This window comes from Oreochromis niloticus, linkage group LG7 (genome assembly GCF_001858045.2).
Source record: "Oreochromis niloticus isolate F11D_XX linkage group LG7, O_niloticus_UMD_NMBU, whole genome shotgun sequence".
Taxonomy (NCBI): Eukaryota; Metazoa; Chordata; class Actinopteri; order Cichliformes; family Cichlidae; genus Oreochromis; species Oreochromis niloticus.
The window spans coordinates 48998811-49120706 of record NC_031972.2 but is presented as its reverse complement, the minus strand read 5'-3'; the positions used below and the strand labels follow the sequence as shown (position 1 = coordinate 49120706).

Here is a 121896-nt window from a genome sequence, read left to right as displayed (position 1 = left end):
GTGCTGTGTTCAGGCTTAAGGATGGCTCTATCTACACAGCCTTGTGACTCCAACAAATGAGAGGTTTGCACAGATGCCGAGCAGTTCCAGTCTAAAGAGGAGGGTCCTCTTACCTAGCACAGACAGGCACGAGGCTACTGCTGAGCTGGCACCAGAACAAAGCCCTCAAACAGCTGCTTGATAATGTGCAACCATTAATTACATTCTGATGCCTCAAGTCTGGCCTGTGTCACTGAGCAGAGAACCCTCGCCTCGCTGAGCATGGAGCAATTATGTAAGAATATGTTGCGCAATGTTAACCAGACACAACGCGGCGCGTCTTTATGAAGACTCTTTATTGTACTTTTACATTACAGAGCCCAGGTCTTCTTTACATTAATTAATGTTTTGTTAGTTGAACTGAATTTTCTGATACCTGCTTGCATTATGTTATTCAGCTGGAGACCTTTAATCTTCAAAATAAGCATATAAAGTAGGGTTGTGTTTACAGGAAGATGTTTCAGCAGAAGTTTCTGCTGAGTCAGTTGTGTGCTTGGATTGCATGTGACCAGAGGCTTGGGATCCCAGAGATGTCACTGCCTGACAAATGACTTAATGGCTGCAGATCTGTTTGGCTTGCTTCCCCATTCATTTTCATTTTCTGTAACTCAGTAGATGCTCCTAAGAAACATTTGCACAAAACACATATGCACGTCCTGCACAAATGCTACCTCTCCAAGTTCCAGCTCTCATCTGACTCCCACTTTGGCTAATGGTATTAGGCTCTTTCAGTGAGGACCATAAGTTATAGCTCAGTGGAGCATTGTTCACCCTGGCAACTGTGGGTGGCAGTTGAGAAATGTCTGCCCCTGCCAAAAGAAGAATTACATGACCCACAGTGCTGGACTTTCAGCTATATCAATACTGTCAGTACTGGAACTAGAACAGCGGGGATACTGTCAAGTTCTTTATCAACCCTGTAACTTGAGATTATATGAAAAAGTAAAATAGCTGAAGGTAAACCTCGCTGAAACAAGTGGTGTGTGATATACAGGGAATAGTACTTTCATTTTCTGTAAGTTATGAATGGCGTGACACAGGCCTATAGGCTCTCTAAACAGATCAAAAGATGACTGCTTTGAAAACTGAGACGTGAAAGGCTCCACTTTCAGGCACTACTTCACTTTCAGATCTCACGGGTAAGCTAGCACATTTAAGCAGGTGTCAGGCTCTAATCTTATCATTTTCACTCTGATGGATCCTACACATAGATATGCTGGAAAAAAATCATGGATTGAAAAAGGGCAGGTGAGATCCACATTTTCCAGCAAGTCCTTCACTTAAATCATTATGCTGGTTGTTTGCTCTTCTCTGTCTAAAAAGACTAATTAAAGAGTCTTTGAAACGTGATTGTGAAAGCATCGACTCTCAGCTGCTTACTTTGATTTTCCTTGTAATTTGGTTAGGTTTAGGCACAAAAATACACTGTCAAAGTTGTTGATTACCTGTATTACTCACAGACCCCCTAGAAGATGGCTAACATTATAATGTAAGTATAGGTCATAATAACAGCTTGCCAAAATGACAGACAGTACCTGGTTGTTTTCTGGGGAAGACAGTCTCTTCTATTTCCTTAAAAAAAAATATTTTGACTATTTCAAAAAGAAAAGTTGGAATTTTTAAACTATATATTCAGAGACTGGGGAGGAATTGTTCTAGATTGTGCATTTTAAGACACAGCTCACGTACTCCTTCTCATATCAATATCAAGTTAATGAAAAGGGCAAATAAAGCTCAGCTTATTTTAATATTGTTATTTTCCCATCTTCTTTTGGACCACTGCCCCCTTACTTGGGAAGAAACAAGCAGTTCCTTTGTTCGCCACATTACCAGAAAACTGTGTTACTCTGCCCCAGGTAAACAGAATACAAAGAGCTCAGTGTGTGACTTCTGACCAGGATTCAGTGCTCCACTGCTTCCTTGTCCTTTAAGAGTTCCTCTCCAAGTGGTTGACCTGGCAGTTGGCAGATATGTCCACCTCCCATTACCACCACCACATGCTTGCTCAAAAACAGTGGCCTAGCATGTGTGCAGAAAAACAATGCAACACAAAGCAACAACAGGCCTGGCAAAGTGGTGTTGGATAACATGTTTTTGTATTCTGTGAAAGGCTGATGCTGCAGTTTCACTGCACAGTGACAAAAGGCGGAGGCCAAGAACCGAATGGTAGAGTTGAAACTGTGGGTGCGGTAGTAGACTGTGGATATTTTTCTCTGTATGTCCATCAGTCTGTCCCCCCCAAGCACATGAAGTAGGGAACTTTCCTAGGACAATGGATGTTCCTCAGAAAACTCCAGACTGTCTGTGCATCATCTGGTTTGAGCTAATTTAATTGATCATTTGTTTTGGAATATGTACCACAAAAGCACAATACCATCTAACATTATAAGAACCTCAAAGTGGTTCCTGCTATTAGCCGATGTGACTCGGGGACACTATTTGAACATGAAGAGGAGAGAGGAGTTTAGTTTTGATTAAAAATGTCTAAAGTGAAAAAAGGCTTTTGGAGGTCCAGCAGATCAATTTTGTCCTGGGGCCCTAGTGGCAGGTTAATCCGTCCCTGCCCAGCCCCCACCCCCATGCTTAATGTGCCTTTGTACAGCCACAGCCATGGGCACAGGTTTTGTTTGAGCACTGGGGGGTGAGGGTGGGGGGTGGATTAAGCAGAAGGTCTCGAGACCCTCCCCGAGGAATTATTGAATGTCAGACACTTAATTTCCTTCTGGTGAATTTTAGACCTTTTCTGCCCCCATTTATGATAGAAATGTCTTTTTTCTATATAGAAGAAAGAATTAAAATCAGTCATCAGGTGCCAATTCAACATGCTTAGTAGTTATGTTATTATTGGTGGGAACAAATGTGTGAGATGGGAGCCTGCATTCACCACTGGCATCTGTACTATGATGTAGCAAAGATCCCACAGACGAGACATAGAAGAAGAAAAAAACATAAAGAATGTGAACAGTGTAAGGGTGCAAAACAAAAAATATGAACTCGTTGAACACTTTGTTAGGTACACCTTGCTAGTACTGGGTTGGACTCCATTTTGCCTTCAGAACTATCCTACGTCTTCATGACATAGGTTCAACAAGGTGCTGGAAACACTGCTCAGAGATTTTGGTCCATATCGATATGATAGCATCACTCAGTTGCTGCAGATTTGTTGGCTGTACATCCATGATGCAGATCTCTTCCATCACATCCCAAAGCTGCTCTACTGGATTGAGATCTGCTGACTCTGGAGACCAACTTAATGTAAAAAAAAAAAAAAAAAAAAAAAAAAAGCCCCAAACAAACAAAAAACCAAAAAACAGTTTGATATGATTTGAGCGTCACTACGTGTACTTAGAAAATATCTAATCCTACACCATTACACCAACACATTTAGTTACAACCCAGGTGCGCAGCTTAAAGCAGTCTCCTCTCACTTCTGGCAATAAGACATTGTTGCGCAGAGTATATGTTTTTACATTTTCTGTAAACGCCAGAGATGGATCTTCGGGGAAAATCCCACTCAACCACAGACGATCAGGAGTTTCTGAAATACCCAGACCAGCCCATGTGGCACCAACAACCATACCACTTAAAAAGTCGCTGCTGGGAGACTGATAATCAGTTTTCAACTTCAGCAGGTCGCCCTGACAATGTCTACATGCCTAAATGCACCGAGTTGCTGTCATGTGAGTTTGCTGATTGGACATGTGGTTTAATATCCTGGTTGTATATTTAAGTCGTAGAAAACCATAAAGAACCATAAATCCAAAAGGACTTTTTTGACTAAAGCCATGTACACAGCGATGCAAAAACTTACCTAAAAGTAAAATAACTCTTTTATTGTGTCAGTCAAGAAATAAAATAAAATAAAATAGAATAAACTAAACTAAAATAACCCCCACCCCGCCTCCCCTCGGCTGTCCAGCCATTATTCTCCCATACAAATGAATGGACTTTACCTGCCTGCTCTACACCCTGCTCTCAGCCACCCGCCGTTGCCAAGGTTTCCGTGTATGCGCTGCCTGGGAGAGCGGAGCCGCGCGATTGTCATACAGTACTGCCAGACATGGCGGCGGAGCTACAACCCGAGTGGATTTCTTGTCTCCCGTCTTCCTGGAGTTATGGTGTTACTCGGGATGGACGTGTCTTCTTCGTTAAGTAAATATCCCTTCCAAAGGCAAACGCTTCAAGTCATTCTGCTCGTTTCTATTTCGAACAAAGTCACCGCTGGATTTAATGAACGCATTTCTCGCTCTTTCTCTCTGTCTCTCCCTCTCAACAGCGAAGAAGCCAAGAGTACAACCTGGCTGCATCCAGTAAGTGGTGAGGCAGTTATAACCGGGCACAGGAAAACTCCAGGTAAAGATGTCACTGTCAAGTTTTTCTCTTATCTTGAACGCCTTTCGTGTTCGCCCCGGCAGTGTGTTGTTGTTGTGTTACCCAAAAGCGAACACTTCCCACGCTGTGCGTGTGTGTGTGTGTGAGAGAGAGGCTGTGATATCCACGCCGTGTTTCTTAACACACGAGTGGGCTTTTGTCGCTCGTGCTGTGAAAATTGAGCCCTCTCGTGCCCACCTCTGCCCAGCTAGTGCCACTTCCTCCGCAGCTTCCTCTCCCCAGGTTGGTCAGTCAGTGGAGTTGAAGAGTGGACACTAGCCAATATCGCCCGAGAACTAGTGAAGAGGCGACCTTTAGCCTAATAGCAACTAAAGCACGTAAACAAATGTAGGAAGCCGTTTTTTTGTTTTTGTTTTGGCTTTGAATAACCTAACGCATTATGTTGGCCGTGCAGGGGAGTAAGATTAGTGCACTTAAGTGTTTTGACACAGGACCGTACTTAACAGTAAGCTCCTGTGTGACAGGTAAGCAGGAAAACTGTAGTAGATTGAAGTATAGATCTGCTGAATTTCGTCATTAATTTTTTACAGTGAGCTTTCATATATATATATATATATATATATATATATATATATTCCTAGAAAAAGCTTGACTTATCTTAAAGACATGGTAAAATTAGCTGCTTAGTGCGTTTTTCTGGTGAGATTATGATGCAACTATATACAGCAGCAAGCTCTTCTTTAACTTCAAGCACCCCCCTCTCCTGTTAAGAGTGTCTGCTTCATCTGAATATGGCTGCAACCAATGAGGTTTTTTTAAAAAATAATGTGTGAGTTCATACATTTTCTTTTCTTTAAAAAAATTGTATTCTATTAGTATCAAAAATTGAAAAATGGCCATCAGTATTTCACCACAGAGCTGAAGCCCAGAAGGCAGGCAGCTATTCTAAAAAAATAATTACTAATATCATGATATAGCTCTGTTCTTTTCATTTGCAATGATATGCTTTTATTAGCGTTGTGTAATAGTAAATGAGATATTTTTTTGTGGTTTCCGGGGGCAAAACCACAAAATTTGATTGTATTCTCAGTCAGTTTATTGACCAGATGACTGACCTGATTTATCAAGAAACTGAGTGACAAATTGAGCACAGGCGGAATAATTAGTTCCAACCCTAAAGGTGATGCATAAAGCTGGCAGAGGCAGCATATTTTTGGTGTCACTAAGCAAAAAAGATTTGTAACGCCCTTTCATCATACTGTAATTCATGTGGATGAAGAGGGGAGTAAACTTGCACTTTTTCTGGGCTCTCATTCAGGGCACTAGAAAATCTAGCTTGTAATGAAGTACTTGGGCAAAAAGTGAAGTTTGTGCAGAAAATATGTAGTAGTGCGATGGGTTAAGTAGAGGACTTTTACAAAGCAGAGCAGTTTTTGAATCCCATGTGAAGCTCAGCTTTGAGTGAGTTTTAGCTTCTGTGAAACACGAGCAGATGCCTGCATTTGTCTGATCGGAGGGTGTTAGGAGGAGAGCTGCCAATTTTCATATTCTAATTTCATAGCAGTTTTATTTATTTATTCTTTGCCTCCTATTGATTTCTGTCAAAACCTTTTTTTTTTTTTTCAAATTTTTAGAAATTTCTCCTTTTTAACAAACTGGAACTTTCGAAATTAGTTTGAAAATCCTAGAAACTCTAAATTTTCAAGGTGGTTGCCTAGTTTTGGGTAAGTGGGTCTCTCATGTCTAGCCAAAACACCTTTAACTTTCTGGGACATACACTCATACATGCGTGCTGGAGGTGTTGTATAGCATCAGCTGCTATGACACTGGCTGCAGGTAGTTTAGGTTGTGTGGATTGCTGAGCGGGGCTTCCACGGACTAGACTTGTTCTGGTGCTCACTCATGGAGCTTTAAAGACCATTCTCGAGAAGTATTTGCAGTCTGCAGCACAAGTCGTCCCATCAGGAATTGTCTTTTTCATGGTGGTGTGTGCTCGGTCTGCATCTTTATGAATGTCAGGACCCAAGAGGCCCGACAGAACCCCAACAGAACATAGCATCGTAATGACATGATCAATGTTATTTGCTTCACCTCTCAGTGATTTTTAATGTGGCTGATGGCTGCATGATTGTTCACATATTTGTCCACCTTTCCTTCTTTCACAGACTTACCCACTGGATGGGAGGAGGGATATACGTTTGAGGGAGCACGGTGCTTTATCAAGTGAGTTTCCCGCCTATTTTACCGCATGACACGCACGCCCATCGCAACCTTAGGACCTCTGCATACAAACATGTCATCTAAATTCAAAACACTTCCCTGTTGCGCGCCACCACGGTACCTCGATTACAAGTATAAATTAATTTATTTCCACTTAAGTCACCTCAGAGGAATGAAACGCTCCTCTCGATAGTCTGCAGCTCCTGAAAACACGCCTTGTGGTGGATGTGTCAATATAAAGAGGTTGTAAATTTGGAACCTTTACTCCCTTTTTGTGTGGCCTATCCCAAAAGTTAATGATTACACAGCTACATTGTGCAAATAACGGGCAGACATGGACACAGTGTGCTTGCTTTCCTCTTGCAAGCTGTTTGTATTTATTCAGACTTACCCTGCTCAAAGCTGAGTCTGCTTGAAGAATTGAGCCAAAGTATAATGCGTTCTCTTTTTCTGACAGTTATCCTCACTGTTTGGGTTTATACGGCTCCTCACATTTCAGAATGACACTTGTCCCTAAATAGATGCTGGAAAATATTTCCGAAATACTACATGCCAGTCCACTCCGCTAAAGAAAACGTAAATGGCTTCTCATTCAAAGTCTCCTTCCAGTGATTTTATTTTGACATTTTTTTATTCCTACATCATATCTCAGGTATGCTAATTTCTTGTGGCTGTGTGGGCAGGGGAGAATGTGATATATCCTCCGTGTCCACTAAAACACTTTGTTCAGTTCGTGACCCTCTCCGTGTGAAGCCCAGGTTCTGCATGAATTACGTGAGCAGTCGGCCATAGTCTTTGAAATACAGTAAATTTCACATTTTGCTCTCTTCCCCCAGTAGCCTGATGCATGCGGCTAATCAAAAGAGATCACAAGTGCTGTCATTCATTGGGGTCTGATTCATCATCTGTCCTCCAAATCCAAGGGTATGAGGGGGGAAATATGTTGTTATTTTGCATGTTCTCTTGCAATTACGTTGCACGGCACGTATAGATGCGTAGTACGTGAACATCTCTGCAAAAGTACAAGAAGGCTTCTGAATGACTGAGGATATAGCATACACGCCATATGAAAATAGGATATTATACCCTATTATTCTCATCGAATCCTCTCTCCTTTGACTTCCTCATGAATTTGAGGAGCTTCATGTGGCAGGCTGCCAGGCAGTCGGACTGAAAGGCAGTAATTTTATATTCCAGTATTTTATCTCAGCTTCTCGGTGCAAAACAGACTTGAGGAAGACATTCATTAGATGATCACTGTGATTTTGGCACAGTCCAATGACATTGTAATGTTGCCTGTAAAACAACTCGCAAACTAATCATCCTGCCCTCCCACAAAGCAGGCCATCTGCATTTTTGCGAGGAAAAACACATTTGGTTTAAGCCGTAGGTTGAATTTTAGCCAAAACTGTGAAAAGTAAAAAGCATTTTAAATGATAGCCTTTTATCTCATATACTGGCATACCGGCGCTTCAGCAGGGTCAGAGTAAACAAAAATATGCGGATGGCTGATTCAACTGAGCTTGTCCTAAACTGAAGCGAAGCAAGTAAAATACACAGAGAAACGGCTTCAGCATACTGATTCTCTCTTCTGTTGACCTTCAATAGCAATTCCCCCTTTTTGAAAACACTAAAACAGTAATGAAAATCTAGTAACACAGAGCAATGTGACCAACATTTGACCGACACTTTCACCGTCTTCCTTCTGTGTCCTCTTGTAGTAAGTAAACATTTTCCCCATCCTGTTTCTTGGGAACGGATTTGCTCCTTTTGTTGTTTTAACTTAGCAAGAGCTTTTAGAATTTGAGTCATGTCGTCAGAACTGCGAGTGTTTTAAAGATGGTGGCACATGCTGGAAAAATATTTGGTCAACTTAAGGCACAAGATCAGCGATCAAGACATCTTTAAGGTGTTTTTATGCTTTAAGTTACGAGGCTGCGTAAAACCATGCCTGTTAATTTCATTGTGACTCATGTTTTGACATAGAGCTTTGTTGATAGCTTTATGCGATAACTGTCTTGGACGGTCCTTGAGGCATTTTGAGGCTTTGTGTGAGGTTGCCAGTAAAAGCCTCTGAAAGCTCTCCAGTACAATTAGCCCAGTGACAGCTGTTCTTATGTTTTACAGTAGGTTATTATTGCTTTGTCATCAATTTTGTAAATAAATAGCACAAGTTTGGAGATATTTTGTTATATTCAAACAGTGGCTTTAAACACACACTTGTGTGAAATATAGACAAGTTTATTGATCAATTTCTGTGGCTGTTTTGCTAGAAAGAGGAAAAAAAAAACCTTGTGCCAAAGGATCTGGCTTATTCACATGCTGGCTGTGTGGCTTGGCTGTTACCGTCGGGTTACACAGTGTGAGCATCAAGGAGCAGATTGTGCTGACGCAGGCTGTCCTCTGATGAGATGTGCTGGGAAGGATGAATTGCAGGTTGTTGGTGTGATAGTGTGGACTAGAGGCATGCTCCGTCCCAAGATTTGATTAGTTTGTGGCGCCGTGAGTTCTGAATGAGTGAAGGTCATTGGAGATGTTAATTGAATCAATCATAGCTTACTGCTCTCCTCAGACTCGCACCACTTTTCTGGATTGGTTTCTGGGTTGCCTGATGCAAAAATAGGATTTTGTTTTTTCTTTTTTCAAAGTTTGTGGTATGTTCCAACTGGCAGGTGGTGGGTGCTCGCTACCCAAGTAACAGAGATCCTGGTGAGGTATAAATCAGCAAGCTGTTAACTTGTTAATTTCATTCACAGACAGTCAAAACAGTCAGTGCAGTGCGAGTGCTTTGCTTCCATGTCTGACAGGACTCCAGGCACTGAAAGTGTGCCGGTCTTTTTTGCTAAGATGCTTCAGTAAAAATGCCAGATGTACCTAAGTACCACTGCAGCCAAATTTTTAAGTCAGGAGTTTTGGCCACCTTCACAGCCATTGAACTTGGTAATAAATCAGAGAACACGCCAGCTATTCTCCTGCTTTTATACTTTGAGATGATAATGCACATATAAGAATAGTAGACCCCTTAGAAGTTGGGTCCTATCTCTCATTAACTTAATCTCTTTGCACTCCTGGATGCTGAAGATACATATTTTTAGAAAGTACATGCAAGCACAAAAACTATATGCATTGCTCTGTGCAGACTACTGCAGCCAAAGTCAAGCATTTCTACTTTTATTTTAAGACATTTTCTCTCCCTTGTGTCTATGAGTAAATCCAGCAGCCACCCAAATCTGTTCATCTTGTTATTATTTGTGATGAAACAGTATTTTATGAGACTGGTCCATCTGGCAGATTTGTGTTTTTCATTTTATCTCCATAGCACATAATCCCAGCTTCTAACTCAAGCCTCATTGTGAACAAGAAGTGGGCCTGTGATTTAGGCACTTTTTGCTGTGTTTTGTCACATTTTGCTAATGAGCATTCCTGACCTGTGAAAACCTCTCAGAAGTGTGTGTCAGGACAGCTTAGGTGAAGTGACTTTGAGTGAAGCAAAGGTGTCATAGCATTAATATATAGTAGGAAAGCGGTGACCCTAATTGTAAGTTTGCTGCCTCATAGATGCTGGAAGTGTAATTATGTTTATGAAAGACAGGTGCAGAAGTCAGTTCCCGGTCTTTGTTTGCTATTCTTGTCTCATTAATTTTGTCTGGGAATGGAGGGGAAAAAAAAAACGCAAACTGCTGAACTCAGGGATAATTGCGCTAGGTTTGGCAATGACATTGCTGTTATCTTGTTTTGAAGCCTAATGAGTGAGTAATAAGCAGTCTGCATGTGACCCCACAGTTTTGCTTGATGGCTGTCCAGTTAGTAATGTTTCATTTGATGACGTTTTGCAAGTGTCCTTTGAGGACAACTTACTGTTGCCAATAGCTTATCAGTGTGAAATGCAACATAAAATATACATATCGTGCTAGTCTGCTCTCCAACTACCATTTTCATTAGGCTATTCACTTCTGCTGCTGCATAATTCATCACTCAGAGCAGAAGAAAGCATGTCAATTAAAATGTCGTCAATTATGACAAAAATCTCCTCAGTGGATCTGTGTTTAGCTGTTGGCTTTCTCTGCTTTAAAAGCTCGTGTACTCACGTATCAGGTTACTCAGGTTACAAACCAATATTCATTTGTGGTAAATGTCCATCAAAACTAAATAATGAAGTTCATATAATAATCTTTTTAATGACTGTGTTTTTTTGAATTGATAACCTAGATTCTGCTTATAATAGGTTTCCTGTTGGGATGCAGCACCATCGGTGTTTAAAATAACAATCTGACTGATTGCTGATGCAGAGTGGGTTTTTTTTTTGTTCTGCTTATTTGCTATGTTAATTATCTGTTCCATGTTTTGTGCAAGGGAGGGATCTTCATTATTTAAAAAAAAGCTTTTAGCTCTGTATCACCGCATCTTTGACATTTGTATGGGGCAAATCTTGTGTGGTACAGCTGCTGACATCTATAAATGATATGTTATATGCTAATATGTTGATATCAGTTAGCATCGTTGATATTGGCCTATAATAAGTCAATATTTTTCATACTGCCTCACAATAAATCGCTTGTTCAAAAGAAATACACTTTAAACCTAAAGATGATGTTCTGTTTGAAATTATGTTAGTATACATCCAACTATCCTCCCTCCCTCCGGCTCGGCTGGTTATCCAGGTTCAGGTCACTGGGGCAGCAGTCTAAGCAGAGATGCCCAGGCCTCCCTCACTGACCACCTCCTCCAGCTCATCCCTGAGGACACTGACACATTATCGAACAAGAGATAAAGTCTCTCCATTATGTTGTATCCTGGGGCCTCCTGCTGGTAGCACATGCCTGAAAAAACGCTTTCTAGGCGGCATCCTAGTTAGATGCCTGAACCACATCAGCTGGCTCCTTTCCATGTGGAGGAGTAGAGGCTCCACTCTGAGCCCCTCCCAAATTATTGAGCTCTTCACCCTGTTTCTAAGGGAGAGTACAGCCACCCTTTGGAGGAACCTCATTTCCACCGTTTGTATCCTTGATCTCATTCTTTCAGTCACTACCCAGAGTTTATGACCATAGATGAGGATAGAACTGTAGATTTGATGTCTTACTCTTTATCACAACAGACTAGTATAGCGTCACAGGAGGATGCTGCACCAATCCGTCTGTCTGGAGGCCTACATGGTCCACCCTCCTTTGGGTGCACCACTTGCAGGAGTGACCATAGGGGTTCATCCCCAGTTGATGAGCTATTAGTATTTTTATATCTTAATTTTTATTTACCTCTGCATAGTTGCAATGACAGTAGAAACAAGCTGTGAACACAACAGAAATATTACAACCTTTAAAGTTGGCAAGCTGGCTGAATGTCAGTGTCATCTAAGTAACAGTTATAGACATGTCTGACTAAAGTAATAACACCCAAACAGTTTTCATGTCCTTGCAGGGTAAAAAAAAAAACGTAAGTAAACTTTTAGATTTAAAGTTGAGCCTACTCCAGCAGCAGCAACCTTTCTCAGACATTTCCTGTAGCTGCTTATGAGACTTGCACAATGATGAGGAGGAATTTTGGATCTTTTCTTCCTAAAAAACTGCCTCAGTTCATCAGTATTTCTGGGATGTCTTCATTCAACAGCCTTCTTCAGGTCATGCCACAGCATCCCAATTGGGCTAAGGTCAGTTTTGCAATACTAACACAGGATTTTTCTTCATTTTTAACCATTCGTGTCACTGATTTGACTGTGTGCTTTGGGATTGTGATCTTACTGCATCTCCCAACCTCTCTTAAGCTTTAGGTCATGGACTGCTGCCCTGACAGTATCTTGAAAAGTTTACTGACACAATTTTATGGTACTGCTCTTTCAGTGACTCCAAGGTGTTGAGCAGTCCTTTGCCTCAGCTGAAACATACAGTGGATGAAAGTCAGAGCACTAATTACAAATAATCAATGCAGAAGTCCTGGTAATTCGAATGGGTTCACAAACATTTTATTGCGTTCGATGCATTCACCTTTACTAGTGTTTTTGGCTTGCCTTGTCTCTTTTAAAGTCTCATTTTCAGACAATGACATCTGGAGTTTCAGTAAACCCAGGCGTCTTATCAGCGATCGTAAGACGGAGATTAAAAAGTCACAGCCCTCGAAGATGGGGTAGGGGGTGGGGGAGTTTGTTTTTATTGACCAGAGTGAAAATGATTTTTTTTTTTTTTTTTAAATTGAAGAATGACTTCACTCTATTTCTCATTTCTGTCTACCTGGGTTTGCGGCATCATTGTCAGTAGCTTTGTAGGAACTCAGAGTTGAGGTCCTAATCCTTCTGTGTAAGAACGATGGGAGTCCCTATGAACCTTCCTTAACTATGAGAATGACAGTTATGGCAGACATTTAAAGACACTCCCTTCTCTCCAGGGAATAAACCATGCTCATGTGAGCAAAGCCTTATATCAGCCCTGATTATGTAACCCTGAAAATCCAGTCATGGAAGTGAGAGGGAGGCGCAGAATCAAGCGCTTGGACTTGAAAATAAATACATGCAAGTTAAGGTTGTATATTAAATTGTCTGATAACACCTACAGGTTATTTAAACCCTGATTTGTGAAAACGAAGCTGTGACCAGTCATGCAGAGAAGGCCTTTTTACCATATGTGCCCTGGCTCATAGTATATCAAGAGATTTATTATAGAGGGAACAAGTAAAGCCAGTTCCTTTCATTTGTATTGTAAGAGCCGTAGCTTGTTCCACAAGACATTGTATGAGAAGCAGGGTGCGCATAGGAAAGCCTGCCAGTCTGTCTCACAAAGACAGATGACCACAATCACACGTACAAGGTAATTCATTTCTGATTCTACTAACTTCCTCCTTGTACATTGTAGGAAATTTGAGCACCTGTTAAAAATTGAGGTGACACACAAACCTTTTACTGGGAGTCCACACAAGAAACTATTGAGGAGGATTGTCATTCGGCCATCTCTATGTCAGTGATAAAGAATTGTGACAGTGCACAGAAAAATTAATTATAAAGCCAGAAGAAGGGAGTTAGTATTCAGAAACAAACTCCGGAGTTTCTGAGATTAAAGATGCAAATTTATGAAATAAAGCCACAAATTTACAAGAAAAAACATTCAATTTTTATGACATTCGTAAGGTTAGATCGACCTCATCACACCACAGATGCTAGTGGTAAACAGGGGATGCTGCATGCACACAACTGGATGATGTAGCGATATGCTTGTATCTGTCCTTTGAGTTGTAGTCCCTCATCACAGGCAGTATAAAAGATGTATGAACCTTCTGGGTCTGAAAAGTGAACCCATGGAAAAACCTGCATTCTTCTTCAAGGGCCAGCTGACAGCAACTCCTGTGGTTATTTAGATGTCTGCGACTGTGAAAGCGCCTCCCAGCTCCCTCGCTCCGTGACCACTGTAAACATTTTCCTCGTGAATTTGTGCCTTTACTGGTTTCAGGTCATGTTAATAAAACCTTTAGTTAATTTTGCAGATTATGGTCATTATTAGAATTAGAATTAGAAAACCACAAGTTGCCATCCAGTGAGTGTGCGGTTTCTCAGTCAGATCCAGCTCTTGCTCCTCGTGTCATATATTAAAACAATGAGCTACTTCTGGGCAAACTCTCTTCACCAGGCTGACATCAGAAATGTATGAAAATGTTCTGCATGTGGACGCAGCAGGAAGAGATCAGCGTCTGTGTGTATTGGGTTTATTCGTTTTATTTATTTATACACAGCGCACAGGTTAAGAGTCCTGTGTGTCTAAAAGCCAGTGTTGATTGATAGCTTAGATTGAATGCAAGTCTGTGGTGAATGACGGATGTCAAAACTGCTTTCCATGCGGAGTGGCCTGTTCAAAAAAAAAGAAGCTTTGAAGTTCCCTCTGTTTACCACTTAAAGACAAACTGATGTTAGTCACACGTGCATTTTTCAAGTTTCACCACAAAAAATCACACCCTTGGTTTTGACGGTGTTCCAGTATCAGCAACATTAGGTGGAACTGCCCGCTTCTTTCAGGAAGAGATCTATGAGCAACAGAGAGGAGCAGCAGGACAGAACATACAGCTCATGGTTGCAGATTACACAGAGGTGAATGAAATGCCGTGTCACTCTGACTTTCTTTAGCACATTATGAAATTATGTCCTTATTTTTGATTTGAGACAATTACAAACTCTGAGTCAAATGAAAACCAGATTTTTGTTTTCAGTCATAACATCAAAGCCTATTGGGTTATTGTTTGTAAGCTGGCCATTACACGTGACTAACTTTAAGAAAAGGCACACGGGACAATGTCTTATTCAAACTGCAAAGTGCTGAGAGAATATTTACTCATCCTCTTGGCAGGGGGAGGCTCTGATGTGTGTGACTGCTGACTCACTAACACTGTCTGTGCTCGGTACTCTTGCAGAGCACTTGTGTGTGTAATGTGATTTAAGAGGGAGACCAGACTGCTGTACATCATCCTGATCTCCACATCTATAACTCTCTGTTGTGTGGCTGGGTGCTGACTGGGAGACAGACAGTCAGCGAGGCGAGCTTTGAGCTGCTCGCACTGCTCTCACGCCTTGAAGTCTCGGTGGGGTCCTCACCATCTGGCTTCTATTGGGAGGGAGGGGGGGTAAAGTGTGTATCTGTTTAGATGCTCTGCGTGTGAACATATGTGTAAGAGATGCTCTGATGTTGGTGGCTGCCCCAGGTGCTGATTAAGACAGTTTCTCAGTGTAAAGCCACATCAGACCAAGTTAGCCCTTTTGTAATGTACATGTTGTTTACAAATTGTGTGCACAGTGATTGCTTCTCCTTTCATCCCATGAGAAAAAATGGAGGACAAAAAATATGGGCGGGGTTTTAACATAATCATACCTCACCTTCTATGGCGTTTTAGGTGTGATATGTATGTGTTTACACATTGACTTCACTCTAGTCCACATAAGCCTTGCTGGTGATCAGATGTTGTGATTGTTTTATAGTTATTTCTGTAATTGAGCCCTTTCTGGTTAAATCTTACAGAATATATAAAGTAAATGTAGGCCCACCCCTTTGGGTTAAGTAAGGGAGCATATAGATGACAGTAATTCTTTGGTCCTAAAGCCTCTTAGTTATGCGGCGTCTTTCATTTAATGCTGAGAGAGCTGTTGAACCTGATTAATCCCTGTATTAATCTGCAATGAGCCATCCTTTGCTGATGTTGTGTCAGGTTGAATCCAGGGACAGCTGCCTCCATGGAGGTCATGCTCTAGTCTGCTATTACCCCACAAATGCTTTGCTTTACGTATGAAAACTTGGTATGCTGGCTGTGTTGTAGTTTTTCAGATTCTGATTTTCGAGGGTTATGCTTAAGTCTCATTCTGCATTCGCTTCACTATAGTCAATTTTCCTTGATTGCAATGTGTATAGTTGTACGTTACAGAGGGCTATGAAGTCTTAAGTCACAAGGACAATTTAGAACATTTCAAATCCGTACAGGCTGCTTCTGAAAGGCCCGAGGAGATCTATAAAGCTTCTACTCATAGCTGTTTTCCAGGGTGCCCATGGTAGAGAAATCTGTGGTAATAAAGCAAGCTGATCAGTGAGTGACGAAGGGGAAAGCGACTTTTATTTGCAACTGAAATACTTTACTTTTTCCCCATGTTATCAGTTCTCTGATCTGTTAGTGGTGGATATCTCTTACGCTCTTAACATGTTACCGCTTCCATATCATGCCCTGAAAAATCTTTTACTTTCTTTCCCCAGCTTTATCTTTCTCTCTCTGCCTCTCTTGTCTGTCTACCTCGGTCCAGTGGACAGTGCACGGCCCAGTTGTTTTCCAGATGGTCTGTGATGATTAGGGAGCTTTTGGAAGCCATCATTCTGCTCAAATGCTCTACAGCTGTGAGCTCTTGGAGCACCGTGTTAAAATGTCCACAGAGGACTCTGGACCACTAAAACAGATAAATTAAACTTCTGAATTTGTCTTTAACAAATCCAAGCAAGCAGGGGGTTGCCTCTTTCTTTTTTTTTTTTAAATTGTCTTTTTTCTTCAGCTTTATTTATAAAGAGGAACCAAATCTCTGTTTTCACAGTGAAGCCTTCATGTGAAAAGGGTCCACTAAACTATTGCGCCATATTGTCGTTTCACACATTTCCAGAGAGTTAAAATAAAAGGAAAAGTGGTAGAAATGATATCCCTTCAACACTGCTGTTAATACCCTCTTGGTCCTATTGATACTGTGGCTTTGCTTTTTCGTCTCTCTGTCTCTCTCCTGGCAACAGTGTTTCCAACGCTGTCCCTCTGCAACCCCTACAGTCCCACAGTGGGCTTTCATAGGTACGCATTATTCAGGCTCTGCATCTTGCATGCTATTAGCAGGACATTGTTTCTCTTTGTGGCTCTCCCCTTAAGTTTTTAATCCTTTCATGGCTCTCGTCTGTGTTTCTTAAGCTCAGCCACAGCACAAATGCCTTAGTCTCCCTAGGTGTGAGCCTTTGATATCACTGCCTCATTTGTACATTGATAACCCTTACCTAATCTCTAGTAATTGTTTGTTCACTTCTAGGAGAGAGAGCTTGATGCTTAGCCTTTAGCCCATCGGCGTTGCTGGCATTTGTAAAAGCCCTTCATCTATATATAAATCGTACCTGTGCGAAGGGTTTCCATAGCTATTATTGAGCATCGGCCTCACTTCATTTTTTAAAATGTATTTATTTTTTTTAACAAGCGCATCAGTCCCCCCCACCATGTGCCAGTGTGCATGCACTTTAGCGCGAGGCCCATCGTGACTTGAGTGCACTGCTACTAGATGGGGCACTCACGGATATAAATAGTAGCAGTTTGTCACGACTTCTTCAGAGAGTAGAGATATTTAAAAACTTGTTGAAAATAAATCAGCATCTATATAGTATCCACAGCCAGTTACTTTCAGGGGATTTGGTTCACTTTATGTGGGACAGAGAGATGAGCACTGACAGTAGCACTGATTGCATACAGTGCCTTTTGTTGCTCCTCTGTGGGCGAGTTGCTCCTCCCACACTCTGTCCTCAGCTGTCCCTGCCTAAACAAATATTTGAACTGTGTGCCAGGTCTGTCTTTGAATAATCTGTGCTGCTGTGATTGATTTGTTTGTATCGCATGCTGAATGGCATCACCTGAGTTACCACACGGGAGGAATTTGCCACAGTGAAACGACATATAAAAAAACAAACACACAAAGCCCAGGGGACGACAAACTGCTAAATGTGTATCCCTTGATCTAAATCTGTGCCATGGAAGCCTGCTGGGTTTCTGCATCCTGGAGTTTGAGCCGCCTGTTTGAGATCAGGTGATTCACAGTTAGCTAGAAAGAGATGCATGCCTGGGTACTAGACATAACCTTAACCCAAACTCTCACTTTGGATGTTCTTTTGAATTCAAGGTGGGGGTTTTTTGTTTTCTTTTGTTTTTTTAATAGCATGTTGGAAGGCATTTTGTTGAAGTTGCCTTTCTAGTATGAAGGCTAGTCAAAAGTTTTATGTGTCACCTTTAGTATGCATCTTAAACGCTAATGTGCCATGAAACATTTGCAAACCTCCCCTTTACATTAGATTTACTGTTATCTTTCAGCCTTTATAATACAGCACCACCTCCAGACATTTACTGCACTTTGCAGAAATGTGCCCTCGTCCTCGGGATTGCATTGCCAGTAGCAGTTGAAAAAGCTCCATATGTTACCTTTAGAGACTAGCTGCAATGAAATCAATCTTTTCCTCCTTTTCATACGGCGTATCAGCTCCACACAGCCTGCTTTCAGTTTTGTTGGGAGGCTGTGTGTGAGAGATGAGGCCAGAGTGGTGTGAGCTGACAGGGGCTTCATAACTGTAGTAATGGCTGCACCTCATATTGATCCATCAGTCTAATCAGCTGTCAGCCCTCCGCGGTATGTTTCTGCAGCATTCAGCGACGAATGCTTCTAGAAGTCGAGAGTCTGCTTTAAATATCAACGGTACTTGCTCAAGGATAAATGCAGCCTTCCCACATTTGTGCTGCAATTCACAAAGTGATGTGTGCAGGCATTCCTCCTCCTCCTCTGAATGAGAGGAAACCCACTGTTTTCCACTGTAAGACCCCTGCTGGTGGTGCAGATAAATGCACCTCTGCTTCTCATGTAAGGTGGCTGGATAAATAAATCTTTTAGAGAATGCTTCAAAATGTCCCCCCCGTGTGATGGCTTTATTGCTGCCTGCCACTAGTCTGAGGGTCCTTACTGTGTGTATTCAATGCACTGTGTGTTCGAAAAGGATGGGAAATATAACCTGTGTAAATGTCAGAATGGTGAATAGATGGGCTATGATATCATTCTGATTATACAGTTAGTGCCACCACAAGGTAGATTTTGTCACTTCACATAATGTGCACTGTGCACATGTTGACGCATGCTGAGAGTGCAGAGTGTGATGATTAGAGCTGCTAGGGTTAGCTGATTGGTGAAAAATTAACATATTTTCAAGTGATTAACAGTTACAAATTTGACCGTTTCTCAGCTGTGTGAGTTGGTCTTACCTTAGAGTACAGTGAGCATATACAGTATGAGTGAGCTTATTATTATAGGAGTACATGTGCAGATTACTTTATCATTGATAGGAATTGAGAGCGCTGATAGAGAGCATACAGATTTGCATGTAAATTTGTTTTTCAGGTTAGTTGCTGGTTGAGTAAATGCTTTCATGGACTGCTAGTTAAAATTGGATTTGATATGATACACCAGCAATGAATCTCAGTTTGCTGTTTTCCATCCTACCAGTCTTAACAGTCAGAATAAAAAATGAGACATCATGTTTCCTTATTGACAGTCTGTGCCTTAAGCTTCGTGTCTAACTCTCGAGCAACTTTGTATTTTTGGTCCAAGTCAGACTTAATGAGTTCTGAGCGGTGAAGTGCTTGATAAATGTGGGCTCCGGCCTGGAATATGTCTGAAAAATCCAAAACCTCCCTCCACATCTATAGCAGGTTTTCGTGTAATGATTTAGAACTAGCTGTAAGTGGACTGTAAGCTGTTAGAGTTGCCACTCGTCCCGTTTGTTTTCATTGTTTATTTATGGAGGAGGGAGGCTCATTAGTCATTCAGTGTGACGGCGCAAATGTGTACACAAGAAGTTAGCTCTTTGCCAAGAACTAAAGCACAGTTGAAGGTGGCTCACTGCCAAGCTTAAAATTGGCTTCACCCCTACCCACACTCAAAATGGCAATGTTCAAAAAATACATGTTTATTCATATTTAGAAACTTAGCCAGCACAATGCTTCAAAGACATTTCTTTGAAGCAGAAGGATTGTGCTGGCTAAGACTTGATTGTGGTTACATTCCTCCAACTCGGTAATGTATCATTTTCACAGTTTACTAGTTAAAGACTAGTATGATAGTAGTGCTGCCTGATCAGGTGCCTCCTGCATCTCTCTGTTATGTAGCTGGGTGGGATTCTTTGTGCTCTAAAGCTCTGGAAATGGCTATATTGGCCTCTGACAGCCAATGGGCACATTTAACAGAGAGGCTTCATTAGGAGTTGGAGACCTGCTGGTAGAATAATTCCCAGGGTTAACAGCCAGGAGACCCTGGTTTAGCTTCATGCTGGGCCTTTTTCTTTCTTTTTACACTTTCCACTTGTTAGCTAGTTTAGGCACTAAAACCTATTTGGTTTGGGTTAAAACATACCTGTTTACAACAGTGGACACTTTGTGCCTAAATTAGCTAGCGGCTTTGACAAGGCAGTACTCACTGGCACCCCCAGGGATGAGAATGGGCTTTCTTTTGAGCACTCCTGGTGCCTCGTTGGGTTTGAAACTTCCACATTTGGATTGTTAGTACAACAGTGTTTTAAAATGTCTTTGACTGAATGTCAAAGCGTCTTTCCTTAATAACAGAGAAACAGTCTGCTGTGACTCCAAAGCAGCATTTTAGTAAACTACAAAGAGTCATACAACTGAAATACTGTTTGTGTTGCTCATAGTTATGAGCTTCAGTGATACCCAAAGTGGCTCTGAATGAGAGGGCTATTTATGCTTTTCATGGAGACAGCTGTTTACCACAACTGCTTTCGTAAATTGCACATTGTATGATCTAATTGGATGGTGTGCTTTCTCTCAGCTGGTGTGATCCAATTGCTGGACAAAAGTACTGGTTCACCTACACATTACACCTGCTTGGCTGTGGAAATCCATGCCATGAAGCTCAGCGCACAGTTTTTGTGCTGATGTTAATGCTGGAGGAGGTTTGGAGCTCTGCAGATGTTGAGTCAGCCGAGCGTCGGGGACTTTTACACACTAAACGCATCAACACTTGGAGACCCCGCTCTGTAACTTTATGTGGTCTGCCGCTTTGTGGCTGAGTTGCTGTGGTTCCTAAATGCTTCCACTTTGCAGTAATACCACTTACCGTTGAATGGGAGGGAAGAAATTTCACAAACTGACTTGTTGCAGGAAGGGCATCATATTACCGTAGCATTATTGAATTCAGTGAGCTCTTTAGAGCGACCCATTATGTGTAGACTGCATAACCAGGTGCTTGAGTTGATACATCTGTGGCAATAAGACTGAACACATCTGAATATCTGTCTTGTTGAATCAGCTAGTAAATGAACTGAATCTTGGAAAGCTGGTTTCATTTAATTTAAGCAATTTTAAATGACTTCAAGGCGGCCTATACTGGCTTGTGACTTTCGCCTGACCAAATGTGAGATATCCATGCAGTCCTAATGATCATAATCCTGATGGCTCTGTATTTCATGCTTCAGTTTATGTGTATGTGTGCTTATTGTATGCATTTCACTTTACTGGTGTGTAATCACTGTGATTTAGCTGATGCTGTTTTGCGGCCAATCTTGCAGAAGAAGTTTTAGACTCTTAAGTCGCTCCCCAGTTAAATAACGATAAAATAATAACGCCACCGGCACTATTTGACTTTCTCAGCGTTTTTTATTTGAGGGGAAAGGGCCCTCATTTGGGGTTTCTGGGTTAGATGAGACCCAGAAACTGGTGTCTGTGTCTCTTGGTTGAGCGTGATTCTTGTGGTCCCTGTTTATGTCAAACCTGGCTGTAGGCACTTTAGTGCTGTCCACACATATTGGTTCAAGCTTCCATCACCCTAAAAGCACAGGACTTTAACTCCTGCACGCTCTGTCTTCCTTTTTGAAGCATCAACTGATCTTTATGTAAAAGCCAGGGACCAATAACGATCCATAACCGTGTTGGCTATGCTGGCGGCGATGCTAGCAGAGGCATTCAGCTAATGAGATATCGATAGAGCCTTCTGCAAGGAAGGATAAGAGAGGTATGTGTGAATTAGGCCAGCTTTTCTCTCTTATACTCCCACGCATCATTGCAACACAGCAGACAATTTTAAAAACTGACAGAAGAAACCTTGGTGCATTTAGCTTTTGGGAATTGGCATCAATGAAAGAGCCTGTACATGTGAACCTTAGTTAACTTGACATGAAAAAAAAAGAATAGCACCCAAAAGGGATATTTTACTTTACACAATCGTTCGTGTTTCTGCTCATTGAGTGGATTGATGGATTGTTAATGGACAGAAAAACCATGAATAGTAGCAGCTAAAAAGACCAGTCAGCAGAAACATTATTTCTGTGGTTTTCATATATTCTTTAATAGTTCTTACCTATATCAAAAGTGCAATGCACTCTTGCGATATGGGAGGTAACTGTGTGGGAGATATGAAATCACATGGATGTGCCAATTCAAACATTTTAGTACTGTGAGTGCTTTGCTGATCGACTGATTAGTCATGTCGTACTCATGGTATACCCATTAGTCCATATTTCTCTAGTTTTCATTGTTCTTTTAACAGAACCTAACAGGTACTGCATAACGTTTCACTGCAGCTGAGTCGATGAAGGCTTGTGTGTAGGACATGTTCTGTTTTGTTTTACATAGAAAGTGTTTCAAGGTGCCTTAGACTGTAGATTTGGTACTTGGCTGCGTAATGGTTTTCTGATGTCTGTGAGCATATGTGAATTCCTCTTCCCTTGAATCAGATCTTGATTACCACCTTGGTTTATAGTTAGGCTTGTTTATAACCCTCCTGAGGAAATGAATCATGGTCTATTGGGAACAATTTTAGGTTCTGTCTGGAGAACTTATCACCTCTCCGTCACAGTCTCGTCACGGTGAGGCTTACACACTGTAAACTAATGGACACTTCTCAGACAGATGTTACCTTGTCTTACTGTTAGGTGCATTTTTTAGTTGGTGATTGTCTAGATCTAGGTGTGTAGTGTTTTCATTCCTATTAGTAGTCTTATCAACTATGCTGATATGACCTTAAGTCAGTAATATGACAGGTTTAAGTATACTTTTGATGTGTGTGGGTTTTTTATTTGTTTGTTTGCTTTTTAACCCTGGCATAGAATTATTAAGATGGATACTGATATTTAATCTTTTTTTTTTAAATCTAATATGTCAGCTGACATTTTTTTTTCCCTTTCAGATACACAGAACATCAACAGATTTCTCCATTTGTCATATGTAGTCCCTACTAAGATAATATGAAAATGCGGTTTAAAAATAGCCTTGCAGTGTTTAAAACAACAATTTGCCTGATATCTTGATTGCTGATACTGATATGTTTTTTTCTTCTTTCTTGTTTTGTTGCTTTTTTCTATATTAAATTTTCTATATTAAAAATAGTTGTGTAGAAGTCATTCAGTTCTTTATTACACTGTCACTGAACACCGAACGAGCAGAAAATTGATGTGACACAACAGATAGCATCTGCAACTGACATTGATTAATGCCATTGTATTGCTATCATGCCGGTAATTGGCAACGAGGCTCAGCAAATATATTGGAAAATCACCACTATTCCCAAATAGATTTAACTACCTATTTGTGAATGTATGATTGCCTCAATGAGAAATATCCAACATATTATCTCTGCTGGAAATCTTTTATTGTAAAGAAAAGAAATGGTACAAGACCTGGTAGATTGTCAGGGATTTAGATAAGGAGAAACCGTAGGAGCTTCAAGCCGTGTGGTCTTTACACGCTTTCAGCCTGGTCGCGTGTTCACTGTCTCTGTTTCTGATGCCACATGTTAAGCCCCACCTGAGGCCAACGTGTTTTATTCCTGCTGCTGAGGTGTGGTCAGAATAAGGTCTGATGCTTTCTATGGTGGTTTAACCGGTCTGTAGTTTGTATGCGACTTACTGTTTTATTGTGGATGAGAGAGAGAGAGAGCAGCAGTTCAATGTGGTTGATTTAAAACAAAACATTTGTACCAACCTTCACCTCTGGTCAGACATAATGCCAGAGAGGCAAACAGTCAAAAAATAGAAGCTTGCATCGTTTGTCATGATGACAGGTGGAGTTCAGTGACCCCCCGCTGGACCCTGGAGCAGCACAGCTGATTCACTCTGTATTGAGCAATATGAAGTGATTCAGGCATGTGGAAAGGATAATGCCTCCAGGTTTACTTTCGGTTGTTAACAGATGACTGATAGATGACTTATGACTCAGTGGAGAGGGTCTAATGTTAAAACTGGCCTGCTGGCACCCAGGGATCCCCTACAAGCAGCTCGGAAAAAACCTGCTGGTGAAACACTGCCGAGACTCTCTGCAGGCGTCTGGAATGGAGATAAATAAGAGAATTAATTGATGATCCTAATAGGGCGGAGCTCATGAAAGCAGTTTTTTGACTACTCAGGGGCTGCAAGAGCGTGCGCTCCTGATTGTCTTAGTGACATGTGCTTGTTTTATTTTCCTCCAGCACAGCCATTAGCAGAACGAGCTGCACATCTACATGTGTGCGGGGGGTAGAGAGATGAAAGGCTCTTTGATCTAAATTATTTTGAGGTTTCATTATTTGACTGAAGTTATTTTAAAAAATTAAATGGGGGCTGTTCCTTTGATCAAGGTTTAGTTTCTGACATTGTCTGATTGAGTTTAAACATTTGTCTATTCTTTGATCTAAATAATATCTGTGCCTCTGTGGGAATAGAAAATCCATAAAAGTTTGATTTTTATTTAAAAAAAGCAAAATAAAACTTTTGAAAATAAAACTCAGAATCCCTGGTGGATTTTGTCTATATACACTTTGCTTTTGTTTGAATAAACAGTAGCATTTTTTATAGTACGTTTTGTGACATTAGCTTTGCATTTCTGCACAGTATAATGTCTTTTCTCATTAGGTCAGTATGTTTTGTCCTGCTGTCATATATATTTTTTGTCTTTGCCAAAAATAACCATGAAATACTGGATGAACTCAGCATTTTTCTGGATTTGTGATCGCATTGAATCTTGTTACTAAAAGTACACTGAAATACAGCAGTGTTGGGTTTTACTGCAGGGAAGAGGTGGTTTACAAAAAGGAGAGGGAAAAAGGCTCATTTGTGCTTTGGATTTGTCTCCATCTATTTGTAAGGCTTCTTCTCCAAACACGGATGAGTCTTAACAGTCAAGCAGCTGTGCTCATAAATCGCCTTCATTGTGATCTCTTTGATGAATGTGAATAGATTTACTGGGATCATCCTGGCCTCCTACCATGTGCCGTTTATTGTTTATGCCCGCATGCATCCCTTTGCTCTTCTTCAGAGACTGATTTTATTCTGTATCCCATTCCAGCTGCAGGGGTAGCGCGCTGTGCTGCTGAAAGTGACAAATTAGCATTGAGATTGGGACCAGATGTCAGCCTGCATGTTATAATTGTGCTCGCTAATGGTGTAATTGGATATTTTATCCAGCAGAGGGCATCACAGTAGCTGAAAAAAGGCCAGAACTGCAACTGCAGAGAAAGTGAGAGAGATCTTAGTCAGATTGTCAGTTTGAATTAAAATAGACTTTAGTTCCAGTTGTGTTTAAAATTAGGTGTTTTATCTCAGTGGTTTTTTTAATTCTTTAATCTTCGTGTTACATCCCTGCTCTAGGGGCAACCTAGACATAACATGCTGTGTGAATCCCCCACATTTCCACTCCAAAGAAAGGCTTATTGAACAGTGCGAATCGATGTCTAGAGTGCTTCTTTGTTAGCTTCAGAGCTGAGAAATGCTCTAAACAAATGACAAGTTGCTAACCTAAGCTCCAAAAAAGGGAAAGAAGCTATTCAACAAAGGGCTTCTCTGTCCTGCTACGTGCTTGCAGGTTTGCTTATATTTATAGCGCACTGCTTGCGCTATATGGATGTGAGCTGGGGTTTTTAAAACAAAAGATCTGCTGTCATCCAGTGGTGCAATCCAGAAGCTGCAGTCTCTTTGAGTGAATCAATCACAGAGCCCCCGCCTCCTCTGATACAATGTACACCCCTCCTTTACAACCTGAAGGGAGGAGAGGGATGGAGATCTAGCACAAATGTAGAGAACAGGTTCATAACATAAGAGGCCTGTATTGTAGTTTATGTCTCATCGTTCACCTGACAAGTGTAAGATCCCCTGTTCGATCTCTGGAGGAGACACAGACCTTGGTGGTTACGCCCGGGGGGAAGAAAAAAAAAGAAAAAGGCTAAATCAAACATGTGGAGCTACCTGCTGAGAAGACCCCTTGTGAATATTGGAGCCCTGGAAGGTAGCTTACTTTTATTTGGTGATGTAATTGCACAGCTTTGGTTGGCATCAGTAATTTATGCCTTAAAGGTTCTTGAAGCAGGTTGCTTCGGCGCATTGATATATTTACTCTGACTTGATTCAAATTGCCTGGGTCTGTTTTTTTTTTATTTAGAAAATGTGTAACAAATTGTTCTTGCCATTGGGGGGCAGTGTTGGATTTTAACATCTAGCATCCCTGAGGTCACTGCTTCAGTGTAGCTGTTATTATTGCATTAAACTTTTCTTCATTATATATATATATATATAAAAAACATGCCTCTATTAGAGTGTGTGTGCAGATTTATTAAGTTTTTTGTGCATGCTTGTGTTGTGTGTGTCTGTGTAGGATGACTCACAGCACTTCCTACTGTTGGGTTGCAACAGATGTTTTTTTGTTGTTCTTTGCTTTTATTTTCTCTCCCACCTTGGTTGTTTTTTTGTGCGCTTCTTGCATCATCAATCCATGTAAGTGGCACTTAGGAAGATGTTTCACTTAAAAACTAAAAAGCTCTGCTCTGCTGAGAGTAGGAGGATGACTGTGTGTTTTACCTTGAGGTGCTTACAGTAGAGTGTGGTGTCTAACAGGGAACATTTCTCCCTGCTGTTTTAACTGCTGTCTGCCTCTCACACAGCTGCTAACTCGGTTTTTAGAGGAGCCGCCCTGTGGATGTGGCTGCAGAAATAGTTCGTCCTGAATCCTTTTTTGTAGGTCTTTGTAGTTTCACCTCCTTAACAGGGAATTGGGTGACATTTGCACTTTACTTTTTACAATGTTTTTCTAGTTCAGCCAGCTACACTGAACCATTCACCCGATTTACTCCATCTCACTCCCCATTCTCTCCCGCCTTTCCTAGTCGTTCCCTCCCTTCCCGTAATCTATGTGGCTGTCGGGATGTTGATGAATTGCCTTGTGACCCCTTACAACGCTACACCTGACATATGCAGCTGTCGGTGGGAGGGCTACAACCAGGAGGGAGGTGCGGTCCGTTAAATTTAAAACGGCTCTCGCGGAGGGTGTTGATAATGAAACAATATTGTCCTTTCACAGTTATCATAAATACGCTGGATCTCACCGCTTGCTTGTAGGCGTGCAAAGCTGCAAAGAAACAAGATTTGAAAGTCAACAAGAAAAGCTTGTTGTCCTTTTTCTCAGAAGCGCATTTGAGAAATGCAGCTGCACCTACAGAAATAGCACCAGGGGACCTAAGAGGAGACACACCTTGTAAAACAGACTGAGATTTGGCTTCTTGGCTTTAAGGGCTTGTTTATAAAAGAGCTGAAAAATCTGGAAAATACTTAAGACAGCCATATTGATAATATCCTCCTGATTTAAAGCTTTACAAATGTCTTTCACGCTGTGGAGACATACTTTGTTGATATGAATGAGGACTATGAGGGAAGGTGACAAGGCGAAAGATGCATGAAGTGCCATTAGACTGAGTCACTAACTCAGTTGACTGCTCAGCACAGAGAGCTGTCCTCAATTTGTCAGCTGTGCCTTCCTCTGCACACTCCCAGCCCTTGTTTTAGAGTGGCATTGATTGGCCCCATTTCAAATATGGATTAACAGGATGCTATAATAGAGGGTCAAATCAGGACGTAAGAAGCCTCAGTGAGTATGCCGTTTGTTTGGCTTGCTCTTATGTCCCCGCATTTTTATTTCACCTTTTTTTGTTGTTGTTGCAATGCTTATTTCCTGCATGGAAAATAAATGGAAAGATTTTTCCCCTTCCTGCCAACCGTGCATGTCTGTGCTGTACTCTCATAAACCTCATGATTCATTCATGAAGTAAAAGAAGTAAAGTTTTATGCTTTCTGTTTACTTTAATATTTATAATTTATACCTAATCCTTATAAATAGGTTGCACGAGAAAACTGCAAAGATGCAGCTTTCATGACTAAATCATAAGACCTATAGATCTCACAAGACATATTCTAAAGCTTGAGTTTACCTTGAAAACGTTTTAAAAAGGGAACATTTGTTTTCATCTAATGCAGTGTAAGTTGATCATAAGGCTATAAATATCTGTTAATTTCTGTAAGCATTTAAAAGCCTACTTTTAACAACCATCACTCTTGCTCTAATTGCACGTCATGTTACCTAATGCAAGCTTATCATATTAAGTCTCTAACTGATTGTGTTAGCACAGCTGATGTGATTCGGCTGGTTATGGAAGTGAGGAATTTGGCTTGTTGATTTTCTCATAATGGCCATTTTTTTTTATGATGATTATTTAGCCTTTTTACATGATAACCCTTAAATTATGTAACATACTGAGCTACTGCAACAGCATTACTGGTTGCTGAAATTGTCCATCTTTGGGAATTTATTTATGCATTCCACTAAAAAAGTCATATATACATAAATTACACTTAGTGTTACTTGGAGTTATTAATTTAAGGTTATTGTGCTGACCTGCACTAATCTTAAACCTAAAGCTAAGCGTTAAGAACATATTACACTTTTTTATCATAGTGTAACACAAAGTGAGTTCAATCTGTCCAGTGAGGAAGCAGAAACAATTCTGAATGTGTTTTACCTGCTTTGGCACAACAGTGCAGAGGGAGTGCTGGACAGGGCAGTCAAAGGGCATCAGACCAGCAGCAGGACTGGTATCTGCTCCTTTGAGAAATGGTTTTGGTGTAGTCTGTTAAATGCCAGTGCTCTGTGCTGGGCTGTGAGCACAGTTTCCACTAAAAGACGCCAGCCATTTTCATAAAGTCTGTGTCTCACATTTTGGTCAGAAACATGGCTGTGAGTAGCCTGCTTGTGATTCTGCATGGCTCTGGCAGTGCTCCTCCTGCTCTTCCTGTTTCTCCTGGTACAAAAGAGCAGATGCTGGTCCTGCTGCTGGGCTGATGACCTTCTACTGCCCTGTCCCACTCTTCCTGTCTAATGATCCATCTCCTGGTATCTCCTCCATACTCTTCAGAGTCTGCTGAGAAAGACAGCAAAATTACTTGTGGCAGTATGCAAGGATATGTCATCCTTGAGGAAGCTGGACTACCTGAGCAACCTGAATGTGTTGGTGGTACTGTAGTGGTACTAGCAAAAAAGCAAAACTAGAGAAAAATCAGTCAGGTGGGATAAGGAAAGAGCAATGGTCTGTGACCACCACCTGTAAAAACATTCCCTTCTGGGGGTTGTCTTGGTGCCTTTCAAGTGCACTTGTTGTCACTTTCAGTTCATCCAAAATGCTGCTGCAAGAATACTGAGGGGGACTGAAAAAAGAGAACCCATATCTCTCCCATATTGGTTTCTCTCCCTGTTAAATCAAGAATGTAATTTAAAATCCTTCTCCTTACATACAAGGTCTTGAATAATCAGGCCCCATCTTATCTTTAAGACCTCATAATACCATACCACTACAATAGAGGACTTCACTCTCAGACTGCTGCCTTACTTGTAGTTCCTAGGGTATTTAAAAGTAGAATGGGAGGCAGTGCCTTCAGCTTCCAGGCCCCTCTTCTGTGGAACCAGTTTGGATTTGGGAGAATCTCTCACTCTATTCTACATTATATAAACCTCCCCTCAACCCAACCAGTTGTGGCAGATGTCTGTCCTTTCCTGAACCCGGTACTGCTGGAGGTTTCTTCCTGTTAAAAGGGAGTTTTTCCTTCCCACTATTGCCAAGTGCTTGTTCATCAGGGGTCATTTGATTGTTGAAATTTGTATTATTGTAGGGCCTTTCCTGGAGCTTAACTGACTTTTTGTTAATGTAGTTAACATTGTAGTTGTTGAGCAATGTCCTTAACTGAAAAAAATAATAAATGAAAGCTTTTTGTTCTTACAAAACCAACTAAAATAAATGAAAACGATAGAGTAATGTCCTTAGTTTTAGACTTTGTCAGTGTGGTTAAATATGTCAACACAACTAGCCTGTTTACTGAGATGTGGTATGTCTACATCACTGTGAGTCAGCTGCCTTCAAAATCTTATATGCTTGTGTTGTAATATCTAATCTGAACTTCATAAGTCCTGCCCTTGATAAACACCCTCTTTATTGTGATCTTTAAAAAGACTGAAACTAACAGTGAAACTAATGAAAACCAGACTGAAGCCGACCATTTTTAGACAATAAAAACAAACAAGCTAATGCACTGAAAACAAAAGCTTAAAGTAAGATTACAAGTCCAAACATTTCAGATTTATTTTAATGTTTTCATGTTACATTAAAATAAATATTACTTGAGCTTTTTTTGTGTTTCTTGTCTATTTTAAGGCTTCCACAGATGTACTGACTATCTCAGATACCATTATGGAAACTGCGTCAAAATGCCTCTACACATATTAATAACACAGCGGGATGTGTTGACTGAAAAACTAAGTACATATGATGACCTCTGACTGTGGAGCGGTGATGTTCTGGGTCAGCTTATTTTTCAAGTTCACCGCTGCCTCTCTGTGTCCTCTGTTTATCTGCTGGCTCAGATTAGGCCTGCTGAAGAGACAGCAGTCAGGTTGAAGTTTTGAAGCTGTGACCAATCCATTTCTTCTTGGATGGAGCGTCCATGACTGAATTGTTTGTTGCTGCACTGAAGTCTGTATCTCTATTGGGGTTTATGTCTGTTCACAGCTCCTGTCTTATATTAAGCTTTCTGTTTTTGGGAGGGTTCTTTTGCTTTTCAGTTCCAGTCTACTTGCTTTATCTAATACATGTTATACATAATTCAGTAATTGCACAACAGAGGAAACAAATAGGCCTTCAAAAATTAGTCTCTACAGCAGATTCAGTAACTTTATATGCTGGGGGTTTTTTTAGGCACTGAAACTGCAGGCAAGAGACCGAGTATGTGCTTTCCACAATGTTTGTTTAGTCATCTGCTGTTTGCGTTCTTCAGCCTGAAGCTGATAATATTTGACAATCCACAGCATACGATGAGTGTTCTTATTCTTGTTGCCAGAGAGCTCATCTTGTTTAAAAAAAAGAAAAAAAAAGAAGGAAAAGGAAAAAAGAGCTTAGAAAATGTGATTCTAATAAACAAATATACATGTAATTTTAAGGTGCCACTCATATTTTAGTAAATATTGTCCATGATTACTGACTCTTTTAGATGTAAACAAACACTGTTTACTCCTCAAGTCTGCCTCCTTCTAATTTTCAACATGGAAATCTTCTGAAGTTTTAACCTCACATGAACTTCTACCATCTCTCTTTCTTTCTTGCTGTCTCTTGGGTATCTTGGTATGTCACTCTTGCGGCTGACCCACTTGCATTGGTCAGCTTTTCTATAATCAGCTGCACCAAAGTGAGAGCGGCACTGCCGCGCCATGTCTCTGCTCACGCTAGCTGCTATCCTTGCTTGGGGACCAGAGGAAGTAGAGCTGAACAGATCCTGTATGGCGTTTCATTACATTGTCGGTTAAAGGCTGCCGTTCTTTAAATCTTTCTGTTGCTCTAGAATGAAAGTTGTTTTCCTTCAGCTGCAATTTAAGTTGTGCTTTGTCCTTTAACTGCAGTCTTTGCCTGTTAAAATTCTGGATGATGGACAGACCAATAATCCCCGTCAGGGGTGGTATTTTTTTTGTTTGTTGCTTTGGCTGATTAAATTGGATTTTTACCCATATATTGAGGCCACACACTCTCCTCTCTGTCACTCATTGTCTGTCAGACACACACACACACACGCGCGCGCGCGCGCACACACACACACACACACACACACACACACACACACACACACACACACACACACACACAGTGCAAAGAAACTTTCCATGACATTATTGGTTTTATCAGAAGTAGGCCAAAGCAGGAGCCTGGCCCCCTGGCAGCCTTACTGAGCATGCTCAGCACTGCTGCGGGCGACGTAGTGGATCGAAACCTTGTTTTAGACATTTCCCTCTCTTTCTGTCTGTCACAGCACAGGCTTGTTGATTCAGACAAAGAAGGAGACAACACATGAATTAAAAATGATATGTCAATGCTTTATTCGAGGGTTTTGGCTATGGTAAGCTTTACTGTCACTGGCATTTCTACTCAGTGTTTTGAGTATTTTTGGCCTTGAAGTCTTTAAATTAGTTATTAGTTCTCCAGTTTCAAATGTGAAGATAATCTATTACTAACTCAAAAGGCAAAGTAGTCAGCAAATGATCATATTAGGGATGCTGAAATGATGTAATATTTGGGCTTTGAAATGCCTAATGAATTAAATATCTATACTCTTTAATTATCTAGTAGTTGTAGCTCTCTTTTATTTATAGATAAGGCAGAATTAAAGACGTAGTTGGATAGGTTGTATTCAGTGAAACCAAAGCAGAATAACATCTCAAAGAGCCATGATCGACCCATGCAGATAACACGAAGTGTATCAGAAGCTATTCTAAGGTTTTCTCTAAACAAGTCAAAAGACACATTTTACCATTTCAGTCTTTGTTCCTGTTTATATGGCTTCAGACAGTTAGCTCAGTCTTCAGTGAGTGTCATACAAGTTTTATTGTGGGGTATTTCAGCTGGTGTTGTAGTCCCTGAAGTGTTTCATTCAGATCTTTTTGTTGTGAACAATGAAGAAGCACTTATGAGAGAAAAATTGGCCTTTGGAGTCAGTAGATCGTCCCTCAGGCTGCAATAAAGGAACGTTGTGTAGAAATCAGAGAAAATAAAGCAATTGATGTTTGAAAAGGAGATCACATTCATGTTTTTTTATACACATATATAAATCTTAAATAAAACTAATAACGTAGTACATGCAGACATATATTGCGTGAAGGTTGATGCAGCAGAGCTGATTGCATTCACAGCGTAAAATTTGACTCTGCTCACTTGCTGTAGTGTTTGGTGGGCATTCGTGTGGCAAAGCTGATCCGGCATCCGTTCTCTGTGATCAATCTGTAACTAAAATAATAATCTCAGGAAGGAAATAAGCTGATAGAGTGAGCCACAGTATTATTCATGCTGCACTGTGGCTCTCCATTGTTGTATAATCATCAGTTTTGTGGTTGGTTACAGAGGCTCCTTGTGTATGTGGAAGAGGTTGTCGTTACTGGCTCTAACAAATCAGTTTTTCAGCTTGCATTATCTTCTCCTGACAGGCTTATTATGCTCAAAGACAAGAGTTAATGTGTTCATTAGGCTCGCAGTGATGAACTGTGTGCAACTTGTGTGTCGATTTAGGAAACTCAGCAAGAATAAGACCTGCTTAATATTATACTGTAATACCAGCATTTGCTCACAGAAAGTGTGCCCACTATTTCTTATTATGCATAGCCTGTTTCTGTTTGTGCTCTAGTGTCTGGTAGGCAATTTGACCATTTTTTCATCTGATTACTTGATATTTATGTAATTTATGTAATCGAAATATTTTTGTTATGCTCTGAAACTCCATTATTAAACCATTTAAGAACTGTGAATGGGGAAACACAACTGTAGTGTTTTCAACTACTGTGGTTTGATTTGTGACTCTTAAACTGATGTTATTTTATCCACTATCACAATTGCAGCCTGTAGGCAATATTGTGTGTAGACTTGGTGGTACAGCCATATTTTATTACATAAACAAGCCTCTGCTGAGGCGATTCAGTCTACCTGAGTGCGGTTCAGTTGGATGGATAAAATTCCAGGATGCAAACTTTCATCTTTTGCATGAAATAGTTCGCACCATTTCTTCACTTTCTTCATCTTAAACATCTTTACAAGTCCCAAACTTTCAGATTACCTTCAAATTACACGAAACTGGGACATTTCTGTGTGATCTCAGGCAAAGTAATATAAAGTAGGATTTAAAGATCTAAGTGCCAAATAAGAGGTAGTGCTATGTATTACTTTTTAATAAAGGCACAAATGTCCTCTTTGTATTAATTATGCAGAACCAGTAAGTATATTTTTTCTGGAAAAAATATACTGTATATTGCTAAATCTAAGCAACTTATTTTCTAGGGGTACATACAGTATAATACACTTGGCTCATCATTCTGCACAACTGAAGCCCAGTGGATTGATGCTGTGCTTACCTAAAGGTTTTAAAGTTTACTTTGAGCGTTGAACTATAAATTATTCATGTCCAAATAATTACCTCTGTGTTTGGTTGCCTCGCTGGTGTAAACAAAAGTCGACAGGCTGATGCTGACAGTTGTTTGATGATGGATGTAAAGCATCAGTACATATTTCTTTAACGATAGGGATTGGCAGCACCTGCACTTTTTGCTGGTACTCTACATTTAGTGTGTGGGGGGGAAGAAAGTCAACCCCGGTCAGCACGTAGACACGATTGCAACAAGGGCTGGGTGAGGCCTCTTTGCAAGAGTGCATCACTGTTGGTATTTTGACTAGTAAACTTTGGAATTTGTCACTGTCAGCACTGCTAATGCTCACAACATGCCTGAGCAGTGAGGTGAGTCAGTCCAGCCCCCTCTGTTCACATGCTTACCTGTGATGTCACTCACTACGCCCACACTGTGGTTAAGAAATACTGCAGGTTCACTGCCCTGCTGACATAAATTTCATTCCATCCCTTGGTTGTTGTGACTTTAGCATCTTGGTCCATGAACATGAACATGAACATAGCCTGTTCCTCCAATTACAATATGTGCTGCAGACTGAACATGTCATTGGGACAGGGATTTCTAGCCAGCTTATACAGTCAGTAGGATTCTACACTGCCATTCACTTTTCCCAGACTTCCTGCCAGACTGTGAGTTTGACTTATTATTGACTGAGTTACTTGTTTGCCTCTGCAAAATTAGCCATGTTCTTTTTGTTGTTTTTGTGTGTGTGTGTTGATTTAAACTAATCTTTATTTCATTGTATCCGCTAACAAAGAAATCCATTGTAGTTCAAAATGCTAAGTGCAAGATCTTTACATAAGTTCAATACACCAAAAACAAAATATGTAAAAAATCGTACAAGTTGACTGTTTTCATTCAGTGAAAACACAATGACTGCAGTCAGTTTGGTTCCTCAGAAATGCTTTCTTGTTTGCATCAGATGTAAATGCTTTCGTTGTTGTAACCCAAGCAGATGATAAGACCCTATGTTGTTGAGGGATTTCTCAGTTCCTGTCAACCATGTCTCCTACACAAAGATAGAAACAGCTCTGGTAGTCTCTCTCTTTTGCTGCTCTTCTGGTATCATATTGGATAGCATCAGTGGTGGCTGGTATCTCCTCAGGCAGCATACCATGCCTTATCGCAAATTAGCAAGAAGTCCTTTGAATGCACTGAAAGATGCATAGTTTTTCATTCCAGATTACACTTCCCAAATTCAAGTCCTTTGACTCGGATCCCTTGGTTTAATCAGTGCTAATCAGTCAAGTTCAGTGTTCACCGATTCCTTTATTGAATTAAAAAAAAATGTAATTCACTGATGTTATTAGAGTAACTTTATCTTGGTCTTGTGTGTCTGGATGCGCTCACTCAGGCACACAGGAGTCAAATGTTTTTCAGCTCCATCTGACACACTCAGCTAATTACTGGAGCGGGAGACACCCCCATTCTCACACACTGACACACCAAGAGGGTGGCCATTTCAGCCCGTCTTCTCACCGGCTCCCTGGGGACAAGCTGGGAATTGAACTGTTTATGCATGCAGTATTTTATTCGCTGTCACACAGTAGGAACAGAGGCCCCCGCAGAGTGCTGGAAAACGTGCCGCTCTGATTCTGTGTGGCTTCTTCACAGTAGAACCTCAGGCTACTGCTAGTTGCAGCCATTGTACGTGCAGCATTTCAGAACACCAGCAGGTAATAATCTGCACCTTGGCGACAAAGGAGAGAGCTTGGGAGTGTAGGTGGAAGAGGAAAGAGCCAAAGACGAGAGCGAGTGGGCAGGTAGCAGAGGCTCCTTTGAGAGTGGATAAACAGTGTGAACACTTAGCGATTTCCTCTCCCTTCCTGTCTCTCACTGACTCTGAGTGGGCAGTTAATGAGTCTGAAAGCTTCTCCCTGAGATCTGTCAGCCGAGAACGAGATGAAACTTCTAGTTCCAGCTACACCTGAAGAGAAGCACTCCGTTGCCCACTAATAATCAGTCCAATGTATAGAAGTTTTTTAAATGTCTTTCTACTTTTTAGCTTCTTTGTTAGGTTACTATGTGGCTCCAAAGGTCCTGTAATGCACATTACCACATGTTATTAGACTAAGCAGTATTATTATGCTTTTAGAACAGAATAAAGCACAGTTAGCTCCTCATGGTACCCAAAATGTACTTTAAAGTTACAGTGTGTAAAATCTCACCACTAGATGTCAGTACATTGTAGATTGCTGTCAAATGAATTCTGTTTTCTTAACTCTTCCAATTCAAGTGCATAATCCTAGCTAGGATGGCCGCTGTAAGACAAACAACTCTGGCCACTGTTCATCTGTGGTGAGTGTGGGCAGTCAGTCCACTGTTTACCTCAGCTGTCAGTATGCCAAATGTTAACATCTATTTACTCTGGAGGAGACTCTAAACCTTTGTGAAAGGAGTGAGATACACGTCGATGAGACTTTTCTGTTTTTAAGAAGTTAAGTTTTTTGCTGCTGTTAGCGTCTGTTAGCTGCTGTTAGCCAGGATTACTGAAACTTCTTTGAAGTAGATTTAAAATTGTTGGACCGTAAACTCTCATATGATGTGGCAATGCAATCAAGCTGTGACACCTGACCAAGCCTGGTTCTGCTGGATGTTTCTTCCTGTTAAGAAGGGGTTTTTACTCCCTGTTGTTGCCAAATGCTTGCTCAAAGTGGTGGGTTGATTTTTGGGGCTTTTTCTCTGTAGTCTTCACCTTACAATATAAACTTCTACAAGGCAACTGTTGTTGTGATGTGGCACTACATAAATAAAATGGAATTGAACTGACATTCTTTTTTTTCTATTATCCAATCCAAGTTAAGTAACCTCAAAAAATACTTACTATACTCTTAACATAGCATGTCATGCACACTATGAAACCTTTAACTTTTTTAAATAATAAAGGTCCAGAGGGGTTCTCTCTTCGTTATAAGTCAAAAACAGAAAACCATTAACACATAACTCATCACCTGCCTGATACAGTGCAATTCCAAAGGATCCTTTTTAAAGTTGGTGTATTACAGGTTTGTTGTTCAAGTTGCATTATGTTGGACAGATGTTGCTATTGTTCACAGCCTCTGTATCTGTTTCCACAGAAGGTGCATTGTTTCTTTAAAGGCTTTCAGCTTGGAAAGCCAGACAGGAGGGGTGAAGTTAAATAATTCTGATGTGATAACATCAACAGATCTGAGCTTGCCCCACTGTGTTAGCCTTTCGCTCATAAAGCTTAATGGTGCACTGCCATAAAATTAAGTGTAGCTGAGTTTTGGTTTGGGATGAAACAGACTCTGTATGACCTTGGTTTGGCTATACCCCCACTTAAACTAATTCTTGGAACAGGTTTTAGGACTCTCACTCCCACTGAAACTACTCTGGGGTTTTTCTGCTGTGAGATTTAACTTTGGCATGCTTCCTAATTTATAAAAAATGGTAATTACAACAAATAGCATGCTGTTGCAATTGTAACAAAAGATTAGTGGCTGGGTTGATTGGGATTGGTTTCATTTTTTTTAAGCTGCCAGGCACACAAATCTGAGCTACTGAAGTTGTGACATGTATGATTTTGAAAACATCCTGCAGATCTGTGCCTTGGGGTAATTGAGACAGACTTGATGGTTGCAAGGGCTACATTTTCTTTTTATTCTCATAGATGCCCTTAAATGGAATTAAGCATGATTCATAGAGCTCACAGTACACATCTCAGCAAAGCAGACTGGTGCACAGCTAATGCAATAGCTAGTATTATTCCAAGCACATAAGCTGTTTTTATTTGTTTTCATAGCTCTAGATAGACTATAGACTAAATCGATTCTGAAGTCTTCTCTGTTTCCTGCAGTAAGAGTAACTTTTGTTCAGTGTTTTGGCTCAGAGTGCAACATGATTATCTCAGTTTCTCTCTCCCACTACAGCATAGGATTCAACACAAGACTATAAATCAAGCTTTACAACGAGCGAGCAGATAGAAACATTTTTTTTTCCAAGGGAGCGCTTTGATAAAACTTGTTAAACAGAGCTCGGTTCTTGTGGGAATCAAATGTGTGGATGTGCTGTTGTCTGTAACCACCCTGTCACACTTTTATGTAACAAAGTGAAGACCTTGGCAGTGGAAAGACTTTTGTGTAGATTAATAGACTGCTGTTTGCTGTTTGATTTGGGCACTGAAAGCAAACACTGATGTAGTCATCCTGGATAAAACCACCATGTTCACCACACAGCACATACGCAGATGGCTGAACAGCTTGCTTTGACTTTCCCCTCTGACACTTTTTTTTTTTTTGTGGGTGTTGGAGCACAAGATCTTCATTCGCCATGGATTCATCTTCCTAGGATTGGGTCACTAAATATCTTATCATATATCTGCCAAATACTCATTATTCCCCATCTCCCTCTGCTTTCTCTTGGGGTATGGTGTCTGTTCTGTGCCCCAGGTGGTGGCCATATCCCCTAGCTCTGAGCGCCAACATGGAGGCTCTCCCTGGAGGACCAAGGATGGCTGAAGGAGTGAATACCCCCCCTTCACTGCTCTCTTTGTAATGGAAGCTCGATGCATTATTTATGTAGCTGGTCAAGGTATTTCACATATTACAGATGGCGTTATAATGTGTAATACCGCTTTACTGCGTATAAAAAATACATTCAGTATTTGAAGGCATTTTTTCTTAATCTGTCTCTTTGAGAGATACAGTATACTCCTTAAGGAGTGTTGAAGTATTATTAAACAGAGGCAAAAGGGAGAGAAAAGCAGCCGCTAAGAGTGCATTGACTGTCCCTGGGTGTCTTCCTGCACCATTCACTGCACCCAGCAGGTTGATGAGTGGAAGAGCTGTTTGGCTTCTTGGTAGAGGCTGGGGTCATTGTCCGTGCTTTCATGTCCTCAATAGCTGCGGGCTCCCTGCTGAACCTACTTAATATTCACTTCTTTCTCTTGCTCTTTCCTATTGAAACTAACAAGCCTCAACCAGAGATAGTACAGCTCCAGTAACTGGGATGCAAAGGAATCGAAAACCAGAGCTAAGAGAAAACTAGTTTAATATTTTAAGCGCGCTTACACAATGGCTTCAATGTTTTCCACATGTTCACAGCAACTTTTATCGCTATGATCCAAAAAATATTTTCAGGATGAGGCTGAGTTCACTTTCAACACGGCCCTTTGTCAGGACTTGTTGAAGAATGAGCTGAAGGAGGCGCACCTACCCACATTCATATTTAAGGCAGTAAATGCCAGAAATAACACAGCTCGGCTCACCCAGGAGCTACAGCGCTCAGACTCATTGATATTCACATTATTGACCTGCCTGGATACATTCCTAAATAAACATCGGCGGGATGGTGTATGTTTCCATCTCAGATGTGGTTTAGTTATAAATGTGTCCAGCTGTTACTGGGCTTCCCGTATTTTTCCATGCAGTTATATTACCCCCCACCCCATCCCATCCCATCCCATATGAGCGGAGGAGTTTGGGAAATGTGCAAACTGCGTTTCAAGAATAAATCCTGCGTGGCTACTGTGGAGAAAAGTCCATCAGTCTTCCGTTTGTTTTTTAATTTCGCCTTCATCACACGGGAGCCCTTCCAGTCTTTCAGCCTGCGTGAGTCAGACTGTGCCAGCGTGGTATTGGCGGGTTTGGAACCGCTGTGCTCTTCTATATATTAAAAAAAGAAAACGCCACCGGCTACCTTCCTTTCTTTAAACCCGGACCGTGACATCATCGCCTCTCGTGTTTCACTGTGTCCCTACTACAGGGCGCACGCGGCAGTCAGCAGTCCACACTGAGCCGTGTGTGAGTGCAGAGCAGCCGCGGACGGGGAAAGCGCACTCCACGACGCACGCTTGTTCTTCACTGACAAACTGTTCACGTCGTTTTTTGCGACGTTCACATCTGGATAAGACGGTCGTTGTTGTTGTTTTTTTTTTACCTGCTCATTTTCTCGCCTGGTTGACTTCACCGCGATTTGAAGCCGCCTGGACATTCATGGAAGCGTTTCTTTGTAAGTAAAAAAGACAAGCAGACCTCAGGCAGTACTGCGTGCCACATGCACTGAACGGGATTTACTGTGAAGTAAGGCGGTAGTGATTTGGGATATTCGGGATGTGAAATGTATTGACGCTGATGGCTGATGCTAGCAAAAGGCTATTGAGATGCAGCCCCCGTGATTGCCTGTACTGTACTGCAGCTCTAATCAGCTCCGAGCAGGCTCCCAGTCAGCGTTTTGTTCTTTACATGGCTTTATGCTGGACACCATTCTCCATAATACCGCATTTTATCTTAGTTGGGGTTCTTGTTTGTGTAATGGCACACATGCTGTGGTGCTTATGCGACCCCTTATGTGGTATCTTTGATCTATTTCGAGTGTTTTTGTTAAAGACATGTAATAGATCATCCTTATGGTTAAGTGCAATGGTTCAAGCTTGGTGTGACGAACGCTTCTTTCCTACTCTACTTTGGATCAAAACAGTTGAATTCAAATATGTTATTCTTTTTTAAAATGTTTTACTGGTGGTCAAATGTGATAACTGGAGTTTTGATGGAGACAGCAGTTTAAGTAAGCCACATCAGGGGAAATACTTGAATAAAATCTGAGACTTTCTCATTCTGCGTTTTAGTTTTTGAATGCTGCTGATGCAAATCGAGTTTCATGCTTTTCCGAGTGTATTATCATGGTTTCATGGTGCAAGTTTTAAACCACTCTTTGCAGCTATTGAAGAAGCATTTCCATCTCACTTTTTCAGATTTTTCCATCACTTAACTGCAAGCAGTCCCCAAGCCTGGCAGTTCTCACCCTCATGGCTCCGTTTTGTTGTATTAGTTTGTTTTTTTGTCTTTTAATTCCTTACAGTACTGATCAGCGCAGTAGTTCTGGGTGATCTTTAAAACCCTTTTATCTGTCCATCACAGTTAGTAGAGCCACAATTACAGTCTTTCCAGCAGTGACCAAGACCATGCACTCTTTTAATAAACTGCTAAGCTCTACGTTGCGACAGACTGGATTTTATTTTTTTAATTTGGATTTTGTGGTTTATGCCAGAATTTCTTGGAATAAGCAAACAATTAAGGAGTTGAGCCTTTTCCTCCTATCCTTATCAGATGTGTTTTTATTCATGCTGTTCACTGTCTTCCTTATTTCTACATTCATGTATGAGCTGCGGATCATACTCAAGCATCATCTGTAAAGGTAGTTTTTGGATTTGATTGCAATTAGACTGGAGATGGAGTTTTTCTGTATTTTTCCCTTACAATTGAACAACATATAAATGGTATATCTGTGGGGGGACTAGTGTGGTCAGGACTCTGTGTGGTTTAAGTGATTATGGGATAAAGTTAGAGTGGAGAGCATTAATTGGATGTTGGCATACAGACGTGGAACATAGTGGCGTATCACAGTAAGGATGAGACACTTGTCAAATCGAAAAGGAGAAGAATAGCCATTCTGTTGTTAGTATTCATTCACTTTGCTTGTGAGTGTATTCAGTCCATATACCCACTGTTGTTTTATGAATGGGATCTACTCTGGGGCTGGAGCACTCCATCAACTTAAACTTGAGTCCTCTGCAAAACGTTAACAGCATTCACAAGCTAATGTCTCTTTAACCAATCAGTGTGATTTAATATAAATTGGACCATTCCTGCAGGACTTTTGGACATTTCAGCTGGAATTTTAAAGGTATAAAGAGTTGATTTGAACATTTTGGATGGGCAGGTAGCTTTAGATAGGCTATCCAAATAAATGTTATGAATGGGAGGCACAGGGCAGGCCCAGAATAATGGAGATAAACAGATGCCCTGATGATCTCTGCTGATCCAGCCCCAGCAGTCACTGAGCAGAAGACATCAAGGAGAGGCAAAGGCGGGGCCCCATTTGTTTTCAATCATCGACTCATGAGAGATAAACCAGCAAAATGGCAAAAACTTGAGATGGATGTCAGCCCGTTGAAATGCAGTTGTGTACAACCCAATTGTTAATGTGTACTGTTTACATTTTTACAGAGATATATGGATAGAAAACAATGAGTGAAAGGTTTCAAAGCATTTCCTTTTCAAACTCTGTCTTTTAGATTCACATGTAGTTGGTGTGATGGCAGCAGTAGCAAAAATGTGTTCATGCATTTTGTAAGTAGGGAGAAAAAAAAAAGCACCAGAGGAAAGGCTCGGGCTCATGTGCAGGCAGCCTGTGGTGAGGAAACATTTTCAGTTCTGCATGATTTAAAATTTGGCTCTTTACTCTAGTATGTAGCAAAAAAAGGGGAATGAACACGTAAAAGCTGTTCTTACTTCTGACTTTAAGTTTAACCTTTTAAGGTTTAGAAATTTGAACATATAAAAAAAATGGTAGTCAATAGTCCGGTTCTTAATTTTGCATTTGATTGACTACTCCACCACCACCACCACAGCCTCTCTCACTATTTCTTTAAGGAGCTGACCTTGATTAGAGTCTGTGTTATTTTGGGGTGCCACACTTATGCTCTTTGTCCTGCAACAGACCTAAATAGCTGTGGTAGCTCTACAAATAGTGATAGTGATGGTATATAGACATAATTTCTATATGCGCAAATATAAATACAGTGTTTTTCTGATATAGCCGTTTTGTATGCAAGCCTAGTGTTGTCTTTAATGAAGCTTGAAATTGAACATGGAGTAGTTAATAAGGGAAGTTTCACAACACTGAAAGTGAAGGTAGAAACTTTAGATATGTGGCAAGTGTATGAGTGGGAAGGTAGTATTTGGTTCATCAGCAGACCTTTAAGGAACCATTCCTTTTGTTTAATGAGGAACAGCTGGGACTGGCCTCTGGCAGAAGGTCACAGTGTAGCTTAGTCTACAAACATAGGTGTTTACCTCCAGCATACTTCCTAAATTTTCCCCATAAATTCTTGGTTTCACTTCTTTCAGCCTTTGTGTCTGTTTTTTTTTTTTCTTTCCACAATAAGGCAGCTTGTTTCCATGACTCTGAAATCTGCTTGAATTGCCCGTTCAGCTGTGTCACCTTGACACACTTTGCTCGCAGTCACAGCTGCCTCAGTTGAGCTGCTAATTAAATTATTTGTGCAAAAAATCAGATTTATTGCCCGAATGAGCAGCTGTTTTCTGTGAATACGTTTAAAGGTCTAAGGTGAAGGTCTAAGCTAAACAGGCCTCCAGATTAAGCTCTGGGTTCTGTTTTCTGCAGTATTTGTGCTTTAGCACAGTGTGTTTTCATCATGTTATAGCACATCACTACAGTTTGGAACACTGTCTGTCCTGTGACTTGTGTGGACTGCAGAGCCCCTATTTTGTCCTTTATTGTCTTTTCTCCCACTGCCCCACACACGCCCTCTCATAAACTGCCTATTCTGCCTATTCAGCTCAGCTATTGTGAGGAGGGCTATTCATACCTCTGGTCAGCATCCATGTGGTATTGGAGAGTACCATACCAGCCCTAACTCTTTTCATGCTTGCTAGGAGTACTTACCTGATGGCACGAAAACCCTAATTGGCACTCATGGGCTTTGTCCGATGTTCAGCTTCCTTCTCATGTAATGGGATTAGATTTTTGAGCTTTGCCAAAAGAATTATCATTATGAGGGTCTGTTTGATGAGCTGAAGTTTCATTTGTTTAAGAGACCAAGCAAAATTTTTAAATTCTTTTCCTTTAATATCCTGTCAATTAAAAAAACAAAACAAAACAGTGTGATCCTCTAGTATTACAAGTATGAAGTTGGGTTTAGCCTGATACCAATACCGTATCTCGGGGTCTTGTTCGCGAGTGATGGGAGAAGGGAGCCGGAGATCGACAGACGGATTGGTGCTGCGGCTGCAGTGATGCGGACGCTGCACCGGTCCGTCGTGGTGAAGAGGGAGCTGAGTGTAAAAGCGAAGCTCTCAATTTACCGGTCGATCTACGTCCCGACCCTCACCTATGGCCACGAGCTGTGGGTAGTGACCGAAAGAACGAGATCGCGGATACAAGCGGCAGAAATGAGCTTCCTCCGAAGGGTGGCTGGCCTCTCCCTTAGAGATAGGGTGAGAGGTTCGGCCATCCGGGAGGGGCTCAGAGTAGAGCCGCTGCTCCTCCACATCGAAAGGAGCCAGTTGAGGTGGTTCGGGCATCTGACAAGGATGGGCGCCTCCTGGGCGAGGTGTTCCGGGCATGTCCCACCGGGAGGAGGCCCCAGGGCAGACCCAGGACGCGCTGGAGAGATTATATCTCTCGGCTGGCCTGGGAACGCCTTGGTGTTCCCCCGGATGAGCTGGAGGAGGTGGCTGGGGAGAGGGAGGTCTGGGCTTCTCTGCTTAGGCTGCTGCCCCCGCGACCCGACCTCGGATAAAGCGGATGAGGATGGATGGATGGACCAATACCATATTTGGTGATTTATAAATCAGGCTGATGACTTTTTCCCTGACATGTCTTATGTGTCATTATTTATGAGATATGAGAGAAAATAACTACACTTAAAAATAAACTTGTTTTATTCTCACGAGTTGTGGATCACTCGTTTGCGCTCCGTCTTCGTCTACTCTGATCAACTGTGTTGTGTTTATGGTGTTCCAAATGTGTGCTGTCAGGGAAGTTGCAGAGTGCCCATGCTAATACTGGTATACTGACAAACATCTAATATCGGCTGTGCCCATATGTATATCGGTGGGGCTTTACTAGGGGTGAAGGTTGCCAGATAGCAACAAATAATTGCGGTTAAATGTGCTGCAGATATATAATCTATTTATGATGGTAACTCTTGATGAGTTGTCTACCATGTGGTCTACTTGAGTAGTATATGTATATGTTATTACTTGAGCACTTGTAGGATCATTTTACTAGGCTGTGTGTGATATTTTTTTATAAACAAAAAAACCAAAACCAAATGCTCTCACTTATCCTGTGATTAAAGCATCACTATAATTGGTTCATGTCTTTAAGAATGCAGGCTAGATAGCTTGACTCCTCTGACCTGCCTGCACACTTGAATGCCCAGTCTGTAGAGACCTTGAGGCAGTTATAAAGGCATTCAATTAAAAATAGGATGCATTTGCTGTGGTCAGGCAGCGTGTATTTATAGAAGTTGTGAGGAGAGAGAAAGCGACATGGGTTTCTTTGCTTGAGCTTTCCCAGAATTAGAAAGCAGTTACAGAAAATGCAGAAGTTGAATTTTCTGTCTGGAGAAGTGGAACATTTTACCATTTCAAGTTGTTTAATTGATGTGATTTTGTGTTGTAAAGTCACTAAATCATCAAGTGCCATCAGTTCAAGTCTTCCTGGGACAGTTTTTCGTCTTTTACCCTTGCAAGGTTGCCTTTGTGTTGCAGAGTTTGTTTGAAAAGCCCTTTTTCAAAATCTAAATTTGCCACAGTGGTTTTTTAAACTCTGCACCATGACTTGGGGGGAATTTCTTCCAGTTTTTCAACAGAACACAGAATGAGGAAATCCCCTTCAGTGGCTTTTTTCCCTCCTTTTTTACTGACAGCAAAATATATGACAACCACCAGTGTTTATATTGTTTTTTCTTAATATTTTTATTGGCATGTAGAAACTAAGGATTTAATCATCTTAATTATTAAGTTATTCATTTTTAAATTAACCAAACTTAGGATCACTGTATTAAATCCTTTATTAAGCTCAAGATTGTTGAATAAACATCAAAGATATTTTATGAGATTTCAACAGGGTTCCTAAGTTCTGGTGTTAAAATCCAATTATATGTTGTCAAAACTCATGGAGGCCTATCCCTCTCTCTATAATGGTATGGATCTTTCTTGCAGCCTCTTAGTTATTTGTGGTTAAACTGCAGTGGAACGAGAGCGAGGGATCAAAGTCCCACCCGGAGCAATAAAAAGCTTAGCCTGTGGAGTGCTGGAGTGACCCCCCTCCCAGACCTTAAGCTCTTCATTACTGCAGCTCACTGCTAATTATTGTGGACAGGACAGTTCAGGAGACAGAAAACTCCCCAACCCTCCTCACTGCAGGGTGGTCGGTCATTACTCCCACTCCTAGTCCCGCACCTTTTGTACATCTGCAGAAGATCCTGTGGGTGCACTTCACCCATACCCGCCCCATGAACAAACAAAGGGAGAGATCTTACACTAAAATGTAGAGGAAACAATGCGTCTCTGCTCTACTACCACATGCCCGTCTTACAGTAAAACACTGTGATTTTAAGCTAATTTAATCTGGACCGTATTGACCACGGACCACATCCTGCAGAACATGTGTGACTATTTTAAATGTTGTTGCAATCTAAGATTAGCTGGATGAGGTGGAAAACATATTTACTCACAGTTAGGAGGTCACAGTAAAAGTTGATTTTTTTTTTTTTTGTTAAAACAATGACTGCCATCAACATTCATTAAGGACTAAGGTTTAGTGATATTTTCGGAAGGCCCTCATGTTGTGTACAACAAGGAAATCGAGCCACATTTCTTGCCAGTAATTGTTCTGTAGCGTGTTCCTGTCATGGTTGAATTTAGCTCCCAGTGCCATATGGATACAGCAAAATTGATTTTGAGGAAATTTTTCTCACTATTGTCAAGGCTGTCAATCATGTTGTGAATGTTTCTCTGGTATAGCTTGAATAGATGGAAAGGGTAGCTCCTTTGTAGGTTGCTTTAAAAAAGGAAGGTCCTTTTTTAAAAAGGTCAGAAAAAGTATATTGTATCATCATACCTTTTTTGGCCTGCATACAGGCACAGATGGTCGTGATGGGAATGTTTAGGGTCTTCTCAAATTACTTCTGTCCGTAAAGGTGTGCTATACAGACACTGACCTCTGACTTGTGTCAGCTTGCCCATCTCTATAAACCTCTGTGAGAGCAACCCTTTCATGTAAGGGTACATAGTTTGTACCCTTACATGAAAGAGCCCTAGTCAGGTTCATTTTGAGCGTGGTACTTCAGCTGTCTTTGAAAATGTAATTTATATCGGTATGGTTTAGAATATTAAGATCCGCCAGGTCACTGGTGGAACACCTAGGGTTAGGGTTAATCAACGTCCACCACTTTTTTTCAGAATTTTCACCCATAAGGGAAAAAACAGATAGAAAAGCTTTAAACCATAAAAATCTAATATCAACATGAATGTATGGGGCTTCATTTGAAAGGCACCATCTCTTAGTTTGTTTTCTTTTTTGTTTGTTATTGTACGGCAGCCTTAACACCCTACCAGGGGTGTCCAACTCCAGGCCTCGAGGGCCAGTGTCCTGCAGGTTGTCCACAGCTGATTTAAATGGCTAAATTACCTCCTCAACATGTCTTCAAGTTCTCCAGAAGCCTGGTAATGAACTAAACACTTGATTCAGGTGTGTTGACCCAGGGTGAGATCTTAAAACCTGCAGGACACCAGCCTTTGAGGCCTGGAGTTGGACACCCCTGCCCTAGATATTTCAGTGGTAACCTGGTGGATGTCAGGAGGGTGTGGTATGTGTTTAAGGATCAGCACTTGTGCCGCTCTAACAGCCTTGTAGCTTGTCATCTCTCAAGAATACTTCAATAGTTTAATATTTCTTTTAATAGAGGTAATATATTTATTTTTCAGATTCAGGTGGATTAATTACAGACATGTAAATACACAGCCCTAAGTCAATTGAGTTCATCTGTCTTTCTGGATTGCATTTCCAAAAAAATCATTTTTGATAATTTTGTTTTTAATCCATGTTTCAGTGTTAAGTTTCTAATTTTATTTTTTCCCCTCATGTACCTGTTTAACATTTCTTACTATACACAGAAACAGATTGTGATGGGCATCATTGGAGCTTGATTATTTTAGCAAAGACTGTGTAGGGGTCCTCTCTATGTAGAGTTGCCTCACATCCTTGGTTTGGTCTCCGAACTACTGGGAAATGTCTGGTGTCTTTTGGCTTGCTACAGCAGATGTTTGACTCCTTTTTGTTTGTCCATTTTTTTTGCCAGTTTCATTGCGCAACTAATGTATAATTGACTTCTTTGAGCTGTGTGTCGAGCAAGCCCCTACTTTACTGTACCATCTTTCAGAACCTCCGGCATTTTACCACACAGACTGCCAAACCAAAACAATGAGCTGAAAGAAGCTGAAAAGTTGTAAATAGGGAGCTGGTTTGGGAGTGGGACTGGCAGTCTGAGCGATCTTTTAACACTAAACAGTGTTTTTGTGTTTTCATTCAGTGCGTTTTTGTTTTACTGCAAAATTATTGCACTCAAAGAAGTGTATCTTGACACATACAAAGTTCTTTATGATGCATTCACCCAAAAAGTGTAGGTTAATGTGTACTAACCAGGTAAAATAATGCTCTAGGGTCTTTACCTTACAAAATGAATGGCTTTGACATTGTTATTCTTGTGAATTGTTCTTATATAAAATGTATTTAATTGCACTGAAACAGCAAGTTAGTCTTCCTGCAGCATTTAAAGAGTGTCCCGCTGCTATGTATGCGTGTTTGTGTTTATTGCAAACATCCTCAGATGTGGGAGGTAATGGATGTTGTCGTTGCCCTAGAGCCCCACTACAGATTGACCACATGTATGCATTTTGTTTAGCTCACTGTGCCTTTGCTGTACAAGCCAGCACAAGCAGCACTTTTTGAGAAATTCTCAGCTGTACCTGCACCACAAATAGAGCAACTTAGCAGTAAGAAAGCACTACGTGGTGATCAGGGCTTTAAAACGTTGCAATTGTATATTGTTATTATTATCTTTTTTCCTTGAATCTGCCAGCATTTGAATGGCTTAACTTTGATGGGAAATTTACATAGTTTAAAGCGAATAAAGAAAATATTTCTGCATTTTCTTTAAGACTGCTTTAGTGAAAATGCACTACTGTTTTTGTTGTGTACTGTTGCTTGCATAATGCAGCATAGCGCATGCAGAAATCGCTGTTGTATAATGTGCCACCGTAAGGAAGTCACTTCGTCAGGAGCTCTGAAGAAGTTTTTGGCAAATTGACGGTGACCCTTCCTTAATGCTCTCATCTCCCAGATTAGAGTTGATAATGATACAGCTCTGATTCTTGATGAAGGAAGGCCAACCGATGGTGAATGTAGCTGAATTTGGTTTGGGTGATTTTTAGCTGGGAGCAGAGCCTCTGCCGTCATTCTACCACCATTTTACAATTGAGTGCTGTGCCTAGCTATGCCCATTGTCTGCTCTTTATGTGGTGAGTCTGGCTTGACCCATGCCGTCCTGGATGATTGCTCTCCAGAAATGTACTGGCCTAGACTGACAGTACGACCAGGACGGGATGTTTTCGGGTTATTGGAGTTTGGTAGAGCAAGCGTGGAGAGTTTTCTCTCTGCCATTCATAGAGTTTTTTGGAGATGACAGGGCATCTGAACTGACAGCAGTCATAGTCAGTATCCAAACTTAGAAATGTGAAAAAATGTGATTGATTGGAGCTGATTCTGTAGTAGAAATCATTATTGGGACTGTTGTGCAAAGGAATGTTCTTTTTTGTGTTCCACTATTTTGTGTATCTATACTTTTTCTCTCTCTGGTATTTGTAGCCAACCTATGCAGACCAGCATAGGCATGTGTGAGGGATGCCAAAGAAATATGGTGCCGCTGGCTTGCCCGAAGACCGCACAGAGTGCTCTGCTGCCAACAGAGCCTCCAGTAATTATAGACCAGGGCTGTGGATACTGTTGCTCTTCAGGCTAAAATGAAACTAAACCCCCTATTTTATACTTGGTATTTGGTCGTTTCTTCAGTGTTTAAACGCTGTGTTATTTTTGGGCTGTAGCTTGAGTCTCTTGTGTTTATAGTACAGCCTGACTGAGTTAAAGTATAGAATAACTATCCAGAACATAAAGGCAGGAGTAGCTTTGATGCCTTTGTTGACATTGCAAGTCTTCTCTTTACCCATACCGACATATGTTTTGTTAAGTCTCCATTTTTGTTATTATGTTGATTAATATATGTATAAAATACTCAGTTGCGCCCCATCACTGTATCAGTCACTAAATAACTATCAGTTTCTATTTCTAAATTGCAGGTTATGTGATAGGAAGCTAAATTGTATGTTGATGTTAAATTTACAGTCTTGGCAGTATTCCACCGACACTGCTAAAGCAACAAATGATTAACATGAATGACACTAAAGCCAATCAGTGAGTTTAGTGGGCTTCCTCACCCCGAGGCCATTCACACTGACCGCTGTCTACTTTACTAGTACGCTGCTGTTCTTCAAGGACTGTGAGGTCGCTGTCCTGGCGTTCTAATTATGTCAGGGTGGAAGTGACTGCTGGCCACTCTAATTGGCCAACAGGATAGTGGCATCATTTGTTCCTCTGTTATTAGATTTTGAGTGTACGTTAGCACAACAGCCTGCTGGGACCCTTTTTTAATGATCATTTTCATCATTTCTTCAAATGGGCTTTCAAATGATTTTGGATGTACCAAATATCCTCTATTTTCTAAGTTATAAGAGGAAAAACTGACATTTTAACTTAAATATATACATTTTTGTTTGTTTTTGTTTAAGGGAACTACTGCCATACTTTTTATTTAAACGCCTCTTCTCTCCCAAGCCCATCCCAAGTAGACATGCCATAAGAATTTTTGCCCCTATTGAGCAGCCATAGTACCTAGAGTGCGTATTCTGGTGAACTGAATAATTTGAACAATGTATATCAAGTTAGGTCAGTTTCCACTATTTCTTCTAGTTGATTTTTATGGAATTATAATATGTATGAAGTTCACAGTCTACTGAGCAGGCTCAGAAGCAGTGCTCACAAATGCCAGCTCTACATTCTTCTCATTAAAGAAGAAGTCTTTAATCCTCGAAACTAGTTGGATTGAAATGCCTCCAAGCTGCTGTCGCTTTGCTGTTAGCTCGCAAGCTTTCCATGCAATGTTAGCTCTCATGCTAGCAACCAGTGGACTACTGCTATTTACAACTCAATTGATTGGGTTGGCTGTTGGTCAGCACATTGTCAGTGATTTTGTGTCAAGATGGGACTGATGTTTCATGATGTGGGGTTTGAGAAAAGGTCTATTATTAGTGTGCTGAGAATTACCAGCAGTAATGCGAATGCCTTTTCTTTTGGCGGGGGTGTAATAAGACTTGTTTGAAAGGTTGAACCCAACAATTAAAGACAGTAGATAATTTAAGGAGGTATAAGTTGACAAGAAAATTCTACATAAGGCTCTAAAGTTTGATACATGCTTAGTTTTATACAGAATTGTTATCGACTTTTACATTTTCCCTTTAATACAGTAGTTTTGTTGTTTCCATGGCAATGTGTTATCAGTCCCAACACCTACAAATTTTCTGGCTTAAACTCTTGTCATATCAAGTGTGGTCAGTTTCTTAATTGGTGTGGCTTGCTACTACTTCCGTACTGTGTATGCAGTTTTCTTTACCATGCACAATATCAAATGTTTGATTCTCTTACGTTTTGCTAGTAAAAGTTTCAAATTAAAAGCAAAAATTTTAATTTTTCTGAAATTCTTCTGAGTTTAAGCTGTTAAGCAGCATGTCTATTAGATATTTTTAAAAGTACATATAAATGGAGAGATCTATTGCTGACAGACTTATTTTTTGACCAAAACAATGCTCAGTCTTATTTTTTTTCTTCCCTGTCCTCCTCCTCGTTAGCCACAATGAACGGAAGGTGACCTGCAAGCATCCTGTGTCAGGCTTACCCTCGCAAGACAACTGCATCTTTGTCATCAACGAACAGTAAGTCTCTTGTTTTTTGTTTTTTTTCTTTTCTTTCTCTCAGAATGCCACTGTGCAGCATTTTTAGCACTACAGTATGCTGTTGAAACTCCTCATGTGTAGGCAACATTGCATAAGTTGTTGCCGTGCCATCGTCTATTTGCAGTTCTGCCCTTTGAATTCAAAGCCTCTATTCAATGCATCCTCAGTTATGTGGTTTCATAAAGAAATTTCTCAGCACTAAGAAGGAAAGTTCTGTCAAGAAAAAAACATTTATAAGTAACTTTTCATATTTCAAAGACTTAAATTTTAGTGCTGGTGCTAAGGCCCCAGAGTAAAAAACATTATTATTTCAGGCATACATCAAATAGTGGAAAACGTGATGAATCACATTTTTGCTGTTGTTTTGACCTGGACACAAGTTCATGTCCTTTTCATATATAGTACAGGGCCAACTGTGTGACGTCCATGTGATCATCTACACTTCTTTCAGTCATCACATTTTTGCCCACATGACTGAATCAGATGTCAGTCATCTCAGGCTTTTACTCACAGGAGATCAACACTGTGACTCTGTCCAGTATTTTCATTACCATCATCTAACTTCATAACCTTCCTGATTGACTGCTTAAGTCCGCAGCATGTCGAAAGTGAGGACAAATATCTGTCTGCTCCACTGCCCTCCTTAACTACTTCCCATTCTGATTTACTTCAGTCTGTAAGATTGCTAAATATACACACATAAGACAGTTCACATCACAGCCCACAGCGCTTTCATGGTTTACCCTAGTCATCATAGCTTAATGCTGCATAGCATGTTTCAGCTCTGCTCAGTTTCTCAGTTAGATTTTAAACCCCATTCATTGTTTGATGATCTAGATTGTTCCACTAAAATCATGCCATCACAACTGGTGTCACTTATTTTAGCACCGAATACTGATTGAAACACGTTCTGCTCCAAGACGTATAATTTCACTCTCAAGTGGTTCGGCAATAAAGAAGAAATCCCCCAGTCGTTCTTTATGAGTACCAGTTTCAGCTTTTTCCAATATGTGGGTTAGAAATAAAGTTTTTTCCAGAGCATGCTGTAGTGACCTATTTGTCTCCCTAAAATCTTCTGAGCAGCACTTTTCTTCAGTATAGATTGAATAATCAGGAAAAAAAAGTTTGTGAAGAAGCTTGTTGTACCAGAACTGTGACACTGCACTCTCTTGACACATTCCTCTCTCCACTGTGTTGCTCACACATTTCTGCTGCTTTTCACGCTAAGAAGCACAACATGTCAGTGCTAGATGATATCTAATATAGCAATTAGAGTTTAATCATTTACAGAATCTGCAAAAAAAAGAAAGAAAGAACGTACATCAGGTCCAGTTAGTGAAGGCAACACAGAAAAGTGGTAAACCTACATTACTCACAATTTGAAGTTTATTACAGAGCATTTCGTCCAATAGTTGGCTGTGTTTTAGTAAAAATAGTACGAGGCCAAAATCTTCACCGTGGACGAGTAATAAAAGGCAAAGACGGATTTAAGCTGCCACAGGGATAAAGAGGCCTTGCTGAAAATCTCCGCTTAATCTGCTCTGCACTTTAAATGCACTCAAAACACAAATCTTTGCCTCAGTTTGGCATTATAATCAATCTAGTATAACATAAAGCCTGCCTCAGCCCACCTTAAGATGGAATAAAAAGTGAGTAATTCAGGTAAAGGAAACCTAGATTAGATTTGAGTTAATGGATTGGAGAAGACAAGCGGCCATGTTTACTTTGAGTCCCTATTTGTGTCCCATTAGGGTAGATATAGCAATGATATGTGAAGCTTTATTATGAACACTTAAACTGCAGTAAGTTACAGGATCTTCTTTCCCTTAAACAGCTCTCAAAAAAGAGCTCTGCTGCTGGAAAGAGGTACAAATAATAAACTGCTGATTTATGTAACAAAACAAATGTCAGTTAGTTACATCATTTTCAAGTATTTTTGTAACTTTGCCAGATAATGGGGTGCTTCTCTAGAGCACTGGTTGAGCAACTGATCCATATGCCGAAAGGCTACTGCAGAGGTCCGGGTTTAGCTCCACTCTAAGCCTGTGCCTACATGTTACCTTTTAACTTTCTCTCTTTTTCCCTTGTCCCTTGTAATTTCCCTCATAATCGCTTTGATCCATTGACCGCTCATACTGAGGCTCATACTGAGGCTCATATTGAGGCTATTGGCTTGTGGATGGCCCTGAGTGCTGGATAGCTTTAGCTGTTTTTCTTTGTTAGTGTCTTTAAAATGTTCACGTTGAGCCGGGTTAGGGTGATTTAAATGTCTCATTAGGTTTGTTGTTAGAATTGTTTTTGCGCCGGTCTCCCTGTGGTTTACTTTGCTGAACTCTGGGTCTTCAGTCACAGTGAAGAGCTCCCACAATAACAACATGTTAGCATGTGGCTGTGAGTGTGTACAGGACCTGCACGTGAGTAAAATAGATCAGCTGGCAATCAGACATGAGAGGCTGACCGGCTGGTCACCAGTTCATGCTGTGCACACTGGAAATTAACCAATTCCAGTCTCTGGCTGGTCAATTGCTACACTTTTAATAGGAAATTCTAATAATACTGTACTGTAATTATACCACTTTGTTCTGGAAAGCTGTCACTTATCAAGAGTCCGAGTAGTCTTTCACATTCTGAAAAGTATTAACAAAACGAAGCTGCTCTTTACATTAACATAGCCAAGAAGAGTAACCAGGAACAGTTTCCCTTTCTTTATTTCTCTATTTCTTTACTTATTGTGAGTTTCACTTGAAGGTTCAGTTTGTAGTCTTCAGTTACATAAATGTGTGACAGGAACACATGACACTGTCACTGCTACATTGCTACGCAGGGTATAATTAAAGCTATTATTTGCACATTAGTGTTCTCCAACTGCTATAATATTCATTAAGAGGCTGTATTACTCATGTGTCATACATACAGCTGTGGTGCGATGTGCGAAGTTACCACTAAAGTGCTCTATGTGCCATGTGACTTGACCCATATCTGTCATTGTCAGCTTTACCATTCTGTTATACTGTGTAAGTGTTTTCCTGTTTTCAGTGTTCTGCGTGATCATGTGCAGGCTAACAGGAGGTATTTGTTTACAACAACTCACATGTAAAAATGTTGACCAAAATGCAGTCTCACCACGTGTTCAGCGTGTCAGCTGTTTCACAGTGCAGTTTACTGCATACTGCACTAGCTGTTCATTTAAAATGTATGTGTCCATTAGAGTGTTAGGGGCAATGTTAAAAACAGAGCAGTGTTGGGTTGTTTTTTCTTATTACAGGTTGTCCTTTAGCTAAATTTGCTACTTTAATCATTTTCAGCTTACTTGTCACTATCTTGATACATAATGACATGATGCAAAATCAAATGCACTGTCACTTGCTTCTAAGTAGTGATGCATCGATCCGACTCTTTCAGTTCTAGTAATAATACAGATAGCTTAGCTTTAAGTATCTGTCAATACCAGTTACTGAACAAAGTGTCAATTTATTAAGCTTTAGTCCTGACTGGAAGAGACTGGGTGTTAGGCTCGACATAAAAATTGCTTAGCTGACACTGTCAAATAAAGTTCTTCTTTTTAATAACTGGACTTGCACGAGGCTGAGATAAACTTTTGCTGACCGAGTAGTACTTGAGCAAATGTAACCTGATTACAGTAGTCCTCAAAACCCAAATTTGTTTTCCCTCTGTTTTATATGTGGAAATGTGTCTCTCTCAGCATTTAGCAGGTAATGTGATGTCAAGCGCAGATGGATGACTGCACCGTTTCTTTTAATGTAAAACAACTTAAATGTGTTTGTCTGTTAATATTCGTTGTTGTTGCGCACTAACGATAGACTGTGAGTGCTAAGAGTCATGTTTCCTGTTGACCTGCAATATACTTGTACTACAAAATCCCATAAAGTGTATTTAACTGTCTGAAACATTTGTTTTGTTCATCTAAACTTTATGAACGGACCCCAGGGAGATCATTACTAACTTTTCCTGAGCTAAAGTCAAGCTGCATATCCTTTATAAAAGCCGAGCTGTCAGACAAATCAACTTTTGTACCACTGACTCTTCTTACTGTTTTTTTTTTTTTAAGTCTGTGGACCAATATAATTGGCCAATATTAGCCTTTTGCCAATCCATCTGTATTAGCATTTATTACAGCTGATAAAAGAAAATGAAAACATTAATGAAGAAATGGGAGAAAAACCCTTCAGTCATGTTATAAGTGGCACTTTGCAGCTTCCCTGCTGACAACGCACCTGTTTGAACACCACAGACTCTACTCTAGCTGCATAACTAAAAAATAGATAAAAAAAGATGGATAAAAAAAAGGTACAAATACATACTTTAATGTCAAGCATATTAAAATGGGTTTCAAAAGGGCTAATTACAAAAGGCCGCTGCACTGCCCTATAAACTTCCGAAGTTCTTAAAAAGAACAAATAATAATAATAATAATATACAAAATACTGTTCCCAGAGCAGTAAGTAAATAATGCCCAGAGAGTGAGTGCTCATGTTTTATGAATGTCATTACCGGTTAAGGCTCCACGGTTTCATATGTTATTAGTTCTGTAAGACAGCAGGTGTAATGCGGGCTGGTGGGATACTATGAAATGGGAATATGGACCCACAGCAAAAAGGGTTTAGTTGATCTCAGTTTAGAACTTTTAGTATCTGTAAATCTTTGGTGCATGATCCAGCTCTGTTCTGCTCTACACCAGTGGACCTAGTTACACTGTTACAGATCTGATTATGCTTCCCTTGTGTTCCAATCTTTTGTTCATTAAAAAGATAAAGGCGCAGTTCAGCAGCACACAAAGGTGTTTTAGAGCCGCCTTGTCTCTTTAGAAATGCTGTGTGGTCATTTTAAAATGCGCCCTCAGCCTCTCGGTTCAGTGTTTTGTTTTTTTTTCCCCCCAGTGTGCTTAGAGTGCTAGGCTTCAGTGACAGTCTAATCCCTGCTCACTCTTTCTGCACACACAGACCCCACATTTACACAGACACAGAAAATCCATGCAAGGGGCAGCCTGTATCTGTCGCTTTTAACACATGTAAGTTTGTTGAATTGATGCAGCAACATCTACTTTGTTTGTCTACCATAATGACTCTATTAGACAAAAGGTTGATTGAAACCATTTCGCCTAATTTCAACTTTTACTCTCTGCGGAATATTTGAGAGTTCACCGCAACCTTAAGATCTATGATATTCAGTTCTGTCTCATTTGAGAGTGTTTAGTGTTGAAAACTATAACGAAACTGGCAAAAACTAAAATGGAAAAACTGTTGCCGCGACATTGATCTTAAGACAGACTGGCACGCTGTACAGACCTTCCTTCCCGTAGGTAACCGTCAGCTCTGTGTGTGTTAATGTTTGAAACGACATTGCTGAAAACAGAACGTCACATGGCCTTTTCAGCTTCACTTTTGGGTTCATTGACTTTGTTGTTGACATTGAGCTCTGGTGAACACAGCGGCGAGTGTTGCCCGTGGTATTTCACATTACAGTCATTTTCACTGTGGGCAGTGCTGTCAGGAGGCAAGCCCCGTCCTAAGCCAGACAACCGTAATTTAAAACAGACAGGCATTCAAAACAACATGATAAGAGTATGAATAGTGGCATAAGCCATGTGGGTTTTATGGTATCATTTTATAGGAAATAGGCTAAAGTTAAACTTTATGTCAAAATATAGCAATGTGTTGGTTTCTCTAAATAACTGTGAAATAATTACTGGTGCGGCCCTGGAAACACTTGAAAATGAAGAGTTGTTGTCTGAATCTGAATCTTCGAAGCTTTAGGTACAAAAACTGTTTTTGTTAGCACATTAGTTAATCAAGATATTTGAAATGGAAACTGAAGCAGCTCTGTGTTCTGTTTAGCAATAATATGCTGCTGTTTTCACAGTTGCTACTTGTTAAGCAAACCTTTGGATGTACTCTGCTTTTCTGTCTTTTATGAAGATCTGTGGACTTTAAAGCAGGAATGCTCAATTCATCGACCGAGTATTGATATCAGCTGATATTAGCTGAACATCCTGTGTGTAACACTTTGAAGGCTGATGCCGGTCTATCTGCAAGTAAGATGGCATTTACTGATGGTGGTGGATGATATTTATCTGCTGTGTCACATCAATTTTGCACAGGCTAAATGTTCAAAGTTTGGTGAAGAGCTGAAAGGCTCTTGGGGTGGATGCGGCTCAGGTGGTTGAACAGGTTGTCCAGCAGATCGGAAGGTCAGTGGGTTGCTCCTCGGCTCCTCCAGTCTATGTGTCAAACTAGCCTTGGGGAAGATGCTGAACCCCAAGTTGTCCCTGATGCGTCTATCGGAGTGTGACTCTATGTGAATGTTTGATAAGTGCTTTTGGTGCAGATAAATCACTGTATGAATGGATGAATGAAGCTTGTAGTAGAAAGTGCTTTCACTGCAAAGGTTTGAGTAGAAAGAGGCTATATAAGTGTCACACCATATGAGCTTTATGGCGTATAACTCCTTGTGGAGAGTATGAAATGGATTTTTACTCCCGAACCTTATTGTTGAGTTTTTTCTTTTAAATACTGGTTTCAGTAAAATGTTTCATAGTGATGCATCCTTAATTTTTAGGATGTTGATCAGAGAAGAACACTATTGATTATAGAATTGTTTTGTTATTTTTCCCCGTGTTGGTAAACTGCAAATGACTGGTGTTGGTTTGGTATTCTGCACATCTTCCGTACATGTTTCTAGTGTGATTAGGAATATTTTTTTGTTTTTTCTTTTACGTTCAGTCACGTAAAAAGATCTGTAATGATTACATGTTCTTTATTTTTCATATTAGATTTGATTTTTATGTTGTGTCCTCTTTGCTTTTCCAATAAGCACTGAAATGTCCAAATAGAATATGTATTGTAGTGTGGATGTTTTAGGTTGTGTCAGGGCTGTAATGCAAAGTAATTTCTCAATTTGTTTTTAATGTGCCTATAGTCGAAGGCCAGCTCTTACATTAAAGCTATCAAATTGACACACTCGCATCTTCTCGGTTTGATTGCATGCGGAATGATTATCACTTCCAAACTAATTATCTGCAGCCGAGAGCCTAGACGTGGCGTGATGCCAAATAGAGCATCAAATAAAGCACTATATCTCTTACAGTGCAGTCATTTCACACGTTCCACCCTTCCCGACCTTTATTAGATGACAATTTGACTCACCATTGATTATGCTTTAATAAGGATTTCATGAGTCAGTGGAAGTGCTCAAAATGTTTAGACCTCATTTTCAGAAGCAAATGTATTGGACTGAGAAGAAGGTAAATCTCAGTAGCTACTCACCCATCTGTAAAAGCGCCTTTTCTTTAGATAAATGAGTTAGTCACTTGTCACTTATGTATGTGTATACATATATCTAGTCACATACTTTCATATCTGAAATTATCAGAAGACATTAATAACATACTGCAGCTTTTTCTAACTAACTACTGTACGTAGCTTTCCTTCTAAATACAGGTCTGTCTGTGATTGTCATCGTTTCCAGGTGACATCAGACCTGTCCCTTTGCTGCACAGGAATGAACATCCTGTTTGTGTCACGTATGGTCGTCCATCGTGATCCCCTTTTTGTGTTTGTGCATCTTGGGTATGACCGCATGGTTTGAACTCTTTCTAAATGAATGCTCGTGTTGTCTTGTTCCATTTCTAACAGACGGTTGCACTGAAAGATGGAACTTGGTGGTAAAACATGATCAGGACCGTCCGAATGTTATATTGTTGATCACATGGCTTGGTTAGATCGGGGAGTTTGCAATGCAGAGTCAGCAGTTTCTGCCCTTACATACAGCAGAATCACTAGATCTGTGGCGATATCACTGCTGCGGTATTTTTGATCACCTTTGGTTTTTATGCCTTGTTCCCACTGGACCACAACATTGTTCCTATCTTAGTGAATGTAGGACATCTCCATGGGTCGTGTACTGGTTATTCACGTGGTGTTCTGTCATATGGCACAATTACTGATCCTGCTATGCTTTTGCTTTAAAAACAAAACAGATTTTGTCTTTTAAGAAACATCCTGACCCTGTTCACTGCTGCAGCTGCTGCTTCTGGATATGTCAGGCGGACTTTGCAGGGCATTCACTTTAAGCTCTTGGAGAACTTAAAATGTATCAGCAGTGACAGGGTGGGAGTAATTGGTTTGATTCATAAGCCCATGTTGAGATCTCATTATAACAGAGCTTGAACTTCAGAGGAAAGACAGGGAAACATATGATAAGGGCTGCCTGCTCAGTTTCCGCTCCTCTGAAGGTCACTGGAGATAAATATGTTGGATATAACACAGTGTGTATTTCTGATTAACGACTTGCTTGTCTGCTCTTGGCATGTTGTGTGTTTTGTTTAGATCTGCTTCCAAAGTGCCGGCGAATGAGAAGAAGGAACGACCAGTAAGCACCATGAGTGAGGCCTCTAACTACACGGGCGGCTCGGAGCACGCTGCAAACCCCAGTAGCCCCGGAGGAAGGGTGAGTGACAGGGGGGCTTATGATTCATGCCTGTTGTGTTAGAAAATAATGGGAAAAACAAGTGGATCACATTTTAATGGCTTAAAACGTCTAGATGTTTCTTTTCCGTGTGTGTGTTGAGCTTAATTTGATTTAACTTGTAGCCCTCAAGACCTTCTAAAAAAATTCACAACTTTGGGAAACGATCCAACTCCATCAGGAGGAATCCCGGTGCCCCGGTTATCAAGAGAAACTGGCTGTATAAACAGGTGAGTAGGAGTGCATGACTTCAGGTAATTTTTACCGCAAAAAATGCAGAAATCAGAAATTTAAAGGATAGATCATATAATTTTCTTTTCTTTGACATATGTGTGTATCAATATTTTTGGTTGAAACAAACTGAAATGTTTCAACGTGCGGATGGATTTTTGCGGAAACTTGTAAAAAAGAAAAACAAAATTTTGGTTGAACCCTGACTTTTTGTCTTACACCACCCTGTTAATAATTTGTGTGAAAGTGCAAAATATCAAAAAAGTTGATAAACATGGAAAAAATATGTTAAATAGCATGTTAGCATTATTAGTCTGAGGATGCTAACGTCAGCAGCACCTCTGGTTTCTGCTGGATAGTATTATCTTTGGAGTCGGAGGCAAGGAAAAGCTTGGCTATACAAAGGTGATAATATAAAACAGTGTTGGGTCTGTTCCATTTTTAACTGCAAGTGGTTACGCAGCAGCAGCAGTAGTCTGAAGATGAGCACAATCTCAGCATTTCTTTGTGCATCTCTGTTTTTGCTCATCCAGCAGGGCCACTGTATGAATGCAAACCTCCCTGGTTACTTACAGAGGAGCAAAAAGGGGCCAGACCGGACACCCTTGTGGTTCCTAACTGGGAGTTTCATTTAGCGGTGATTGCAGGCGCCCAGTGCAGTTTTGTGAGCACACGATGGGCTCCTTTGGTGCAGCTGCCAGCTGCTTTTTTCTTTGGAAACATCAATCAGGGTGACGTAGATCAAGCAAAAGACTCACAAATCTGCTAGCCTGAATAAAAGCTGGATTTGCACTTTTATTTCCCTGCCTCATTGAAAACTGGAAGCCATTGAAGTCCTTGGCTGAGGGGAAGCTGCAGTCCTTCGGTTGGTCCGCTACTAGAACAAAGTGCCGCAGTGATTGATGTGATAGCGAAAGCCTCCAGAGAGCAAGATTAGACAGAACTTTTGATAAAGTTTATTTATTCTTCTGCTACTGACATTCAAAAAAGGGGGGGTTAAGACCTGGATTTAATTGAGGAAAGGTGGTGGACACAAGATGTTTAAAACTTGTTACATTTCAGATCTACCTCTTTTATGAACATACGGTGCAGCATCTGGTATTTTGAATCTCTCTTGATACTAATGTTTTAAACATTCTGGTTTGTGGAAGTGAATTTCCATTTCAAGTAAACTGCAGCCCACATGCCGTTTGACCATAATGACAGAGTTGTTAAGATCCCCCCTCCTGCTTTTGTCTCCTGGTGGAGGCTACGATTAAGGACTCTGCTCAAGTTTTCCATTAAAGTAAACCGGAGAGTTAATACCCTTTACTTCACCCTTCATCCTTTTCAGGCAGCAGTGTTAAAGGCTTTGAGCTGATACTGAAGAACAACTTAAGCAGAGGAAGTTTGTGTGTGTGTTGTATTGTCTTTGTTTCATGCCACAAATTAAATTTTCCCATCTCAGGCCAAAAATAGCTAAATTTGAGAGTCAGAAATTTTGCAGTGCTGATCGGATGACTTCCATAACCCGTCTTCATTTAAGCAAGGGCTTATTTCATAATTTCCAAAGTTCAGAGAGGCATTTTGGATCACAAATGCAAAATGGTGACCTGTCTCAGCTCGAAATGTAGAAAGTCATACACAATTATGTTATACAACAAAGAAGTGATTGGCTGTTAATCCTTAGAGATGATGTAGCAAACAATTGATCACATGGAAAGGATTATATCATAGGACTACAGCACATGCTGAATAGGATAAAAAAGACAAAGATATAAAAAAAATCAAAACCCCAAACTTTTGTGGAGTTAATGTCCCCTATTGCTCTGGTGTCTTTTCAGGACAGCACAGGGATGAAGCTATGGAAGAAGAGGTGGTTTGTCCTTTCTGACCTCTGCCTCTTCTACTACAGAGGTGAGTTCAGTCCTGTCATCTAGCGGCACCGGTTTTCGATTAATAGTTCAAGTGCTGTTGTGACCTTCAACAACAAGCGATGCTTTTTCTCATCATTGTTATGTCTGAGTCCCTGTGATAAAGAACATGTCAGGACCAACTGAGGAGACTTATCAGGTGAAAAAGCTTGCAACATCACCTTTTTTTTCCACCAAGCAAAGCCAGGTCCTTACGCAAGACTTGGATGCAGAGTTAAACGTTAAAGCATACTAACAAATAGGATTTCACACTAATGTCAAGTCATGATGAAACAAGATGAAACCAGTTTATTGAATGATTCCTTTTTATGCAAGTCATGTCATCATTCATGCTTTTACATGATGGGAGTCTGAAAGTAGTGTTAGTAGTAGTTACACTCAGTTAGTGTAGTTTGCATTTTTGTAAAATGTGTGGACATTTTGATCCGATTTATCGATTTTATATAATCTGTTATTGATTAAAATGTGATTTAATGGCTGTTCTCTCATGTTGGACCAATCTTTACATCTAATTTTGACACATCTCTGTTTGGAGAATATTTAAAGTATAGACCAAGTGTAAACTAGGTCTGCTGTTTGAAACTGTGAGAAAATACAAGCCTTACCTTTGTACAAGGCTGCACTTCCCAGTGCCGCCGCTTTATGCAGATGTAGTCGTCATTTCTGCTGATCAGGATGACATCCAGTCTGTGTTATTTCTGGTGTCTGCCATTCCCGTCGCCTTCTTTCCACCCACTGACTGACAAAAGCCGCAGACAGCGGCGGACCCAAAGGCTTTATCCAGATGGATATGTTGAGAAACTGTATCCATCAGCAGAGAGTGGGCAAAGAGGTCGTGAACTCTGCTGCTTCATCTGAACACATCCGTTATCTGCTGTTGTAGTTAGCACGCTATTTCTGCGCATCAGGATATCCCATGTTGAGACTGCTCTGCTGAAGCCTCTGCCTTTAGTGTTTTTTGAAAGAGGCAGTGGCAAAGAGCCCAGCTGGTTGCAGACAGGTGACGCTGTCAAAAATCCATCCGCCCCTCTTTTGAACATCAGTTAAGGGAAGCAGGTCTCTACTCATAATGTTGAACCTTATTCATGATCAGCCTTATTCATTCCATCATCTCCAATATGTGTTAAGAGACTTTGACTCTAACATAATGGTTTTGAGTAACACACATGCAAACTTGCACATAAACCAGACAAAGTCAATGCCCATATGGGATTGCAGCAGTCACTGTTTTGTTTTCCTGCACTGTTTTGGATAAGCAGTACAGTTTGCTTTTATGGAATTTGGAGAGTAAGCTACTCTGCTTAAACTTGGGACCCAATCTAATCCCCCCCCATGTGGAGTGTGCACAATTGTCAATGTGGACCCCTGTCTGTTAACTTAATGAGGATTAGAGCAGCCTAGCTGCATACGGCACTGAATCAGTGCTCATCTTTTCCAGTGTTTTGACTTGGTATCCTATATTTATCTGACCAAAACACTGCACAGTTTTTCCTCTCACAGTCCACTTGACTTGCGTCCTGTTTACAAATAACGCTTTAAGATAAGAGTTGACAATATAGTAATATACTGTGTTTTGTTTTTCCTCTGTAGATGAAAAAGAGGAGGGGATTCTCGGCAGTATCCTCCTGCCAAGCTTTCGTATATCCATGTTGTCTGTGGACGATCACATTACCAGAAAATATGCCTTCAAGGTCAGTGCATGTTTTCATTCCTGTCAGACTTTGTTAGGCTGCATGTTTTAAGGTTTATTACACTTAAAGAAGAAAAGACGGGAATTAGTTTTCTAGAGAAAATGGAAAAACTTGTAGATAAGGTCATAAAAATAAATGTGCAAGTCTCACGGAAGGTACATTTGAAAACTGGTGCTGCAGTGGTTCTTATAGTGATCTCACAATATATATGTGTATTTTTAGACATGTTAGGCAGTTTCTAGGTTTTATTTCCTATTTAACACGCTTGGTTGTTCCTTCAGAAGTTTTGGTTCATTGACAAAGTGAGGTGTTTAGTTGCTAATGCTAACAACTAAACTATGTCTCATATTTCTACACTGACTACTGACAGCAGTGAGGTAGGACTACAGTACTATGATGCTATAAGTTGACTCGCAGGATTCAAGTTGCAGGGCAACGAACTTATAATATGAGATCACAGTGGTGTGTAAAGGATTTGACTGTGGGTTCTTCATAAACCCAAAGAGACAACAAAGTTGTCCTGCCAAGCACAGCCAAACACAGACGCCCAGGAGTCTGCTCAAGGTCTCTCCAACCACACAGCCCACTCCTTTTCCAGCTTAGATTCAGGCTGAAAAAAAAGAAAAACAAGACCGAGAAAAGCATGAGAGCAGGACACGAGCTCTTCAGTTCAGTGATTCACTCAGAAATGGGATGACCTTTTGACTGTATATTTTTCATTCTTAACTTTTCCTGTCTCTTGTTGTGGCCAAAGGTCATATCAGTAAGTGTGTTATTTCTGAAAATTATTGTGAAGCAATTAGAAAATTATAGTCTTGTTTCTTTTAAACATTGGCAAACTGCATATTGAGGTTGTTCACGAAGCATTATGTCTTTTCCTGTGTTTGTTTTAACAATATATTGGTTTGTTCACCACGAGGGAACCAAGAGACAACCAACCATGTGTCTGCCATACAATGCACTGAATGGTAAGTATTGTGGCAGATTTACTTCCCTAATCTAGCATGACTTAAGGATGACTTAAGGGTTTGATTTATTATCATTAACTGCAGAGAATATCTCACAAGTCAGCACCGATTGCCATTAGTTGCTAAAAACAAAATGCAATATTCTACCCTCCTGTTATTTTGAGGAAACCTTAAAAATCCTAGTCAACCAGTTTTTGTCTTCTCTCTTTCAGGTAACTGTGTGGATAACTCTTCCTGTCCTTGATCCCGTGTACTGTCAAAACAGGCGACACATCCCAACATGAGGACGTACTACTTTTGCACAGACACAGCCAAAGAGATGGAATCTTGGATGAAAGTGATGACAGATGCTGCACTCGTGCAGTCAGAGCCAGTCAAAAGGTTTGTAAGAGCTTTGCCAATAAAGTCATGTTTGCTGAGTGGGTGTGTCATTTTTGAATTGCGAGCGCGGGGTGGGGGGGGGTTTGAAAAAGCCATTTGAGGACAGTTCTTCAAACTAGTACTAACAGCTGTGCATCACGTGGTTCATTTCTAGACTCTGATTTCTGTTTTTCTGTGTTTGTACTGGAAGAGTACTTTTAAATTCCCTGTTAAGCCTGTTAACTTCTTCGGTAACAGTTCAACACCCACTTTTGACATCTCTGGTCTCTGGGTTTGTTGAAGAAACTACGATGTTCTTTCATGTTATGTAACTGTTTCAAGCGCTAAAGTTTATTGTGGAGTAACATACATAAGACTGTGGGTGCACTGTGAAGGCATGATGCAGGTGGTTTAAGGGATGATGTGCACAGCTGCGCTGGCTGATCAGGATCACTGACTCATCAGGACAGGGTTTTGGGGTTTTTTTCTTCTTTTTTAAGCTATGTTAAATATCTGCCATTTGGCAGGCTGCCTGTCTAATGCCCTGCTTTTACATGGGCGAGCAGAAGCGTAATGGTAACGAGCAGTGTAATTACACAGAGCAGTAGTGCCTGAAATCCTCTGAAAGTCTCTGCTAAATGGGACCGTGTGATGGTGCTATAAGATTATCTTATATAACTACACATTGATCAAAACAAAAAGGTTCTGTAATTTCATCTTTTTTTAAATTTACTTCATCATTTGTTTTGCAGTTGTGTAACTTGAATGCTCGCAGACTTTTCACAGGGCTAAATATGTGCTCTGCTTGGTTGATGGAGGCACAGAAAGATGGAGAAGTCATTAAGTGACTAGTGCTGCTATTTGAAAGTATACAAGTGGAAACTCTGAAGGAATGCCTTTTCTGCAGCTCTCGTATTGCTAACCCAGTGAGCCATGCTGCTGAGAGGAATTTGCCAAACTTTGAAGTTGCGACCTTATGTCTGTCTAAGGTCAAGGCATAGTGGCATCTATTACCTCTAGATAACTCCCTAGGGACCACAGAGTGGAATGCAGGTCTTCTAGAAAGGAGGCAAAAGAGAGAAGCAAATGGATTACTGGGATCTGAGCACCACTTTTCTGAAGTGTCTCAGCTGAGGTATTGTTTTACTGGAGATATCTGATTTCCTTTTACACGCCTCCCCTTCTCTGGCAGCTGGAAGAGGCATTTTGCTTTAGTTTGAACTGAATTCACAAAGGTAGCACATTAGTTGTGTAGTATATTGTAGTATAAACCTAAAAATTTAAATCAAACATCGTTTACAGCAATTCTAACCCAATAATTAGTTGGACATGAATCATCTCACCCAGATTTACGGGTGTTCTGGTAAGGGTTAATCACATTAAAGACATTTAGCCTGAGGTTGTAACAGAGTTTTTACATGAACAACAAATGAAAGGGACGATGCCTGAATACTTTAGTGCAAACTTCCACATGTGCTTGTATGACATCATCCAAGCAAGACGAACAGCAATGCTTCTCTGCTCAAACGTGGCTAAATTGGAAAAAAATACAAACACAACAGAAGACCAAGCCAAATACTGTGTGGAATACAATACAAACGTGGAAACCGTTTATGGATCCATTGAGAAAACTAGAAGGGCACTTTTCAGCATCAGTAGCTACTTTAGGCCTCATTGGTTTCATATTCATATCAACAAGACTCCAGTTAACAGTTCATGCAGTTTAATACAGGCTGTAGAATTAAGTTAACAGTGCTTTCAGGGGGGTTGTAAACAGATTAGAAAGGCAGGAAGATAAAACAACACCCCACTGTCAGATTTCACTTGAAGACAAGCATATCTTAAGTCTGGATAATCCAAAATGTCTATTGAAAGAGTTCCAGTGTTTTATTTAGCTGCACTTGGGACAAAGAGGTAAAAAGGTGAATGAACTTAAAAGGTTCAAGATTTTTCAAGCCTGAACCTTCTTGTCTCTTTTAGGTTGGACAAACTAAAAATGGAGCAGTGTGGACCTCAAGAGATCAACCATGTGGCCAACCATAGAACAGAAACCGAAATCCAGAAGAATGAGCGCAACCGTGAGGTTGACCGTGAGCACGCAGCCGTCTCCCCCACCACAGAAGAAGAGGAGAGAAAGCAGCGAGATGCAGAGCGCTACGGCTTCCAGAAGGATGGGGCCGACCGTGAACGTCCACTCACCAAAATAAACAGTATCAAACTGCAGCCAGCGCAGGCGGCAGCCATCAAGGCTAATATGACCTCGCCGCAGCCTCAGACCGAGGTTGACGGATCACAGCACAGCCCCCAAGTTAATGGATCTGGAGAACAGCGTCCAGCTAATGGGACTGGAGTCCCTCCTCGGCAAAGTTCCCCACATGAGCCGGATCGCAGCCTGAGTCGGACCAGCTCGATGCAGCAGCTGGAGCAGTGGGTTCGCACACAGAGAGGACGTGGCCAGGACGACGATACCAGAAGGTTGGTTTAGTGCTATGCCAAAAAACCCACTTTGACATGATATTGTATAAGCTGTGTAATTGTTTGATTATAACATGCATACACTGCAAGAAGAGAAACAGTGCTATTCAGATGGCGCTGCAGTCTGTACAGTAGCACCAATTATTTTCAGATTATTCCACAAGAGTCAAATCTTAGACCGTTTCCACAACATGAAGTCAAATTTGGCTTTATTGGGTGGAAAGTATGACGTTGGTCTCCTCTTAGTTCTAAGTAGTTAAGAATATTGATGAGGTTTTGATGAGAGGATTTAATAAGCTGGTTCTTGATTCCCCTGGTGTTCACATTTTTGTTAAAAAAATACATGTTTTAGTCAAGAGAGAGATGTTTGTCATCAGGCTTGTGTTCATATTTGACACAGCTTTGCCTCATTCTGTGGTTATTATTTATTTTTTCAACAAATAGACATACACACTCTTTTTAGAGGATACCATGGGTAAAACTAATAAGGCCTCAGTAAATATTTTTGTGTTGGCCCTCTGTGGTAAACATTTAATTCTCTCTCCATTAATCTCTTTCAGCTCCTTTTGTCATGACATGCATGTTCTCTAGACTGATGTGTAGCAGTCACAAGCCTTTATTGTAACGCTGCTATACTGGGATTTAAAGACCAGTGAGTGTTTTAGCCCGGATCTGTCAGGCCGTCTTATTATTAAGCTCTCCGTACTGACTTTGAACTCACTGAGGAAGTGGAACTTCTTAAAGCCTTGCTGTCAATAGTAAGGTCTAATTTGTTTCTGAGTAGGGAATTGCTTTGTGAGATTCCCTAAAGACACACATGTAAACAGATAAAATAAGAATCATCCTTGTTTGATACTTAATTAGAATGATACTCAGCATGAAGTGCTTTTCAACTACAAAGTTTAAACCAAACCAACAAATGAAAAGATTCATAACATGGCATTGCTTTGATAACTGATGTTTTTGACTGGTTATAATCAAAATGAAAGAAATCCAATGAGATTTTTTTCAACTATAAACAACTTGTTGCATACTTCGAATCCGACAGAGCCTAAAACCACTTTCATCTGCTTTTGTGTCTGGAATATATGAAGAATTATCAAATTGTTATACCAACACAGATCATTTTAGGTCTGTGTTGGTATAACACCATGCAGGTCATCTACTGTATCATACATGATTAATTATCTGTTTTTTCTTTTCCCCCAGCATCACATCATACCAGACGCTGCCTAGAAATTTGCCAAGCCATCGGGTACCCTACATGCCTCATTATGGAGATGGATATTGCAGTATGCCCAGAAATAGCATGGCACAGCGGGACAGCATCTGCAGCATGTCCCCATCAGTATATGAACAGGCCATGGGTCCTTCAATGACTGACAAACGCCGCTCCATGCGCGATGACACCATGTGGCAGTTGTACGAGTGGCAGCAAAGGCAGGCCTACGGCAGGCAGCCAGGGCTGTACAGCAATATGGCCAGTCCCAAAACCATGATCAACTTGTCAGAGCATGCTGCACCGAGCCACTCCATCCCCCCTCGCCCTCCCATGGCTCCCTGTCGATGTACGGCGGCTACTCTCCAATGAGATCTTACAACATGGGCAACACTCGCTCTGAAATTTCCTCTCCCATCTACCGAAGAGACATGACTGTTGAGAGACGGCAGAGGCCACCAGTCAACAAGGTCAGCTAAGAGATGCATAAACAGGAAGTGTTCAGTTCACCCTCATAATAACAAAATCGCCTACTATGCAAAAGTCTTCAGTCACCCCTTATTTCTTTATATTTTGCTTCCAAGGAGCCAGAATAGTTCTCCAGGCTTTCTGAAGGTCTATCACATTTTTTCTTTGGACACTGGCTGCTTTTTCCATCATTTTCAGTCCAGTCCTTATAATTGACCATTTTCAAAGGAGTGTTTTTTTTGTTTGTCAAGCCATTTAACACTGAGAAAGGCACCTAACGCCAGAACCAGTGACCAATGTTGTGTCTACGGATAGCAGACAACTTGGCAAAGAGTCTATTTTAAAGATATCATTACACACTGTGTTACTAACAGCTTGTTGCAAAAAAAAAAAAAAAAAAGAAATGGCAGGCCTAAAAGTAAGATTTACAGCAAAGGAACACAATCTGAAGCCTCATCAGAAATGGTCTCAGTGGAAGAGAAGAGGCTGTAAGAAGCCATTCTTAACAAAGAGCAATGAGGAGAAAAGATTCAGGTATTTTAAATGACAATAGAGCTGGACTGAAAATCAGTAGCAGCTGGTCTTATGGAGCGATGATCATCAGTATGGAGGAGATCAGGAGAGATGTACAACATTATGGATGCAGAAAAGTACTTTCTGGTTTTGATCCACTTTGCTATACCATCTGTAAAGCATCTGATTGGGGTCATTGTTCAGCAGGACAACATCCAAAGAAGAGCTTTGAATGTCCTTCAAGAAGCCTGGAGAACTATTCCTGAAGACAACATATAGAAATTACAAGAAAGCTTGACTAAGAGAGTTCAGGCTGTGCTGAAGAGTAAATGTGGTCATACCAAATACTGATCTTCAGACTCATCAGAATTGTGAAAACCCTGTTTTTGCCTACTTTAGTTCCCAAAGTTCAAAAATGAGGTCATGTGTTTCATTTGTTTTTAAGCAGTGCAAACAAAATTACATTCAGCTTTGAGCATATTTATAGTGACAGAAATATGCATCAAGGGTAGCAAATGTTTCTTTGTACTTGGATGAACCCTGTGGCTATCGTTGACTATTATATCAAAGATATTTAATGCTGCACATGACAGGGCTTTTTTCATATTAAATCTTTGTGTTCTGCAGTATGCTTACCTGCCTGATAGGAGGTCTATGCCAGCAGGGATCCCAATCCAGACCATCACTGCCCAGTCTTTACAAGGCAAAACAGTAAGTCTTCATCTACCTAGATTTATATCACTGTGCTGTTCAGCTGAGATACTTCATGCTTGGTTTCTGTACAACTATACAGTCTGGGTTTAACTGGATATCTTTCAAGGACAATGCTGTTTTCTGATGATGCCACCTACCCTACCCTTCTCCCTCTTTCTGTCCTTCACTTCCCTCCAAGACATTGTGACAGAACTTTTTCGAGACAGGTTTAGGCAGATCTATGTTCCAAGTGGTAGGATTTAGGGTGTGTTCACTTCAGGAGCTCCTTAGACTCTCTTCACTTCAGTGGAGACTTAAAAACCCTGTCACTCAAACTCTCTAAGCCAGGATCAAGAATTTATGTCAGAGCTGCACACAGTTCTCTGTACTCATTGAGCTCGTAAAGTGTGAAGTCAATTCTGTAATAAGTGCCAACTGTTCTGCTGTTTTGAGTGGACATAAAAGAATGTGCATGCTGCTAACTAACATGGTGCTAAATTGCATGAAAACGCAAGACTAGAATGCAGCAACTGTTCACCTACTGGGATCCTGGTACCTCTAAATCTCCTATCCTGGTGTGCTCTCTCTCCCTTCTTCTCACCCCGAATCCCTGCCTCACCCCTGCGGTGTGTCCCTGTTTCACTGTGGCGATGCATCCCCCCCGCCTCCTCCTCTTCCTCCCTCCTCCTTGCAGCCTGAGGAACTGACTTTGCTGCTGATAAAGCTGCGTCGGCAGCAGGCAGAGCTAAACAGTATCCGGGAGCACACTGTAGCACAGCTTATGCAACTAAACATGGATGGCGACAACCCAAAGGTCAGGCCCCCAGGGACATCTCTGCAGGCGTGTATGTTAGCGTGTGGTGTGTATGCCATCTTTATCCACTTCCATTATCCATCTCGATCTGGAGGATTTGTTTGGTCTTCACACATGGCTGATTTAAGGAGAAAGCATTTTCTTCTAACATGACTATGCTTTATGGCTTCATGTTTTTTGTGGACCAGCGACCTTCTCATCAGTTTTTCCCAAAATGTGTGGGAATAAAACACTCTTCTTCTAGTTTCAAAATAATTTTGCGACCAGCATCTGACTTAAATCAGTGCATCAGATAATTAGATTTGGGCCATTTCAGCAGGGCAAGCAGCTGATTGAGTCATTTATGCCCCTAAAGAATATAGACAGATGTTATCCGCAGATGAAACTTAAAGCCATTGGCGAGCTTAAAGAGTGACCGACTAATGAGGCTAAGGCCACTGGCATATGTAAAAGTTAATTCAGGATTTTGGGACTTTAAGTCTCCAGACTTAATGCCAGACTGCAGATTTTACCATTACTGATGTAGGTCAACCAGGACTGTTGAAGATTTTTCCATTTTACAGTGTTTTTTGTTGTTGTTGTTGTTTTTCTTAATCTACTACTGTGCATTTAATGCGAGTTTTCCTTGTACCTGTACAACCAAATGCGGTTGCCCTGCTTCATTAGTTTATGTTTGCGTCAGTGGACACGCACCACGTTGTGTGGTACTTTGACTTGCCATTGTCTTTGTTTTTTGCATGCACTCAGTCAAGACTAGTCCTGCAGTGTACTCATTCTGTTACGTTTGAAAGTACACCTGGTACCTGACCTGTTTTCTTCACCTTGACTGGTCCTGCTTTCCTTTCTCTTGGGTTATCTTTGGGTACATGACATGCTTGTGTGATTGTGGAAGTAAGAGAGAGTGTGACAGAGAGAGCGTCAGTGAAAGAATGTGACTTGCTTTTTCTTTTGTCTCACTGTCCTTTTGCCTTTTCTTTACTCTCTTTTTGCTGCTGATGATAGAACGACATTCTTTCTCACCACCTCCAAAGGAACCTCATGTATTTGGACAATCAGGTGGGGTAATGCATGAATGCATGCCCTGTCTTCTTCTGTCATGACCTCATTTAATGCCTCTGCTATTATTGTATTAATCCCTGCTCTGCGGCTGTTTTAGTGATTTGCAGTCTCAATGCCAGGCTAACTTGTTATCTTTTATTGTTATTTTAAATGCCTAAAAGTTCAGATCGCAGCATTTTTAGCTCACGCTAGTTCGTTTACTCACACATTATCCAAATAACTGATCATGACTGTGGACAGTCGTTATTTCTACCATATAAAGAACACGTAGAGATGGAGGTATCATATTTAACGTTTAATTGCTTGCAAAGGAATATTGAAGCTTCATCATCTGCTTTTTTTTTTAATGATCTTAAGTGCTTTGTGAGTTTTTAATTGCTTTGTATATAGCACACAAAGGTCTAGTTAAACCTTTCTAATAATTATAGCAAAAAGAAGCCTTAGGTTTGTGTAACCACTGAGAAATATGTAATTTTCATTTCCTTCACTTGGACTGATGAGCCTTAGCATTTGCGATTTCTTGCACCTCTTGTAAACGCAGTTCTTTTTACATTCCAACACATCAGCGTTTAATGGGAACTTTTCACTGCTAATAAAAATGAACCTTAGAGCTTTGTACTTCCGTGTCTTCCTGCTCCTGCTCCCGAGCGTCTTCTCTCTGTTGCTGTTAACCATCCCTGTCGTCTCTGGATGCACGTTTCTGTGTGAGTCTACCTCATCCGAGAGCGAGAAAGCGAGAGCGAGTGAGGTGTAATCACACTGTGGGTGTTGTCTCAGAAATGAAAAGCTGCTGTAAACTTTCTGACACTTGCTATATCGCTCCTCTCCACACTGGACTAGATGAAGGAAAATGAGCCTTTAATCGTCATGACTCACACTTTGATTGAGAACTCTGCCCCAAGGCCTCAACTTTACCAGCAAGTAAGGCCAGCCTAAGGCTTTGCTCCACCTCATCCTCACCAGTCGCTGTTGTTCTTTTTGGTCTGTTTTGCAATGCTCCTCCTTCGATGTCCAAGTCCTCACGGCATCTTGAGACTGGTCTCCCTGTATCGTTTGTATTGCTAGCACCTCTTCATCCATTGCTTATGACTGTTCCCTCTTATTATTGAGAAGTCATGCTGATGCAAGCATGACTTTTAAGAGTCAGAGAATGTATGAATGCTCCACTGTTGGGTTAAATCTCTTCCTCACTGTGGTGTTTGAATTTATTTATTTATTTATTTTTCAATAATCCTGCGCAGAATGTGTTCCCTCTCATTACCCGAGCCACCTGAACTTAATAAGATGACTCTAATTAATGTGACTTAATTATGTGTTGCTAGTCTTATTGCTTGTCAGTCTAGTTTATTACCAAATAATTAATGTTTTTGTTGAAAACGGCCCCAATTAAGGGCCAGCAGAAGAGCGATTGTTAGAGTGAAATGACATAAATAGATCATCTATGACGCATGAATATTCTGCTATAGTTAAAGAGAAAAGTATGCACGCTATCTCAGCATCCCATTTAGAATTTATGTTCAGCTTGCTTTTTCTTTATTTTTTTTATTTTTTTTTGCGGCCTATGCAAGTTAGCCAGACATTTTTCAGATGTAGGGATTAGCTTAATAACCTTAAGCACCACAGCCTCAATCACTGAATCGACTCTATATCTAAAGTCTGGGGTGGCGATACTGACGAAGATGAATCCTCATATTTTTTTAATTTAGATTAGCACTTATTTATCTGTCTTCATTACGTCCCCTTCACCCCCACTGGTCATTCTGCTGATGGAAAGGATAAAGGGGCCGGCTTGTGTGTGCCGATGGCTATGACATCACATTGCCACTTTTGTGACGCCCCTCGAGGTGTAAAAGTGTTGCTGAGACTCACCCCGTCACCCATTCACTAGCATACCGGCTCCACAACAGCTGCATTCCCACCTGTTCAGCTGACAAAAATCTGTCTTCCTCCTCCTCCTCCTCCCCACGTCTCTTGTATATTAGTCCACGCCACACAAAACCCACAGTGAAGCTCTTCAAGCTGTGGGAGAGTCTGCATGTTCTGTGTGGAATGCCATGTGGTTTTTAAGCCCCACCTGCTTTTAGCTTTACTATGTTCAGCTGCGAAAAAAAATGGTGTTTGTGAGAGAGTGCAGGTGTGGATGTTGATTCAGAAAGTATTTGGACAGTGAGTCACTTTTTTAGTTGTTGTTTTGCTATTTTTGGGCACATTTGATTTGAAATTCAATCATGTCTTTGAGGTTAAAGTGCTAGGTGGTGAATCTAAACCTTTTCAGTTATATCAACCAAGGATTTTTTTTAATAAGGGCCTGACAGGTATTTTATCTGATATGTGATATATTTGTTTGCTGGAAACCAGACTGAAAGCTTAAAACCAGCAATAAGGAAATGGCTCCAGTCGAGTTCTGGCAGAGTGTCTCAAGTGATTATACAGAGGATCTGCTGTGTCTGTAGGTTGTACACTTTCCAGGAAGTGAATTAAATCTTACACTTGGCACTTTGAGCCTATAGTCATTGAGTCATTTCATATCAAATGTGACTAAAAACACAAAATAACACAGAAATATGTCACTGTCCTGATGTCTGTGGTGTGTACTTAAAATATTATAGGTTTAGCAGAGTGGGTGAATGACTATGTGATCTGTTGATTTTTCTGGAAACATGGGATCCAATGCAGCTGCAATGATTTCCTTTGTTTGAGAAGTAGCTGAATGATATCAAGTGGAAACATGGATGACTTTTGGAGTTTTCTGGCTAAACACTGACATTGTAAAATTAATGTAGAAACCATAACCGTACACTTAGGCACTGAACTAAAGTAACAGGGCGCTTTGGCATGCACACGTACACACACAGTCTCTCATTAGTTAACCCCAGATTATGCTGTAGAATACATGATTGGTGGACAAAGCTTATGCACTAACTTCAGAGTGAAGTAAGCCAGATTGTTTTGTAGGTTTTTCCATAAAACCATTGTGCCGATGGAGACAATGACTGTGCATGATGAAACACGAGGCGCAAGAATCAACAGCAGAGACTCTGTTTAGACTGGCCGAGGTCCCACTGCTGGTTTGGTAATGCAGATCGTCTGATTTAGTGAAATATGAGTTCCTTCTGAAGGATAAATCCTGCGGCTCAGTGAGAGAGCTTGGTCTTGACACTGCATTAGATCTCCAGATTCTAATGTGTATGCACAGATTTAGTGCCCCTGTCTAATGCTGTCTCTCTCAACAGATGAGTCCAGAGGACTACAGGGAACAAGCCTATACATGCATGCCAGAAGAAGTGGACACCGATGTAAGTTCAGTGTTGCAGACTTGCATGACATAATGTTCCTTTTAGCTGTACACAGCGGGTAATGACTCGTTATTGGTTTCTCTTCAGACTAAACTTAGCAGGCTGTGTGAGCAGGACAAAATGGTGAGGATACAGGAGGACAAACTGCAGCAGCTGTACAGAGAGAAGGTGACTAATACTGCATTTGTCGTCATGTTCACCCAAAACATTGTCTAAACATGCTTACAAAGATTTGGTATCATGTGCAAAAAATGTAAATCTGAAGGAATGCACAGTTTGCAGTTGCTAAGAGTAAAGTTTCTAAGCATGAAACAGCAAGATAGGGGACAAAGTCTGTAACTATAACTAACTATAGCCTGTAAGTATAACTACCATCATCAGCTGGAAAGACTTGTCTGGTTTCCATTGCTTTGTCATAGTCAGCACATCTCACTGACTGTTTTATGTGTTACTAGTTGATGTGCAGCGATTGTAGGTATATAGAAAAAATATAAAATCATTTCTAGTCAATTTTGAGTCACAGCTGTGCCCTTTGAACTTTGGATAAGACAAATAAGTAGTTTTAAATGCTTTCTTTAGGCTCTGAGAGGGGCTGATGGGCATTTGTGATTAGTTTTGACATTTTAAAGATGGGATAACCTCTTGTTTAGTGACAAAACAGTCATGCTCAGGAAATATTTAATAATAATCTACTATACTGAAATAGTCTTACTTAAGTTTTAATGATGACTGTTGTGCTATATGTGTATTTGACATGATGCGTGTTGCTTCAGCACACTCTGGAGACAGCACTTCTGTCAGCTAGTCAGGAGATAGAGTTGGGCTCCGACAACCCGGCTGCCATCCAGAGCGTCATGCAGCAGAGAGACTTGCTGCAGAGCGGCCTCCTCAGCACTTGCAGAGAGGTGTCCAGAGTTACTGCTGTAAGTCGTACAGTGATTTCACACCCCAGACAATGGGCCTCTTGGGGTTTTGTTTTTCAGGAGTATTAATAATATGGTACTTTGTCTTTATGTTTGTTGTATAATTGTTGTTTCTACCCTCCCCAGGAGGTGGAGCGGTTATGGAGGGAATATGACAGGATGGAAGGAGATGTGACTATGGCTAAGAACAACCTGCTGGAGCAGCTAGAAGCACTGGGAAGCCCTCAGGTAGGAACATTTTTGACAATGAGTCTGCTCAACTTCTTCTCTCTAAAGGCCATTAAACTCTGAGCATGTTGGGGAAAAAACAGCACAAATTTTGGCATAGTTCAGAAATGATCTTGTAATGTGTAACATATATATACACACACTGACCACGTTCCAGAGAAAATCAGTCCTCAAGAATCACACTGTGGGGAAAAAATGAAGCAAAAATCAGGCAATGATGAGCTGGTCCTGGTGTTTTTAAACAAGAAAAGGAAGAAACTGAAATTCTGGATTCAGCCAATTCTCAAGAGAAGGCAGCAGCAGGGAGAGTTTCATGGTTTGATCCAGGAGTTGAAGCTGCATCGCGGCTGCTTTCGTACATATTTCAGGATGTCAGCGGGGCAGTTTGAACTCTTGTTGGCAGAGTCGGAACCACATCTGAAGAGGCAGAGAAACTATTTCGGAGAGCCAATAGCAATGACTAGCTGTGTGTCTGAAGTTAAATGGTATTATTTTACTACTTCAGAAGCATTGTATCTTCAGTACCGGTGAGCGTTTTGAGCTACTTTGTTGCCAAACGCAGTGGTCAGATCGGTCAGATCGGTTTATTTGCAGGTAAAAACTCTGAAAAACCTATTTTAACCTATTAACCTATTTAACCTATTTTATTTAAGGCAACAACTTCATCCTGTGAGATTATACAGTCAGTGTGAACGGCTGCGTTAAGCATGGATGAGTCTGAAAAATATTTTTAACACACAAATTTTTCACGTCCATGTGTAAAGACCTTAACTCTGACTCGACATTAAGTGTGTAGAAATATGCTGATAATTTTGTAAACAATCCAGCACTGACACAGTTGATGTTCCAAGCTCTCTGTTTAGTTTGTCATGGCTACGCCTTTCAGTAAGTAATATATACTCACTTCCCACGCTTAACCCGTTAGGTTAGACCGAGTCACTCACGCGGGAAGAGTTCGGCTGTTGCTATGTGATTGAATGATGGGTGCAGAAGGATGAACTGCTGGGGACTTGATTCTTAATTTAATTACCGATTTGGCAAAAGAAGACGTCCCACAGTGCTCTAGGCTAGCGGTAGCAGCTGTGCCTTTCATCTTGACCCAAAGGTGTGTTTACAGAAGTGCTCTTGTTCTGGTTGAGTCACTGTAGTCGTGGTTCTCTGGTTTAGCGTCATGATTTTTTTGCCCAATAGGGTTTCTTAAGGAAGCGCGCTCTCAGTAGCTATCATGATATCATCATCATTCCTTTTGGCTAAAGTAATGGTGTAGTGAAAATCTGATACTGCGGCTGACCTGCTTGGCATACTTGCAGATTCATACACTGCAGAGCTGCAGAGAAATCTGTAAACCTACTCAACCTTTTTGCAGACACTTTTTCTGACTTTGGGAGAAAAATATGGAGAGAAGTAAATGGAGATCAAAGCAACACAGGGGGGTGATTGATGACCGTTGCAAGGATGGAGCAGGTCTTAATTAAGTTTGTCTTTTATCTTCTCTTTCATCAAGGAAGAGGTGCAGAGACAAAAAGAAATTGTTCCAGCAGTTATTCCTGGCTTGTACTGAGTAATGATAATTTAGAATAGAGAAGTCAGAGGGCCAGCAGGGAGTCTGGACATCCTCTTCTTAAGTCCATCTCACAAAGACCAACCTGCCAACAGCGAGGGAGAGATAATTACCTGTCTTTTTCTCTTGCTCTTCTTCCCCTTTTCCAATCCTAATCTCTCCTCTGATTATCGTGTTGTGAGGCTAGTATCTCTCGCAGACAGTAGGAGCCTGATCAGATCTGTGTCTCCACTGACTGCACACCTTAGCAGATACAGACATTACCCTTTTACTGTTCTTTTACGATGCCATCATGCTCATTTTTTCACTGCAGCTTTCTGTCTGCCTTCTGTGTGTTAGTTTTATTTGCTATAGACCTCCACCTTAGATCTCAGTCTGTAGGTGTTTTTTTTTGTTGTTGTTGTTGTTTGTTGATGTGCGTCTTTTTTCTGTGCACACCCAGACAGAACCACCCAGCCAGCAGCATGTCCGCATCCAGAAGGAGCTGTGGAGGATTCAAGATGTGATGGAGGCCCTGAATAAACACAAAGCCCAGAGAAATGCTCTTGATGGGATGAGTTTCTATGGGCCCAAAGCCAACTTCAGTAAGCACAAAAACGAGGTGAGGCACCACTGCTAGAAAAAGAAAACAGAACACCTGGTCTGACAGGATGCTGAAACAATAAGGTGTTTTTAAATCATCGTTTACTGTTCCTAGCTTTTCAAATGTGAGAGAGTTTTTCTCTTTTTTTCCTGCCTAAGGCTTCAGTCACACAGGCCTGAAAACTGATTAGCAACCATCTGGCAATTGCCGGTTGTGAGGCAGAAAAAGTGTATTACCTGACCGGTCATGAGTGATTGGAGACAATTGGTGTGAAATTAATTGCTGAAGTCCCAATCAAACAGACCTGGAGACTAGCCAGTGACCTTACTGGCAGTCACCAGTGTGAAGTTAGTGTCAAAGAGGTCTATAGTTTGGTTGTTAGTAGGTTGCCTGTAGTTTGTAAGGAGGACGCCGACTTGGCTGCAAAAACAAATTGCATGCCAAGCGGTACTGAAACAAACCAGAAACGAAGACCATTTCCCTTTAAAGTAAAAGTTCCGCCATTTGAAATGCATTGGTTGAAGAGTTAAGGCACAACTTTTAGTTTGAAGGTGAGGGTTTGAGGTCGTGTAGCACTTTTTCCAAGTTTCGCCTCTGTTGAAAATATCTAGCGTTTGCAAACCAGTTGGCAACTTTCCTGCAAAATGCCACTACAATCTGTAGGTTACTAAAGCAGTCGCAAGGTTTTTTGTGCAGTGTTCTCTTTGTAATCGTTTTCGCGTGACCACAGTCAGCAATCAGCTGTTGTTTAGGAGTTGCTGACTAGTCTCTAGGCCTGTGTAAGGTTTTGGACAGGTGGTTGTCATTACAAGCAGATTAAAGATGTGAGCTTAACTGTACTTTTTTCACCTTTTATTGGAATTAATTAATGGGGAATATTGATCATAAAAAAATAAACCCACATCACCAGCAGTTTTGAAGATGATAATCGACGTAAGCTGAGGGCTCTAAATGCCCACCCCACTCATGGATGGTGTGAGTAGTGGTGTCTGGAGGAATGTGTCACTCAAGCCATAACAGCATCTGGAGCGCTCTCTCTGGCTAATCAACTGTTTAGCCCATCCTGTGGCCCAGAGCTACTCTATACCAGATGGCTGTAGCCCTGAGCCTGTATGGTGGCGCCATGTGTCACCTTGCTTCCTGTGCTGTCATACCCAATATAATCCCCAGGAGGAGGACTCTGTACCCCCACGGCCACCCCTACCCCAGTCCTACGAGCCCAACCCCCCCACCGTGCCCCCTGTGCCGTCTCATCCTGGCGTGCGCCCTTCATCACTCCACAAGCCAGAGGACAGGAAGGCCAATCACAGGAATAGCACGCACAGCGTAAGCCTGTTGACCTCTTGGTTGACCCTGCCCTCAGCTGTATCATCCCATGTCCATGCTGATGAGTTCACTTTGATTTCCATAAATATCTCGTGTCTGTTACATTTTTTTCCATTTGTTCCCGTCATTGTACTGCATAATTTAATTTTCAGTTATTTGGTTGAAGTCCAGCTTGTGTTTTTATTTTATTTTTTTTAATTTTGTTTTTGACTAAATTACCACATCCCCCTTTTCTGTCTCATCCTTTATGTTGAAATGTAATATTTTTTGGGGTCTGTATGTTTCGCCATATCTGAGTTTGAATGTGTCTGCCTACCTTTTGTTTGAGTATTTCAACAAATTTCACACATTTAAATTTAAGGTGGCTCAGTCTACAGGGTTTTTCCTGTTTTCCGAACAGGCATTTTGGAGATGAATTAGTACAGTCACCTCATGTGCAGTACAGGCAAACAGTTTTTATTGCTTAAATCTATTTGTTTTCATGTTATTTCTGAGGCGTCGATAAACTGTAAGTCTATATGATTAAAAGAAAACATTTCTATTACAATGCTTTTTATTTTCCTCTGTAGGGGGCACCAAAACGTCTCAAAGCAGAAAAAACCCTGCTCAATGAAGAATTTTATTTTATTTTTTCATCTTAAGTCATTCTGTAAGACATAATGACACTCTGAAATGTAGTCAGTTTGTAAACAAACTCTGCATAACTCAGAGTTTTTCTCATTTGTGTTGACCTCTTTTTTTTACCCCCCAATTTCTCGTCTCCAGGGTCCTGACTACAGGCTGTACAAAAGTGAGCCAGAACTCACCACAGTGGCCGAAGTGGATGAGAACAATGGAGAAGACCGATCTGAATATCCATCTGATAGAGAACATGTTGGAAACAAAGGTACTTTGGAGGGATACTGGTGCAGTTTCGCAGTGAAGCCTAGTGTATAAAAATACAATAGAGTGGTCATTTTAGTCTGTATAAAACTGGAGCTTTTTATCACGGGATTAACAGAGAAGTAGTCTACACATTGTGATCGCTCCCTTTTAGAGTATTTGGAGGCTCTCTAGTGGAAACATTTACACGCTCAGAAGGTGAACAGCATATCGAGTGCACTATGCTGTAAATATGGAGTGATTTCTGACGCAAACCTTGTCTCTAACACAATTTGAGTTGGCATTTGGATTATTTGGATCTAGGTCAGTGTATCACAAAGTAACTCTCATGGCAACCGTAATTTATCATATGCTGGTTACCATGGATACAGTGAGATTTGCACCTGCATACATTTTTTTAAACTTGGCCAAAACACGTGAGCTATAATATTTGTTGAAGAGCTTGCAGGTGTTTTTTTGTTGGATAGAAAGTATTAATTAAAATACTACCTGTAATTGACGCTGTCTAATTTTTTATTATAATGTGATATCAGTTTTACCTTTTATTGATCTCTTGTCTCCTTTTCTGTGGGTAGGTATGTCTTATCCAGTTGGTATCGTCCCACCAAGGACCAAATCTCCAGTGCCTGATTCCTCCTCCATAGCTTCATATGTTACATTAAGAAAGAGCAGGAAGCCTGACCCTAGAACGGTGAGACCTTGGGCTTTAAAAATAACTATAAAATGTTCTTAGCATTTGTAGATTTGGATCTACCGGACAATAGAAAAACAAACGAAATACAAACGAAATACAGTCACGATCAGGACTATTGTCAAAAAACGACTGGTATATACATCTGCAGTCATTTAGATTTGGTAGTATGGCTTTCTGACCTTCCTGCGTTCCTATATACATACTTGGAGGAAGACCCCAGCAAAGGGGAAACGAGCAGGAATTAAGTCAGATATAGCAGCGGTCCCCACCCCCGGGTCACGGACCGGTACTGATCCGTGAGTCGTTTGGTACCGGGCCACGATAGTTGTGGCTTGGGTGTGAAATTTATGGTTTTCAGGGTTTTTATCATTATTTTTTTATGGTTTTTATCGTTAACTCAGTTTCCCTGGGTCTTTTCCCGTGTGTTATGAATAAATCTTCTGGTTTTTTGTACCGCTACTGGTTTTATTTCGTTGTATTAATCCACGACACCTTAAAGGCCGGTCCATGAAAATATTGTCGGACATAAACCAGTCCGTGGCGTAAAAAAGGTTGAGGACTGCTGAGATACAGCAAGAAAGTTGGAGCTGAACTAGAAGTGGGTTGTAAGGCAGCTTGCAGGTGTGCAGCAACTATGGCCAGGCTTAATTGTTTGTGCTATCTGCAGATTGCCAGTTGTGTAGAGGAGTATCAGCTGAGCCCTTAGTTGATGTGGCCCGGCACTGTGTTTGGCTTGCCTTAATCATTTCTTGGCTTTGTGGTCTGCCTGAACTAACGCTTTCTCAGTTAATAATGATTATGGGCAGCTGTGAACTAACCACAGTTAATTTTGAACTGTGATTACTCCTCTCCTAATTGGTTGTTTTGCTTGTAAGCTGCTGGTTGAAAACTCACATGTGCAGTAAAGGCCAGCTGTCACTTGGTGAGGGTGTGACTCATGCTGCCATAAAGGAGATGCCAAGCTGTATTTAAACAGTTTCCAGCCACAAATCCTATCAACTTAAACATACTAACCATATCATTAGTGCACCACACTGCAGGGTGTGTCCTGTTTTTGGTGCGCCTGTGTGACTTTGTTTGACCGTCAATGGACATGTAGTACAAATGAAAATAGATAAACGGACAATCTTCCTCTAGGCTTATTGGCTTTGGTGCTAAGAGAGCATGCCTAAGGCCTAAGAGTTCAACTTAGATCCTGGGAGAAATGACAAACGAGTTTCAGTGGTCTCATGTCTGTGCTTGTCCTGTTAGACCTCAGTGCAGCGTTCAGTACTGTTGACCATAATATTTTATTACAGAGATGTATAGTGCATGTCATAATTATTAAAGATACTGCACTGGAGTGGTTTGAATCATATCTATCTAATGAACAGCAATTTGTTCATGTAAATGGGGGGTCTTCTTCACACATCAACCTTAATTATGGAGTTCCACAGGGTTCCATGCTAGGACCAATTCTGTTTACATTATAGGTGCTTCTCTTAGGCAAGATCATATGAAGGCATAGCATTTGTCATTGCTATGCACGTGACACCCAGCTTCATCTGACATTAAAGTTAGATGACCCACACAAATTGGTTAAACTGCAGGAACGTCTTAAGGACATAAAGACCTGGATGAGCTCTAATTTCCTGCTTCTGAATTTGGATAAAACTGAGGTTGTTGTACACACTGCCAGGTGTGTCCTGCTTTAGTGTGTCAGAGTGAGTATGAACATGGATCGATGTGTAATGAAAATAGGTGACTGCACAAACTCCCTCCAGGCTTATGTACTTTAGCCTATGGTATTAAAAGAGCATGCCCAGGGCCTATAGAGTTCAACTAAGGTCCCAGGATATCTTGAACAGTGTGGACAGTGGGGACTATGTCCTTGGCCTCTGGACTGAGTTCACATCTGCCTACCCTCCAGTATGGCACAGACCTGAGAATGAACAACTTCTCCTCAGTTCACTTCACATCAGCCTCTCCTGCTCAGGCATTAACAAGCCCCCAGCCGCTCTGAGTGCACCCATGTGTTCCAGCGGGAGCGTGCAAGCGCACAACAGCCAGGTTGTTTGGCCTTTTGCCAAGTGTAGCTCAAAGAGAGCAAATATTTCTCAGTTATTATATTACGTCCAAAGTGTCTGTCCTGTTTGTTACTTTTGTTTAAAAAAGTAAAGCGTTTTCCAGTTCATACATTAAGGCTAGAGATTATTCTTCTTTGTCAAGTTTAGACTTTTTTTTTTAACAGTGATTAGCACTGCAAATGCTGCATCATGTGAAACGACCCAAGCAGGCAATGACACCATGTAACTTCAGACCCCTACTATGCACAAAATTGGGGATCACAGTAAAAAAAAGTTACCATGGCGGCAACCTCATAATGCTGAATGTCTTCACAGTAATGCTATATCATTATTAAATTATATTCTGTTGTCGTCTCTGGCCAACAGGAGCGTCCACGCAGTGCAGTGGAGCAGCAGCTGTGTGCTGTGGAGAGCAGCCGACCCAGGATGAGCGTGGAGGAGCAGCTGGAGAGGATCCGTCGCCACCAGCAGGGTACCCTCAGGGAGAAGAAAAAAAGCCTCAGCATCAGGGGTAGCAGCCAGGAGAACACACCCTCTCGCAGCCACTCATTTACTAAAGAAAACCATTACCGCAACACGCAGGTACTGGCTGAGTGACTCAGACACTATTTGACATTAGGGTAGCTCTGAAGTCAGAAGATGTTCATATGATATAATGTCTCTGCTTCTTTTATGTTTCATTATTTATTTCTTTTAGTTTCAAATGAGGCGCAGAGATGAGGTGATAAGCAGTGACATTCAGGAGCTGGAGGCCTCTCTCAGGCAGCAGGAGGTGGTGGGGGAGCAGGAGACGCCCGCTGAGGAGATAGCTCGTCTCAAAGAATCCTCCCAGGCTGATCACTTTAATGTCGACCGAGAGGTACGGCACAGCAGTTAGCTGTCCTTCCCATCAGCCTGCTGTTTTTTTTTTACAAGCCATTACTCAGAAGGCTAATACTATCGTGGGCAAATTAATATTACTGCAGAAAAAACAAAGTTTCAACTGGAATGGAGAAGTTAACAACTCTTATATAACTGTATAAGCGTTGTTCTGGCTAACTGAACATTACACAAAGGCCTCTGTGCCAAAATCTTTTCATGGGCTGCTCATAAGCTACCAACATGATTTGCATGACTTGCTGCTTTTAGCAGAGTTCACGGCCTTGCTTTAGATTACATCGGTGAACTCCTTACAGTTGATCTCTGCGTAGTACAGAATGCCTCAGAGTAATTGACAGTGACACTCCATTTACTTCTAAACACCCAAAATGTGAAATAGTCTTCCTGCTCAATAGGATAGATCAGGGTAATAATGTTGTTTGCACAGAAGTGGAATTTTCTCATTTATACCTGCATATTTGCATTGTTTGCACTTTTAGTGTAATTTTCTGTCTCAGTTTAGAAAACCATTCATTTGTACCAAATGTGCTAAATACATGTTTCTTGTCTGGTGGTTGTTCCTCAGCTTTCTGTGCCTGACAAAGTGCTCATTCCTGAGCGTTACATTGAATCGGACCCCGAGGAGGCTCTGAGTCCTGAGCAGGAGGCTGATAAGCAGAGGAAAGTCGACCGCATCAAAGCCCTCATAGCCAAAAACAGGTAAGCACACTGTCATGATCCATCTAAATCAGTAATCGGTTATTAGCATGGACAGGTCTGCTCAAGCCCTGAATATTAGATAAGGATACTACGGTGAAAGGGCCAGCTTTGCAGGTGAGCAGATGTCGTGCATGAAATTCTTTCTAAAAGTTAGAGGTAAGTTTGGGGTCATAGCATAGATGTCTCATGCTCTTTGCATGCAGATCCATGCCTCAAATGCGCAGAAAAGGTCTATTTGCTCATCTCTGAGCCACTGTGGCATTTTATTCTAAATGTCAGTGCCCTCATATTGATTTTTAAAAAATGGCCTGTTTGTTGGTAATTAGAAGTTGTCCGTCGCATGCTGTAGAAAAAACCTTGCTGTTTTGTGTTTGCTCCTAGCATGCAGAATGTGCTGCCTAGTCTGGCTCTAAGCCCTGAGGAGGAGACTGAAGAGGAGGTTACTGTACAGGAAAAGGAGAAGATGATTAATATCTCCTACGAGCTGGCAGCCGAGGCCTCCAAACGCAGCAAGCTGGTAGCAGGTACGTCTCTAGAGAGACGAGAGGGTGGAGGTGGGGTGGTTGGATCAAAGAAAACGCATGCAATAAAACAAAAGCTGGTGGGAGCCTGTTCTTAGAAACAAACTGTAGCTGCTTTCATTGTGTATGTGTTAGGTAATTTACTTGTGGTTGTTTACTCAGTAGCTTTTTCAGTAATTTCACTCAATTTAGTGATTATTTCTGTTTTATTTAGCCATTCACTCATTATCAACTGATCTAATTTGTTGTTTTGTCATTTCATGCGTGCGCCTGTACTCACCATGTTGTCGTTTCGTTGCAGTGAAAAGCCTGTCGTCCTCTTCCCCACCCCATCCGCAGTCTCCCACCACCGCACCCCCCCAGCTCACTGACGGTTCTCACTTCATGTGTGTGTAGTAGCACCAGTAAGGGCCTTCATCCACCCTTTTTTCACTCATACTCATACCGCTGAAGTGTTTTGATTGTTAAATTTGATTTCTGTGGTTTTAAAAAAAGCATTTCAGGATAATTAGTTGGGTTCATTTCACGTAACAATGCGGGGAGTTTGTTCTCTATGTGTTGTATAGCAGAACTATGAGGGAATCTTACTATAATTTCACTTCTGTCCTTTTGTTCTGCTTCAGCCCAGGCTCTGGCCTCAGTGAAAACCTACACATGAAGGAAACAGCTGGGGAGGCCTGAAGCGGCTCCTGAGGACTTCCCTAAAGAGTTCAGCACAAGGCCTTTGGCTACAGAGTGAAACTGCCTACTTCATACTCACGGGTCTCAACCTCTGACTTCTGTATTGCTCACTGTGACGTCTTAAGCTCCTCCCTCTTTGGGGGGCAACACTCTCCTCAACCTGGCAAGACAGCACATGGATTCATACCGTTTTACTGCTGCAGTTTCAGTTTTTACAAGGCTTTTATAATCATTTTTATTATTTATATGGTTTTATTAGGTTTTTGTGTTCGAATGTGGGCCAAAGTCTATCTGTATATACAGGAGGCTAATAGACTGAGCTCTGTTCTGAGCCTGATAGCCTGTGGCAGAGTATGTTGGTCTGTTATACATTTTCATTGATGTTTCATCACCTGTTCGAAAAAGTTTCAGAAGCAAGTTTCACATTTTCTCTGCATTTAATTAAGCCTTTAATAATTCACTTAATTTTTTTTCCCCCACACATTCGACATCAACTAACCAGGCATATTTATCCATTTATTGTAAAGAACATGTGTCTATGCTAAAGATGAGTAGATAAAAGATATAGATCCCTCCATTATTATATAAGGAGGAACCATTTTATTGCTGCAGACTAAGAGTATTTGTAATTTCTCATACTTCTGAGCTCTAATTATTTAAAGATGGGATCTGAAGTCCCTGGCACTTTGTTGCCAATGCATATGTGAATGTTCTGACTTGAGTCAATCTATACTGTCCTTTTTTTTAATTGCTGAGAGATATATTTAAACTGAGAGATGGAAAAAATAGATCTTGATTATATTTTATGACAAAAAATCGAGAACATTTATGACATGTTGGTTTGGAGCCCTGGAACTAAAAGAAAACAGGATAAGTATGTGTAAAAAGCAATAGAAATAACCCCTTTCTGAATCTGAGATAATTTTTTTTGTGTGTACAAAGTGTAATTATCAGAGATTTACTGTGTATATAATGTACATGGTATATCTGGATGGGAGGATATGTTCAACATACAGTTACATACTAGATTTAATTTGCAAATGTTCATATCCCATCTGTTTTATATCATGTTAAATAAATGTTGCTGTTCCTAATGAGTGGTTGTGTTATGCTCCTTATCTCCCCTGTAGCTACATGTAGTAGAGATGCTGACCAAAAGGGAGTTTGACTCAAGCCTGCAACATAGTCAAAGATTACATTCTCATCAACTCTGGACTGAAATAATTTTACATGTTTAAATGAACTCCAGCTTAAATAAACCCCAAAACATAAAAATTGCATGCATTGAAAGTCTTAAATTGACTCCAAAATATAGATTTAAAAAGCTTTTCCCCCATGACGGTTACACTTTTACCATGAGTTCACTTCGGGATCTTTTGAATTGTTGAGTCCCTCATCTAAAATTGTATGCCTCTGGTTCAAATAGTAATCATAAACAATCAAATATAAGATGTGATTTCATTTGATTTAACAAGCATGAATGGCAGTTTAAATGAGGGGCTGTGGCTCCCTCTGGTGGTCATCTAGCTGTAGCATCATGGACCATATTTTTGCATTCATAACAGGTTTCTAACATTAATCATAACATTCATAAATGATTAATAGGCCACTTTTGGGTGGCCATGTTGTAGAAATACACGTGCTTACCTTCCTGTTTGGCATTCTAGCAAAAAAATTAAAGCTCTTTGGTGCATGATGGAAATGTTGTAAATCAAAGCCATTTACATGTGAATGCCTGGCTAATAAGAACTCCGTAAACAATGTACACGCAATTTGAGGCCAATAGAAAATGAGAATGAAGAGAGAAAAACATAGTTTAAAATATTAAAACTATAAAGCAGCATCTTTTTATCATGTAGGAAAACTAAGATGTACAGGTGAATTTACACTTCTTTTTCTTATATTAGGCTAACTCAAGGATTCAATGTGTAGTTAAACGTCTTCACACTGATAGAAGCAGGAGTCTCAATGGTCCAGCCCACTTAGGATCAAAGTGCATGTGCTGTATGTGCCCGATGATGTAAAATGAGTTTGACATCCCTGGTCTAAAAACTATTATCTACACCATGTCTAAAAAGATGCAACGTCCTACTGACAAACTGCTAAATCCATATATTTGAAGGAGACCTGGAAACCCCAAAGTTATTCTCATGAATCGGTTATAAAATCATTTGTAGCGCTGTAACTATCCAACTATGAGTACATTTATTTATTCATTAAACTTAATATTTCAAAGCTACTTATAAGCTATAATACTAATACTCCAGTTTTTTATTAAAAAGGAAAACCATGTGCTTTCGGAAACACGAGGAAACTTTAAATACTACGTCATAGTTTCGCCGTGCCGTCTCTGTCCAATCAGGGAGCGGACTGAATTTAGCCAGCCCTCCTTCTGCAGAGAAGCTTTTGACGGTGGCATGAGTAAATTTTAATACCGAAAGTATTCCCGGCTACGTCCGCCGCAGAAATGGCTTCTGCGGCTTCAGAAGAAACACCCACGCTGAGCGACGAGAACGACGTACCCTTGGCTGCCACAAACAACGGCAATGGCGAGGAGAAGGAAAATGGCCCTACCGAACCGGAAACGGAACAGCCAGACGGTAGCGTAGAGCCGAAAATGGAAGCGGTGGAGGCGGAGGTCGGCGAGGAGAAGCCCGCTGCAGATTCAGACAAGGCCGCGAGCGAGGTGGTGTCAGACGACGGTGTTCCTTTGGGCGACAAGGAGGTGACAAACGCTCCCGGAGAGCCGGAGCAAGTAACGGAGTCACAGCAGAGCCCGGGAGACGGTCACAGCGAACCTACAGGCGATAGCACGATAAAAGATGCTAAGGAGGAGACAGGAGAGGATAGCCGGAGTTCGGGGACAGACAGCGAGAAGAGCAAAACTGTCAGCGAAGATGGTGATAAAGCCAGCGCTGGCGGCGGGGAGCTGGGCGACAAGAGGCGGGCGAGTGTGGAGATATCATCCTCGGATGGTGAACCCTTGAGCCGTATGGACTCAGAGGACAGGTTGGTCGGCGGAATAACTCTTGTAGTAGGTGCTGTTGTAGTACCCACCCACCCAAGTAGTGACTGAACGAGTGCAGGATGGCAGATAAATCCAGTCTTTGTTTTTAAAGTTTTTTGTTTTTAGTGTTAAAGTTTTAATCTCACATTTAAAGGTAAGCACAGAGGGCCTTTAACCTCCAGCTGCTGGATGGGAAAAACAACTTTAAAGTGGCTTTTCAGATCAGTGTGAAGTGTGGGGATGTATCTAATAAAAGGTGGTTAATGCTGAACTAATCAAATTGTAGCCACTTGAAATTTTAACCCTTATTTGTTTTGTGAGAACACTGTTGACTGTGAGCCCTTTGATGGAAGCACAGCAAATTTGTAATACCATGCTAAGAAGCTATGTGTACTGCACTCATAAAGTTGATTTGGCATGAGTGTTTGTGGCATGCATGGAAAATCCCTTTCAGCCTGAAGGCTTTCACGCATAGCAAGTATGTAATATCAGCACCTGTTTTTTATGGCTGTGCAAAGCCATCTTTGTTTTATAACTGTGACACTGAATTCCTCCTTGCCCTCTCCTTGCTCAGTATCAGCAGTACCTTGATGGAGATGGAGAGCCTAGTATCCAGCGGGCGCTCCACCCCTGCCATGATGAATGGACAGGGTAGTGCCAGCCGCTCTGGGAACAAGTCGATGGCTTACCAGTGTTGCTGGGACCTCTGTCCAGAGTGCTTCAACTCTAGTCCTGATCTGGCAGAGCACATCAGGGGGATTCATGTGGATGGGCAGAGAGGAGGGGTCAGTAGACTTAAAAGTTCTGTAGCCTAGTAGACTGGTGCCCCTTTTTGCTCTAGCTCAACACTGACTGTGAAGAGAGCCAAATCACAGTAGAGCAATTTTCTGTAATTGGACCACTTTAATTTAAATTTATAGTTGGCCATTTTCACTTCAGCACTTCAACACCCTGGCAAATCTAAAATAAAGGTCATCTGAATCCTTCTTTTGTTAAAGTGAGCTGCAAAATTCATTTTCTTACTAATTCCTAGTGACATCCAGTATGCCACTGTACACTCATAAAGCACCTTATGCGCCTATAATCTGATTAAAGTGAATGTTTAACTGCTTTTTCACCAAACACTGGATCTTTTTTTTTTTTTGTAACCAAAGCAAATTTTTGTTGCCACTTTTGTAACATAATGACTTTTTTCTATATCCCGTGAATCAATTAATGTACCATTTATGCAGTTTGAATTCAAGCAGTTTCACAAGTCATACTGACATCTTTCATCTGTTGGTGCCATTTGAGAAAAGGTTATTGAAAGTTTTGTATTTTGTAATTAGTTTTTACTTTTATTTCATTTTGACTTTAGTTTAGCTTGGTGTCAGTTACTTTCCAGAGTGGATTTTCTTGTTTTAGTTTAGCTTTTAGTGTTTGAAAATCTTTAGTTTTTTTTAGTTTATTAGTTTCGGTGTTAGTTTTAGTCTTTGTAATTGTTTTTTTTTGTATGGAGGGCATATGTCAGAGGCAAGATTTGGGAAAATCAGCAAAGCTGTTGCAATAGAAAAATCAAACTTTTTTGAAAGCAGTTGACTCACACTGCAGACATCCAGAGTCTCAATAAACAGATCCATCAGTGCCTTGTCAGGCAAGTTGTAATAACCTTTTTATCAAACTAACAAATACTAATGATATTTCCTCTCTGTTTTTATATTACTTTAGGTCATTTTCCAAGTTCCCAGTCGTGTGTTTGCCTTAAAAGGCTGATGTTATTTTTGTCTCGTTGAACTAAAATGTTTCTTACATCTAATGTTCGTTTAGTTTTAGTTAACTATAATAACGTTGGTCTTTAGAGAAAGTTAGGTTTAGATCATTTCACACATGATCTTGAAAATGCCTTTCTTCAGGAGTCTTTATCCTCTGTTCAGTATTCTGTTATGAACTATTTTTTTCTCTCTGTAATCTCTTTTTATTTTGTCATACTTGCCTGTCTGTGTTCCTCAGGTGTTTGTGTGTCTATGGAAGGGTTGCAAGGTGTATAACACGCCATCCACCAGTCAGAGCTGGCTCCAGAGACACATGCTGACCCACAGTGGGGATAAGCCCTTCAAGGTAAAACCAGTATCTAAGACTTAATGTCCCGCTCTTCTCTTCATTGTCTCATTATCCTTTGTCGTATGGGTAATATCCTGACAGGGCCATGTGTTTTTCTCGTTTCTGCTTCTCTGCTGCAGTGTGTAGTTGGTGGCTGCAATGCCAGCTTTGCTTCTCAAGGTGGACTGGCTCGTCACGTACCCAGTCACTTCAGTCAGCAGAACTCCTCGAGAATGTCTGGTCAGGCCAAACTCAAGGAGGACTCCCCTTCTAAGGCTGGACTCAACAAGAGGAAGAAGCTCAGGAACAAACGCAGGTGCTCCTTACGTACGTACCTTACAGGCGCACGCACCGATCTTATTCCAAAATGCTTCTCATTGTGCTTTTCTCTCCTTTCTGTGTTGAAAAGGATTACAACCTGAGCACGTTTTTGAGGTCGCGCTGTGCTTGTTTTGCTTCTAAACTCCCACATGTCTTTGTTGGAAAAGTGAGAGCTGGACCACACACACAAACACCAACACAAACAGGAACTGCTGCCAGCTAGACAGACACACTTTCCACATGGCAAAGCGCTGCATTTCAGTAGGAAGTGTTTCATGTATAAGTGTAGTTTCTCAATGCTTGGACAGGTGCAGATCACTACCTTATGGCAGGTTTTGCCTTAGATGGCCTGTTTATGCATTATGCAGGTATTATTTTTAATTTCTACACCTCTGTTTGTCTTAATTCTCTAAACAAGAGGGAGTTTAACAACACATGTACAACATTTTCAGTTTGTGACCTTGGATACAGATGTGATTTGTGCAGTAGTAAACCACCCATCCACCAAGAAATCTTGAGTCTTTAGGTGATTTAAGAGTCTTTTGTCAGGAGTTTCGCATATTCCAGTCAATTTGTAAATTGTGTATACTTGCCATTATTACCAACTATTAATATATAAAACATACTTTTCTTAAATGGCAACTAGATTGCAATAATATGAATTAAGAAAATCCAAATCTGAACTGAGACATTTGACCTGTATTCTAATGCAATCGAAGGTAATATTGTGCCGTTCACACTTTCTGCTGATAGTCACCTACACATACGTTCGCTGGTCGTGAGTCATACGTGGCAGTGGTTTCTAAGTTTTTACGGTTTAGCTGAGGGGAAAAAAATACTGTTACAAAATGCAAAGTCGTGTAATAGTTAATAATTGCCATATTTTCCTCGTTTGGTTGTCTAGCCCAAATCAAGTAAAGGTATGAAAATTTCCTTTCTCCTAAATGTATACTTCTGGTGATTTTTTTCATAATAATGTTTTTCCTTTCAAAGACTGCAGAGCGCTGTGTAAGTATTTTAGAAAACACGATGATGACAACTTCAGATGTTAAGAGGTCAGAGTTTTCTTTCTACTGAATTGTGTCACAGTTATTCAGAGAAACTAAAACAGTCATTTATTGTGTGAGTGCTGTAAAGTATTCACACTGCATTTTCGCAGGAAATGCAAATTTTTCTAGTTTCATACAGCTTTCAATGGAGAGCTGTCATTTCTTTAACTTGTATGGGAGCTGTTGTTACAAAAGATTAGCATTTTTCAGCTGTGAGATGATTTGGGGGGCCCAAAATTGGATTAATGGTTTTATATAAACATGTGTCTACATGTATGGGATTTTGACTTTACTCCTGTTTTCTGCCTCCACCCCCACCCCCACCCTCCAGCGAGACCCCATGACTTCTTTGATGCCCAGACCATGGATGCTATTCGGCACAGAGCCATCTGCCTCAACCTCTCCACCCACATTGAAAGTGTGGGCAATGGCCACAGTGTTGTCTTTCACAGTACGGTATGTGCTTTACTGAATGTCTTGTAGTTTTTCTAGTGTCTTTTTCCATTTTAATGGGTTTACACACAACGGGGGAGGGGACGGTTCAGAGAGAGCAGGCTTTCTCCTTTTTTTGCTTTCCTCTTCTTCATGTCCAGCTTTAATTGGCCTCTTGCTGTGTTTGTTAAAGACTGGAAGAGTAGAGAGATTAAATCAAACACGCAGAAAGGGAAATATATGTAAAATATTAAGTTTGTTTTAAAGTTAGACCAGAAACAATTTTGGCTCCCTTTGGTCATATCTAAAACACTGTTTACTTATGTAATATAAAAAAAATAATTTACAGTTAGAGTATTTTGAGGAAATCAGTTTGTCTTAAAAATGTTAATCTGTTCTTGCTTAAAACTGTTTACTCCACAAGTCAGTATTTATGTGTTTATAATTTTTATTTAATCTTATTTTATAGCTCAGCACTTGGTCTCTTTAAACTTGAACAGTAGTAGTTTTGCCTTTGCTACCTTGTTTGTGTGTCTGTAAACTGTATGTTCTCAATGCACAAATTTATATATCGGCTAATTAGTGCCAAGATTAATAAACCACTAGGAATTCTTTCACCTGATTGAAAAACACTTTTTGGGCACACTGCAGGGTGCATTATCTGGAAAATGAAGCCATTAAAAATCGTTTAAAAATCACAACAACACAAACAATGGCAAACAAAGGCAATAAGAATAGCTTTTTTGATTTCAGATGGAAATTTGTATGTCTGACATTTGCTCATCAGATATTTGTATGAGAATGAAAAAGCCTGGTGGCTGTCATGGTCATATGTGAGATGGTCTAGCGGTCCAGTTCACGGCCTTGAATTAGCAGAATTAAGGCCTTTGTCCATACGCCTGGCAGTCAAAGCAGAGACGGCCTTCATTTTCAGTCCTATCAGTTTAACTCTCGGATGATACATTAAAAATAAAATAAAAGTCACTCAGTTGTTGTGAAAGGAGAAACGACACGTGGAGAACAAACAGTAAATGTGCTTTTTCATGTTTTTTAGTTGTGCATTTGCGATTGACTTGCATTTGGAACAAGTGGCCGTTAGAGGTACTGCAGTTTTTGGCCTTTCAGAGTTAATTTTTTGTGTCTTGGAAGTTGCTACTTGAGATTAAAAGGTTGACAAACACAGTCGGATTCGACTGCTTACTGGACTGTTGCCCACAAGTTATACACCCTTACTAGTTGGTCTCTGGGTTCTCGCTACTTGTATATGTTAAAAGTCTATTTCTTATATAATGGCTCAAAATATGCCTTTTGTGATTGAGTGCAAATGTGCAGCTGGTCAGTGTACAGTTAAGGCATTGAGTTGGTTACATAATTTTATAGAAAATTGAGCTTTTTGCTGCCATTTCTAATGATTTGATAAACCAAAAAATCTTTAACTCTATAATGCAGTAAATAGGAAAACAAGGGTGGAAACCTTGTGTGTCAGAGCACCAAGATCAAATAAGATAAAGAATATTTTCAGGAAACACAGCTGAACTTTCCCAAAATCATTTATCCAAAAGAACACATAAGAAATTAATGACATTTTCAAAGATGGTTTAGACCTTCATCATCATAATGAGCAATAAAATTTGAAGCTGACTTTGTCTTCAGCGTCATCTAAATCTCCCGTCTTCCCTTCAGGGACACCAATAAAGCTGCTCCTTTGTAAATTTATGGCACTGTAATGTAACGTACTCACAGAAGTCTTCTTCCAAGTAAGACTTTTTGTACACCCCACATTAATATATAGAATAAAAAAATCCATATAAATAAGACGGGACATGAAAGAGTCATCAATTGAAATCCTCCAAGGATTGCAGATTTTTTCCCCTCTTTGCACTTGAATTGAACCTGTAGAAACAGCCCAAGGCCTGATGTTGTTTTTCTCTAAATCGGGCTTCACAGGAAAGACAATTGGTGTGTTTTATGTGTGCAGCTTTCCCCATTTTGAGCCTTGTGCAGAATACATTATTAATGTGTGGTAAAGTGCCTTTTTCACCTTAAACTGGAGCCACATGTGAGCTCTCATAGGAAGAAAAATCTTTTTTCTGACAAAAATGCCTTATATAAATGGATTTTCTGTTAAGAAAACTTAACTGTAGCTGCTATTCTAATGCATTTCCACAAGGGAGCACTCTGACTCCAGTTCAGACTGAGTGATGTGGTGTACTTCAAAAGATTGGGGGGGAAAGTAAGGATCATCTGCTGCCTAATCCTCTTTTGTTCACATGGTGTACATAAAACACACACAGTCGCACTCCTTTCTCGGCGCAGTCTCTCTTTACATTTGTAAAGCAGCAGTTTTCCTGCAAGTGTCAGTAATTCTGTTTACACCTGTTATCTCCAGGCAGAAATCTACTCTATTTTACCTGCCTGTAGCACTCTAGCTATGAAATATTTCCATTTGACATTTTCCCAAAAAGATATAACAATTCATAAAGCGTTGTTGTAGAGCATCAGCACTGGCTGATCAGAAACGGGAAACAAAACGTCTCCCCTTTAGCCTCAAAATAAAACCGGCCTTTATGGAAAGGGTTTTAACCACCACGAAAAACACACAGGAATAAAAGGGTCGTTTAAAAACAGAGGCCGGTTTTGGTAAAATGTTTGTTTCGGTATTAAAAAGGGTATTTTGTACAACAGATTTGTGGTTGTCTCAGTGATGACAACAATGATTCATCCAGTGTAATGCAAGTTTTTGTGATGTTAGTAAATGAGCGCACAATAAATCACAAATATATGTGGTACAATTCAGTGGAAAAACAAACATCTGGCCATTTGGGTGTGCATTAGTGTGCACACCTCTAAACTAATACTTTCTGGATGTACCTTTTGATTACTGACAGGGGTGTTTACACTTTTTGTATTCACGGTACCTCTGTAATGCTTGCATGTCAACTATAGCAACACCCAGCCCTTCATTATTTGTTAGATTTTTTTGTTTTTTTTCTTTTTGAAGTAAATAATTGAAGCATCTACTCATAAAGTGGGTGCAGCTGAGGAGTATTTTACACGACTCCCGTTCAGCTCTTTTCTGCTTTGCATTGCCTCTATAAACCTCAACCGGTCAGCAGCAGCAGCCAAGAATTTAAAGACGGGGAGGGAAAAAAGTGAAGATAAAGCTTGGGAAGAGGTTAAGAGAGGTAACTGCATATTTGGACACAGTCAGAAGGAGGAAGAACCAGTCAAGGGAGGGAGAGTAACAAATGGAGAGAAACAGACTTGGAGAGTGAGGACAGGGAACAGGGGTTAAGTGAAGGTTAGGGTCATGGAATCGGAAGGAGATCTGGCCAGTTGGGCATAGATTTTCTTACTCTCTAATCTCTGAAGGATTGTGGTGACGGGCTGCGATGCTGAGTTAGACCCCAGGCCCCAGTGGACCCTCCCAGGCCCGGGGAGATGGAGCAAAGCCGTGGGGGGTTCTGTGGAGCTTGGCCAGTGGGTCTGCTGACCTGTTGGAGCAACTCAGTCATGTTTATGATGGGATATTTTTGTTATTGCACCAATCTGCGTCATCCACAGCTTGACCCCGTGACACTAGACAGGCACCCAGTTTTAGCAGGCCTGTCCTCCCCCAGCTGTATTCCTGCAGTTTTCACTGCTTTGTTTTGGAGCCACATTAATATCTGCTGTTCACTCCCTAAGTCCTCCTGCTCTCTCTCCCTCCCATTCTTTTACTTCCCCCTCTCTTACCATCCTCCCCTGGGTTTATAGAGGATTAGGATCTGTCCCTTAAAGCACCGGCTGCCATCATCAGACCACTCAGCTCACAAATCACTTCATGCTGCTTAAACACAAGCCCACTTCTTTACATACATGTTCATGGCCCTTTCAAGTGTAGGCTTGGCTTGTGATTATTGACCTGGTGCTACAAGGTGCCTGAGGGCATAGGTTAACAGCTATGCATTTTTAATTAAAAAAGCAGTAAAGCGGCTGGTTAGTGCACTGAGTCTTACCCGCGGGGCTTAAGACACTCAAGTAGGCCTCGCTCCAGCTAGCACAGGAGTTTGACTCTCGTATCCAAGCCCTGCTGTTGTCTCTGAGAAACTCTGTTCCTCTCCATGTGAATTTACAAAGCCGGAGAGCTAGCAGATAAAGGAAGAGAGAGATAAGCAAGAACAAATGAGATACAGTGCTTATTTATGAGGTGTGACTAATAGTCTAAAAAGTTGGAAAGGAGTTTTTACATCTTCTGAGGACTAAGTTAGAAAGTTGGAAGACGCACATCTGAGAGCATTTTAAGTAGAATCCAGTTAGCAAAGAGGTGCAAGTCTGTTTTGATTGTTTGTTTTTGTTTGAGCGAGATATAATATCGGTAGGGAAATGTACTGTATCACTTCCTCCTATAATATATAAACAGGTGCTCCAGACTTTTCCTCTAATTTGAATTGTCAAAAACTACTAACTACTTGGGGTCACTTGGGTGGCTGGAGCCAATCCCAGCTGTCACATCCTGGACCGGTCAGCAGTCCAACAGAGAGAAAACACAGAGCGACAGATAACCACATGCTCTCACAGCCACACCTGCGGTTAATTTTAGATCGGGACTTAACCTTTCATGCAAGTTCTTGGGAGGAGGGACCCCCGCTGGCACAGGGAAGACTAACAAACTCCAAAATCAGTGCTTTGTCAATAATAATGAATATTTTAAAGTGACTTAAACTGGCAGTTATCTCACGGCTGTTTGCAGCTGTGACATTTGCAGACTTCCTGATTTATATCACTGTATATCACATTTCAGTGTATCACACTGTATCATTGTGATACCGTTTAGAACTGCCTGTTATCACGGGCAGTGATTCGAGATACGATCATATGGTAAGTAACTCTTTTAATTCCCCAAGCTATTAATCAATCACCCTGTTTTAGTTGCTTTGATATCCCTCCTTGTGTTTGTCAAGACTTGTGTGTCTGCACACTGTATTGCAGACAAAGGGAACATGGTTGATCTGCCAACTTGGCTGCTGTTTGCAAAGCTTCTAGCAGACAAATGTTAAGGCACAAGTCCAGAAACAACAAAATTAATCTCACCTAACCTAGCCTAAATAGTCCTTATTTTGTTTTTCTGTTTCATTTTTTTGTTTTGTTTATTTTACAGTTAATCAGTTTATTACTAGACATGTTTTTGTCCTCCTTGCTTTCCTCAAAACGTTTGCCAAACACCACAAAGGTGGAGGAAGATGAAAATATATAATTTGTCAGATTATCCATCAATTAGCTGTATCTGTTTATCATTGAGGTTAGTGGGATCTCAGATAAATAAAACAGATTGAAGCTACTTAAAACACAAAAATCATTATGTGTTTTGTGAAATGCAGGAGCCGTTGGAAGAGGAGGAGAGCGAGTCTATGCCTCTGTCTCTGTGTCTTGTCTCAGTGGAGCCTGCTCCTTCCTGTCCTCAAACCAGTTTCCATCAATGCCAGAGCTAGTCCCTGGAGTCACAAAAATAATCTCAAAAATTCATGTGCGTAAGAGAAGTTCTTCACATGTGAGCTCATTCACGATCCTAAAAACAGACCCTCTCAAAAAAAAGGCAATTGACGCAAGAGGTTATATCTGTGGCTATTTTTGCCTCTCCTGGTTATTTTTCTTGCTTTTCTTTTCCCTACTGACAATATTTGTGAATTCCACACCAGTTTTACTATAAACCAACACAGCATGAAAGATGAAATGCTATGCATGAAAAGGGCTAGATAGGCAGGAAGTCTGGTATAGTCTCAACTGTATTTTCAAAGAAGAAAAGCCTTGAAGTTTGTAGCTGCAGTGGCTGTGCAAAAGGTTTGTATTGAAACTAGAAACCAAAGCAAAAATGAGCACAGGTTTGCGATGCAAACATTACTCTGTAGGAGTTGGTCTCCACTAAACGCATTCCTGCCTAATGTGTTGAAGCATCCGGTTGTGACATAAGCTGCAACAGGAGCAGTGACTTTGTGACGATGGTAACGTCTCATGTGCTTTATCTTCTGTCTGAATTAGTTTCTTGGTCTTGCAGTGCGTTGCAGGGCATAGATCACCCTGAAAATAGAAATCTCACTGAGCTCTCACATGCATTATTAAGACCGGCTGATGATTACACTAACAAGCAAAATGAGCACTGAATCACTTGGTAGGATGTTTGAAGCATGTAACCGTATTATTCATTAGAGAGATGTGGCCAGAAATAAGGCACATCTTTGAAGCTTTTTCTCCACAGATGCGAGAGAATGCTGCAATACAGACTAAACCTGATACGTCTGTGCACATGTAAAGCAACAAAAGGGGCTTGAAATGTAAAAGTTAACAACCATTTGGGTTAAATTATATGCCTGTGTAAATACTTTGTTCTGAATCTTCCTTGCTGAAGCCAGCTCAATGTTTTGTTTTGTTTTTTCCTCCCTTGATTGTCTGTGTAGGTGCTAGCCAAAAGGAAAGAGGGGTCTGGCAAGGTCAAGGTTCTTCTGCATTGGACACCTGAGGACATGTGAGTAAAACTTTTCCTACATTTTATTATACATCTGCATGAGCATTTGCCTTATATTAAATAATATACAGGGTGTATCAAAAGGAAGCTTTCGATTTCATAGTGCTTTAGTTCCTTTAGTTCCTTAGCTGTTCACTGGCAAAGATCGAAACACATACTGTTAAAAAGGGGGGATTTGTGAATTTCATGTGGTTGCCAGTATGTAGCATAACGACTGCAGTGTCTCCTGGGATGGGTTTGACTATCGTATGGATATATGCCATGAGTCCGGAGGGAGACACATTTTGTAAGCTTTATATTTAGATACGTATTTTAAAATTTACTGCAGGCTTCTATGTCCATTACTTTCAAAAATATATCCTTTTGAAATGGGATGATTGTTTTTGATAGACTCTGTATAAGCCAAAAAATAAGTGCCAGCATATTTTAAAGATGTTTTGCAGGCCTCCTCTGACTTCTAAATTGTGAGACTATTCATGCTTCAGGGACGTCTTTATGAACCATCTTGGGTTTTGAATTGAAACTGAACCTGACACTTACGTGTCTGCCTTTAAGTTGTTGTAGTAACCTTGTCGTGCTACGTCGACTACGAGATGAACTTATTCACTAGTTTAACCCCACTGAGAAGGAGAAGACATGCACTCTGACATTTGTTAATAATTAATGTGGAATGTTAAAAAGTAATAGACTTTATTTCTATAGGACCTTGCAAAACTCAAGTTACAAGGTGCTTCGGGGTAATGGTCTGCACTGATATAGTCCCATTTATCCTTGTTTCTCATTCGCACCCTTGCACACTAATGGTGGCAGAGCAGCCATGCAAGGTGTTCACCTACCATCTGATTTGGTGTCTTGTCCAAGGGCAGGTTTGCAGGATGTTTTACCACCTCAGCCATGGCCACACAATAATATAAATTTATAGTAATATTTATAAGCTATAATATGTAAATGTAACCAGTGTACAACAAGGCAGCTCAACACCTCTTGTACAAACCTCCACATCTGTAACAATCCAAACACTGAACCACTTGTACAAAATTTACCTCTTTGAGCTGTAGCAGTTCGTACGAGTATGTGTCATCCAGCTGCACATGCGGCGATCTGGGCTTCCTTCATGTCGGGGCTTGTTATAAATCTTCCTTACTTGGCTGAATGAATGGATAAACTTGTACTAAGCCCACTGAGACTTGGACCGTTCTGCACAGTCATCACCCGTTTAAATGCCTTTTGCCAGCTTAGCCTTCCTGGGCTCAGTCCACTGGAGGTGAACATTGGAAGCAAAGAGAGAGAGAGCTTCACAGAACTCTGTGATTATCAGCAGGACTTTTGCTCACGGGTAGATCCAACCAAACTCCCAACTCTCCCACACTCCTATTAAAGGTTTTGACTGAAAGGCATCTGAAAATGATCAGAGAGCCGACTGAGAAAGAGAACAAGGATGACGAGAGATAAGCGGGAAAGAACTAGAAACAGAGAAGGAAGGGGAGCGAGAACAAGGTCAGTGGTGGCAAAGAAATAGTTTGAAAACAAAGGGACCTGGCAAAGACGGGAGTACTGGCACGAGTTTGCAAATTCAGCTGTCTGCTAAAAGCTTCCAGTGAACAGACTGTAGAAAAATCTTTATTCTCTGAGGTTTCTGCAGTCCATCCTCCTCTTCTTTCCTTTTCCCATCTCCGATCCACCTCTACAGCCTTCTGCTTTCCATGCATGTGGGAGTTTAATCTAATGTGGGGAGAAATAATAAGGGAGTAGGGAAAGGAAGAGAGAGATGAAGTTTGGTGATTAGGAAACATTTCTCAAATTAATTCCAAACAGAGAGACAAAGATGGAGATTGATGCTGAGACCCCAAAGACAGATGCAGGCAGAATAGATGAGGAAAAGAATAGGAGGGACAGAGATAGGAGGAAAGTGAGAAATAGGAGTGGGAGCAAAATGGCTGTGGGAGTGAGAAATGTGAGGAAGAGGCAGAATGAAATCAGAGGGAATGAATGATAGGGAGGGGATTTAACAGAAAGATGGAAGGCAAGAATGAGACGCCTTGGTTCATGCAGGAGAAGGCAGTGGTAGTACTGAGTCATATATTTGCCTTGGGCCAGAGGAGTGCTTGGGTCATTAATATGGATAATTATCCCATTACGGAGGGGGGTTACAGTAATGTCTTAAGCCGTGTGGTTGTGAGGGTGGCTTGAGTACCTCTAAACAGATGAAAGTTGACCAGGGGACTGAACTAAGTTTGCTTGTACGACATTTGCTAGGCTGTCTTTTCTATTAAGTTTAGAGGTGACTATTTTGCCAAATTCCACCTCTTGTTGGATAAAGTTCTTTAGTCTGTCAGGCTTTCTTCTTACAGGGGCACATTTTTTAGTTTACATTGATTTTCGGGGCACATTTACCGGTTTGTGAAACAATAAATATGATTTCAGACAAGAAGCTTTTCATCCATAGCCAAGAACCTGTGCCAGGTCTCGTTAACTAGCAAGAGAAGTAAGAAAAGAACACTTAATCTCATTCGGCCTCGTTCACTAATACATGCATAGAAATGTTCTTACCCTGCACAAGAAGTGAATGCTCATGAAAAATAAATCTTGGATTTATTAGACTTGCACACTGACCACCGTAGTCTTACCGCCACACGTATGTTTGTGAGTTCAGAATCATTTTAAATCAGCAGGGGTGTGCTCGTTGCTTGGAGTCTGGCCTTATTTCTCTTTTTAAGAAAGCACATTTACCGTGAGGAGAAGTGGAGAACGTGGTGTGGATGTTGTAAGAACGAAGTGTGCACTGCTAAAGCTAAAAACTGGGAGAGAAGACAAGTTGGAAGCCAGAAAAGGCGCAAAGTGTTTCCATGGGAGTGACAATGAGGTTAAAACAAAGTGAACTAACGGAGGTGCCTGATATCTTTTCCACTGACAGGCTCATTGTGGGTCTCGGGGGGAGTTTTGACACCAAGGTGATATGAAATACAGACTAATGGACCATAAGAAAAAGAAACCTGGTGGAGAGAAAAGAGCAGCAGATCAGCCCGAAATGAGAAACACTCAACAATGAGTGAAAAACATGTTATCACATCTGTGGGATAGTGCAAGGAATTAGACTGTAAGTGATGACATCACTTATAGGATGAAAATCATATTTAGAGTATGTTTTAAAAAGCCACAGCACACACTGCCTAGTTTGTGGGGAACTGTAAATGATGATAAAGCAGACAAAGTGTTGAAAGTCACTATATCATCATTTGTCCTACACACATCTGAGGCGGCTCTAAATGTGTAATTTGGTATAATACCCTAAGGATAAGGAAAAATGTAAGCATATAGGCTGTAATGTGCATGTGTGCACATATGTTTCTCAGCCACTGAGTCAATGATTAGCTGTGTGAATGTGGGAAGTCATGTTTATTAATGCTCGAGCTAACCATTCACTGTGTGACTGACACTCATTAACTCCATTTGGATTAATGAGTAACTGATTAACATGAGCCATTATGAGCTGAGATTTACCAGCAGTTCACTGAGGAGGAAAAGGGGGATGGGAGGGCTGGGAGAGAGAGCGAGAGAACCATAATTGGAGTCTAATCTTTGATGGATGGGTGAGTGGATTCCCCTGCACGCTGTTGATTGCTTTTGAATAACTAACACTAGAATACACAGTCACTGACAATGAACACCTCCAGCCACCGAATCTGTCCTGCACACAGTTATGAAAAAACTAGACAGAGCTCATATTTCCCAGCATGGATTTATCTCTTAAATGTCTGGTATGTTTTTTGTCCCAAATTATTATTTTTTTTATTTCTTTGTTTACTTTTAGGCAGCTGCCATACAAGCTAGTGGGGATCTAACAAAAAAGCAACAGTTTCCAAAAGAAGCACCTTTAATATTTATTTTAGTCACTTAAGCAGAAACAGTTTTATAAAAAGAAAAAAAAAGGGGGGGGGGGTATTCAAGGTATTCACTGTGTAGAAAAGAAAAACAAGTGTAAAATTAGATTTTCGTTTTTTTTCCCTGCTCTGTTTTCAGTCTGCCCTGGGGAACTTTGTCATAAGCTTGCAAGAGTAAGCATGCAGAATTGTCTCTAAATGTACTAATCATCAATGTAGCTTTGATCTATGATGTCTGACTACATTTTGAAAGCGCACCGGGGGGATTGTCTGGTGGGTCTCTGACCAGTTACTTCTGCACCATAAATTTTGACACATGAGGCAAAAGAATAAATGCATAAACCTGCATCACTGCCATTTCTGAGTTTGCTTGTGAAACTCAAGAAGAGCTGCTAAATTGATCTGATAGGAAGAAAAAGACCATGTCAAAAACATCCACTTCCTTCCACGCGTTCTGTCTGTAGTAGACATGTATGTAAGCCCCCCCCCCCCCCCCCCCCCCCCCCCCCCCTCAAAAAAAAGAGAAAAAAATGATTTTTATTTTAGGAAAAATTAGTGTGAATGTCCATTTGATGTAACCCGTGTTCTATTTACTATGAATGGGTTTTTCCTGGCTGAGAGTAGAGTAGGTGTGACATGACTCCTTGGCAGTAAGCATAATAGAGTGAAGGAGGAGATTTTTCTTTGAGCATTTATCATGTTGATTAATTTGTTTTTTAATTGTTAAACTGATTTTGGTTAGCACTGTTGCTATTTTTAGCAACAGGGTCTTGGGTTTGAATCCAATCACAACTTTTCTATGGTGTAAACCTGACTAAGCAAGGAGTAACGTGATCTCTGGGAAGACAAAATACATCTGAAATCTCAGAATTTCAGAAGTTTAAATTCGTTTTTAAGAATATATAAAAGTATATTGTATTTTAAATATGTTAGAACCATTCCTAAAGCATTGTGGTGTAAAATCGCAATAGGAAGTTGGGGTGCTGATGGGGTGTAGCATCTCTTTAGGCTGCAGTGAGTTTTATAGTCAATGAACCGGCTTTCTGAGCCTCCTGTCCTTTGTAGTTTATCAGGACACTTCATATAAAGCCATTTAATATTTTAGCAATCTGATTATACTCTTTAGTGGTTTATGATAAACCTTTTGCTCCTGTCACCACTGGGAGCCTCAAGGCCTGGAGCCAGCCATCAATTCAGGGTTGAAGACGAGCTTCACTCTGGCAGGCGTTCCCCAGTAGCTTTCTCAACAGAGGGCCTCCCGCACAATATACATTTCTGGCTCATAAAGAAGCGAGGCAAATAACCTTCCCGATTCTCCTCCGGAAAATAAAACAAATCCATTTGTCTTTATTTGGTTTATGTGACTGAATGGGGTTTTTCGATCTTTTAGGGCTTTGAAAATGTGCACGCGTGTTTGTGAATGATATGAGCACTTTGGGAGTGTGTATGTTAGTGTGTGTATTTTCGGCACGTGCAACATGCTGCTCCCACTCCCCCCAGTGCAGCCTTCCTGTGCGTTTCCCAGACACAAGGATATAATAAGTCATCAGTACCACAGCACACTTACTGTGAGATGTTTACATGTGTGAGTGCACACACACACACACGGGTGTTTACTGCATTTTTAACACTCCGCAGGTCCACCTCTGTCATTTGAGGTTTGCTTTGGAGAAGGACACTAACTCAAGAGTAATCCAAACTGTAAAGCTGCTTTGAAGGGGGCTGTTTCTCGTCGTGTCTCTGCCTCTTCTCAGCTTCCTCTTTCTTCTCTCCCCACCATTAAAGGGGATAGAGGGACTTTGTGCACTGCAGAATCAAAAAGGAAAACAACTTAGCATCACACTTCTTTGCTTTTTTCAAACTTAAAAAAAACCCAAAGCACACAGACAGCATATGCCCTTATCTAACAATGATTGGAACAGCACTTGCATGAGCAAGTTATGTTTTTGCATGATTTTGGGTATTTTGTAGCCCTTTGCAACCACACACTTGGGCAAAAGCATATATATACATTATGCAGCTAGCAGCACCTTCCAGGCACTTAAACATACCATAAAAGGATTTTTGCAACCACTGAAGTGAATCATTTTACTTTAATGTGGGCCACCCCCGCCTCCAGTGCCTCTTCACTTTTCTTTTCCTCCTTCCATAGTTTCCTGTCCTTCATTTGTCAGTTTTGCATTATATTTGCTCTTTTTAGTGCCTCACCTCTACTTTCAACTCTGCTACATCTGAAGCGATACCTGCACACCATAATGCTGAATGGGCTGACTAGGCATGTGAATGACTGATTTGGCTTGGTGACTGCATGCTTGCCTAGCAGCCGCCTGCTGTGTGTGTGTGTGTGTGTGTGTGTGTGTGTGTCTGTGTGTCTGTGTGTGTGTGTCTCTGGGGGCTCCTGTGATGACGCACATAGTGACGGGGGAACGCTGGGGTGGAGACGGGGAGGTGGGGGCTGTAGGAAGGAGGGGAAGCGCAGCAGACTTGCTAAGCTCTTTGTTTCTTTCTTTTGCGCCTCAACTTGCCACGCCATTACTCGACACACTCCCATACTGTGGGTGCAATAAGGTGCTACTGCTCAGTTCAGCACTTAATATAAGCTCACGTGTCACTCTGAAGTAATCAGCACTCTCTAATTGAATTTTAAGGGGGAATATAATCAGTGTGTTCTCGTTTTACTTCTAAGCCAGTTTTTCCATTTTGTAGTAAAATTTGCAAAAGAAATCACTGACACATATACGATCTGATCGTGCAAATGAGAGGAAGGTACACTTTTTCCACCCTTTGTGTGTGCTAGTCTGCTCACTTGTGCACGTATGTCTGTTTCTGTGGTTTGGTTACTTATAGAAACCTACCTAGTCTTCAGAGAAAGGTGTTAACATGTTCATTTGACTCACTGAGGCTACATCTTTCCCACCCTGCTCCATTCGACCCTACTCCCACTCCGTCCTCAGTATCCTTATATTCGTCTTGTAACCTTGAAACCTGACCACATGTCCTCTTTCTGCATGTGTGTGCTGTCTCGCAGACTGCCCGACGTGTGGGTGAATGAAACCGAGCGATCTCAGCTGAAGACTAAAGTGGTGCACTTATCCCAGTTGCCACAGGACACAGCCACGTTATTAGATCCCAACATCTATCGGTGAGTGTGTGACAATGCCAGTGACCTTTTTGTTTGCATGCATGCATGTATGAATGCACAATGGCACAGTGCTGCAGATCAGTGTTTTACTGCAGTCAAATACATGTTACCCATGGGTAAATATTACCTAATTAAAGTGACACGTGAGTGTTTAAGGTTTTTGCCTGCACACCCGTGTGTATGTGAGAATTTGTGGAAGTAGGTCTGTCAGGTTGTTTGTCTCCATGTGCTTTACCATTCTTCCAGCAGGTGGCACCAACTCATGATTTTAGCAGATAGGATTCAAAAGCCTGATACAGAGAAAACACGTTTTGTGTTCCTTGTAAGGCAAAAAACATTATCTGTTGTGCAGGCTGGTCAGAGAGGTCAGCTTTTAGTTGAAGTACAGATGCATTTTTCTGTTACTTGCATATATGTAGATTGCATTTTACTGTTCAGCTGATAAATTCATAAAATGAATAATAAGTTGTTAGTGTTGCTCTCCACATGACTTTTATTTTTTATTTTTTTAGAAATGGAACTTATCACAATACAGTTTTAATACAGGAAAAAGTAATTTCCTGCTGTTGTGCAAATGCAACTCAATGGACCACATTTTCTGTCTTCAAGTGCACCACACACCACTAAACATTAGCTATGATATTATTTGAATCCTGCATAGCTCTTCTAGACTTGCACTCGTCACTGACATGAGAAAACAAGGGTAACTTTATGGCACCCCATAAAAGTCTGAAAATGAATCCTGAAAGAGGAACAATGTGCCTAAAATAACAAAGTGGTCATCTTACCAGAGATATATGGCACACAAGTGTGCTAATCAGCACACAGGCTGGCTGATTTTAATTAGAGGTGAAGGCTCAGTAACTGCAGAGGCTGCTGCTGGACTCTGGTTTCATAGTTGAATATAACCGTCAGCACCTAGCCAATTTATGTCAAGGTTGTCCTCGTGCATGAAATCCCAAAACAAATGTGGTAGCTGCTGCTTATGGCAGCAGATATTATGTGTTTGGACTCCTGTTCATGTACATGAGATGGAATAAAAGACTGTCATAGTGGCAGTGCTTCCGTGATGAAATGTATCCGCCTGAAATCAGCTCAAGCACATGAATAGCAAAAAAAAAAAAAAGATTCTCTTGAAAAAGTGTCTTGATGCATGCTCAGTCGTTCAGGTAAAGATAACCCAAAAAGTTGATTGTGTTCATCTGGACGTAGTGTTTTCTAGCTACAACGTTTCTCCCACTAAAAACGCTACGTGCAGATGAACAGACTCAACTCTGTGGGATGTCCTAAAAAATGTTTCTTTCTTTTCAGAGCACTTCCTCAAAAGCGTCTGAAGCGCAGGTAAGCTGAACATGTATTTGTGAACTATAAATAAAATCATTTTAAAAATGGATTCTAAACACTCTCTACTATATACAAAAGCATGTATGTTGGCTCAAAGCCAACTAGTAGTCGTGTTAATCAATTACAGCAGGTACACAAGTAATTTAAATAGGCTATTAATGTGAACCTGAGCTACAAATGAACAGTACAGGACTTAAAGTAGCAAATGGATAATAATATATTTTATGTAGTTTACTACATCTTACTACAGCTTTATTAATACACACACACTGTGTTTATACGAATTATTTTAGTGAAGTATTTAAAGTGGGAGCTTTGTGAAAGTTTGCAGCAGCAACATGTTTTCAGAGATGTGCAAAAAGTCTCAAGACACGCTTAAAACATAGATGTGTGACTCATTGAAGTCACATCAGACTCTTGTATCAAGATGAGTGCATGGCTTTTGAAGTTCACTGTAGTGTTGGTGCGTGTATGCAGATAAGACAGAACTGCTGCCTCATTCTTGCTCGCCACCTCGGCTGTTAAAGACATACGCAGTTGAAATGTCTTTTTTCTTCCCGCTGTGACGTAGATCAAATGATGCACTGACGATAATGTTCGTGCGTCTGCAGTGTGGCTACCCGTGGCTGTGACTTCCCTGTAGTGAAATATCATTACAGAGGATTACTTATCGCCCACAGCTCGGCGGTTCCTGTGTAGCATGAAGCCAGTTAACTGAGAAACAGGCCATTTTGAAGCCACAGCCTTTGGCAATTGTTAACCTCATTCAAACATAGCTCTTATTTGGACTTTGTTTATTATTCCATTAATTGACCGCAGTAGTGAAGTACATCCAAAAAAGAAAAGAATGCACTAAAAGCTCTTAATGTAAGGAAGTCAGCTCAGTGTCTGAACACTGAGGATAGATCCAGTTTTTTCTTACTGAAATCTCTTTGCTGGCAGATTTAAAAACTCGAGTCTCCATCTCTGTTTCTCTCCTGTCTTTGTGCTCAGCCTGTAAGGAGTCATCTTTGGACTTGATACTTAAGTCGAAGTTCCTGTATGGGACGCTCTTCATCCGTCTCTGCTGAATGGGGGGAGTGACATGGCGATAAAAGGAAACAAGCTTTTCTGCAGTTCTCCTTTTCCCTCTCCAGCTTTGTATATAAAATGATTGTTGTAGCCAAGTGTGACGTCAAATGGGACTGACAATTTTTAAAACCTTTGTGTTTAACAGAAAATAAAATGAATGTTGTTGTGTTTTTTTTTTTTAAACAAGCACCAAACATATTAACTCCTTGTAGTGTAAAAAACGGCAACAAAAAACCTGTTTTTGTGCAAGCTTGTCAGATAACACAGCATAATTTTATAGCTGTTTTGTGTAAAATATTTATCCAGATTTGTAACTTATTTTTATACCTTGAAAATACTGGTGTACTGTGGATTTCTGTGAAGGTTTTAAATAGAACCGTATTTACTGTGATAATATATGTAAGCTGTCACCTGTAGGGATACTTGGAGACTTTCTAGTTGTAATTACGTTGTACGTGACATAAGTCTTAACAAATTATCCTATTTATAGTTACTGAATGCAGTACTGTTAACTATGTGTGCGACGGTGAAGAGTGAGGCTGTGCCGGTGGTTCAGACAGTTCAAATGCTTTCTGGAGCAATAACTCAGTAGTTAAGGACACTACAGTGTAGCTCTTAATCTCACCTAAACTGTAGACAGCGTGCCATAAAATAAAAGGCAGGCATGTAAAATGTTTAAATCGCAACAACTAACCCGGCCTCCTCTTCCACAAGTAACACGAACTGTATGTATTATAGTTGTTAAATGTTCATTTATTAACATTACCGCTATTTAAGCACTCAAGAAATATTGGTAAGTGTTTTCTACGTAATGTTTGAAATTAAATATTGTGTTTGTAATAAAATTGGGGAAATGATGTAAATGAATTGAACTTGTATCTGTAATGATCCAAGGGGCTACATTGGCAATGGCGCTATCCACTGTTGCGTGGCTGTAGTGGAGTATAAGTTCTTTAAGGGTGTGCTGGAGGGATTGGCTGGGTTACTTGGCGTCCATTAGCAGAACAGCTTTGGGAGCCTGCTGTGGAGAAGCTAATGACTGGGCTGGCAGAGCAGGGCCACTGCCAGCCTCAAATGTTGGTGAACATGCCTGCAGAGAAAACCGAGTTCAGGGAGAGGTCTGCTACAGTGTGGCTGTCCTGCTCGTCAATATTTCATGCACTGGTCACACATACAAAATTCTTCTTGGACTCCAGCGTGTGAAACAGTGTGGCTGAAGGTTTGCTTTTGTGAGCGTTTCTAATATCTGCAATGGTCTGTTGAAGCTTATAGAAATGTTTGATGGCAAATTGATAATAATGTAATGTTCTAATAATGTAGGCAGCACGGTGTCAGTCAGCACGAAATCTTCATAGTGCCACTACTGGACCAGTTTACATTTTTGGTACTAATATGTGAACCTTTTGATACGTAAATAAATAAATGTTTCTGTTTTGTTTCTTTGTGGGTCCTTGGATCAAGATTTGTGTTTTTTTTTTAAAGCTGTTCACTCAAATATTCTGGTCATTTTTAGCTATTCGAGTGTTTAAAAAGAACAGTTACTTTCTTCTGTGTGTTCTTAGAGTCAGTATTTTTGTAGTTTTGCCTCTGTGCAAATCAAACAATATGTCACTGAAGTTCATTCTTTTGCCTTTAATTTGGATGATTTTGTATTTTTTTTTTTTTTTTTTTTTTATATACACAGTCCCCCATTTTCAGAGATTTGAATGTAACTGGACAGTTTACTTAATGGGCAGTTTCATGTCCAGGCGACGCCACTTTTCCAAATAAAACCTATCAGAGAAAAATCAATAATCTGGTTTCTGAATGAATCAAGTGTCCAACTCTGCTCACAAAAAGGCTTCAAAGACCATGATGACAGAATTATTTCGATGGTTAGGAATAATAGCTTCACGACATCTAACCAAGTCAAGAACACTCTCAGTGTCAATGACGGGATTACAACAAGGTGAAAACTACAAATTATGTTCAAGAACAATGAGGCCAGATTAGACTTTGCCAGAAACCATCTAAAAGAGTGTGCACAGGTCTGAAAATAAAATCTTTGGACAGATGAAACAATGGTACACTTGTACCAGGATGATGGGAGAATGGAAAAAGTACGGAGAATGAGAGCGACACCACACTATCTGTTAAACGTGGTGGAGGCAATGTTATGGCATGGTTGTGTATGGCTGATGGTGGAACCAGATCATTAGTGTTAACTGATGATGAAGCTGAAGGATGAATTCTGAAGTGGCTGTACTGTCTGATCATATTCAGCCGAATGCTGTTAAACTGATCATACAGAAGCAACCTCAAGGTAAAGAAATGATATGTTCTTCAATGGCCAGATCAGTCACCTGATTTAAAACCAACAGAGCATGCGTTAGAGTTATTAAACACAAAACTGAATGTAGAAAGACCTATACAAGCAGTAACTGAATGTGAAGGCAGTCTAGGCCTATCAGCATTTGATGATGTCCCTGTGTTCTAGACTTCAGGCAGTCAGTGACTACAAAGGTTTTTCATGCAAGTACAAAAAAGAATCCTTATAGTTAAAATCATGTCAGGGTGTCCAATGAATTTTGAGTCTGTGAAAATGAGGGACTGTGAATAAAAAAGGATGTAACCTAAACAGTTAATGTGATACTTGTGTAAAACCCCTTGAATTAAAGCTGAAAATCTGCACTTCAATCACATCTTGATTGCTTGGTTTAAAATCCATTGTGTTGGTGTACAGAGGCAAAACCACAAAAACTGTGTCTTTGTCCAAAAAAATCATGAACAAAACTGCAGCAAATTTAAATCCACTGATAAGCAGGAATTTGTCATTAAGAAATCCTGTAATGTGAGTTCGGTCAGTGCATCAGTTACAGTAACTCTCAGTAAGTTGTTTATTGTGGAAGTCAGTGAAATTCTTTTCAATTCAGTGCTGGTCATTACTGCAGAGTCCGTTTATCACCCTGTTATGAGTTTTCCACTTGAAAATGCAGATCATTATTGAATTATTTCATAGATTAATCGCTTTTATAAGCATGTGATATAGCTGACCTGGAATCCTCGAATTTAATATTAATATAAATTACTTAATAACATTCAAAGCACCAGCAACATATAACTTTGGGAATGCTTCTTGGCCTAATAATTCTTTCCCTGGAGTGAGTACCATGTTTTCTTAATGTCTCCATATCTCTGACGCATTATATTTCCAGCACTGATTATTTGCAGTGTGTTTTGAATGAAGCACCCAAACATTGTTAAGGTTTGTTCAAATCACGACTCCAGAAGTGACAAACAGACCGACACGACCAGCAGGCGTGTTTAGAAAACGGACAGGAGCTCTGCCTGCAGACCCTAATCCTGCCTCAGCCTGCCTGTGAAGGAAACGCTGGCTTTTTACCCTGATGTGACGTCTGCACACTCAACCCACAAGACGATTCTCCCTCCTTCCTTCTCTTCCTCTAAACACCCAGTGTGATGCCAATCCCTTTGACTCTGTCTCCACTGGAAAAGCCCAGATAAGCAGTTAACAGTTATGTTTTTCATTCTCTAATATCAGTCTACGAGTTATGAAAAAGCAGGCCCTTTAGTCTTGTGTCACACTGTATCTGTAAGTGTTGCCTGTTAGATCGGTATTTCTTCAAATCTGGACCCTTTCTATTGTCTGTGTGTCTGCTTTGGTCCTGAATCAGCCATCTGAGTTTCTCTTTGTGCAGTTCCTCAGTGAGGAATGGAGGCATTTCATCAAAAACAAAAACAATGAGGCCCTTCTCTAAATTCCAGCCTGGAATTGTTTTTCCTCGGTCTTTAATGTTTTTCAAAGAGAGAAATAGCAGGAACAAAGTCTGACTAGTTCACAATAACGCTGAAAAGTTTCTATATTAAAAAAAGGAAAAAGGAGAACGTTGTGAAAAAACTCTAAAAAAGATACACTTTCTGAAATTCTCTATTCGTGAAAAATTCCAAGGCTTTATTTAAAGTTGTTTTTTGAGTTGTGGCTTACAGCTCAGCAAAATCAGAAATTCAAGAATCTAAAATTATTAGAATATTTAATTTGTAATTAAAATTAATACAGTATAAACACTGTAAACACTTTTTCAGGCTCATAGGGAGGCCTGCTGACTTGACAGTTGACCAGATGATGATCATCGACACCCTCCACAAGGGGAATACGCCGCAGAATGGCATTGACGAAAAGGTGGGCTGTGATAAGAGGGCTGCATTGATACAAAAGTTGTCTGGAAGGGAAAAGGTGCACAAGCAAAAGGGACCAAAGCCTAAGGACTGTCAAATAAAGTTGACTCAAGAACTTGGGAGAGCTTCAAAAGGAGTGGACTGAGCTAAGACTGGTGTTACAGTATTGAGCCACCACGCACAGCCATCTTCAGGAAAGGAGCTGCAGCTCTTGTATTTCTATTATCAAGCCACTCCTGAACCAGAGACGATGTCAGAAACATCTCAAAGGAGAAGAAGAAGAACAGGAGTGCTGCTCTGTGGTCCTCTTTTCAGATGAAAGTCATGACAGTCACCGTTCTTCCTCATTCTGATCTTGGGTTTGAACGTCAGCAGGTCTGTGACCATGTTTGCGCTTCATCCTTGAGTCTGGAGGAAAAATGGAAAAATGGAGAGGCACAGAATCCAGGGTGTTTGAAGTCCAGTGTGAAGTTTCTGCACTCTGTTGGTGGTGGAGCAAACACCAACAGACTACTACTACAAAAACTACTACCAAATCATTTGCTGCCCATGTTATTGCTTCTTGATTGATCAGCCAACTCCCTTGAACCCCACAGAGAATCTGTAGAGGGTAAGAAACACCTGACCCCAAAATAAAGATGAGCTGACGGTCGTTATCAAAGCAACCTGGGCTACAGTAACACGTCGGCAATGCTGCAGGCATGATCGCCTCCATGGAAAAGGAGCCCCAGGTAAGATTTGGGTGCATACATGAACAAACCTTTCACAAGAAAACACATGTATGTAAAAAGAAATTAGAAATACTGTAATGGATTAACAGACTAGGTTTTTGAGCTATGAACTGTGAAAAAACATTAAATTAAAAAAGGCAGTTGCACAAAATACATGAATGAACAGTTTCATTATGTTCAACCAAATCATTAATGTGGACTCTCAAATGCTTTTGTAAAACTGTGAGCAATTATCACAGTCTTGTGAACAGCACTTTTGGATATTGGTCACTTCATAAAACAGCATTTCAATTTGTGGCAAAATATGTTAGTCATATAAGCTTGTTGGCCAACGCGTTCTTTTTCACAAGCCCCGGAGCCTCATAAACAACATCTCAGCTTTGAAAACAGCGATTGTAAACGACAGAATCCAGAAAACCTTTACACAAACATGACATTTTCACATACGGCCTCTAAAGCGTGAGCGACCGTTGAGGAAAATGTTTTGATAACTCTTTGTTTTGTGGATATCGTTTTCAGCGGTTTTCAATCATGTTTGTGATTCTTACGCCGCGTCAAGAAGTCCTAATGGTCTTTTTATTGAGCGAGCTCCTCATCCGTCTTTTTTTGTTTGACTCTGTTCTAGATGTTGCAAGTCAGTGTTGTGACACGGCTGTCTGTCCAAAGCTTCCTGTCCTTGTATTATTCATTCTGAGGGATTGTGCATTTGTTTAGGCTTTGTGCACAAATATATTTTGACAGCTCTGGACCCTTCCATTAGCGCAGAAAGCGCACCAGAGAAGCACTCAATAGGCTGTCCTCAAGTGGCCCTGACTGTTGACCCCTCCTGTTAACACAACGACCTGATCCTGTCTTAGCATCCTCCAGCTAGGGAAACAAGTGAATACTCAGTGTTATAGTGCCATGTATCCCTCCCATCAGTTTCAGATGTTGTGTATTAACACTGATAATATATCTACAGTGAGCTAAATGCAACATCTGTGAAGTAACTGCTGCTGTGACTTCACGTCTAACACATCTGCGTATTGTGATATCAGTTTAAGTTGAACTAAGGCCCGGCTGTACTTTTGTGCAGTACCAGTTTGTACCACAAGATGGTGTAGTGAGCGGAAGCACTCAATGACCAGGCAAGTCGGTAAGATCACAGTCTTATTTACAATGGAAAAAAGCAAAACCTCTTGTAGATGTTTACAATGACAAATATGTCATTGTAAACATCTGCACACATCTGGGCCCCGTTCCAGGAAGCTGGCTGAACAAACTCTGAGTCTACAAATAAACTTCGAGTTGAATAATGCAGACATGGAAACTCAGAGTTTTTAGTTGATCCCAGCTCCTCAGAGTCAACTCTGAGTGAGTTAAACAGGTTGTTTACTAGTGAAAGAAAGCACTCATCAGAAGAGCTCTGATGTAATGATTCACCATGGCAACAGGTAACTAAAGAGCAGAATCTCCTTTTTAATCCGATGAATGGAGGAATATGAATGTCTTTCAATCTGGACCCTCATGTTTGTCTTACTTTTACTCAGCGGGTCGAGCTGGAATCTCGCCGAACATGTTAACTTAGCTGTTAGCTGTAATTTGACAGGGACAAAATACAGATGGTAGCTACTGCAAATAAGACTGTACATATGTAGACTTTAATAATAATGGATTGCATTAATTTAGGGCTTTTTGAGACCCTCAAAGCGCTTTACAATTCCAATATTCATTCACACACTGGTGGAGGCAAGCTACAGTTGTAGCCACGGCTGCCCTGGGGCAGACTGACAGAAGCGAGGCTGCCATATCACGCCATCGGCCCCTCTGGCCATCACCAGTAAGCGGTAGGTGAAGTGTCTTGTCTAAGGACACAACGACCAAGACTGTCCGAGCCGGGGCTCGAACTGGCAACCTTCCGATTACAAGGCGAACTGCCAACTCTTGAGCCACGATCGCCCACAAACTTTGACTTTTGGTCAGCACGACTGATTTTGGTCATTTGTGTTTGAAAAGAATGTCTCAGCAGCTTGGATTAAGAAACTGTGGGGCATTTATAGCATGATAAATGATTATTCACTGATTATTGTTTTATCTGCATAAAGCTCCATACAGATTAGGTTATTTAAAATTACTGGGTCAAGTTTGAGTTTTACACTGCCTGACGCTCATGTTACATATAAGAAATGTAAATGGGATCATAATGTTTGTAAAGATTTCTGTGCTCTGTGAGTCGTGCCATCGCTGTTCACTCCAGTGGCCCATTTTTTTGGATCATGGTGCCTTGCAATAGTTCCAAAAGTTAGCAACATACGCTAGCTATACCATAGAGATATAGCAGCACAGAAGTTTGAGATGCATTTTTAAAAGGTAAGAAGTTAAAAAGCAAGTCTGTCTGTGATCAACACACATTCCAGCTGCCTGCTAAGCACTAAGTCTACATGATCCACGTGGTGACCCCGAATTCTGACCCCCCACTGACAGGACTCTGTCTTACTCAAGAGTCTGTTACCGAGGTAACTAACTCATGGTTTAAATTAGCTCTCTATGTGGATAAGAAAACCCAGAGTTTTCAGGGAACAGCACTTTCAACCTGATGAAGGGTTTAGTTACATTTTGCATAAGAACTACAACAAGCACCTTTAACATGATTTTGTTTGGCTATTTTTCTGTCAAACATAAAAAGAGATCAATATCCACTTTAAGCTCTACCAATTAGCTGGCACGGTGAGCGTCTTATAACTTTTACCATCACTCTGAACATTTGAAACAATAATAATAATGTAATGTTGAAATATTTCATAACAGTGATGTAGAAATAGTTTCCAATCATGTAACATCCATCTTTACTCAAATACAGCCTCCACATTTATTGTATTGTGGGTATAAATTATGCTTCTTGTGTCGTAGTTTTCCATTTTACTAATTTCCCTTTCTTCAGTTTTTCATAGCTCTGCTTTGAAAAACAGAAGAAGAAACTTTTTTTTCTGCAAACTCTACAAACTTTTATCACTATTGTCCTGATTGCTGTTTCTTCTTTCCTTTGTAAAGATGTGTATATATCTTAGTTTATTGAAATATGGTATAAACTGTTCATAACACATTTCCAAAGAAGGTGAATACCTGTATGTCTTTAAGGCTTTTACGTGTCCTTATAATGTTAGGAGTCTGACTGGTCTCCAAATTTACATTTAACGCCCCAAACGCATAGTCATAAACAACATGCTATGTAGTTGTTTTTCTGAAATTAGCTACTTATGAAAACCAAAATTGTTGTTGCTGTTTTTTATATTGCATTTTGTCTGTACTAACCGGAACCATTCATATCCTGGCTGCAGTTTAATACCCAATGCAAACACTCAAAAGCCCCCTTTCCACTTTTATCTAATCAACCAATCGCATGGCAGTAACCCCAGTGCATTTAAGCAGGTAGACATGGTCAAGATGAGCTGCTGAAGTTCAAACTGAGCAACCTAGCAGGGAAGAAAGGTGATTTAAGTGACTTTGAACACTGCATGGTTGTTTGTGCCAGATGAGCCGAGTATTTCAGAAATTGCTGATCACTGGGGATTTTCCAAACACAGGCATCTCTTGGGGTTTACGGAGAATGGTCTGAAAAAGAGAAAAAATCCAGTGAGTGGCAGTTCTCTGGGCCAAAATGCTCCCACAAGTCAGAGGAGAATGGGCAGACTGCTTTGGGCTGATAGCAAAGCAAGAGTAATTCAACTAACCACTCATTACAACCAAAGTATGCAAAAGAGCATCTCTGAATCCACAACATGTTGAACCATGAGGCAGATGGGCTACAGCATGAAAAGACCATACTGAGCAGGAAACTGCGGAAAACATTGCCTGGTCTGATGCGTCTCAATTTCTGCCGTGCCATTTGGATGGCAGGGTCTGAATTTGGTATCAGAATTGGATCCATCCTGCTTTGTAACACTGGTTCAGGCTGCTGCTGGTGTATTGGTGTGGGGGGTATTTTCTTGGCACACTTTGGACCTCTCAGTACCAAATGAAAATTGGTTAAAATACGCAGCCTACATGGGTATTGTTGCTAACCACGTCCATCCCTTCATGACCACAGTGCACCCATCTTCAGTCACAAAGCTCAAATCACCTCACACCGGTTTGAGTTCATTGTACTCGGATGGCCTCCACAGTCATCAGATCGCAATCCAACAGAGCACCCTTGTGATGTGGTGGGACGGAAGACTTGCATCATGAACTGTGTGCTGCTGTCACATCAACACGAAACCAAAATATCTGAGGAATGTTTCCAGCACCTTGTTGAATCGATGCCATAAAGAGTTAATTCAGAAGACAAATGGAGTCTAACACAGTACTTGCAAAGTGTACCTAATAAAGTGGCTTGTATTTGAGAGGTTTTGAGCTTTCTGCCTTAATTATAGAGCAAATGTGACCAATGTGAATGTTCCCAAAGAGCTACATGACTGTTCCTTAAACCAACCCGGTCGACTCTGTTGACTTGGAATTGTCCAATCACAGCCCTTCAAAGTGGGGAAAGTCAGAATGTAGAGATTACATAAGTCATCATTACAGATGACCTGGAAGCGCTGGGAAGGCCTGCATTAATGAGTTAATATCAAGCCCTGCCTTTGTGCTTGCCCAAGACTCAGTCACTGCTCTTTCAACATTCAGACTCGACCGCAGTAGCCCTTTGGCCATTTACCCGCCCTCACGCTCCACTTTCCCAGCAGACTGCGTAGCGAGACAATAGTAACGGCTTTTATTTATAGTTGATAACATTTCATCAGTTCCACGGCATGTCATAGGCACTGGGAGGAAAAAAGCGGCAACAACGGGGAGTGGAAGAGTCGCAGCGTATATGATTGAGGATGTTCCTGTTTTCAGCCCAGAGTTATGCTCTGTCTTTGGATTCGTTTGTAAGAATGTGTTCATTTATCATACAGTTTCTCCTTTCATGTTTATTTTCTGCTTCTTGTGGGAATTTGGCAGGATCTGCTGGGACTAGATTGTGCAGACATAAAACTGTATGACCTCCAGCTGGTCATCATCATGTGACAAATAATCACCAATATAAACTCCGAGCAATAGTTTGCTGCTTTTAGACTGGCATTAAATTATGCCTCTGGCCCCGGCCTGTGATTTATATTTCTGATATGTATTTGTGAATTTTGCCAGCAAATGAGACATTTACAGCAAAAACACAGGAAGAAATTAGAGCGTGAAGTTATTTTGGACCCAGTGTGACTAACTGGCAGCAGCACATCAGACAGGTTGACGAGCTGATCCGTGATGGTCAAGGTCAACAGACTGGATGATATAGTGGAGACAGAGGCAGAAGTATAGCTTTTGGGATGTTTTCTGTATTCTGAACTGAGGCCTAGGGGGAAACCAATTAGTATAGGTACATTAACCATGCCGAGCATCAGCTTTTCTTAGACCGCATGTGAAATAAGTCTTTTACAGTCCTTAGGGTGCTGTGCCATATTTCCCATACGTGCAGTAGGTCTCTCCGGGAACGGAAGTGTGAATGACTGAGGTTGCCATATCAGCTCAACCAATTCCCCCTCGTCAGATTGCTTTAGATCATCCTTAGCCATAGACAGAACGAAAAACACACCCCTCTGTGACAATGATAACGCAAGATAATGTCAAAAGAAATTACTCACAGGACATCAAGTTATACAGTAATCATCACGACATTTACATCTCTCCCATCTTCATGATTACCATCAGTTAAGCACATGAGGCTTTATGGTTGTGTTGAATTTTCCCTTTTTTCCCAGCTGGATCCCCCCACTCGCCTCCCTTTTTTCTCTGATGATTTAATACATTTGTCATTGAACTATGATTGGCCTGCTACCTCTTCTCTTGCGGCCTCCCATTTTCCAGGCTTCAGTGATTTGTCAGAGTCTGTGCCCAGTTTTCTATGTGGTCTTTTTTTTCATGTCTGTCTCCTCTCTCCTCCCTTCATTATCTCCCTGTGATATCAAGTATTACGCTCTGACAACTACAACTCTATTTCCTCCTAACATTAAGCAATATCTTAGAATAAGATGAAAGCCCAACAGTCCCATATGGCTTTAGCAGATCTGCCAACAGTAAATGGAGTATGATTTAAGTGTGTGACTTAATCTTTTGCTGTACAGCATGTTTTTGCCATTTTATGCATTGAAAACCCCCAAAATATGCTTCTGTATATTGAAGATTTGGTAGTTAATGAATGGATCGCTGATTGTGCATAAGTAACACAGCTCGGGTCAGAATTTCTCTGAACTCTGATCTATAATACCACATTATGTGTGATAAAATTGGGCCTTGTCTACATTTTTGTGCAAAGGTGACACTTTTTCCGAGATTTTTAGTTGATGCACCAGTGCTATCAGTTTGAAAATCATACGTCTTCTTGTTCCTGGGTTATCACATTCAAAAACTTGGGTGTCCACGCCACCCACCTGCCTGGTGGAGTACCGAAGACAGTTTCTCCACCAAGTAATGTATTGAATTATTTTTAATAAAAGTATAAAATAATGTGTAATACGTTACTTTTTCTGAGTAATGACCCCAACACTGGTTAGAGCCAAGGTATGCAGACCAAACAAAGCAAACAACAAAGAAACAACACGTCACACCAGGTGTGGTGCCTGTCAAGTAAGAGCAGGAAACTTAGCCTGCAATTTGGACGGGCTCACCAAAATCAGACAACATGGCCTGTTGTGATGCGTCTCAAAGCATGGATCCATCCTGCCTTGTATCAGCAGTTCAGGCTGGTAAAATGTTGTAGGGGATATTTTCTTGGCGTTTTGTGTCTCTAAGTAGCACTTGAGCATAGATTGAACACCACAGCCTCCCTGAGTACTGTTGCTGACCATGTCCATTACTGCATAAAATGACCATGACCACTTTTTGATGGCTGCTTCCAGCAGGACAATACGTTGCGTCACCAAGCTTAAACCACCTTTTTGAACATGACAATGAGTTCATTGTACTCAAATGACCTCCACAGTCACCAGATTTCGGTTCACCTTTGGGACATGGTGGAGCAGCATAGATGCGCAGCCGACAGATCTACAGGCACAGCGTGCCATCATTTATGGGTGAAAACCTCTGATGAATTACTCCAGCTCCATGTTCAGTCTATATCATGAAGACCAAGGCAGTTCTGAAGGTACTAGAAAGATGTACCTAATAAAGTTGCCAAATAAGCGTAAAATACAAATGCATTTGTTAATGAGGTGGTTACCA

General features: G+C 40.8%; 2 protein-coding genes across 3 annotated transcripts; both read left to right on the top strand.

The window, feature by feature from the left end:
• Positions 1–4031: 4031 nt before the first annotated feature.
• Positions 4032–88046, top strand: LOC100701907 (pleckstrin homology domain-containing family A member 5). The gene is given in 29 exon segments (XM_005450906.4): positions 4032–4191; positions 4316–4392; positions 6537–6594; positions 51618–51701; positions 60068–60188; positions 60332–60436; positions 62261–62333; positions 63941–64041; positions 65275–65390; positions 67350–67844; positions 69054–69382; positions 69385–69533; positions 70672–70755; positions 71432–71551; positions 72554–72607; positions 73451–73531; positions 75844–75906; positions 75994–76074; positions 76680–76829; positions 76956–77057; positions 79061–79219; positions 80372–80527; positions 81293–81413; positions 81985–82100; positions 84536–84751; positions 84867–85028; positions 85614–85747; positions 86129–86271; positions 86892–88046. Coding segments are annotated over 29 exon segments (3777 nt in total). The 5' UTR covers positions 4032–4099; the 3' UTR covers positions 86927–88046.
• Positions 88047–89308: 1262 nt separating this feature from the next.
• On the top strand, positions 89309–111568 carry LOC100702174 (zinc finger protein aebp2). 2 transcript variants are annotated; one of them, XM_005450917.3, is made up of 10 exons: positions 89309–89958; positions 90531–90741; positions 91946–92053; positions 92176–92362; positions 93350–93364; positions 93737–93861; positions 100272–100339; positions 107249–107362; positions 108674–108703; positions 109700–111568. In XM_005450917.3, the coding sequence occupies exons 1-10, from the start codon at positions 89417–89419 to the stop codon at positions 109704–109706; spliced, it is 1407 nt and encodes a 468-aa protein (XP_005450974.1). In that variant the 5' UTR covers positions 89309–89416; the 3' UTR covers positions 109707–111568. The 2 variants fall into 2 exon arrangements, with proteins under 2 accessions (XP_005450974.1, XP_003444025.1); XM_003443977.4 differs by lacking the exon at positions 93350–93364 and having other exon boundaries at positions 89310–89958.
• The last annotated feature ends 10328 nt before the right edge of the window (positions 111569–121896 follow it).

Excerpts from the sequence above, each read along its gene's own strand:
- LOC100702174 (XM_005450917.3), top strand. The coding sequence starts at position 89,417 with ATGGCTTCTGCGGCTTCAGAAGAAACACCCACGCTGAGCGACGAGAAC. Across the intron at positions 89,959-90,530 it reads CGTATGGACTCAGAGGACAG|TATCAGCAGTACCTTGATGG; the intron begins GTTGGTCGGCGG and ends CTCCTTGCTCAG. Across the intron at positions 100,340-107,248 it reads CATTGGACACCTGAGGACAT|ACTGCCCGACGTGTGGGTGA; the intron begins GTGAGTAAAACT and ends GCTGTCTCGCAG.